Source organism: Amblyomma americanum, chromosome 1, assembly GCF_052857255.1.
Source record: "Amblyomma americanum isolate KBUSLIRL-KWMA chromosome 1, ASM5285725v1, whole genome shotgun sequence".
In the NCBI taxonomy this organism is placed as follows: Eukaryota; Metazoa; Arthropoda; class Arachnida; order Ixodida; family Ixodidae; genus Amblyomma; species Amblyomma americanum.
In genome coordinates, this window is record NC_135497.1 from 351,994,941 (window position 1) to 352,139,119 (window position 144,179).

The 144,179-nt window shown below is 47.3% G+C and overlaps 1 protein-coding gene and 1 long non-coding RNA gene across 3 annotated transcripts; both read left to right on the forward strand.

Moving 5' to 3' along the window:
- The first annotated feature begins 31,871 nt into the window (after positions 1-31,871).
- LOC144115566 (uncharacterized) lies at positions 31,872-106,537 on the forward strand. Of its 2 annotated transcripts, XM_077649995.1 has the most exons (12): positions 31,872-31,963; positions 32,074-32,210; positions 32,304-32,455; positions 32,523-32,669; positions 32,814-32,870; positions 40,044-40,102; positions 90,190-90,261; positions 90,832-90,941; positions 91,918-91,969; positions 92,439-92,481; positions 94,282-94,372; positions 103,694-103,765. In XM_077649995.1, the coding sequence occupies exons 4-12, from the start codon at positions 32,664-32,666 to the stop codon at positions 103,720-103,722; spliced, it is 519 nt and encodes a 172-aa protein (XP_077506121.1). In that variant the 5' UTR covers positions 31,872-31,963; positions 32,074-32,210; positions 32,304-32,455; positions 32,523-32,663; the 3' UTR covers positions 103,723-103,765. The 2 variants fall into 2 exon arrangements, with proteins under 2 accessions (XP_077506121.1, XP_077506120.1); XM_077649994.1 differs by lacking the exons at positions 31,872-31,963; positions 32,074-32,210; positions 32,304-32,455 and adding exons at positions 95,073-95,094; positions 106,101-106,537 and having other exon boundaries at positions 32,661-32,669.
- Positions 41,875-51,089, forward strand: LOC144115567 (uncharacterized). The gene is made up of 3 exons (XR_013311453.1): positions 41,875-42,285; positions 46,143-46,243; positions 50,968-51,089. It is a non-coding gene; the product is annotated as an uncharacterized LOC144115567 (long non-coding RNA).
- Positions 106,538-144,179: the final 37,642 nt, after the last annotated feature.

Sequence of the window (144,179 nt, forward strand, 5' to 3'; positions counted from 1 at the left end):
TAGTGTCTCTTCAATGGTGCCGACATTACCCGTGGATGTCCACAGGGTGATGTCGTCGGCATATAAAGAGTGCGGCGCTTTCCCTCGGCCGCGCGTGACCCCTCTGCGCACCGATGCCGCCAGAGGGAATGCGGCGCTGCAGCTAGCGGCGCGGTAAGCTCAGCCGCGTCGGCCTCGCACACGTCGTTGCAGTTTTAGTCAGTTAAGTTCGTTTCGTCGCCTGTATTGGAGTGTCTATAGCAGCGTTTTTTTTTATGCGAGAGCGAGATGCCTTCAACAGCAAAAGTGGCTGCGGAAAAAGTGGAAGTGGCTGTAGGCCATCACAGCTACGCTAAGCTACACAGCGATGCGCGGATTATATGTTACATTGCAGGCTATGTGTCTAAGAAGGGTGTTTTGACAACTCATTGTGAAGCCTGCAGAAGCTCCAGAAACTCCGGAACAGGAAGGGGGGAGGGCGGTTGCCGCCCAGCATTTCTCCAAAGGGGGCAGCGGCTCCCCCACCCTCCCTCAAGTCTCCAACTTCTTGCACTCAGATCAGATTTCTGACAAACACTTCAATTTCAGGACGTTATAAATGTAAATCACAGTGAGGCTGAGCTCGTTCGCTTCATACCCAGCCTTAAAACGTTTAATATCAGTAATCTAAACCAATCATGTCCCAGCAGAAATGGTTAATTGACTGAGCTCTGTTCATGAGCATGATTACTAGCACTGAAAAAGTATGAACAAACTTTTTTAATGCAGTCAATCACTCCTCATCTGTACATTTTTATATATATGTAAAGTTGCCCATTTCAATTCAGGTTTTATATGCATTACAAATATACTTTTGAACAGCGAAATATGATAATATTAAAAACGAAATAAAATAACTAAACATTTAAATAAAAGATGGAATAAACAGACAAACAACTAAAAAACTCGAAGACCTGCCCACCACTCGAAAAAAAAAACTTCCGGAGCCCCAGCAGATCAGCATGTCTCTGTGATAAAGGCAACATACCCAAAAGGCAACATACGCGATGCAGCGATGGCGTAGAGGTAGAACATCCGCCTCGCGTGCAAGAGGACCGGGGTTCAAATCCTGGTGCCGCACAATTCTCCACCGGGCTTCAAAAAAAAAAAAATCCGCGTGTCGATGGAATTGCATAACCAGGCCTGGAGTGCGGCCTGATCTCGGTGACCAGAACCGACAACGTACTCTCTCACCAGAGCAGGATTTGGCCACCCTGGTGTAGTACTTGGCCACAACCTTCTATGATCAAACCAATTAACCCTCGGCCCTCAGTCTCCAGCGGCTGCGATCACACGCTTGGGTGGCGCTGTGAGCGCGCGAAGCGAGTGGACATACAGCGCATCGTCTCCACCAACTTTTGGCTGGAGCCACGGTTCCTCTGCCGGAACCCCGTCAACACAGCCGCGTCTGTGTTCGCGAAGTCGACAGCTACCTGTGGACACCACTCACACACAGGTGGGGAACATTTACGCATTTTAGGGCAGATCCTCACTTGCGTTTCGTGGCGACGGCGCTAGGCCTAACGCCTACGCCGAGGAGGAGGAGGAGGAAAACCTTTATTTCTATTTACAGTGAGAGGTCGATGGGGCGAGCCGGAAGGGCCCGTCCCTTACAAACACTAGGAGGGAGCCCTAGTCCGGGATCCCTGTAGCTTCCGCAGCGGCTCGGGCTCTAGCTACCAATGCCTGTTGGGCATGGAGTTCGGAGCAGCCGCGCAGGGCAGCTTCCCAGGCCTCTCGAGTGGGGTGGAGGTGGGGTGGGTAGGCAGGATTGGAAGGGCATGCCCACACCATGTGGTAGGTGTCCGAAAACTCCTCCTCACAGTGTGGGCACACGCCCGAGAAAGAAGAATTGAAGTGCTTAAGTACTGCCGGGCACAGTACAGTATTGGTATAGAGGCGGAGAAGCCAGCGCTCCTCCACCCTGGTGAGGCCTTTACAGGGAGGGGGATAGAGACCATGAAAATTTTGATAAAGAGAGGTGATCTCTTTAAAGGTGATGGCCGGATTGAAATTGAATTCCGGATCAGGCTGCGGATGAGGCGACGCCCGGTGAGTAAGCGCGCGGGCGGCAGCGTCGGCTGCCTCGTTCCCCTCAAGACCCGCATGAGCCGGAGCCCACACGATGGTACGATGGGTCGGAAACCCTGTGTAATCGCATGCGTGGAGAATTTTGAAAGCACGGTCTGGAATGTACCCTTGCTCAATATTGCGGCAGGCGCCCCTGGAGTCCGTAATAATGACTCGGGACTCTGGATCTGCGGCGGCCAGTGCAATGGCGATCTCTTCCGCAAATGTAATGTTTGGGGCACGGAAAGATAAGGCCCTGAACTGTAGTGTTTTGGTGGATGACGGCCGCCGTGTACCAACCCCCATGGTGTGGGCCGGCCGCATCCACATAGAAGACACCTGGCTTGTGGCCATATTGTTGAGAAATAGCCTCCGCCCGCGCGAGACGGCGACCATCATGGGTGTCGGCAGTCATGTTCTTCGGAAGGGGTCGCACCTGGAGTGCAAAGCACCAGGCTTCAGGGATGCGGACCCGTTCTTCTGTATGTGTTGCGTAGGAAATGTGTAAGCGGGTTAGAAGGCGGCTCCCCGCAGGTGTTTTGCTTAGGCGCAAGTATTGATTGTTAAGATGAGCTTCTCGTAACTCCCCAAAGGTGTTGGTCATCTCCAGACCGAGGAGACGCTTGTTGGACGTCGTTATGGGGAGGTCGAGCGCTCTCTTATAAATCTTGCGGAGAACTACCTCTAAGGCATTCTCATCGCATTTGCGTAGGTGGAGGTAGGGAGCCGAATATAAAATCCGGCTGGTCACGAATGCATTGGCTAGCCGCAGGGCATCTTTGCATCGTAGTCCCCCCCTTTTATTGGACACCCGGCGGAGCATCCGACCCACCTGGTCCCCCACCTTACGTAACTTGTTTAGGGTAGTGTCTATCTTGCGCCTATGATGAATGAAAAGCCCCAGTACCCGGATCTCCGCGTGTTCAGGTATCGGTCCGCTAAGTAGGGAAAGGGCAATTTTGGTTGTGCACTTTGAGTTGGGGCGTATGTGCACAAATTCAGATTTGCTCGGGGAGCATTCAAGACCACAGCGACGAGCGTATTCGTCCACTATAGCTGCCGCTTGTTGCAGGTTGGTCTCGATGTCTCCAACCGATTGTTGTGTTGCCCAGAGGGTGATGTCCGCATACAGAGCGTGCTGCACACCGGCGACCTCCGCCAGCTGGGTAGGGAGCTTCATCATGGCCAGATTAAATAGTAATGGCGAGAGGACAGCTCCCTGTGGGGTCCCTCGTGTACCAAGTTGATATGGGCCATATTCTGTGTCTTGTAGCCGGATATAGGATTGGCGATCTGTAAGGAATTGTTTGATATAATTGAAAGTATTGCGCCCACAATGTGTTTGCGACAAGTGGGATAGGATGATATCGTGGGTCACATTGTCGAAAGCCCCCCGCAGGTCAAGTGCGACGACTACTTTATCATTGCTGGGGTGCTCGACGGGGTCGAGAATCTCCTTGTGAAGTTGCAACAGGACATCTTGTGCGGACCGGTGTGGGCGGAAACCGTACATGGTGTCTGCGAAAATGTTTTGTTGTTCCAGGAAAGCCGACAATCTGTCGCGGACCATAGTCTCCATCAGCTTCCCCACACACGAAGTGAGGGAGATGGGCCGGAGGTTGTCGGTGTTAATGGCTTTACCTGGCTTGGGAATGAAAGTTACTAGTGCCGTTTTCCAATCTATGGGGAGTGGTGTGCTTCCAATCCAGATAGTGTTGAAGTAATCGAGGAGAGTTTCGTAGGCGGGATCTGGGAGGTTGGCAATAAGCTTCACCGTCACCTTGTCCCGGCCTGGTGCTGTACCTCGCTTCATTTTAGCCAGGGCTGCTTTTAGGTCATGGAGCTGGAACGGTTGATCCAAATCCGCGTTCTCGGAACCGGCATACGAGTACGCCTGACCACGGGGATCCTGGTGTATACTCAAATATTGGTCGCGGAGCGCATCGGCCAGTTTGGCCGTGTCTCCAGTGAAGTTATGTATAGCCCTTTGAAGCTGTTTTTGTGTCTCAGTACGGGTTTGTGCCGGATCAATAAGAGCGCGGAAGAGGCGCCACGTACTCCGACTCGACATTTGCCGAGCTGCAGTGTTGCATCGGTGCACCCAATTGGAGTCGGCGAGTTGGGCCGCGTATTGTGCCACTTAGCGGTTATGAGGTTCGGGATAGATGCCGCAAGGTGGCTAATTTTGTTGAGTGCCGCCGTAAGTGTGGCATTGATTTGCGTTTCCAATGCGGATATTCTGTTGTTAACTTGAGTTTCGAGCGCGCTAACTCTCGCCTCGAGTGCCGTGAGGGCATGCGCAGCCTGTCCTGAAGGGGTTGCGTCGCTTTCCATTGCCTCTGCTGCGGGTGAGGCAGAGGTGTTGTTGGGGGAATTTTGGCGACGCTCGGCCGTGAGTGAGTCGCCCACCCGTGTCAAGATGGCTGCCCAAAAAGTACAACGCGGCTACGACCCGGACGCCATGGCCTGGTCCGAGGTTCCTTCAGCTCCAACGCCTGAGAGTCCGGATTCTGCGCCCATCGAGAACCCCAGGCTCTTCAAACTAGTGGAACGCCGCTCCCGCAAGCGGGACGCCGCCTCCAAGAAAGCGGACGCCACGTCGGCAGGCCGCTCAACACGGCACAGCGCTGCTGCGCGCGCTGCAGCGCTTCACGGAGGGGCCCAGTCTAAGACCGGACCCTCTTGGAAACCAAAGCCACTGCCGCGTCTTCATCCAGAAGACATCGTCATCATCCTGAAGCCCCGGGTGACCGTCGCTCTCAGGGATGTCTACCAACATGGCGAGCTGGGAGCAGCGTTCGCGGACTACCTGGGCGCCAAGGCCGCAGCATCCCTCAGCCTGCTCCCCACATGGGAGCAAAACCTGATCGTCGCAGGCACCAGAGAGCCGCACGTCGCGGACAAGCTTCTGCAGGATTTTCAACTAACATCACCGAAGGGCCAGCTCTCCATGTACGGCCAGTTGAAACTCACTGGAGACGTGTGCCGCGGCGTCATCACCGTGGCCAAGCACGAGACCAGTGAGTCCCTCCAAAACAAGATCCAGTGGCGTGCTGGAGAGCTTGCCGATATCCGCAAGCTTGGCAAATCCGACGTCGCGTCGCTCACCTTCGTGGGAAAAGTGGTGCCGCGATATGTGCATTACAACTCTGAGGTGACCCTTGTGCGTCCGTGCAAGAGAACCATTCCGGCCTGCGTGCGGTGCGGCACTGTGGGCCACCGAGCAGACATCTGCCCCTGCCCGGATGAAAAGTGCGGCCTGTGTGACCAAACGGCGCCGACCGTCGACGGAGTCAAGGCGCAGCATGAATGCAGTCTGTCCTGTGCAGTCTGTGGGCAAGCCCACGCTACCAACTCCCGCGACTGCACGGGAAAATTCCGGCAGCTCAAGGTGCATGGCCCCAAGGCTAAGCGCCCAGAGGTGCCAAAAAACCAGCGACCTGGCAAGCAGCCAAGTCATTCAAAACCAGGTGCCGGTGGCGGAACGCCGCGTGGTGCTCACGGCACCGACCACAAGACATCGTCACCTTCTTCACCGTCGGTGAAACCAGCGCCCGGGAAGAAGACGGCGCCTCCACCGCCCAGCGGCAGAGACACTGGCCACTTCCCGGCCCTCAAGACAATTGGCGCTGCCGACGCCCGGGCATCAGCGCCTCAACACCACAAACAGGTGAGCAGCTGGGCTGAGATCGCCTCCTCTTCCTCCCATCCCTCACCCTCCCCCGTAACCGTCTCCGCACTCGACGCGGAATACAAAAAAACAGATAGACGTGCTCCGGGCACAGAATGAGCTTTTGCTCAACAAAATTCAAAATTTAGAATCAAAATTGGCGTCCGCCGCACCGAGCCCGCAGAACTCGGACGCAATGGAGAGCGACGCGGAGATCTCGCCTGCCCTCGTGACAGCCATCTCTGCGATGGAGGAGCGCTTAACCTCTAAATTGCGATATATTATCGAGACCGCCATGGACCAGATCTTGACAAAGGTCAAATCTGCCGTCCCCGCGGTGGTCTCAAAACACATCTCGGACAACCCCCGCCTCCTCCGTCGGACGGGAACCATTAGGGACGTATCCCGCCCTTCAAAATTCACCCGTCTGATTATTGATTCGGACAATGAGGACAACTGCCCCGCTCCTTCCGTCATCACCCCCTTGATGGCGCAAGTAGCTGGCTCTGAGGCAGCCAATCCCTCCTCCTCCCCCCAAGAATTTTAAATCATGGCGAGACACCTTAATCAAAGGAATTCCGCCATCTCCAATTCGGCCATGTCAACTTCAATAACACAGTGGAACTGTAGAGGCTTTAAGGACCGCACTAAGCGGGCCAATTTCCGCCTCTACCTTGAAAATTTCGAGTCCTTACTAGCCGTGGTTGCCCTCCAAGAGCCAGGCCTGGGCGCCACAATTTCAAATTACACGACGTTCCAACAGGATCCCGCGTCTTGTCTTCTTGTCCACAAAGACTACACAGCAAATCTAGTGGATCTCGACCTCCCACTAAAGTACTCTTATGTAATGGTGACCCTCCTACCAGTCCGCCGCAGGGACCCACCGTTGCATATACTCAACGTGTACTGCTCTCCCAAACTAAAGCGAGTGACTTTTGCGGACCTCTTTAGCCGCGCGCTAAGAGTAGCGGGCCGCGATCCCCTGCTTATTGTGGGCGACTTTAACGCTCCCAGTCAGCAATGGGGGTATCGCAAGGAGGAGTCACGCGGGCGTAAGCTGGCGGAGCTTGCGTCCACGTTGGGCCTCACCCTCCACACGGACCCTGTCCACCCAACCCGGCTAGGAAATTCCGTGACACGGGATACGTGTCCGGACTTAACCTTCACTCGCAACATACAACACGCAGTCTGGCTCAACACCGAGGAGACCCTCGGTAGCGACCACTGCATCATTAACAGTACACTACGCACACGCCCCCTCAAGCGTCCCAGAACACAAGCCCATATCCCAGATTGGACGAAATTCAGGCAAAATTTTAACTCACTTGATAATACACCCATTTCCGCGCAAGGCTACACAGCATGGTCCCAACAGCTGCTGGCACACCTTTCCTCGCATGAAACACACATCCAGCTCTCAGAGGCGGTCACGGACGTGGATAACCACCTTCTACACCTCTGGGAAGCCCGTCGCAGCCTCGTCCGCCGTTGGCGACGCCAGAAACACAACAGAAAGCTTAAAGCTCGAATTGCCAAGCTTACCCAGAAAGCGGCAGAGTACGCGGCCCAACTCGCCGACTCCAACTGGGTAGATAGATGCAATACGACCGCGCGACAAATGTCCAGCCGAAACACTTGGCGTCTCTTTCGAGCCCTACTCGACCCAAACCAAACACGAACCGAAACACAAAAACATTTGCAGCGAGCCATGCACCATTTTCCTGGCAACACGACTCAACTGGCACAGAAACTTCGGGACCAGTATCTGTGTACAGCCCAAGACCCCCGTGGATCTGCGTACTCTTATGCAGGCAGAGAGAACACGGAGCTGGATCAACCTTTCCAGCTTCATGATCTGCGGGCGGCTCTCGCCAAAATGAAACGGGGCACTGCGCCAGGACGGGATAAGGTCACCGTCAAGCTTTTGACGAACCTGCCCGACTTGGCATACCAGTCCCTCCTGGAATACGTCAATGCGATTTGGCGCGGGGACACCCCCCTGCCAATCGAATGGAAAACGGCTTTGGTGACTTTTATTCCTAAAGCTGGCAAACCAATTGACACAGATAACCTCCGCCTCATCTCTCTCACCTCATGTGTGGGCAAACTAATGGAGACGATAGTGCAGGATCGGTTATCTACATATCTTGAACACAAACAAGTCTTTGCGAGCACCATGTTCGGATTCCGCCCACACAGATCCGCACAGGATGTCCTCCTGCAACTCAATCGGGAAGTCCTTGACCCCCTCGAATGCCCCCATAATGACCGGGTAGTACTCGCCCTGGATCTTAAAGGGGCATTTGACAATGTAACACATGAGATCATACTCACTAACCTAAGTCACACCGACTGTGGCCTCAACACATTCCAATACATAAGCCAATTTTTAATGGATCGTCAATCCTACATTCGAATTCAAGATAGAGACCATTGTCCTTACCTACTCGGCACGCGGGGAACCCCTCAAGGCGCGGTACTTTCCCCGCTGCTCTTTAATCTGGCCATGATGCACCTGCCGGCCCAGCTGAGTGGTGTCGCCGGCGTGCAGCACGCCCTGTACGCCGATGACATCACTCTGTGGGCCACACAGGGCAGCACAGGAGACATTGAAACCAGCCTGCAAACAGCGGCGACGATAGTAGACCGCTACGCCCGCCGCTGCGGTCTTCAATGTTCCCCTCAAAAATCGGAATTTGTGCACCTCCGCCCCTCACAGAAGTGCACAACTAAAATATCTCTCTCTCTTGAGAGCGGTCCCATACGCGAAAGTGATGAGATACGGGTACTCGGACTCTACATCCACAAACACAGGCGGCCAGCCACTACATTGGCCAAACTCCGTAAGGTGGGGGACCAGGTGGGCCGCATGGTCCGCCGGGTTTCCAACAAACGCGGAGGGTTACGAAGTAAGGATGCCTTGCGGCTGGCAAACGCCTTCGTAACTAGTCGAATTCTCTATTCGACTCCTTATCTCCACCTACGGAAACAAGAGGAGGACGCCCTTGAGGTCATCCTTCGCAAAATTGTTAAACGTGCCCTTGACCTCCCCATCACTACTTCAAACAGCCGGCTTATGGCTCTTGGGGTGGTGAACACTTTCCGGGAGCTCCGGGAGGCGCACCTTACAAACCAGTACACGCGCCTGTCGCTAACGGAGTCGGGTCGCCGCCTTCTTGCTCGACTCCATATCCAACACACCCCTCCAATGGAAGACAGGTTTCGCATCCCGGAACTGTGGAGACGTGCCCTCCACGTGCGGCCTCTTCCAGCAAACATGTCACACGAAGACCATAATGGTCGGCGCCTGGCACGAGCGGAAGCGCTAGCCCGATATTATGGCAACAAAACAGGTGTCTACTACGTGGACGCCTCCGGCCCTCACCACGGGGGATGGTACACGGCCGCGGTAGTTCACAACAGCAACACAGTTAACGGCCTAACTTTCAGAGCCCGCAGTGTAACACAAGCAGAAGAGGTCGCGATTGCTCTCGCGGCCTCACATTCCAATTCAAAATACATAATCACCGACTCGCGAGGGGCCTGTCGGAACGTCGAACAAGGCTGCACTCCCTTCCTAGCCTATCGAATATACCAAAATTGCATACGGGATACGGACCCCGCACACCGTTACCTCATATGGGCCCCTGCTCATCAGGGGTTGGCAGGAAACGAGGCAGCAGACGCAGCCGCCCGCGCGCTCTCTCACCGGGCTGTTTTCTCCTCCCCATCCGATCAGGAACCCGATTTTAATCCGGTCTATACATTCAAAGATATTACAACATATTATCAAAATTGTCATCGCTTTTACCCTAGTCTATGTAAAGGCCTGAAGAAGGCGGATGAGCGGCTCCTTCTCCGCCTTCTCACCAATACATTGCTGTGCCCGGCAGCGCTAAAACATTTTGACCCCTCCTTTAGTGGCAGCTGCCCACACTGTAGTGCAGTGTCCTCTGACACCTATCACATGGTTTGGGCCTGCCCCTCCAACCCCGCTATTCCCCCCATCCCCAACCCAACCCGGGAGGACTGGGAGGCGACCCTGCTCGGCTGCCACGACTTACAGGCCCAACAAGCCTTAGTCGGGCGCGCCCGGGCGGCGGCAACCGCCACTGGGGTCCCATACTAGGGACCTCCACCTAGTGCTTGTACGGATCGGTCCCTTACGGGCTGATCCAAACATACCTCCTATTCATCCGTAATAAATGTTTTCACCACCACCACCAGCGGCTGCGGAGCAACTGACCACGGCGGCGGTCAGACCTGTGACGCAGCGGAGGGTGCTAAGAATCTCTGGCTCCGGACAGGCCGCCATTGGAATCTGAACCTGGCAACGTCTAACGCTAGAACTTTATCTAGTGAGGCTAGCTTAGCAGTGCTGTTCGAGGAACTAGCGGGAATTAAATGGGATGTGATAGGGCTTAGCGAAGTTAGGAGGACAGGTGAGGCGTATAGAGTACTAAAGGACGGACACATACTGTGCTATCGCGGATTAGAGGATAGACGAGAACTAGGCGTGGGATTCCTCATTAATAAGGACATAGCTGGGAACGCAGAGGAGCTCTATAGTATCAACGAGAGGGTAGCAGCTATAGTAATTAGGCTGAATAGGAGGTACAAGCTGAAAGTGGTGCAGGCCTACGCACCCACATCCAGCCATGATGACCAGACCGTTGAAAGTTTCTATGAGGACGTAGAATCGGGAATGAATAAAGTAAAATCGCAGTACACTATACTGATGGGCGACTTCAATGCGAAGGTGGGCAAGAAGCAGGCTGACGAACACGCGTAGGTGACTATGGGATAGGCTCTAGAAATAACAGGGGAGAGTTATTAGTCGAATTCGCGGATAGAAATAATTTACGGATCATGAATACCTTCTTCCGCAAACGAGAAAACATGAAGTGGACCTGGAAGAGCCCCAATGGTGAAACTAAAAATGAAATCGACTTCATACTATGCGCTAAACCTGGCATCATTCAGGATGTGGCCGTCCTCGGAAAGGTGCGTTGTAGCGACCACAGAATGGTAAGGCCTAGAATTAGCTTAGACTTGAAGAGGGAACGGAAGAAGCTAGTGAAGAAGAAGACCATTAACGAGTTAGCCGTAAGAGGGAAAGCACAGGAGTTTAGGATAGCGCTGCAAAACAGATATTCGGCTTTAACTGAGGAAGACGATCTTGATGTTCATTCAATGCACGATAATCTGACATCAATAATTACGGAGTGCGCAGTAGAAGTAGGCGGTAGGACAATTCGAAAGGATACCGGGAAGCTATCTCAGGTGACGAAAGATCTGATTAAGACGCGCCAAAGCATGAGGGCGTCTAACCCTACCGATAGAATAGAACTAACGGAGCTATCAAAGTTAATAAATAAGCGCAAGGTAGCCGACATAAGGAAGTTTAATATGGAGAGAATCGAGCATGCTCTAAAGAACGGAGGTAGCCTAAAAGCAGTGAAGTGGAAACTAGGCATAGGTAAAACCCAGATGAATGCATTAAGAGACAAGCAGGGCAATGTCATTAGGAATATGGATAAGATAGTTAACGTAGCCGATGAGTTCTACACAGACCTGTACAGTAGCCAATGTAATCAGAGCGTTAATGTGAAAGACAGCAGTGCACAGAAATGCGTCATCCCGCCAGTAACGAAAGATGAAGTAAAGAAAGCCTTAGAAGCAATGAAAAGGGGAAAAGCAGCTGGGGAGGATCAGGTAACAGCAGATCTGTTGAAGTATGGAGGGGACATCATGCTATAAAAACTAGCCACCCTGTATACGCAATGCCTTCTGACCTCGACTGTACCAGAAGCTTGGAAGAATGCAAACATTATCTTAATTCATAAGAAGGGAGACGCCAAGGACTTGAAAAATTACAGGCCGATCAGCTTACTATCCGTTGCCTACAAAGTGTTTACTAAGGTAATCGCTAATAGAGTCAGGGCAACGTTAGACTTTAATCAACCAAATGATCAGGCAGGCTTTCATAAAGGATATTCCACAATAGATCATATTCACACTATCAGGTGATAGAGAAATTCGCAGAATATAACCAACATCTATATATTGCTTTCATTGATTACGAGAAAGCATTCGACTCAGTGGAAACCTCAGCAATTATACAGGCATTGCGTAATCAGGGGGTAGAAGAGCCTTATGTCAAAATACTGGAAGATATATAGCAACTGCACAGCTACTATAGTCCTGCATAAAGTCAGCAATAAAATTCCAATAAGGAAGGGCATCAGGCAAGGAGACACGATCTCGCCAATGCTGTTCACCGCATGTTTACAGGAGGTATTTCGAGGCCTGAATTGGGAACAGTTGGGAATAAGAATAAATGGAGAATACCTAAATAATCTGCGATTTGCTGATGACGTTGCCTTGCTGAGTCACTCAGGAGGTGAACTGCAAATCATGATCAATGAGTTAGACAGGCAGAGCAGATCGATGGGTCTAAAAATTAACATGCAGAAAACCAAGGTAATGTTCAACAGCCTAGCAAGGGAACAACAGCTCACAATTGGCAGCGAGAGCCTAGAAGTTGTGACGGAATACGTCTACTTAGGGCAGGTAGTGACAGCTGATCCGGATCATGAGAGGGAGATAACTAGAAGGACAAGAATGGGGTGGAGCACATATGGCAAATTCTCGCAGATCATGAGTGGCAGTTTACCAATTTCCCTCAAGAGGAAAGTGTACAACAGCTTAATCTTACCGGTACTCACCTACGGGGCAGAAACGTGGAGGCTAACGAAAAGAGTTCAGCTTAAGTTAAGGACAACGCAGCGAGCTATGGAAAGAAAAATGATAGGTGTAACGTTAAGAGACCGGAAGCGGGCCGAGTGGGTGAGGGAACAAACACGGGTTAATGACATCCTAGTCGAAATCAAGAGAAAGAAATGGGCTTGGGCAGGGCATGTAATGCGAAGCAAGATAACCAAGAAGGGTTTTGAGGCGGGCTAGTTGGTGGATTTCGTTCATGGAGCCAATTCTGGTTTTCTGCTTATTGAAATGGGGCCTTCAGTTGTAAAAGTCTGCTGGTCCCAGAAGGGAGCCAATTCTGGTTTGCTGCTTGTTGAAATGGGGCCTTCAGTTGTAAATCAACAATTTCATGGCCAGATGTGTTGCTTCACTGTCTAGAATCGTCGGAGATTGCTTACAGTTTACATGAGCGTCAAGATGGCATACATGCTACAGGCTCGCAAGCGGCGACAAAAACTGGTTTGTGTGTTGGGGCGGCGCTCGGCTACTGATCCGGAGTTCCCGGGTTCGAACCCGACCGCGGCGGCTGCGCTTTTATGGAGGCAAAACGCTAAGGCGCCCGTGTGCTGTGCGATGTCAGTGCACGTTAAAGATCCCCAGGTGGTAGAAATTATTGCGCAGCCCTCCACTTCGGCACCTCTTTCTTCTTTCACTCCCTCCTTTATCCCTTCCCTTAAGGCGCGGTTCAGGTGTACAACGATATATGAGACAGATACTGCGCCATTTCCTTTCCCCAAAAAACAATTATTATTATTATTATTGGGGAGCTTTCAGCCAATGCGACTGCAGTTGCGAGGTTCTACGGCACGCATTACAACGTGCTCTTCTCGCCGTAGTGGCTGCGTTTCGATAGCGGCGCAACGCACAGAGTCAGTGCACGTTAAAGAAACCCAGGTGGTTTAAATCATTCCGAAACCTTCCACTACGACGTCGCTCACATCTTGGCATCGTCTCGAAATGAGCACGCACAATACGCGCTTCAGTCCAGCTGCGCAATGCAAACTGCGCTTGTGAAGCAGCATATTTCACGGGAATAATGATGCGACTTTACGAAACATTATTTTATGGTAAAGATTCATTCTTTGACACTCGCGGTAAGCGAAACGGGCTCATTTTCCTCTCAGTGGTAAAAATTTAGCCTACGCGATGCGCTCATTTCGGCTGCGCGCCTTACCGCGCCTCTGCTGTCAGCGCCGCCACACGGCATCGGCGCGCTGCGGGGCCATGCTTCCCCGGCCTGTTTTCACACCTGCCCACTCTAGCCACATTAGCAGGGCTAGGGTCCCTAGAAATACCTGCTAGTCCGGCGTACGCCGGCTGCGGCGGGGTCTGCTGCTGAATGACCGCCGCGGTGGCGCTGCGAGCAATCGGTGTGCCTTGACAGCCACGGCGTCTGCGGTAGACGCGCGCGTTTCGCCCCGCGAAACGAATTCTCTGCGTGTTTTCAGATGACTTGCGCATGCGATTGCACTGTTATTCGGCTTAGCGACGCAAACGATTTTTTTTTTTGCGAACAAATTTTGTGCGCGTACTCCAGAGTCGAAGGCGAAACGAACCCACTTATTTTCACTCCCTACTCCCCTTTCTGAATACTGCTTCCGTGCCGTATTATATACCGTCTTCTGAGGAATTTAAATAAAAATATCCTTGCATCAAGAACGTTACCCACGATTCTAAACCACATGACTGTGTGTGCGCGCAACAGAGCGCTATTGACAGCGGCATTTTCACTCATACTATTGATACGATCTCAACTTCTACGGACTCTGAAGCTAAAAAAGACTGAACACTGGAAACTTCTAGATGCACGCACAATAAAAAAACATGTAAGATGAGAACCTGAGTCCTGTAAATCATGTGCTTTAGGCAAACTGCAGGAACGCATTCCTTAGTGCTTAGGCAACCGAGTTACATAAGTAATGAACACAAGCATGCATTCTAAGCAGTTCTTAGAATCCCGTGCTTGGTAAAATAGCATTATTAGCCCATGCTGTGTAGGTCACACGACCTGTCAGGGAAAAGATACCCAAGGATCAGTAACGTATAGCACAAAATAAAAATCATTGTTAAACACATTTATTTCCATCACTTAGCACTCAGGCTGTCCACATTTTTGTTTGCACCACCTCCTGGCATCTTCTCATCTTTAACAGCTTCGGCTGCTCTTTTTTGACAGCCCTCTCAACATTGATTGACTTCATGTAGAAGCGCAGGCGAAGCAGAATATAGAATTTGATTATGGCGTTAACAATTTCACGTCCATGTTTCACACACCCCAGAGGCGGAAAATGTACATGTGTTAAAAAATCAGCGAAGTCAACTATATGCTCTTCTCGTGCAACTTGTTCAGACTATAAAATAAGTGGTGAAGCTGTCTTCAAGGACGGTGATAAAATTATGTTATTCAAGGGGCCAGACGGATACAGTAAGCCACCATGCATTATCAAGTTTTGCAGTGAAAGCTGCAACCCGATCACTTTCTGTATAGCCACTGCTTTTTAAGCCGTCAAGGCTGACGCACAGTCTATGCACTGATTTTTTTCAGTGCTTTTCTAGCCCGAAATATAATAATTAAATTAACATCTTGTGGCTTTTTCCTGTCATACAGGCTCTGTCGTCAGAGGTAATACTTGTACGTGGCGCACAAGAAACCAATGCAGTTTTTACATCATGAGCGCTCCTTTATCAATTAGTCTGTCGAGTCTAGGCAGCATATTCTCGCTGCACGGCTGTTTATTCGCCACCGAAACTAAGGAAGTGACCACTTCTGGAGCACAGTTTCCCGATGGTGGTAGTTTCACAAGATTGTAGAATGTGAGTACATTAACAGTAACCAAATACTGAGCGGCATTCCGATGGTCAAAGGTCCTAATGATTGACGAACAACGCTAAATACGCTTTCAAGTCTGTCTTGGCTCAAGTTTGCAGTCATCACATACTTAAAACGATGTGTGCTGAGATCTGCAGCTGCGACTAAGTGTGCTCTGAATTGAAACACGAAGTCCCTCTGCTATGCTGCTGCTCAAAAACCCGCCGATTGTGGCCTTTGCATGAATTTCCGACTTTGTGAGGTTTTCAAGGAACTTCTTTAAATTAAAAAGTTTGTTGACTGCGAGTATAACGCTGCTATTGGCACACGCGCAGTCAATGTCCTGATAAGCTTGTTTATTCTTTTGCAAAAGATTCTGTGCCTTGCACGAAATCATAAGAGCGTCCTAACGGGGTGCAATAAATAAAAAGACCTGTAAATATAATGATCACCAAATAGCTGCAATGCTGGAGCAACTCTCGTTTTCTCAAAAGAATTGGGATTCAGGTGCATGCTGGTGATCTTCGGCATAGCTTTAAGCGAAACACTCTGGCTGGCTGTCCATTTTCCAAACTTCTCGGATCGGTTTGAGCGGGCACCCGACCCTTAGGTGCGTTAAACCATTTGCCTGCAAATGCATTTCGCACGTTTTTAACTAGATGGTGGAAATCTGAAGGAAAGTCAGATGGCGAATTGAGCTGGCAAGATGTGGCGCTTGTCACGGTGTCTAGACATTACGCGATCACACATACATAAGAACACACACACCAACACACACGCGAGTCAACGCTCATGAATTTCGCAAAAAAAAAAACAAGTATTATGGGCTGGCGACCAAGAAGCAACGCGCACCATTACCGCAGCCACGGCACGACCGCTCCTGCAGGCACGACGTTCCGAATGTATGCAGCGCCCCCTGCGCATTCATCCGAGGCGCGGCCAACCGGTTCCGTAGAGAGCTCCGCGCGAACGGCAGACTAGCAAGTATTTCTAGGGACCCTAGCAGGGCCCAGCGGCACCGGCCGCCCGATTTGGGGGGAAAACCGGTCCAAATTCGTCCTCCTCCGTCGGCCCCGGCGGCGACGGAGGAAGCGAAAAACCGGCTGTGAGAATGTGGCCATGCACCATCCGTCGGATAATAACAAACCGAGTTCCATATCGCGAGCCGATCTAAAGACGATGCTTCAATGGGCCAACAGTCACCTGAAATGCGAGTTGATCGCCCGTCGCTTCGACCGCCACACCACAAAATCTGAATGACCCAAAGTAGCTTTCTTAGCAGCCGCGATGCAAGCCTCATCATTGGCCCTGAGCAGCCTGGAAAGTGAGCGAGCGAGCGAGTGAGTGGTTTGGTTTATGGGGGTTTAACGTCCCAAAGCGACTCGGGCTATATGAGGGACGCCGTAGTGAAGGGCTCCGGAAATTTCGACCACTTGGGGTTCTTTTACGTGCACTGACATCGCAAAGCGCAGAATTTCGCCTCCATCAAAATGCTCTAGAATTTCGCCTCCATCAAAATTAGACCGCTGCGGCCGGGATTGAACCCGCGTCTTTCGGGCCGGCAGCCGAGCGCCATAACCACTCAGCCACCGCGGCGGCCGAGTGAGTGAGTGAGTGGGTGAGTTACAGTTTCCGTATGCTTCACGTGACCTGAAACTTCCTTATGGCGGTGGCTAACAACCACCTTTCGCTTGCTCAAGCCTAAACATAAACTGCATGATAGCAAAATTCAGTTGTAAATTATTTACCGCAAGTCGGCGAACTTCCCATGGTGACGCATATATCCTGATGCCTTGTACGTTATTTCGATGAACGAACACGCTACAAAAGTTTGGTTTGCACACATTTAACCCGTAGACAGCGCACGAAAAGTGGTGATGGCAAATGGATGGCAAGGATCTGCTTAATTATTAGGCTGGCTGCGACGTAAAGTAGAGCGAAGGAATGAAAGAGAGGGGCCATCACCCTGAGAAGCAACTCTGAGGGATGGGGCCAACGCAAGTCTCCGTAGCCCGACTGTTGACAAAGTTCGCAGGTGGGCTTAGCGCCACTTTTTGTGTTATAAGCACATCTAACCGCCCTAGGCGGAGCGGATAACACAGTCCGGGCCAGGCTTTCTTTCAGCGTTGTAGGCGTTACAGAAAAAAGTATCTAAATACGTTACTCGTTACGGTAACTAAAAAAGGAACGCGTTACCACTTACGTTAGCGACAAAAAAAGGTAACGCGTTACAGTTACCATTACCGAAAAAAAGTACCGCATGTCACTTTGCCGTACGTCACTCCATGGCCTTAGATATTAATTTTGTGTCTTCGCTTCAAGAACTCATGAGAACAATCTTGTAAGCACATATTTCGCATAAAACTTCTAGCCCAAACAACGATTTTAGCCGAAATCCTGATTTAACGAGAAGACTTTGCACAAATGAGCAGGAGCTTAGCAATGTTATACTCGCCTAGAGTTGCCTGTAGAGTAACATGTGATGGCTTCTAACTCTGTGACACACGGTGAAGCCATTTACTGAATGCGACATTAAGCACAAAACGGCATTTCTTCATCACTTCTAACTGCACAAAAAAAAAAGATATCACGGGACTCTTAACAAATTTACAGTAATTCTGAAAAATGTGATGTTCCAAAAATCTCCGCATGCTTCCACACTTTAGCGAGTTGTGTGTGTGAGTGGTATGGGAAGGGGAGGTAGGTGAAGGCAAGTGTGTTAATGCGTGTTCATGCACATGTTTCGTGCTTTATGGATATTCTCTTTTTTTTGTCTGGGCGCGTCATCACGGGCAGGTGTTTTCTGGCATGCAACAAGGATTGTGGAGAGCACCTGTACATTTTGTTTAATTGCAACATCACTTTAGGCGCTCTGCGCTTTTTTTTTCTGAAAAAAAAGGGCGGAGGGGGGGGGGGGGCATTTGGAATAAAAAAGTAACTAGTAACCTGACACCTCACGTTACCGAATAGTGTTAACGTAAGTACGTTACCCGTTACAGTTCCGAAGTGGTAACGAGTACGGTACTAAGTTACCGAAAAAAGTGACATGTTACCGGTAGCGCCGTTACTTGTAACGCGTTACGTAACCGCCAACACTGCTTTCTTTCAAGCTGTACGGCAAAGATAAAAAGAAATGCTGGTGGTTTAGATCCGGTTAACCTTGGTCGAAGGCAAAAGCTTAATTTCCCTGGCTATGTTTGTGATCGAGCAACTGGCGGTTTCCACAGGTAGCCATACTGACACACACACAGTAGTAAGCATTTTTTTTATTTGTTAAACATTCTTCGAAACCACATTAAAGGCGCTCAAACAATACAGTACATAATATAGCTTCGGTGATATGTACAACTGTATTATTGCTTGTTGTATGCGGAGATATGGAACCAAATGCGGTTCCGAACGACGCGCAAACCCTGCAGATAATTTCAGAACGCGAATTTGAAAAAGAAATTGTTTTTTTTTTCGGGGGGGGGGGGGGGAGGAAATGGCGGAATGTGAGACAGGCGTCATTCCTTTCCTTAAAACCAACTTTCATTTCACTTTCCCTCCCTTACGGAGCTGTTCGGGTGTCCACCGAGATATGTGAGACAGGCGTCATTTCCTTTGATGTCTATCTAATTCAAGGTCAAACTTGCTGCCCCACTGACGGCTCGAAAAGCTGGCGTAGTGAAGCTTTTCGCTTAAAAAAACAAAACAAAAATCCCTCCGCCGCCTGGGCCGCAACAAAGACGGAGGTGGGCCACACGTCTGACCCCCGTCGTTCTGCTGCACCCAGAGCACCCACCGAGCCCGCGAGGCATGCACGGGCGGGGAGAAACGGAGCGCATCAACCACGCCGCCAGGGGCGGATGTCCCGGCCGCCGCGCTGTGGAGCGACAGAGGCGCTGCAGACGGAAAACGCGTCGGAGCGGCCACTCGTGTGTCTCCCAGCTGGCCCTCCGGGCTGGTTAACGGGCCGCCCCAGAACGATTATCGGCAGGCACTGACGCGTTCCAGAGGCGAGCCTGCTCTCGCGGTAGGGACAAGTCAGTGCACTCGGCGAAGGACGGGCTGCTGAAGCTCCCTGCGATGCTCAGATGATCTATACTCGCGAAGCTGTGCCTCCAGTCTCCCCCGTGTCCCACACCGCCAGACAGGTTACGGCAGGTCGCAGTAGCCAGAGGCTCGCTATACTAGACTGCAGCCGTGGCAGCGCACTGCATGGTGCGCGCCATTCAGGCCGAGATGCGGAGCAGGGGTCGCACAAGCGCCAATCTTGCGTGAGGAGTCAGCCGCCGCTTCCCTTGAACGACAGCTACGAGTAGTAAAGTACCGCCAATTCGGAAAGCCGGGTAATTCTGACACCACGCCCGCCCACGCCAAATGTGTGTACAGTTCTATGGTGTGAAACTCTCGTTAAGTCGGAGAACTTCGGCCGCGCTTCGTTTCATTCGGACAGGCGGCGAGGCTCGCATGTGTACAGGGCGCCGGAGATGGGGTGATGAATACAGGGAGTGAGTGAAATGTGGCCACTATCGCACAAGTGGCACTGGTCTCCGACCAAAATCTACAGGCGCCGTACTCAGTGACATGATCAGTAGCCGATAAGGTAAGGTGGGATGCTTTACTGCTTTGTGCTGCGCCCCGCCATTTTCTCGTTTTCGTTGCGCGCGGATCGCGCCGCTAGCGTTCTTCGTGTTATCGCGGAGGCTGTAGCCGTTTACCGTTGCGCACTGTGTGTGCGTGTACGCAGGAACGCTGGATTTTTTTTTTTTTTTGCAGGGGAGGGGGAGGATGTTGACGCTCCCAACGGTGTTGATCAAGGACATACGTTTTGGTTCATCTGACAGCGTGCGCGCACTGCACAATTAGGCGGAACTGCGAAAAGCAGTTCTTGCCACACAAATTTGTCGCACGAAGCAATCATTTATGACAGATTTTTTCAAGAATTATACGTATGCTGATGTCGGATACCTTTTTTATTCTTCGTCTGTCCCCCCGAAAATCCGACATTCGGTTAATTCGGACGTTTTCTCCGGCGCCGTGAAATCTCAATTAACGTGGTTTTACTATATTTTCAAACAACAAGAAGAATGAGCATAACCTCCGGCTCACAAAACTTTCCTTACGTAAGCGCGGTTCGACAATGGCCTCGTTGACCGTTGTGTCGTCGGCTATACCATCACTGGTAAGAGGTCCTGCGCCGACCAGTCTGGCAGCGCCTGCCTGTAAAATAAGTTTTTTGACGAAACTGCCACAAACTCTGAAAAACTGCTGGTTTTGACGAGCGTTATCGGCACGTTTCACGACGCTGCGCACAACGTGCCAGTAGATTGGAGCACCCAAGCTCGGGCAAGGTTTCCGCTCAAGTGTGCGAGAGGAAAGAGCGGCTCCTCGCGAGACGAGTGCCCTCTGTCCGGTTTGAGCCCGCGGTCTGCAGATGGCAGGTCGATGCGAGAGAAGAGGCCGTGAGTAAAAGAGGTGACTGTCTCGAGCCGAAGAAAGAGGCCAACGACGAGCAGGAGGAACGAGTACGAGGCACAGAGTCAGGCTGCATCTGGATCCCGTCGCTTCACGCAGATCCTCTTCACATCTTGCCGCCGTGTGATGCTGCCTGCGAAGGAACAGCAAACGCGGAGCCCAAGATGTGAGCCGGCGTGAAGAGGAAATAACGCGAATGTTTCACTACCCGCAGTCCAGTACACCAAGCCACGGCTGGGCATCAACTCGCTCACTCCGCGGTGCGCAAGAAATGCCCCCGAGCGCGCCCTCCCATCACCAAAGGCGCCATGTGTAAGTGTTTGGCACGGAAACAGACTCAATAAAGAAGAGGGAGATAGGCCTAACACTCCCCGCACTCCCTGTTACCGGAACAGAAGAGCGCTATCCAGCCTCACTGAAACCGAAGGGCGCTGTAGCGGCAGGGGCGGATTTATGAGCTAGGCTTGCCGGGGCGGTGGGTTCCTATATTAGTTCATTGCATTTCGTGAACTTTCTTTGTCCAAAAAATGGGGGCCACATATGTTTTCCCATCAAAAGTTTGCCGGCGCCTGCTTTCAATTCGCACCCGAGTCCCAGATGGAGTTTGCATCAGCAACCAAAGAGACAGAGCTCCTGGCACGCGATAACGACTTGTTAGTGGCCGGCGACTTGGCTCTCGCATCGTTGGGAGCCGCGATTATGGCCAGCTCCATGGCCAGCTCAGTGCATAGGGCAGTCCCGAGCATTATTTACGTGTGAGCAGATTTCTAAACTCGGTCACCGATTGGCTGAAGCTCCCAATGCAGCTCCCAAAACGATGCAGCATTTTAACGAGGCACAGGCCGGCAGGCCCATCGCGTGTCCCCGCATTTCCCTTGAACTTGAAATGAATGAAATTGGTTTTTGAGGAAAGGAAACAGTAACTGTCCCACATGTCTTGGTGGACACCCGAACCGCGCAGTAAAGGGCGGGATAAAGGAAGGCGTGAAAGAAGAGAGAGGTGCCGTAGTGGAAGTCTCCGGAATAATTTCGACCACCTGGGAATTTTTTTTTGAAGTGCACTGACATCGCACAGCACACGGGCGCCTTTTGCGTTTCGCCTCCGTTTCGCCGCGGTCGGGTTCGCACCCGAGAACTCCCGGTTCGGTAGACAAGCGCCTTAACCACTGAGCCACCGCGGCAGAGCTAACACCTGCTTTTTCCACATTGAAAAGGTGCTTCGCCGCGGAAAACAGGGACGAGACATTGGAAGAAAACGCATCACATTGCGTTCACTTTTTCAATACGGATCACACCAAATGGCCCGCAACAGAACCTTGCTGATCGTTTTTTTCTCATTATTATTTGTATTTCCTTCAAACAACTACAGCGTGGCGCAGCTTGGCTCTATTCACCTATAATTATTATGAGCGGAACAGCGCGTCAACGCAGCGCAAAAGTGTAGAGGCACACTCTTCCCCCTGACGGCCACCTCCGCAAGTGGCGCCGCTGTGAGGCCAGGCACCGCGTACGCCACGTGCAAAGGTGAGCGCCGTATACCAGAAACCTTCTGACGTTCGGCTACAAGAGTAGCAGTCTACTCATGGACATTCTCCGTACAGCACCCAAGATGATGACGAAAGGATGGCGAGAATCAGCGCGGTGCCCCACTCGGTGCCCCGAACGAGGTCCTCGATTTCACTGAACAACGACTGTAACGTGAATTAATTGCCAAAGGTGGCATTAACAAAAAAAAAAGAAACCGGTTTGAGGGTTGCTGGCGGAAAAGCAGGCAAAACATAACACTGTAGGAGTCAAATTCGCTATAGACTAAAAGGATGCGGAAATTTATACAGAAAGTAGAGTGACGTTCAAGAGAATAATTAATTGTTGGCATCAAACAATGCCGCAAAATAAATAAAGAAGAAATGGTTGGACGTCGTGGCCCCCGCCACGTCTCCGTTTCACTGTGAAGGATTTAAGCATTCTGCAAGAGTGGCTGACTTGGCCAGTCGGCGATTCGTAGCAAAAAAAAAAAAAAAACGGAAAACAGCCCAACTTTTGAAACAAGGGACAGAAAATGGCGACCACCACCGCGCTGACTCATTTGATCACAAAAGAGAATTCAGTAGTCATCGTGACAGTGTTCATCTTTATTTTTTTCGTCCTGGTCTCCAAAGTTTCGCAATGAACGCCCGTCCATCCATGCGGGAAATGTTCGAAGTCCTCAGCTTTCTTTCACAGCCAGAAACGTCGAGACAAAATTAAAGGCTTATTTACAAAGGACAGGTCGGCCTAGGTTGCAATCTTTTGGCTTGATACGGCGCGTTTGACGGCCGACCTCCAGGGCACTTCAGGCATCCGCCAGGCACAGTGAAATAAATGCGAAACCCCACCACAGCGTGCCATGGCAGGTGCTCAGTCAGAGGCATACCAGTGTCGACCCTTTACCATGCGCCGCGCGTGCACGGAAGGGCTAAACCAAATGCGCACAGCCAGAAAAAAGGCCGTTGCGAATAGCTTGTCTGCGATCGAGGTTCACTGTCACCTTGACTCTTCGTGCCGAATGTTTTCCGCCCTCAGTGTCGCAAAGAGCGCGTGGCACTGGTCTCAGAGACAGCAGAAGACCGACCGTACACGACAGGGACGTCCTGGATGCTCATCTGACGGCATGTCCGACTACAAGCGCGAACGTTTGTAGTCGCCCCCTTCGCGAAATGCTTCATTTAGAAATATTAAAAAAATTAAAGCAACTCACTGGTACTTTGCACGATCCATTCTTTCGCAGTTCTCTGGCAGAAGGGGCTGCATGCACATGTGAGTGCATATATAAGCAGTACTAAACCGAGGCTTCCAAAGCCCACGCACACACACACAGAAATGAAGACTTCCGACAAGCTATTTCAACTGCGAATGGGTTTGTAAAGGTAGTCGACCATACACTCAACTGTAACAAAAATATGTCCGATATGTTCAAACCTAAAACCTAAAACAGGAAAAATAGGTCTCTGCCCACAACGAATACGTACGCCTTCAGCACACACCGCACGCGCTTTCCGCCCAAAAGGTTATACGACGCGTACAGAAGCTAAACAGTGCAAGCACTAACATTCGGGAATCCGCTTGTCCAGCCTGGCTTTGCAACGTAATAAAACCACGGACGCCGAATAAATAGTTTATGCCCCCCCTCCCTAGAATTAACGCGTGAAGTTTGCACAGCTAGTGCTTTTAAAGGGACACTGAGGAGAAATTGAAGTTGGCTTGTATCGATAGAATACCAGCTCCTGATCACAAAAACGCCACTCTTACTGATAGCAAAGCTCTTGTAAGGTAGAAAATAGCAAGAACCAAAATACAGGTATCGCCGCCACAGGCAAAACTCGCAAGTACAAGCGTGGTGACGTCTAGGACAAGAGACGCCACCTTGGAGGAATTTCCCTTCCTACATCTGCGCGAATCTCTGAGGCTGACAAAGGAAGATTGCGCGGTTCAATATTGAAGTAAGTTTTCTTTTAAAACCGATAGTGCACTTTTATCACACAAAGAAGGCAGACAAAAGGCAACCTGAATGTTGGAAGCAAAGACAACCGATGCTTGGCGGCACCACAGGCGGCCAGGAGAGTTTCGATTTTTTAAGGCGCTTCGCGTCTATGAGCTCTGCGTGCCCCGTGGTTTTGTTTTTGACGCGCCACGATTTACAAGCGCCGAACAGCAGAGGAACTCCAAGTGCCGCTTAAAGTGCTAGTTAACCTTTGAAGGAGCCTGTTAAAGCTTGTCAGATGATCGCCACGGTCGATGAAAAACTATGATGGCACGATGGTCGGTGATCGTACAAGGCAGCACTTGTGTATTCGCACGCTTGCCCGGCGAAACATTCCCGGCTGTGCCAGTCAACTTCAAACTACTTAACGGAAATCGTTTATTAGGAACGGGAGACAAGGTACAAGGCAGTTCAGAAAAATTGCTGATGGCCTAGCTCTTTTAGGCTAGGATATACGTAGCAAAAGCGCGGAGATTTCTGCATCGGAAGAGTGCATTCACTAGATGCGCTTTTATTGGTAATTGCTACTTGAGCCGTAGTGGCGGAGTGGTAGCGTCTCCGCCTCAAACGCCACAGGCCTGGTTTGAATTCCGAATCTCGGCAGATGATTTTTTTTTATTCAGTGAGTGGGCGGGGGGTTTCAGTGGCTCCCATAGATGCCGCCACCGAATACGTTGATTAGCGGTTAAGCGCAGGCTCTGTTAAGGCGCGGTTATGCTCCGGCGTAACACGCGCGCGCGCGCTGCACGGCGACGTCACATCGGCCAAAGCGAGACCCTCTATACTGCGCTTGACCGCCGACGCGTTCGGCGGCTTGGGCGCACTCTGACCGCACTGGCGGGGAGACTTGGAGCATGTCTCGTATTTCGCGCCGAGTGCGCCAGCCGCCGCCGGCCCGGCCAGACTGATTCGGCTCCGCGGCGAGGTGCGCGTTGTGACGTAATTCAATAACTTCGGCAGTTGGGCGGAGCTGTTCTTTTCGAGCTTTCGGCTAATTTGATCCATTCACAGTACACATCTGAAGGTACATGCAAGTGGGCGAGAGAGCACAATCCAGTGGACCCGTTGGATCTAGCGGAAGCCGTTGAAGCGTCGTGCGTCGGCTTTAGTTTCAAGGCGCCCAATTTAAACGCGACCGCCCTTCAGCACCTATCCGTTTTTTGTGGCAATAAAATGAATAAATAACTTGGCCCTTGCAACCGTGGGAGACCTCGGCGCCGCCTGCTGCCCCGTGCAACCGCGCCGTTCAAGGAATCCCAATCCGTTGGCCCCAAAGCCCCGATCATCCTCCGATGGGCGCAACGCGCCGACCTTGTCCATGCGCCTCGCCACTCCCCGCACTGGGATTATATTTAGTGTACAACGGCTGCTCACGGCGGAAGGGGGAAACGACCCGCGGGCGCCTAACCTAGCCGTGCTCCCTCAAAAGCATCGCACGCTCTGTGGGGCTGAGGTAGCTGAAATGCAGGCCGGAGATTTTGCGAGAACTACGTCGTCGGGTTCGGGAACGGGATCCATCGCAACGCTTGCAAGACGCCGGTGCAAACGTAAACAGAGCGACGGTAGAGACCCCCGATAGATGCCTTCAACGTGCGGCGGCGGTTTCATTTCGGCAGCTGCTAGACCGCACCGCTAGCTACCAGAAATCACGGAGTCTCCGTTTACGTCACGTTTCACGTCACTCCGTCCTGTGACATCATAAGAGTTCTCCGCGTCGTCATAAGAGTTCTCGAGTTTGAATCGGAGCGGCGGGAAAAACTTTTTCAACTTCGAATCCAAATTTCTTTGAAATAAATGCATCTTTCGCGGCCGGACAAGCGGCAACAAAGCAATTAAATGCCGAACTATCAGATTTTGCTAACGAAAAAAATTTGATAGGGTTCTCCTCAGTGTCCCTTTAAGAGATTATCACACCTCGTTAGATTATTCCTGCACATTAGAGCATTTCACGAAAGTTTTCGGTTATATGCGTAAAAAAAAACAGCGCAACAAAGCCTTTCTGTGCAACAAGACGTAAGTCTACCGCAAAGGCAAAGCGCAACAGTGCCTCCTCACCCCCTGATGGAGCGACCATCGTAACCGACCACGCAGCGTTTAGTGTCACCTGATGTTGGGTTGCACAAAACCCACGAGCAAATCTTAGTTATGCGCAAGTTGTAGCCTAAATTAAGCCACCATAACAGTAATTTTCTTTTCAATGCGACAGTTCTCGTATCGCAGCCTTCACCTCATGACACGGCGGCGAGCGCAGCCTGTTTACGGCGTCTGCTACGCGGGCGACGAGCGTAGGCGTATCAGTCGACAGTTTCGAACCGGACACCAAAGCAAACTTAGCACACCCCGCAAACCGACTCGGAGGCAGGCGTGAGCAGGGCTCGCTATGCTGTCCAGGAAGTCCATCTCGATTTCCGTTGAATCCCATCCGAGAGAAATGAAGACAAAACAGCCTTCCTTTTTTTTCTCCCCCCCCCCCCCCCCCCCCCCCCCCCCCCCCTGCTGGCGACTCGTGCGTCTGGACGCAGCTTACACTGAGCCAGGATATTGAAAACAGCACCTTACCCGCCGCGGTGGCTCAGTGGTTAGGGCGCTCGACTACTGATCCGGAGTTCCCGGGTTCGAACCCGACCGCGGCGGCTGCGTTTTTATGGAGGAAAAACGCTAAGGCGCCCGTGTGCTGTGCGATGTCAGCGCACGTTAAAGATCCCCAGGTGGTCGAAATTATTCCGGAGCCCTCCACAACGGCACCTCTTTCTTCCTTTCTTCTTTCACTCCCTCCTTTATCCCTTCCCTTACGGCGCGGTTCAGGTGTCCAACGATATATGAGACAGATACTGCGCCATTTCCTTTCCCCAAAAAACCAATTATCATTATTAAACAGCACCCAACAGTATGACAGTAATTTTTCGCGCTTCTATCTTATTCATAACATATGCTTTTATCAAGTACGTTTCTTATTTTCTCGCAACTTTTTCGTAGCTTCCAAACTTCCAGACCAGTTTCATCAAGGGAAATCAAAGGAGCCGTCTTTGCCGAGTTGGCAAAAGGGAAAGGGAACACGAAAGGGAAACGAGAGGGGGGGGGGGAAACGAACTATAGCAAGGCCATCAAGCCGAGCGACCGCCTTCTCCTCCCTCCCTCTTTTTTTTTCTCCTGTCATTGTTTTCTCGGCCCATTTGGAAGGCTGGACGTCCGCGCAGAGCATATCGCAGCGCACATCATCACCCTGGTCACGATGCTGGCAGCCCGCGCAGAGTTGCAGAGAGCGGGCGAAAATTTTAAAAGAATAAGAAAAATGATGCGTGGACAGGACAGCAGCCTAAAGAAAGGCAACAGCTGGAGAATCGCTCACCGTGAAAGTCGGCGTCTTCGTAGCCCGACGCACTGCCGCGGCCCGTGGAACCGTAGCGGCGCTCAGCCGAAGCGTCATTGGCGAGCAAATTTTTCTCGGTCTTGGACACCGTAAACCGAGAAGTCATTCCGCTAATCGGTAGTCCGCAAGCGCTATATGTGAGAACTTCTCAAGAGTTTGCAGTGTCTCCTTCCGTCGATGCTCGCATGCATGCAGTACGGATGTCTCTCCGCTCAAGCGCTCGGTCACACTTGGGAGCCAAGCACGCGCGCACGCACACGCACTCCGCTCATATAAAACGCGCCGCGCACTCGACGGGCCGGCCGTCGCTCGAGTTCACCCCTGGCGCGAACAAAATTCAGATCTAGCCGTGAAAGAGACTTTCAAGTTCAGCAAAAATCGTTAATAGCTGCTCTACTGCCCAAGAACAAACTTTCCTCGGCCGCTCCGAACTCCACTCGGAGTTTTATTTGACTGATGCCGCTTGACTGGCGCACCACGCTCCCGATCTGTGCCCGCCAGCTCACAAGCAACGCGTGCAACAGACCTCGAGCCGCTCTCTACCTGCTCTCTGTCGTGGTGCGAAAGTGAGGAAAGTGAGGCGGAGAGAGCACGGCCAATGTTGAGGCTAACCGTGTAACATGGTTAATGAGTCGACTACTAAGATACGGGGTAATGGAAGTTAACAGGGCAGTGTACGAGGTCAGGCCCCACCCTTTTGCACAGGATGGCATTCACTACGGTGGTGCCACTTTCAAAAGGGTGGGTAGTAGGATACGTCGCCAGGCAACAGCTTTTTTGAGGGGACCAGAGCGCTGAGGGAACCAGTGTAGAGAAGGAAGAACCAAGATCAAAAGGACGATGGAACCATAGGAGAAGAAATAGACACAAGCGCCAGGGCCAAGTTAATTCAGATACTGGTTTCATTAACATGCAAGGTGGTAGGAAGACTGAAATGGGAGGAAAGAGAAGAACAGTTAAGGCAGGAGAAATTAACAGTGTATGCTTTAGTGGAAACGCATCTTAGAGACATGAAGCAACCACCCTGTAACCCAGACTACGCATGGGAATATTGCACTAGAACAGAGGGCAGCAGAAAGGGGGGTGGAATCGGGGCATTCATTCATAAAAGTACGAATTTCCATAGGGTTAAACTAGGATGCAAGGAACATTTATGGCTAAAAGGAAAAGTGGCAGGGGTGCAAACACTCCTTGCCTTTGTATACCTGTGGACAGGAGCTAATGCCAAAGAGGAAAACAAGAAAAGGTTAGAATGTATTGCAAGCGACATTGATGAGCTAGGAGGACAGGGCGAGATATTTATATTAGGCGACATGAACGCACATATAGAAGACATGGATGGGTACACAGATTCGACAGGAAGCATGCTGCAGGAAATGTGTGACAGGCATGATTTAGTTGTATGCAACAGTACCGAGAAGTGTGAAGGGCTCACGGCATGGGAGGCAGGGAGTCTGCACTCGACGATAGATTATGCACTAATGTTACAGAGGATGTATAATAGATTAGGCGTAATGAACATAGAAAAACATGGTTCCAGAAGTCTAGGTAGTGACCACAAGCATATCAAGTTGAGTTTCAGAAGAGAAACCAATGTAGGACTGAAGCGAGATGAACAATCACAGGGGAATTTTTACTCGGAAGAGCAATTGGAAGCAGCAGCCAAACAAATTGAGAAAGTGGTTTTTGAGGATAGTGAAACAGAATGAACTTATACCAAATTAATTCGATTATTAGAGCTAGAGCTAGCTAAGGTGCGAGTAAAGCTAAAAGGGAAAAGACGCGAACCCAAGAGTTGGTGGGATGAGGAGGCCAAGAGGGTGATTGAGAAACATCAGGAAGCGTCCAGGGAACACAGATATTCCAAGAGGAGGGGTGAACCAGAAGTTGAAGTAGACAGAAAATGGGATACCTTCATAAAGTTTAGAAGGGAAGCATCCTATTTTATTAATGAGAAAATTAGAAGAAAGGGTGCCCAATGGATGTCAAAAGTAAATAAACCGGATAGAAAAGCCACTCAAAAATTCTGGAAATATCTAAATGCAATGAGTAATAAGACTAGGCTAGAGAAAAGATTTATTGTTACAGATCAGGGTATTCGACTAGAAGGGGATGAAGCGATAAAACACATAGGAACAACGATGACAGAAAAATTTAAAGAAAGAAATGTTGCACATAATTTATCGAAGGAGGATAGACCGGTTACTCCAATAGCTTCACTTGAGCAAAGAGAGTGGGAAAGGTCAGAGAAGAAGGTTCCTAGTGGCACATCAACAGGACCAGATGGTATTCCGATTATGTTATTAAAGAAGCTAGGACCAAAATCCAAGCAAACATTAATACATGTATGAATAAAATGATAGTGGATGGGAAAGCCCCCGATGAATGTGATTAAGTAGAACGAACATGATATATAAGGAAAAGGGGGACAAAGCTGATGTAAGTAACTACCGTCCCATAACAGTGACATCTGTGGTGTACAGGGTGGTGATGCAGATTATAAAGGACAGATTGCAGGCTTGGGTGGAGAACGAGGGGGTGCTAGGGGAACTAGAAAATGGGTTCCGGAAACAAAGGAGGTTGGAGGACAATATGTTTTCATTGACGCAGAGTATAGAGATTGCCAAAAAGGAATACAGGGCCATATGGCTAGCCTTTCTGGATATTAAGGGAGCCTACGACAACATTATTCAGGAGTATCTGTGGGACATACTTGGCACATTGGAAGTGGAAGATGGAGTAATTAATCTTTTAAAAGATATATGTAAAGGTAACAGAGTGCTTATAAAATAGGAAAAAAAATGTATCAGAACCTGTAGAGGTACAGCGGGAGGCTTAGCCAAGGATGTCCTCCGTCTCCTTTGTTGTTCATGTTGCACCTGCAAGGGCTAGAGTCCAAGCTAGAGAGGAGCGGACTAGGCTTCAACATTTCTTTTTTCAAGCAAGGAGAATTGATTAAACAGTCATTACCGGGACTAATATATGCTGATGATATAGTGCTAATGGCTGACAACAAGGAAGATTTACAGAAGTTGATAGACATATGTGGTACAGAGAGAGATAGATTAGGTTTCAAGTTTAGTAAGGAAAAATCTGCAGTCATGATATTTAATGATGAGGGCGGTGAGCATAGAACACAGGAGTTCACGCTAGAAGTAGTGGATGAGTACAAGTATCTTGGGGTGTGGATAAATAAAGGTGCTGAGTATCTGACAGAGCATGAAAAATATGCAATGAATAAAGCTAGTAGGAATGCAGCTGTCATGAAAAATAGGGCACTGTGGAATTACAACAGGGTTGAAGTGGTAAGAGGGATCTGGAAAGCGGTGATGGTTCCTAGTCTGACTTTCGGTAATGCGGTCATGTGCATGAGACCAGATGTTCAAGCAAGGTTAGAAATTAAAGAACGTGGCGTAGGGAGGCTAGGTTTGGGAGCACATGGCAATACACCAAATCAGGGGGTACAGGGTGATATGGGATGGGCCTCGTTCGAGAGCAGAGAAGCTAGCAGTAAGATAGAATTTGAGGAGCGATTGAGAAAAATAGGGGAAAAGCAGTGGGCTAGAAAAGTTTTCAGATACCTGTATATAAGGAATGTTGACACGAAATGGAGAAAGCGAACTAGAAAATTGGCAAGCAAATATCTGGACAGCAGTAGGGTGGAAAACCAGCAATTATCGGTTAAGAAAAAGGTTAAAGAAAAAGAGAGAGCTCTGTGGAAAACAGGGATAGTGACGAGATCAGTACTGGGAACATACAGTATTTTTAAGCAGGAAATTGCCAAAGAAAATATCTATCATAACTGTAGGGGAAGTTCTTTGTTGTTTGAGGCCAGGACGGGGATTTTGCGGACTAAGACATATAGAGTCAGGTACCACGAGATAGACACGATGTGCGTTGCGTGCGGAGAGGAGGAGGAAACGGCTGAACACTTGATACGTTTCTGTAAAGGGCTTCACCCTACAGTGGAAGACAGCGGGGCTGATTTATCCAAGGCATTGGGTTTATGGACAGTGAAGGGAAAGTAGATTTTAAGCGGGCAGAAGTAACCAAGCGAAGATTATCTGATTGGTGGCTAAAATCAAGAGAATAGTAAAATTTCTTAAGTCATGGCTAGGTGGCTTGAGCCACCGCCCGATTTAAAGGGTTCAGCCGTATCCATCCATCCACCCATCCATCCACGTTGGCGCGCGGATCCGGTGAAAAGGCGATGCGGCATGTTCCGGAGCTCTGCCCGGCAAATACGATTTCACAGAAGCATTGAGTCATGTATTCTCTGCGGTAACTATGAGGCCTTTAACGTATTTTTTTTACTAATTTTCATGTATAAACAGGTTCTTGTTTAATGCAAAGACGTGAAACGAGCCACTTAGACGGTAACGTCTTTGCAGACGGCAGTTTTTCCCCTGTCATTCCGACGGTGTTTATGAAGATCGCCTACATCGCTTCCTAAAACGTGTCATTCATTCTCCGCGTTTGAAACACTGAAGCGGCAGCACTGCTCAAGAGACGCAAGAAAGCTGTTCCCGTTCGTATGCTTGACTTGCAGTGAAGTATGGTGGTTATTAATAGTTATAATAACACTTATTGTAGCTAGGGTTGTCTGTTTTTATTCGTCCAGGACGTCGTTGCATCTGCGCCGAGGTGTTGACGAGAAACTTGCAATGAACAAGCTGGTTTATTGCAACAACTGCTTTGCTCAACCAACCGGAACATCATTGTTCTTTGTTACAAATTGCGCACATGTCTTTTGCCGGGGTTGCAAAGAGGAATGTGAGTACATTCCCTTTATTAACGGGTGAAATGAATTTGAATTCATCTCTGTTGTACTTCTGCTCAGGCACTCGAAGCAAGTGCAAGATTTGCAACGCAACATGTTCAACTGCCCCCTTGAGTCAGAATGTATGTATCCCGACTTCTCGTGCGTTCAGCACAAAAATAAGGGCTGCTCACGTTGTAACTGGTTCTTTTTCAGAGGGCAATGATGGTAGTAGCTTTTGCAGTCACATATTTGCAGTCACGTAGGGAAAAATGCATGCAGTACCATGACCTTATTGTATCCGGGTGCTTCTTTATTGTCTGCTTCGATAAGAACCCAGCATTACTGTACTTTTTTTTTTTTGCTTGCTAGATCACCGGATTCCAGGTGTCGCAGCTCTCCGGGCTATCTGCATACCTGAGGCAACAGGTACGAGCAGAGCTTTCCAACCTATTGTACAGTGAAAGCTACACTAGGCTAGTCAGCGGCGCACTTCGGGAAAGCATCCCTTGTCACTAGCCGCGGGCGTTCATTGGGTTCATTGGCGTTGACAGCGTTGCAGAGGCCGTTCATTTTCACAAAAGGAAAGGTTCACAACTGGCTCCATGGGTCAGTGGACACCTCAATCTCACTTTCATGTATGTGGCGTTGGTTTCTGACTGCAAAAATTTGCTTTGATTGCGTTGCGCACACTGGATAGGCAGCGCGCCCACCCTGCCACCCTGGCAGGTGGCAGTTAACGGTTGATCGTGAGCGGTTGGTCACCACTTCAACGCTGTGGCCTATTGCTGCAGTGCCACATGCCAGTCAGCCACAACGTTGCTAGCACTAATACATGCAGCCCACATCTCTCTCTCACCATACCGAGCGTTAACACACCTAACATAGGTCGCCGGATCGAATCCCTGCCGCAAGCTAGACTAACTAGTAAGTTTATGCTGCATTAAAGCCGAAATCTTATGCCGCCATTCGAACACTCTGCATGCGACAAGCGGTTGAGCCACACTGTTCATATGAAGATTCCTAAAGACGTGGAATTGGGAGTATATATGTCGCCGGTTGGAATCCCTGCCATGAGCTAGGCTCCAACTTGTAAGTTTATGCTGCACAAGACGCTGAATTGTATGACACCATCCGGGACATTCTGCGGCAAATGGTTTGGCCACAAATTTTGCACGAATCTCTGGACTAAGTGGCCCGACTTTGACGCCTGCCAGACAGGGACATTTATACCGGCTTAACATAGTTTAGTTTAGAGTTATGGTGCTCGGGCGTCACGCTGCCGCCTGTTATTTTATTCTATTAATGTAACCACCTCGGCTACCATGGGATACAATGTCATTGCTGTGGAGGCCGCCATCTTGGATTCTATCCGTGGAATCAGCATAACTCTGAGGCTCGAAACGTGACCAGTAGAGCTGACACTCTAAGAACGAACTGCAGAAAGATGAAAAAGCTTGAGGGCCAAGGCCCCACGTATACTACATAGACAAACGGTCTCAAACACACCTGCGGCAAAGCTTAGTCGTGTGACCCGTAATGATTTCAGTCTCTGTCCTGAAAAAGCGTTGATACTTTTCACATTTTCACTCTCTCACGGCTTGGAAGAACAAATAATTCCTCGACGTACTGTCATCCCTGGCTACACCAATAATTAGCTTTTCCTGAGAAGGGCTTACAAATTTAGAATATGATGACCTTCGACACCATGTTTCTGCCACATTCGGAATTTTAACATGACAGCGTTAAGGCTCCCAGTCTTCAGCAAATACGTCGTCGCCGTTGTGAGCAAAAAATCACTGGAGGATTACAACCTAGGTGGGCCACTTGGCACATGAGACCTTGTGGCGTCGCATAACCTGCCCACGTGGTTGTGAGAAAACTGACCACCTTGGGATGTGGTAGTTCAATGATAGGTCGCATGAGGTTGGATCAGGAAGAGCAGCCTGGGTCGCACAAGCACCTGCCATCGCAAGGTAGTGGCGCATCGCTTAACCAATGCATCACTGCACCAGAAGTGATATGAGGACTCCCAGGGATCTAGAATGAAAAGTTGAGAATGACCATTTCCGCATATGTGGGCATTAACCCATTATCTCTAACCAAACAACATCCGTCCAAGAACAGTGGATCCGAACACTGGAACCGAAGTGAAAACCTAAGTGCTAACGCACCTAATTTGGATTTGGCCTAATTGCGCAAATGGACCGTGTTTTTTTTTCACTTTACTGGAGACCAAACCCAACTAAAATCTTTGCTCTGACAATATTAATATAAAAGTAGTGCTCATTTCTGTACATGTCATCACTTGAGGCCGTCACGGCTTGGTGGTCAAGCGTGTTGCTAAGTTAAAGAGGATTTCTTCGCATGATTGTTTAGATTTTTAAAATTTTTTCAAAGAGGAAAACTGCACCTCGTATTTTCTCAGGGTGAAAGCGTCTTCGTGTAGACTCGTGTGACTAGAATTGATTGAACATGCAAAATGGGCAGGAGATGTAGAGGTATTAAAAGCAGTAATGAAGGAAGATGAAGATTAGCGGTAGAAATAGTAGAATAGAAAAAGGTCGAAAACTGGTCGTGTTTGCATTCACCGCCAGTGTAGTGCAATCCCTGGCTACAGTCACCGCATTGTAATGGCCTATCCGCCTTGCAGGTATGTGCTATTATGTGTTGAGGACAAAACAGCACTATCTGCCAGCACCGAAATAGTGGAAGACGATCATGTTCCTTACTGCGCCCATGGAAAAGGACAAATTTTTCTGGGTTGCCCCTGGTCGAAGATACTTATTGGTACAACCGAATCTATACCACTGGCTATTTACGACCAAGAAGTGTTCTGCTATGTTTTGTTGAGTTGTATGATGAATAAGCGGCCAAGAAGTGGCAGCGGTGAAAGCTTGAAGGCTGTATCGGGAAACAACGATCAAGCGAAAGAAAAGAAATAGTACATGTCTATGTTTGTGGAATGGAGAAAAACAAACTGCTTCAAGGCTTTTCATGCACATCAATTGTGGCCTTCGGCTCAAGTTATGCTCAAGGTAACCAAGACGTGATTTTTGTCACATGAAAAATATATGTGCACCTAAGGCCTCTACAAGGGTAAAAGATCGTGTCCTGAGTTGGACTGTTTCAACCACTATGCTGTGGCCTCCTCGTGGGAAAGCACGATTCATTATTCGGTAACCATGCATATGCACGATATGATTTTACTTTTTGGTTCCCTAGCCAAAGTAAAGGACCTGAATAAGGGAATAAAAAAATTCTAGGACTGTATATGAAAATCAGGGCTAAAAGGGTTAGAGGTTAACATCAGACAATTATGCATAAAGTAAGTGCAAAATTTGGCCAAGATCTGGCGCTGTTCACGACAGATGGTGCTCAGCTGCATTTGTGGACAAAATTGTGTAATGCTGTAGATATACTGCGCTACAACACGCGCGTCGTCCGAATATGTGCACCCACGTTCACTCTCTCGAGTGGAGGAGCAACGCTGGCGTATATTTTCATAGATCATCATCATCAGCCTGACTACGCCCACTCCAGGGCAAAGGTCTCTCCCATGTCTCTCCAGTTAACCCTGTCCTTTGCCAGATGCGGCCACCATATCCCCGCAAACTTCTTAATCTCATCCACCCCCCTAACTTTCTGCCACCCCTGCTACGCTTGCCTTCTCTTGGAATCCACTCCGTTACCCTTAAGGACCAGCGGTTATCTTGCCTTCGCATTACATGCCCTGCCCAAGCCCATTTCTTCCTCTTGATTTCGACTAGGATGTCATTAACCTGCGTTTGTTCCCTCACCCACCACCCGCTTCTGGTCTCTTAATGTTACGCCTATCATTTTTCTTTCCATAGCTTTTCTGTAGATATTCTGTAGCATTTAGCATGGTATCTTTTTACATGAAAGAGACATAGAATATCTTTTATACGTCGGTAATTCTTCTGCTGCAAGGGTTACGCAGCGGAAGTATCTATCTTACTTTGTAATGTCACCTGTTTTTATTTATGTGAAAAAAAAGTAAAATATTTGTGCTCCTGCCGACATTTCTTAGAGTTCAAGGGGCCAGCATCAGTCTCCCGTCCTGCGGCTACAGTATACATGCTAATGGCACAGATATGGAGCTTTTAGTGGAATCATGTTGTGTTATATAGCTTTATATAGCTTATAGCAGCACACCTATCCAGAACCATCACGAAAAGCTGAACGAACTCTAAAGGAGGATGCAGGGACTTGGACCTCAGGTGCTGCGCCTAGTTCGGCTTTTGAACTAGATGCGCTCGAATGTCACTTTGAAGTTTTGAGCTTTACACATTCCAACATATGGCTGACGGTCCTTGTGCTAGCAGCAGTAGTGGTAGCAGCAGTCAAGGTAATATCGCCTTCATTATTATTGTGCCTCGAGTTTCTGCTAGACTTATTACTTTTTAATCGCGGCTGGTAGTAGTAGTAGTAGCTTGAAAAAAACCAGTCACAAAAGACAAGGGACAAGAGAAGCACTGTTCACGCCACAACGACTGGACTGTCAACTGAGATTTATTAGACAAAACATAGTCCCAGCAAGGCCAGCAGTGCATGCGCAACAGTCACATCACAACTCCCGTCGCATAGGGCACACAAGATGCACATCTACCGTGACCGGCCTAAAGAAGCGAATTCCTTCTCGAGTAAGCACACCGAGGTTGTGCTAATGCAATCTTGGCCTGACAAACTGATATGGTATGCTTCCTAGATTTCTCGCTCTTGCTTTCCCTTGCCTCTACCAAGAATCATTACATTGCTGAACTGTGGATAACACCCAGATTCATTGCAATGGCGAGGCAAGTTGGCACCGTCATCAGACCCCAGGGAGGAGTGGTGCTCACGCAGCCGGTCATTAATACATCGACCTGTTTGGCCTATGTATACTCTTTCGCATGTGAGGGGAACTTGTACACGGCCTGAGCGACACACGCCGTGAAGCGGTTCTCATGCTGCGTTGTGCAAACGTGGTTCCTTTCCCTGCCTCGAGAAATGCGCGAGCACAGACCCGAAAGCTTGCAAGGGGCAGAAAACACCACACTCACTCCCTGCTTGGCCACAACTTTTTTGATGCTGTGGCTCACTTTATGCACGTATGGCATGACCTCAAGTTTCTTGCGTTCAGTTGCTCCACCATCAGCCCGCTTTGTCCGTTCTTTCTTGAGCTTCTGAAGCAGCGATTCAGCCACTGCTTTCAAAAGATGCTTAGGGAACCCCGTGGCTTCCAAACGTTGGAACTGATTATCAAGGCCCCTTTTGATAGCGTGGTGACAGCTTTTTTCCAGTGCATTGCGGAAACAATTCATCGCAATCCCTCTCTTTACAATGTTAGAGTGTGCAGAACCGAAAGGTAAAAACATCCAGCATAAATGACCATCGTCAAAGAAGGTTATTTGCAATTCTAGGAGCCTGATAAAATGATTGTTATGGAGTTCATGAGTGAAATTAAGGGCGCGTGAAGGTTTAAAAGCACTCAAAACATCGTCTACTGCGGCAGGCAGTGTGTCATTAGGTAAAGCTGTAAAAGTACTAAAAGATCGTCCACGTACCGAAAAACTTTGCACACACGCTTTTCCTGAAGTAGTTCCTGAAGTGTTCTGTCAAATTTTGCTAAATATATCTGAGAAAGCACTGGAGCAACGCTAGAGCCAATACATATTCCACTTTTCTGAAGGAACAAGGAGCCTTTGAATTCAACAACGGTTGATGACAGGTAAAAAGATAACACCAAAAAGGCATCAACCGACATGTCACATGCCACATTGAATTCCGACATACCACATAGAATTCAAAGGCTCCTTGTTCCTTCAGAAAAGTGGAATATGTATTGGCTCTAGCGTTGCTCCAGTGCTTTCTCAGATATAGTTAGCAAAATTTGACAGAACACTTCAGGAACTACTTCAGGAAAAGCGTGTGTGCAAAGTTTTTCGGTACGTGGACGATTTTTTAGTACTTTTACAGCTTTACCTAATGACACGCTGCCTGCAGCAGTAGACGATGTTTTGAGTGCTTTTAAAGCTTCTTCACGCGCCCTTAATTTCACTCATGAACTCCCTAACAATCATTCTATCTGGTTCCTAGAACTGCAAATAACCTTCTTTGACAATAGTCATTTATGCTGGATGTTTTTGCCTAGAAGCAAGAATGCTCTGTTACCGTTCGGTTCTGTGCACTCTAAGATTGTAAAGAGAGGGATTGTGATGAATGGTTTCTGCAATGCACTGGAAAAAAGCTGTCACCACGCTATCAAAAGGAGCCTTGATAATCAGTTCCAACGTTTGGGAGCCACGGGGTTCCCTAAGCATCTTTTGAAAGCAGTGGCTGAATCGCTGCTTCAGAAGCTCTTGAAAGAACGGACAAAGCAGGCTGATGGTGGAGCAACTGAATGCAAGAAACTTGAGGTCATGCCGTACGTGCATAAAGTGAGCCACAGCATCAAAAAATTTGCGGCCAAGCAGGGAGTGAGTGTGGTGTTTTCTGCCCCTTTCAAGCTTTCGGGTCTGTGCTCGCGCATTTCTCGAGGCAGGGAAAGGAACCACGTTTGCACAACGCAGCATGAGAACCCAAGAACCGCTTCACGGCGTGTGTCGCTTAGGTCGTGTACAGGTTCCCCCTCACATGCGAAAGAGTATACATAGGCCAAACAGGTCGTTGTAGTAATGACCGGCTGCATAAGCACCACTCCTCCCTGGGGTCTGATGACGGTGCCAACTTGCCTCGCCATTGTAATGAGTGTGGGTGTTATCCACTGTTCAGCAATGTAATGATTCTTGGTAGAGGCAAGGGAAAGCAAGAGCGAAAAATCTAGGAAGCATACCATATCAGTTTGTCAGGCCAAGATTGCATTAGCACAACCTCGGTGCGCTTACTCAAAAAGGAATTCGCTTTTTTAGGCCAGTCACGGTAGATGTGTATCTTGTGTGCCCTATGCGCTGTGAGTTGTGATGTGGCTGTTGCGCATGCTCTGGTGGCCTTGCTGGGACTATGTTTTGTCTAATAAATCTCAGTTGACAGTCCAGTCGTTGTGGCATGAACACTCCTTTTCTTGTCCCTTGTATTTTGTGACTGGTTTTTTTCAAGTTACTATGAACCAACTGGCCCGCATTTCAACCCTTCTGAGTAGTAGTAGTAGTATTGGTTTAATAAATTAATAAAGAAATAAGAAATGGAAGGAAAAGATGTTGCTGGCCGCAGCATTTGATGTCTTAAGAGGAAACAAAAGGGACGGGGAGAAGACAGATAGGGGAAAACGCAGATAGCACTGATGGCGAGAAACGACAGGGGTTGATTTTTGTCGAGTTTTGCGATGTAGCTGCCCAGCTTGTCTGGTTCAGTGCACTTTAAAGGATCCAGGGTGGTCGAAATAAATGAGGTGTCCTTCACTGTGACGTCTCTAATATGCCATGTGCATTATCAGTAGTTTAACCCCTTACACTATATCATATTAGTACCATGCCATGCCGTACCGCACTGTACCATACCAAACCAGTTCTTTTGCCATTTCTTTTTCTTGCTGACCATATGCCTTACGCAAGATCCGCTTCCTTGTTACCCTAATAGCATCGCACGGCTCCATCCTTGCAGGTGAACTCGCTCAAGGCATCCCTCAAAGCGGCCACTGATAACTGGATCAAGCACAAGCAGTGAGTAAACCATATGCATGTGGCGGTTACGAGATCTGTCAGGTCAGCGAGGAAATGATTACGATTAACGTGTCCATTTCAATGCAGCCATGAGTAGCATTTCTTTTCAAAAGCCATATGCCTGCGCTCGGGTGGATGTTAACTGTAATCATTTCCTCCTTCGCGAACTGCTCCACCTCAGAAGGCTCCCCCCATACACTGCTCGATAAGGTGATGACTGTGGGCACTGCAGCGCCTTTGCCTTCATGAATTTTATGCGTGTGCGTGTGAGGGGTAATCTGCATGCACGTGTACGCAATGACAAGTGACTGGTTGTGTATGTTTTACATTTGTTTTGTTTTAATTTTTTATACCCGGCCAGACACCATGTGAAGGTGCCCACCCGCTTAAAGGGCATGGGCACTAATCCATCACCATCAGCAGCAGCAATAGTTGCAGGTGTAGCACTGGCATTGATGTTCTTTGGAATTGGAATTTTATTTTTTGGATCATCAAGAATCCTGGAGCCCAGAGCTCGAGGCAGATAAGTCTGAGTGATGAGGCTCTGGGCACCAAGTAAAAACATACAGTACAGGAATGCGTTTACAGCAGCACTGTGGGACATTGTTTACAAAAAGATACATGCATCAATACAAAAACAGGAACCAATGCATCTGATGAAATGAAAATAACTCGTCTGAATAACGCAATGAATAAAGCACCAGGGATATGAAACAGCAAATCTAGCAAATGAGGATCATTGAAACAAATATCAAGTATACAAATAGTTGAGAGAAGGTTAAGTCTAATAACCCTTTTAAATGAACGAACAGCTTTGAAATGCTGAGATAAAGTGTTGATGAAAGGGAGTTTATGAACCGAAACAACATAAGAGATTATCTGCATACCATAACTAGTTCTAATGCGAGGAGTGACATATCGTGTGTGTCTGAGGTAGCATGCATCATGTTTTATGAATTTTGTATTGAAAGAATTCAGTTGTTTGTCATGTTGTACCAGACTAACAAAAAATACTGGAGTCGAGATTATATTAGGGAACAGTAAAATAATGTTTTAACCCTTTCGGCCCCAATTTTTTTTACCCCTTGAGGGATATTTTTTCTTGTATTTTACTTCATTGCCACCCAAGAAACATATATACATGAAAGATTTCTTCAGGACCGAATTTGTATAAAAGGTGGCGTTGTATCCTCTATATAGGACACCTGGGCTTACTGGTTGTAAAATAGAGCAATATGACAGAGATTGGTGTTAGTGTTTATTTTAAAGCTTCCGTGATGTTTAGAAACTAACGCAGTGCTTTCTTTAACTTAAAACAATTAGTAGGCTGTGATTATTGCCTGTGAGAGGCCTTGAAACAATTCTTCGCTTTTGTTATGCTCAGCTAGACATTGCACTCCTCACATTCCGTTTTTGGTTTCTATTTGCATTCGTCCATCTTGTATATATAGTATTGGACGCATATATCGTGGCATGCTGCCACAAATGTATTAATATTAACCACAGAGAAAACTTTCCGCATCTGTTAAGGCCTTGAATATCTTTGAAATAACACACAAAATTCTAATCGGGAACACACCTGTAGCTATAGAGAAAAAAATGCCAAAAGATGCGCATACCAATGCAGCCACTGCTTTGAGTTTCCACCATCTTTTTTGTTTACTCTTGGCGGCGTTGCGACAAGGACACAACCATTTTCAGGCAGGTAGGCTGGAAATGCTGCTAGGCCAAAAAACGTGACGTCACACATGTGACGTCAGTGGGCTCGTGACATATGATGACGTCATGTCTGGTTGTGGACAAGCACATTTTCTTTAGATTTTTCCGAGAGTTCCCCACATTTTTCCGAGCGTGCGCGCCCCGCTCTCGCTGCCTGCTTCTGTCTGGAATAGCATCAGTATCCCAACGAGGGTCAACATCAACCTGATCACGGTGACCATGACTCTCACCACAATGATGCTGGTCATTATAGAGATTTCAGCATGTGCTACAAGGTCTTCACTAAGCGGAAGAACATGCTGAAGCGTATTAGTAATACCCAGAAGTTGGAGACAGAAGGAGCATCCCTTAAGTACGACCAGTGCAGCAGCAGGCTGCAACACTGGAAAATTTGGTTCGTGACTGCTGCGTAGTACACCAGTTCCCTGCCGAAAGCCTGCAGCTTACCCTTGAGAACGACAAAGGTAATTATTTATATATCATGCATGAACTTGCGCGCGGTCAGCTACTGTGACGTCTCTGAATGTATCTTTTTTTGGGGGGGGGTGGGGGAGTTTTTTCTGCGAGCTTCTCGTATCTCATATTTATCCGTGCTCGGTGCTGTGCTCCTTTTGTGGCCTGTGTAGAGCGTGCTCAAAGGGCGAGCTCGACCGTTGTGCATTTGTGTCAGTTGCCACTTCTTGGTGTAGCATACAGCTTTTAAAGATATGAGGTTAAACACGGTCCGAGTTCCATGGGGATGTGCATGCACGACAAGCCACAGGCGACTCAAATATGACACAAGTGCACCGACAGACAGGAGTGGTCGACTTTGCATGTCATTGCATGCATGTAGACAGTTCTGGAGAATGCTTGACAAAGCCCCTATGGACCTCCTTCATGTTTGTAAACAAACGAGGTGGCGCTACAGTCGCTAGCGAGCTCGTGGTAGGCAAAAGGTCGGGGAGTGGCGTCGCGGATAGGTGTTGAGCGCGGGTTTTCAAGGCTTGTAGGCGCGTTTCCAGTTTCTGCGAAACATAGCAATGGTCGATGCTTCCAACTTAGTAATTTGTCGAAGTACACGAGCTCGCATTGTCCACGTGCGGCCTATAAAGAGAAATAGTTTGTCACTGTATTGTATATATGGTTAGTAGTAAACAAGTAGAAAGCGTTCCTGCCGTTTATTTATCCGCTAGGCATTGAACAAAAAAAGTTTTGACACTCTGCACTAGCCGGAATGATTTTACTTCGGGACAATAGTGAGGGGAAGTGCTGGCCTTGTTTCGTCGGAGCAGACATGCGCTCATCGTCTGCTGACATACGTACGTGTCGCGCTGTGCGAAAAGTGGGGACAGCGTCGTGTCCCTGATCTCTTGTCTAGCTTAGCGCTGTGTTTAGCCGCATGACCACGCACCAGCCAGGCCGACTTGTCCTCTTGTTAAGCTCTTCGATTTAGTAAAATTTTTGATTTCTAGAATTATTTTCTTTCCTAGCCCTGAAGTCTAGTTTCGTGACAAAAAATTATAGCAAAATATTGAGTACAAATTTATAAATTACGCTTTTTAGAAGTGTGGTCGTCAAAAATTGTGAGGTAATTTCTTTGATTTCAGTGCCGCATTTCTTTGACCAAAGCGAAAGCGAAGATGCCATAAACGAGGGAATAAACTTTAAGGTTCGTTTTGTGACCTCTCACATTTTCTGCGACTGGATCACTCACCTTCGTAATTCGCATGAAAATCAAATGATTCCATTTGTCGCAAACTGTTCCTGAGACATTGTGGAGCGTAATAAATCTCGATTTTTTTCCCTACACGTGCAGTACTGTGTTAGTTATTTCTTCTAAGAAACGTTTTCATGTAACTATGCATGCATAAGTACTAATCATATAGAAAAAGAACTAATCGCGTCATAGTACAGAACAGGGCTTTATGTACATGCTGGCATAAATAAACTGCACACTATCTACTCAATTATTTAGACCTTGGAGGAACTTGACGGTGTTAATTATATTTACCCAGAACTGCACCAGGTATAGCTATAAATAAAAGGAATTACTGAAACTAGCGTAGGAATTCCATATTTGCACCAAGTTTAGTTACATATCGCATGCATGAATAACGAAAACACTTTTCATTGCCGCGTCCCCTCTCAATCTCGCCACGTGTCTGTTAGTAGCACGCCTGCGGCTGCTTCTTTCCATACAAGCTTCGCGATCATGTACTACCTCATGAAACATGACACATGCATGATGCAGTGAAAAAGCATATGGCGTTTAGCACACTTAAGGTACGCACGCTATTCAAAGCACACCAACCGCGCAAGATTGACACAACTTACCAGACTTCTTTCTGCTCGAATGAAATAATTACGTCGTCATATCAAGAAACAGTTTCAAGTAAATATTAAATGTAATAAAACGCGCCATTAAAACATGGTGTGCTATTAACAAAAAACGCATTCCTTGGGGGGCGAGTGAACCTGTCGGCGCCTCGTGCACTCCGGCTCAAGGTGATAAGTACGTGTGCAGCTGCATATGTCTTTTTTTTCCTTGAGCAATTATCAGCCTACTATCCTGAAGTTCTGGTGAATGAACGCAGTAACTTGCATGCTGTAAGTGCATTGAGTGGCAGTGCCTATCGACTCCCAGACTTCGCACTTTACTACAGTGGCCCAATGCCTGTTAGCCAGTTTCCGAATGCGCCATTTATGCGCGAGAAACCTATCGAGGCTAATTTAATATTTTTTATGCTACTACGCGGATCAAGCAGTGACGCAGCTGGTCAATTCATGCTGCTTCTGCAGTGCACAGGCTTGAAGCAGCCGCCGGTAGCTGCGGTAAGCACGGGCAAGCGGAACCTGTTTTGCCTACCATGCGAAAGTCGCTGCTAACGTCAGCGCCACCGCATCTTCGTGACGTCGCGGGGTGAAGGAGGTCCATAGGTTTTGTTAGTGCTGACATTTCGCACGGGATATTAAAAAAAAAAAGGTTTCTGTAGGACGACTGCGACATCAGTGTTCAATATGTTGTATGCGTACTTTGACAATAAGTGACACCATATAGCGGTATTTGGTTGGACTGCCGTGCTAGAGAACAAAACTGCTCGTTTCTCTAACCTGCGCACAAATATTGTGCTGAATCGTTCGCCACAGTCTGTTGTGTGCATATTTATGATCCATTTGCTAGCTGGCCCAGCAAGCGATAGAAAACGAGGATCGCACAAGGGAAAGTCGCAGCCTAGCGTAATACCTTGCGAACTCTTTTAGTGTGAACTGTAAATAAATCTATACAGATGTTTAACTGCAAAGCCGGTGATGTGCCTTCTTAGATAGAAGTTCTGCCTCCTCTCATCTTTCATCCTGTTTTCGTTTTGCATGGATTTCCTTTCGGCAAAATTAAGGGCCCTAATTGTTTGAGTCGATTTCGATAAGCTTTTATATATGACAGCTGCACGCGAAAAAGCTTACTTGGCGATCAAGAGGCACATGTTCGTCGTTACATTGCTGCGGACAACCCCTTTTAAAATTGGGAGCCAGAGTTGCTTGTCGGGCGAAATCAAGTTGCGTTTTTGAAAATCGACACACGGAAATGTTTGCTTATGGCTTGTCACTCTTGCAAAAGTGAATGTACTTAAGCTCTGGAAGAATTGCCATTATTTTCGGCACAAATTCCGCACTCTGTAGATATATTCCGCGTATACAATCTGTGCATCAAAAATGCATATGCAAGCGCTGATCATATATGATCTGGACTGTAAGAGAAAAAAAAAAGTCTTGTTTCTAAGAAAGGCTCATGCTTTCAGTATCCTCGGGTGCACATGTCCGCAATCCAAATAACATATTGCATTCCAGTATTCTATCACCTAATTGCACTCTTCTGCGTGAAAGTGGGTGTTATTTAGGGAGCAACTAGGGGCAGCTAGCAAACCCGCATTCAAATGTTTATTCAGGTGGCGGCAACAGAAGCACAGCTCGAGTATCACAAACCTTCGTGATTGAAATGCATTGGGAATTTGAAGATATACTGAGCAATTTTGAGAAAAAAAATGCGCTGTATATTCTGCAAGGTGCGAAGTTTCAACTTTTAAACACTTACAAGTGGGGACAGCGTAGTGCAAATTAGAGTACACATAATCCACAATGTTTTGTTTTTTTCTATCAGCCATGCTTGATGAGCACAGGAGCATTTTTTATTTGTCATTGACATTGAGTGTTTTCAATTTGAACACCGTTGTACATAATATTTTGTACAGTATATTTTTCCACATTTTACAGAATTCCATGAAGGAAGAGATCCAGGTGTGCAAGTTAATAATATCTGTATGTTATAAAATCTTACCGACAGAAGTACAAGGACGTTCTACAGCTGCAACATGCCTGGAGTGGCTTGACCAAGTCGAGGCAACAAGACTCTTGCGATGTAAAGTCAAGGAAGCTGCAAGTTTGGTAAGACATGCTTCTCTTTTATGATCATTACAAGAGAAGAGAGTACTTTCAAGGTCTTGTACCAGAGGACACATTATGGGCACGATACCAACATCGCACACCTGAATATAGGTTTCCTTATCTGGCTCCACTTTCTGCACTTGTTCACAAAAGTGCCAGTGCAGTGCCAGTTCTTGCAGCGCGGGTGTAACCTGACTCTAGTACTCCCGGTGCAGTGGCCAAATTGAGTGCAAAAGTGCAGAAATGTTCGTTTGCTCCGGCCATGTGTTGGTGTTTATCGCGCGGTTTTAACTATGCACGGGATTGTGCTAGTTGTGTTCAGCAGCGTGCACTTGTTAGAAGAGGCACATCTCATGGAGTGGCCATTAAATTTGTTAATTCCAAAAGTGATGAAAATTTGACTCTGTCTTTTCTCTTGCATTGTGCATAGTGGGCCAGGTTGACCATCACTGTGTCAACGGGTACTTGAGAGAGAGGCAACGAACTTGGAATTCAAGAAGTTATTCAGACTTGCTCGAGATGACCTTTGAGTTTATACATGTGGCTCAGGCTGTTGCCGTTCTTTCAAAATCTGCAGTTGTCAGCCAATTACAGCAGAAAAGAGTTGCTTGATAACTTGGACTTATTTGAACTCAACAACTCGTGTTCACTGTCAGTAGACGGTGCAGCGGAGTGACTATCAGAGACTGACTGGCTGGCAAAGGTGTCGGCTGACGGTGACCTCAAAGACAGTCGCTACTGCAAGCGGAGGTGCGGATGATGTTGCAGCGAGTCATCACTAACGTTATCATCCACATATTAAAGATCTCACCATCTGCCTCTTATACAAATGCTACATCGTGCTGCATGTAATAATATTTGCACACAAAACAGATATAGCATAAAGAAACTTGCAAGGTTGGACAGAAAGGTGAGAACCCATATGTAGTGCACCTGCCAGGCAGTCGCTTACATGCACATACACGGGCATGCACACACACTGTCATTTGAGCTCTTTGGTGAAGGCATGGCGCAGATGCTGTATCTGGCATGGGCACACAGCTGTCTCAACGCCACTTGGCCGTGTAGCTGTCTGGTATTGAGCACACTGCACTGCTTGCATGAGAAGAGCACTCTCTGGGAAGCTATCGCGGAAGAATTCATACAGCACGAAGTCACATCAAGTGCAGAAGTGCAGGTGGCGCTAGCTGCACTGTTAAATCGAGTGCAAAAGTGGTGCACCTCCTGAACCAGTGCAGAAAGTGCAGCCAAATCAAGGAGACCTTATGGCTGACCGTGAAAGGGCAAGCATTCCTGATGACCTTTCGAAAGGAGTTCTCATGAAGACAGTACTGAAAAAAATTGGATGGGCACTTAAGCTCTATCTTAAGAATATGACGTGAGTGTTAATGCACTAATTAATAGTCATTATCAGTTTACATTCTTCTGTCCCTGTGAGTCCCACTCCATGGGCAATGGTGCAGTGGTTGAAGGGACCCTGAAATGATTTCGATGGGCATATTTTAGTACAACAGATCTGTAGAAGCGATCTTTTTGGGTATTCGAGTCAAATTTGAAAGCTGTTCGTGTACCGTATAATTTAGAAATAATTTTTAAAAATTCCTGCTCGCAGTAGCTCGCAACTGATTAGGATGACACACCTCAGAGCATGTCCCCTACCCCGATGACGACAGTGGGCAGAAGAGCCAGCCTTCAATCTCGCCCCGTATGCTCTCTAACATCATCGAGGTAAGGGACGCGTGGTGAGGTATGTCGCCCTAATCGATTGTGAGCTTCTGCGAGCAGCGACCTTTAAAAATTATTTCTAGATTATAGAGTCCACTTTGTTCTTGCCTTATAGAGTCCCTGAGAAGGGTGTTTGAGGTTGTCTATAAAATGCTCACATTATGTAGAGACCAATGAGCATTCATGCCGCGTACAGGACCTGCCGTGAGCCAATAATTTACAATACAATTTTTAAAACTCCTGCTTCTGCACCTAGCGGTGACCTGCGGTGCTAGGTTTTCGCCCGAATCCGTGCTCGTTGTGTCATGTAGCGCTCATTACTTCAGCAGCGGACTGCTAGTATTGGTTCGTGCATTGGCAGCCAGCAGAGGGGGCGAGTGCGAGGAGCTGGTGGAGGAGTGCAAACATTTCAGTGTGCAAAAAGTGACTAGAGGAGAGTGAAAGGCATGAAGACGTGGAAATTCATATTTTGACTACAGATAACTCAGCTTGCACAAAACGCGCCTGAAAAATTCTTGCTGGAGGATATTTGTAAAGCAGCGTCCTTAAGCTTGCTATGCACATCGCATCTTTGTTGAGACCTGCTTTCACTGCCGCTTTAATGACAGCGTCCCAGGAAGAGCAGCTGAAGGTATTGGGGTCATGAACAGTATGTGTTGATTCTGCACTTGGAACAATAGGGCAAGAATTTGAATTGGTTACTCTTTTGATGGTGGATGAGTATGGAGCAGTATTGCCTATGGCCTGCTTCATCTGCAGAACAATGCATGTGCAAACCTTGGCAGCATTTTTTTAATCCATGAAGTCCTCCACAGGAACCCTGTCACTAGAACTTCCCCTGTGGTGGCTCGGTGGTTATGGTGCTCGGCTGCTGACCCGAAAGACGCGGGTTCGATCCCGGCCGCGGAGGTCGAATTTTGATGGAGGCGAAATTCTAGAGGCCCGTGTACTGTGCGATGTCAGTGCAAGTGAAAGAACCCCAGGTGGTCGAAATTTCCAGAGCCCTTCAAAAAACCACCATAAACCAGAACTTCCACGTCACATGATGCATCTGAATACTTCAAAAGGTGCGAGTTCAGTGGAGGCGAAATAATGGAGATCCGTGTACTTACTCTTCGATGTCAGTGCACATTAAAGAATTCCAGGTAGTCAAAATTATCTGAAGCCCTCTGTTACGGAGTCCCTCATAGCCTGAGTTGCTTTGGGGTGTTAAACCTCATAAAACCAAGCATCTGAATTCTTGAAGGCCTGGCTGACAGTCATGAGCCCACCTCAAGTGAAGAATTATTTAGGTGATAAAAGAAAAAGGAAAGAAGAATGTGCTGCTGGAGGGCAGTGACAAGAATGAGATGGCTAAGCTTCTCGAGTCGTCTCTAGCCAACATGGACCCTAGGCTTCAGGAGTTTATTCAGTACTTCGGAGGAAACTATGCTCGCTACCAGGAGATGTGGGCCTACAGTTTCTGAACAAGGCTTGGCATCAACACGAACATGCATCTTGAAAGAATTCACAGGACTTTAAGGCATTGTTTCCTGGAAAATAATAGGAATCATCATGTTGCAAGCTCATCTCTGCACTGATGGACATGACACAAAACTCTTTGATGGAGAGGGTAGGCCACATTGTAAAAAAAAGAGAACAAGCAAGATGAGCCAGATCGAGAACCACCAGAGATCTGCAGTGGCAATTACTGCATCTGCCAAGAGGAATGAAGAAGGTGCATGGGCTGTGCAATCCTAGTCCACAAAAGTCCTCGCACACACAGTCTCAAAATTGACAAGGTGTGCCCACTCACCTCTGAAATGCACCAAATGTGTTTGATGGTCTTCATACACGTGTATTCACTGTGTGGGCATTACTAGCCCACCTGAAAGAAGAGATCAGAAGATCCTGAAAACTACTCAAGCAGTGTCATCAAACTCGGCAAATTTCCTCATTTTGGAAAGTGTTAATATAGCAGAAGCCTCCACGAGCGTGGCAAACTCAATTTGTCTTGGCCATGGTGGAAGTGGTCAAAGAATAATATCAGAGGAAAAAAATTCTCAGGAAGTGCACAATGAGGTCAGCAAGCTTTTGGACTCTGTATTCAAGATCTGTGAAGACAATGTGAAGCAATAAATGCCCCACACATCAGGGGACCCAGCAAACAATAAAATTGAAAGATTTCATTCTACTAAGAAACCATGTCTGTCGAGCTCAGGTTCAGGTTTTTCGAGCAAGCCAAGCTTCAGAAGAAGAGCACGAAAAAGGCAAATTCTCAACAGCAGTATCGAGGCTACTCTTATGAATACATCCCCAGGACACTACTTTTGAAAGGTGTGATCGCCCTTTTGGCACCCTGTTCTAGTCATTGCATCTCCTTGACTAGTTTACCTGTGTACTTATCAACATAACCAATGAAGTATGTAGCTATGGGGTACCAGTTGGGCGGTGTGTGCGTTAGAGAGTGAGAGACACTTCCATGCTCGCCACATGTGCTGCAGGTAAGTATATTTTTCTTTCAGCAGAGTGTCTTGCACACTGCAACTGCAGCACAGGGGTTTTGCTGCATCTGGCTGAGCCAGACCACTTCTTATCTCAGCAGACCCTGGCTGCTATGGAGTGCGTATCCCAGGTTACGGATAGGGAGGCTCTAACTAAGCACCTGAGTTCAAAAGGCACTATAGGTTTGATTAAATGGAGGCATCTCTCCAGTCACGGCGTGTCTTACTATGCCAAGGGTGCTTGGGAAGAGTGGAGCTTGCATGTGCAGACCAATGGGGTTTCCACTGCATTGTCACATTCCTCACCTGTACATGTTTTCTTCTCACTCAGGTCCATGGTTGCATGTTGCTAGCAATCAACAAATTTGCTGTGAGGGTGCAGCTTAATGCACACATGTTCTGGTCAACTTTGCTGGGTGACACATAACACTATTATGTGGTATGAAGTAAGAGGCAATTGTGTGCAGAGCTAAAAGAGATGACTGCTCTAATTTGTGCCATTGTGATGCATTTCAGAGGACAAACAACCAAAGAGACGTGAGGACAAAAATGCTGGCTTTTCATGATTCCATTGAAGATGTTATTAGCGTCAGTTATGGAAATACTTGGAAGATGACAATATATACTGTGCCTTCTTTCTTTTTTCTTTCTTTTTTTACTGATACTATCAGCCCTGTTGAAGGGCCATTAAAGGAGTGGAAACCACAAACAAGAAAAAAAGCAATTTTAACAAATCAAATAGGGGTAACGTGCAATGTATGCAAATAACTGGTCACACTTGGATAAAGGTTTGGAGGGGAGTCAGTTCGACCATATTTGTTGAAGATAAACCGTGAAGCCAACTCTGGACCCTTTCCAGTTTGTTACGGTTTTTCTCTGTGTAAGGATCCCAGACAATTTTCGCGTACTCAGTTATAGGTCTAACCAGAGTCCTATAAGCCAAATTTTTAATTTCAGGTGATGCACTCTTTAAATTGTGCTTTAGGCTCCAAAGGGCTTGTTAGCCTTATTACTACATGGTGATACGGGAATAAAAGAAGAGGCGGAGAGCGAGCGCGAGCGGCGAGCGCGCGGCTCTAGCACGAGGGAGATAGAACGAGAAAGCTTGGCCGCCGCCGGTCGTGCTTCGCCGGCTCTCCTCCGTACTGCTGCTATATTTCTCTGGGCGGGCCCGTGGCCACCCCGTGGCATCCCACACCGTAACATTTTGGTGGCAGCGGTGGGATCATGCCGCTCACCCGCTCCCAGAATCAAGCACCCGACGTGCCAGACGACAGGAGTCCACCACCAGCCGATAGCGCCGACGACGCGGCGGCCGGCGCCGCTAGACCTAGGCGCTCGGAGAGGCTCGGCTCTTCGCAGCAGCCGGACGCCGGTGTTGAGCGCCTCCTGGATACAGTCACCCAACGGATGGACGCATGGGAGGCCCGTCTGACTGCCCAGGCTGGGGAGATGGAAGCTCTCCGGCGCGAACTCCGTCGCCTGGTGCCAGCCGAGCCGAGCACAGGTCAGGTGCCTTTGGGCGTCCCCGCCGCCGCTGTTTACGGCTCTGCCGTCGCTGGGCCTGCGGTCGTGGCCGCCAATGGCGTGCTCGGCGCGGGTGCGTCCTCGCCGCAGTGTTCGTTGGACGTTGTGGAATTGCCCACATTTGACGGCACCATCTCGTGGGATGCTTACCGCATCCAGCTGGACGGTATTGCGGCGGCGAGAGGCTGGGACGAGCAAATGAAGGCATGGATGCTCGTTGCAAAACTGAGGGGCCGCGCCACCGAGCTGCTGCAGAACGTGCCGCCCGACCAGCTGGGCTCTTACAATGTTCTGGCGGGCCTCCTCGCCGACCACTATTGTGCCTCAGGTCAACCCCGTGTGCAGTACCACCGCCTGCGAGCCCGCCGTCAAGAGCCCGGGGAGACGTACCAGGACCTCGCCGCCGCCATTGAGCGCCTGGCTCTGCAGTCGCTGCCGGGAGCGCCTCAGAACGCCGTGGCCCTGGTCGGCACCGAGGCGTTTGTCGACGCCATCCGACTCCCCGAGGTGCAGCGCTTGGTCCGCTCTGGCCGTCCTGATTCCGTCCGCGCCGCCATGGCGCTCGCCATCGAGGCGGAATTGACTTTGCTGGCCACGCGGGAGTCGCCACCGTCTGCCGAGCGCAGCGTCCGGGTGCAGGCTCCTCGGTCCGCAGCCCCAACTGCGGCCTCTATCCGACGCCTGCGTAACGACGGCCGCATGACCTGCTTCCGCTGCGGCCTGCGGGGACACTACGCGAGGGACTGTGCCGGCCCTCCAACGTCGGGAAACAATTTGGCGGAACTCCGGGGGCACCGTTCCACCGAATCCACGTCCACGTCCACGTCCACGGCCACGTCCGTCCCCACACTCCTTCGTTCTCTGCGTCCCCTCCTTTCGTCGGCTCCGATTACCACTGATGCTCCTTACGTGCTCGTCGACGTCGCCCTGCTTGACCTTGACCGGCACGTAAAGGCCTTGGTTGACACTGGAGCGGCTGTCAATGTACTGCACAAATCGTTTGTTGCTAACGCGCCCCACCTGCTTCTGCCAGCCGCCAAAACCCGGCTCTTAGCTTTTAACGGCACCCCTGTGGAGCAAGTCGGACGTGTCGTCGTCAACCTGACAGCACTCGGAAATACCATCTCCACCGAGTTTGTTGTCGCAGACAGCCCTATTTGGCCAGTGGTCCTCGGGTGCGGGTGGTGCCAGCAAGCCGGAGTCGTCCTTAATTTTACTAGAACCAAACCACGGGCGAGCCGAACTCTGTGGGCCGGGCTGGCTTAGCCGGGTTTCCAGCCTCGGTGTCGCCCTGTGGCAGTCCCTGGTGCCGCCGGTAAGATCCGAACCCACAACCTCCGAATATCGCCTCCGGTGCTCTTACCAATTGAGCTACGGCGACCCTGGTGTCGGCGACCAAGCGTGCCTCAGCATCTCTGCGTGACCTCGCGACGAAGTGGCCGTGTCGAGTCAAGCCGTTCGACGTCACTACCGTGACTGTGGCGTCCGCCGTGACCCTGCCACCGGGTGCGGCAACGTGGGTGTATGCCAAGCTTGACAGTCCGGTCACAGCAGACGTGCTGTTCGAACCCATCCGGTGTTCAGCTCCAGCCCGTCAGATGACCTCCCCTCGAAGCCTTCTGCCTGTGCTCAAAGGAGAGGCCCACGTATTTATACTCAACATCAGCAGCGTACCTCTCGCGCTGAATCCCGGCACGCAATTGGGTACAGCCTCAGTTTTGGACCCCGGGTCACCAGTGGCGTCTCTGCAACCTGAAGCCCCGCCTCGCCACCCTCCAGCGCCGGCGATCCTATCATGGGAAGAATTTAACTTTGGACCCAGCCTGACCTGCGCGGAGCTCGCCTCTCTGAAGACCTTGCTGCTCGAGCATCGCAGTTGCCTTGCTCTCAGCGCCGGTGAACTCGGGTGCACTTCCTGGGCTCAACACCGGATCAACACCGAAAACCGCGGGCCCGTTCATCACCAACCTCGCCGTGTAGCGCCAGCCGAACGGAGAGTCATCCAGCAGCACGTGTGCGACATGCTTGACCAGGGAATCATTGCCCCTTCTTGTAGCCCTTGGTCCTCCCCTGTCGTCCTTGTGCGCAAGAAGGATGGAACATTCCGCTTCTGCGTTGACTATCGGAAGCTAAATGCTATTACTAATTGCGACGTGTACCCGCTGCCTCGCCTCGACGATGCGCTTGACCGCCTGAAGGGGGCCCGTTATTTTTCCACGCTAGATCTGCTCTCGGGCTACTGGCAGGTGCCTGTTCACCCCGATGATGCGGAAAAGACGGCTTTCGTGACTCCCGACGGCCTTTACCAGTTCAACCGTATGCCCTTCGGTCTCTCGAACGCTCCAGCCACCTTCCAGCGTCTCATGGACCGAGTCTTAGGCCATTTGAAGTGGACTATGGCGTTGGTATACCTGGATGACGTAATTGTCTACGCGGCTACATTTGAAGAACACCAGAGACGCCTCAAACTCGTCCTCGAAGCCCTTACCTCTGCTGGGCTTCGCTTAAAACCAAAAAAATGTTTCTTCAGGTTCGCGGAGGTGACGTACTTGGGTCACGTTGTGAGCCGGCATGGCATCCGTCCCGACCCTGAAAAGCTAAAAGCGCTTACAGCTTACGAAGCTCCCACCACCGTCAAGGAGCTCAAAAGTTTCCTTGGATTTGCTTCGTATTTCCGTCGTTTCATTCCGGACTTTGCCAAGCGCAGCGCTCCATTGACCGCCCTGCTGAAGAAGAATGCACCATGGAGTTGGACGCAGGCCCAACAGCTCGCGTTTCTTGACGTCAAGCACGCCCTCCTCGAGCCTCCTACATTGGCCCATTACGACGAATCGGCCCCCATCGTCCTCCACACGGATGCCAGCCAAGATGGGCTCGGCGCTGTCCTCCTGCAAGAAGACGAGTCTGGTGACCACAAAGTCCTAGCTTATGCCAGCCGCCAGCTTTCCGACGTTGAGCGCCGCCGCCACTCTTCAGAACTCGAGTGCCTCGCCGTTGTCTGGGCCGTCGAGAAGTTCCGTCCCTACCTGTACGGCCGTCACTTCACCATAGTCACGGACAATAGCGCTCTCACTTGGCTGCAGTCCGCCAAACATTTGAATGCCAAGATTGCACGCTGGTCCCTGCAACTTCAAGAGTACAATTTCACAATAGTGCATCGGCGCGGCTCTGCCCATCAAGATGCCGATTTCCTTTCTCGCCACCCTTGTTCCGTGACGGCTTTGACGGACCTGAGGACTGCACAAACGCAAGATCCCGCCATTGCTGCCATAATCCACTCCCTTGGCACCGCCGCCGGCGCAGGCCTCCGCCAACTACGCCGGGTCTATCGAATGAAGGACGACCTCTTGTGTCATGTGAAGCGGCTCCGTGGTCGACCACCCGTCTGGTTGCCAGTTGTGCCGGCAACACTGCGGTCGCAAATCTTGCGCGGCTTACACGACGCTCCCACGGCTGGTCACCTTGGTCGCGGCAAGACCTACGCACGAGTGTCGGAGCGGTTTTGGTGGCCTAATATGTCCAGAGATGTCAAGGAACACGTGGCGTCCTGCCAGACATGCCAGTACAGAAAACCGTCCACAGGTGTAACCAAGCCACCCCCGCAGGCTTTTTCGCCACCAAGTTCACCTTTCGAGCTGGTTGGACTGGATCATTTGGGCCCGTTTCCGAAGACGCGTGCCGGCAACCGGTATATTCTGGTTGCGATCGACTACTTCTCCAAGTGGGTCGAAGCACTGCCCGTTCCAGACACGTCGTCCGCTCATGCCGTCGCGTTTGTGGAACAGCATCTCGTTCTTCGGCACGGTGTTCCCCGGCGCCTCATCACGGACCGTGGGAGCTGCTTTATGTCCCATGAATTCGAGCGAGCCCTCCGCTCCTTCGGCATTGCGCATTCCACTACATCCGTCAATCATCCGCAGTGCAATGGCCTCGTGGAGCGTGTTAACCGTACCCTCATTGATATACTCGCATCCTACGTCGCTCCGTCCCACACAAACTGGGATCGTTTTGTTTCTGCTGCAGCTTTTGCAGTCAACACTGCAGCGCAAGAAACAACGCATGTGACGCCGTTCTCAGTCGTCTATGGCAGAACGCCCTCCATCCCTCTCGACGCGCAGTTGGGCCTTCCCCATCCTACTGCGTCACCAGCTGAATCTGCTCAACGACTTCATTCCGCCCGCCTCGACGCCCAGCGCAACCTCCTCACGGCTCACGCGCGTGTGCAAGCGGCCAACGCGGCAGCACCACCACATCCCCCCTTCCGGCCCGGTGACTTGGTCCTCGTTCGCGGCACCATCCGTGCGACTGGCCGTGCCGCAAAGCTCTTGCCCCGATACCGCGGCCCTTACCGTGTCGTTGCCCGACTCGGCCCCGTGACATACCGCCTCGAAGACCTGCCAGAGCATCGACCATGCGGTGTGCACCACATTTTCCCAGAACATGTTTCAAACATGAAGCGATATGTCTACGGCGCCTGCGGTGACTCCGACTTAGCTACCGGGTCCTCATCAGTGCCGTCGTCGCCTGCTGGCTCCATGCCTTCCCCACGCAATGCAGTCCCATAAACGGATCGCCGCTCAATATGCATAAAACTCCCTGAAGTTAGCCTAACCGGTGTGGGACCTTCTTCGGCGACTGCAGACACCTTCGCCCAGCTCACACACTTCGAATTCAACGAAGAGTGTGACAGTTTCCTATCTGCGAGCCCACATTGCGTCGCCCCAGGAAACCCTGCATCAAAGCACGGCCTGACTTCTCCGCCCCCCCCCCCCCCCCCCCCCCCCCGGTGGAAAGGTGATACGGGAATAAAAGAAGAGGCGGAGAGCGAGCGCGAGCGGCGAGCGCGCGGCTCTAGCACGAGGGAGATAGAACGAGAAAGCTTGGCCGCCGCCGGTCGTGCTTCGCCGGCTCTCCTCCGTACTGCTGCTATATTTCTCTGGGCGGGCCCGTGGCCACCCCGTGGCATCCCACACCGTAACAATATCTCAAGTCACTTCTAGATATTAAACCATGATATTCGTTCTCCCCTACTCTCCCAAGCTCATTCTCATACGTACGATACGAAAATTCCAGGATCTTCTTTTTCCTGGTAATGGACATGCATACAGATTTTATGGGATTGGTCACCATTTGCCAGTCATCGCAGCATTTTATAATGTTTTCTAGGCTGTTCTGCAATCTTATTTGGTCACTGAGAGATTCAATCTGATTGTAAACAATGCAGCCGTCGGCAAATAATCTTAATGGAACAGAAGCGAGGTTAGGCACGTCATTAATAAAAAGAAATAGTACAGGCCCAAGGACACTTCCCTGGGGTACTCCCGATAACACCAGTCGTAAGCTGGACCTGTACATGTCGGTTTCTACATATTGCTGCGGTTTTGTAGGTGCGAGGTGAACCATTTAGTGAGGTTGGGATTCTTGAACACTGTATTGATTTTTAGCAAAAGTTTGGAAAGTGAAAGCTTATCAAAGGCTTTAAAAAAATGTAGATAAATAAGGTCCATCTGTCCTCGCAAATTTATCGTTTCTGAAGCGTCATGCGCCAATTCAACTAACTCTGTGATCGTAGACAGACTTTTACGAAAACCATGTGGTACTGGTGATAAGTTATACATTTCAAGGTAGTCGGAGAGGTGTTTGGATATAATGTGTTCTAGCATTTTAGAGCAAGTACTAGTAAGGGAAATTGGCCGGTAATTGCTACCGTCTGAACTGCTGCCTGTTTTATGAACCGGAACTATCTTGTCTAGTTTCCATGCGTTTGGGAAGGAACTGTTCACAATTGAATGAAATATTTTCGTAAGGAACTTTGACACCCATTCAGCATACCTGACTAAGAATTCATTCATTAGGAACACCATCTGCTCCGGGGCTTTTTTGTGTGTTAATATTAAGCAAAAGGTTCAGGACACCTTCCCCGGCTATTCTAATCTCTGAAATAGGAGTACGAGCAGAGTAGTCGGTGAGGATTGGAACTTTGCCATCATCTTTAGTAAAGACGGATGAGAAGAAGATGTTAAATTGTTCAGCTCTCTCTTCAGTATTAATTTCACTGTTAGAAAAGTGCTGCTTAGTCGGCGGATTCACATACCACGAAAACTTAGCCGGTGCTTCGGAAAGGAAATTCTTTAACGTTACTGTGCAAAATTGGACTTTTGAATCCCTAATGAGGCGCTTCAAATCTTGTGTCATATTTCGAACACTGATTTTATCCACTATATTGCTATTTTGGAAACATGCTTTTTGTTTTCTTTTATTTTTGTGTTTTGCATGAATAATTTCTCTATTCTTGTACTTCTTATTCTCCTTAGGAATAAATTGCTCTATACAGTGGGCTACAACATTGGAAAAGAAATTCCACAATTCATCAGTGTTTGCCTGTGATTCATAAAAGTACACGAATTCATCAAAAGAAGTTTAAGGTAGTCTGGGACACTCGCATCATCTGCGGACTGAAAATTCAAAACTAGTCTTTTTGGGTTGCCCGGAGAGATGCATGGAGACATACTGAAAGTAGCTATCGGCATTCGATGATCTGAAATTCCATCTTCAACATAAGTCTTTCAGAAGGCTTATCGAACCGCGCGATACTAAAATTAGATCAAGGATAGATGAAGTTGTTTCACACAACCTTGTGCGTTCAGTTACTACCTGCACTAAATTATGAGAGAATTCCAAGTCTAAAAGCTGTTCACAGCTTGCCATATCCGTCTCCCTGGGATAACATGATGTCCAATTAATTGTTGGTAAATTGAAGTCGTCTAAGACAATTATATTGTCTGCCTGTCGAACATTGTTTTCCATGAATTCCCTTAGACTGGCGATTACTGCACGTGCAGAATTTGGGGCCCTCTACACCCCTTCAATGTAAACTGTCTGATCCGTCAGCTTTATTTTAATCCATACTGCTTCTAAATTGTGCAACCGCTCAAGGGCAGTGCACGAAATGCTTTGCATAACTAGTATGGCTGCACCACCTCCTCTTCCTGCTCGATCCCTTCTGAATGCTTTATAATCGGTTGGCACACACTCGGCGTCTGTTATATTCTCATGCAACCATGTCTCTGTTATGATAATAACGTCAGATTCATGTTCCATGACCACGACTTTCAGACCATCTGTTTTGTTTATTATACTCCGAGCATTTATATTTATTATCTTAAAACCATCCACTTTTTTGTGCTCCCGTCAGTTGCTGTTTTCAGTGGCGCTGGTAATTTGGTACCTCTAATTTTTTCCTTCGTCCCAACCATACAACATATTATTCATTTTTAGTTTGTCAAAAACAAGTTTGGCCTTACGGCCTTCTTTCCTTTCATCTGCACACGAGTTCCAAAGTTTCTTCCTAATCTCCACTACCCACTCAGAGTAATCCTCACTAATGCTGATTTCAGAGCCTTTAAGCTTAGTACAATTGCTCAAAATTTTTCGTTTGTCCCTAAAGTCTGCTACCCTGAAAATAATGGGGCAGTTTCTTCTAGGTGCTTTCTTACCAAACCTGTGAATTCTTTCAATGGAGCTTACTTCTACCTTGAGGATGTCACTACAAATATCTTCAGTCACTTTCTTCATCAATATGACCTCAGTTTCATGGGCGTCTTCTTTCACGCTTCTGATTATTAAATTATTCCTTCATGAGTGATTGTCTAGTTCATCGACCTGTCTAGCAATGCTCGACATGTCATCATTCCACCTATCGGTAAGCGCTTCAATATTTGCAAGCCTGTTCTGGGTATTGTCTGGGTTTTCTAGCTTGTGTTTAATTGCAAGAACTCAATTTTGCACTTCAAGGATTCTCATTTCAGAAGAAGCCTGGTTTGTCTGGACCTCGGTGAGTTTTGACAGGATCTATTTTTGGTTCTGGATCAATTCTGGAAACATTTCTTCTGTCACTGGACTGGGATTCTCCTCCACATTGCCCGACAACTTTAGCAACAAGTCCACTAATGATAAATATTCGCAAAAACAACTTAACGCAGTGTGTGGACACTGCAACACTACAAGACAGTTTTGAATGACTAACCTGCACAAACGTGACGTTGGGTGACATAGGGCCGTGTTGCCGCGTCCACTGAAGCTGTCTCTCAGTGAGCTCCAATTTATAGGCAGCAGGTGGTCCTGGATGGGGGCGGGTCCCGTAGTCATCGTGCTTGAAGAAGATGCGCAGAAGGTAATGTCCACGTGCGGTGTCAGTGGCATTGCGCTGCAGCTTTCCCTGAACAATCCATCGCAGTCGCTCTTCCGGTCAAAATGTAGCATTGGGTTAACGCCGCAGGAACGCTGCTGGCATCCATCCTCCAAGAGTGCTGTAATCCTGCTGAAGGCGAAGCCGATACACGTGTTCAAGACCAATACAAACAGGGGAATGTTGGGTGACATAGTCACGGTTGTGTTAGGTTCTAGTATATTGCAATTTGCCTGTTCTAGCACTGGAATAAAGCTATTATATTTAGTTTGTTCATGTAGTTGTGTTGTCTTCCAGTCTCTTTTAGGTATGTGCTTCCAGAGATTTTTTAATTTATGAGTAGCACAGTCTGCCATGCAGTGAACAAATAAACAAAGCTGCAGCAGTGGCTCAACGGTTATGGCGCTAGGCTGCTGACCCGAAAGACGAGGGTTCGATCCCGGCCACGGGGGTCACATTTCGATAGAGGTTAGAGGCCCGTGTAATGTGCAATGTCAGTGTGCGTTTAAAAGAACTCTGGCACCCTCCACTATGGCATCCCTCGTAGCCTGAGTCACTTTGGAACGTTAATCGTAGATCGTTTAACCATGCTCCTCAGCATCCACATAAATGGAAGTACATATGCTCAAATGGGACAATTAACTGATGGGTTCTGAATTGAGATAAGGCTATGGAGTGCACAAAATAGACGTCTAGTTGTCTCTTTGTCCGAATTTGATTTTCATGCTCATGTGATGTCAACTGAGGGCCACCTAATGAGATCTGGTATACTGGTTCAGGTGACAGTTCGCGCTAGTAATTGTTGAGATAAACCAAAATACTGACAAGTGGCAATGATTAAATGGCAGTGCTCTAGAGGTTGAACAACGATGATGAAATATGGATACATGCTTACTGCGTAACACTATGTTGCTGTAGTATTGGTGGTAAACAGCTGTTCTTAGAATGTGCAGAAAGAAGCAGAGAGCATTTCATTGAGTGGATGGTAAAATGGGTCAGTCTGCATTCAAAGCAACAGTCAATCATTTAGAACAGCAGTTTTTGCTTGCAGGTTTCCTTCTTTGAAGTGATGCAATAAATATTAGCATACATAAGTCACCACATGGTGTTCCCCTACGACCACTAAATAATTTATAACGGATTTCTTCTTCATGCTGTTTTGGTTCCGGCTTAAATGAAATTATGGCTGTGACATGGAACGCGTGTCTAGCTCACGTCAAGCATGAAAAAAAAACTAACTTCTCGCACGTCATTTCTTGTCTATCCAGCTTATGAAACAGGCTGGCTTAAGCATTGTGATGGATTGATACATGACTCTGAGTGAAACTACATATCTGTGATTATTGCACGTTTTTTTCATGCCCGGCATGACCTAAATGCACCTTGCACATCGTGGCCATCGTTCGGTTGTTGAAAACAGAACCAAATATATGTCGAGAAGAAATTAAATTGCAAATTATGTAGGGGCAGAAGGGGTGATCCATGTATACTATTGTCCAATGAGCTATTCGAAATAAAGCACACAAGCCAAGAATTTGATGTCTCTATTCCTTCAAACATAAAGGCAATATTCCTGTAGAACACAAAAGGACACTATTGTAGTGAAACAGAAGCATGAATCAAAATATTTTCCCGCTCAAAATGTTCACTGGAGCATATGCTGTTTCAGTAGCCGCCAGCACTGCTTATGCTTGATAATGTCTGCTTTGCCTGTTGCACGTTTTCAGTGGTCAAGATGATATCAATATACTATACAACTTGCTTTAAGTCTCGCTATGTTGCATCACATGTGAGAAGGTTGGCGCAGTAGCTCTGCTGAATACATGGTATTTCACTGCGTGATTAGTTTGTTTGGTACTGAGCACTCCGTTGTGATCCACTCTTCAAGAGCTATGCAATGGAAGCACTTTACCCTTTCTGGTGACCTATGCTTTAGTGTCATTTAGAGACATTAAGGAACAAGAAATTGTTACATCAAGGTCTGACATTAAATATTGACAGTCCATGTAAGAATTCTTATACGTTATGGTAAATCAAAGAATCGCCAGTGAATAATCTAATTCCCGACTTCACAGCTGGGTAAGTTGTTAATATATTAAAAGAATGTAAGGGGCCTAATTGACTGAACACATCCCTGGAAGACAGATGTTAATGTTCTGTGGAAGAATTAAAATAGTTATTTGAAATGAACTTCATTGAAATGACCGAAAACTTTGTATCATTGCAAAAATGTCAGGATGATTGTTTAGTTGCAGTAAAGTTCAGAATCAGCCTGGGGTGAGGAACACGATCAAATCTCATAGGAAATCTAAAAACACTGTATCAAATTTGAAACCCAAATATAAGCATAAATAATATGAATATTTATTCAATACCTCAATAATTAAATCTAGTGAGTTGCATTTCATACCGATATCCCTTACAAAAACTGATGCTTAGAAACTATGTTTGGCAGGGTAGTTAATTATTTGCATATGTAGGCTATATAATAGAAGTTAAAATGCTTACTTATGAGATTTTTTTCTTTTTTGTTCACACAACTTTATCTGCTCTTTTTTTTGATAGCATTGTTTATTGCCTCTGGGCATAAGGGGGGTTAGGAAGAAAAGAGAAAAGAAAGGAAAGAGAAGAGGGGGTGGGTGTTAAATAAAGCAGGAAAGATGTGCCGATCTAATGAAGGCGAGGAGGGAGCGGTGATGTGGCCCCTGCGTCCAATCAATGTATGAGGACGGGTTGTCTGGGATGAGACCCAGACAACCTGCTTTTGTTCTTTTTATTTTTTAGGTGTGTCAATTGTAGGCACTCACCCATCCGATTGTCCACTTCGTTTGTTTTAAAACTATGCTTTCAGCGTTGTTTTGCCATTTTTTCTTTCTTTCTCGTGTTTTTCTGGGTTTATTTGCTCTTCTGTTTTCTCTGGTGGCATTCCACATGAGCTGTAGTTGCATGTTTCACTTGCTTCATCTACCATAGGGTGTTTTACATTTACCTTCAGTTCTTTCATTGTTGGTTGTCTGAAAAAGGCATGATCTGGCCTAGCCTTATCCTAAATGTGATTTCTTCGTGCATTTGTGCCAACACGTGTACTGTTTTTTTCAACCTTGGTGGGCGCTACCTTGAGGATATATATGTAATGGCTTCAGCCTTCTCAAATAAAGTTGTTAGTTAAGCGCTCTTTCCTATCCGTCTCTTCCTTCCTTCCTTGAATGTGCTCACGCTGCTGAAATTATGATCCAACACCAACTAGCCCGACGTCAGCTCGTGTTATTTAGAATACAGCTGCCATTTTAACAGACGTGTGTGTCACTGCTCTCTTTTTCAACAGTGTAATGCTTCTGACAAACAGAGTCATATAACTGCTCAGAGCTTTATGTACCCAATGCAAAAACATAGCCAGAAGTTCAAAAACATTGATGTAGGTGCAACTAACTTCCAGTACTTCCCAAGAATTTTAGCAGTTGTCTTTGTTAAATCTAAGCAGAAATTGTTCGACCCTTTCTAAGGAGCAGGGCAAAAACTGTTAATAATTGTGTGTTTCTTGTTAACAAGTCAATAATACGCATCATATGTTTGCCTTGGACCTGTCTAGACTATAAGTGGAAATGTTATGAACTCTGCTGATACAGCTTCTGAGATACACCCAATGCACCCAGAACTCAGAATGGAGATATAAATCTAGCATTTTGTTCAGATAAGGGTACCAGTAGTAGCACACCAAGTAAACTGACTTGCCTATTAGTTTTCATGAGACATGTGAAATATGTTTTACATCAATAATAATGCCCGTGTTGTGTCATATGCTGGTGAAAGAATTCTCACAAGTGCTTTAGAATTAGCTATAGAACAAAGTGCAAAACCTGTGCTTATATAATCAAAGCATCAGGCACAAGTAAATTTGAGAAAATTTATTGCAAGTTAATTTTTCTTTGTATTCTCCAAACAAATCGCTTCTACATTAACCCTACTTTTCTAAAGTAACCAAAAGATAAAACCACTCAGTCGGTAAAAATGGCCAGGAGTCATTTCTTAAGATGTCTAACTTTGAATGCAAAAATACACTACTTTTGTTCAAACTTCACAGTAAATGCATGTAATTAGCACAAGTGCATGACCAATCAATTGAGGCTCACGCTTCGCTGTGCATTAGTACCAAATCTTATTTTGGGACAGTTTGCTGCAAAACAATTACGTAAGCGGTCAGCATTCATTTACTTGGGAACTAAGCACAGGCATTAAGAAAGTGTTTACTCCAACCTCCAGAAAATTTAATTTTTTTTTATGGTTGATATAATATGCTTACATGCTGTTAGCACACCGAAAATTGTTAGTGCATCATGATAATACTGTCATGAAAGAACAGCTCTTGTGGCTCAAGGCTGAGAGCAATTTGATTTATGAATCAACTTCTTAATATTCTAAGGGTTCTAGTAAGCAAATGAAACTGGCAATTTTGATAATGTGTCTAATCCTTGTATGCAGCTATAATACCTTTAGGAGGTGGTACATGTAAATAAAAAAGTAAATTATTTGATAATGACCTGCATGTTGTTGCACCTGTGTTGTATGTTTCTTTCTTGCTGTGCATTTTCTTAATGCTGTGTATTTTTTGATGGACATGTTTTTGGCTTATTATATTCTTTGTTTAGGCTCACAATTTCTGCATTAGCTACATTTCACCCGCTTTCGTGTCGCGATTTCAATGCAAACATGACTTTGTGTTTGGACATATCTTTTGTGTGCGTGCCTTAAGTGTTGGAAGAACTTCAGTTTGCGCTAGATGGTATATACTACTTCAGACAGGAAACAATAGCACCAACAAAGAGGAACACAAAGAAAAAAAGACACAGGACAAGCACTGAACTTCATCTAACTTTATTTGCTGAGAAAGTTGTACTCATCTTTGTTGGCACTATTGTTTCATGTCTCTTGTAGTGTTGCTCTCCTAGTACATGCCAATAATGTTGAGAGCTGAGTCAGGCTGTTGTACTTTCTTTGAGTCTTGCCTCCTCCTTACCTTAGCCTTTACTTAGCTGGTATCATATTTTTTACGGAGACATTTAAAAACCAGGCACCAGTGTCGATTTAAATGTTATTTTATGGCAATAATAATTACAGAATATAATATGCAAGCTTTGCAGCAAAAAGAATCATTCACATTTTTTTTTTTCTGTGAAGCAGCCTAAAGACTCACACTGACATTAAGGTTCATTTTTCATATTCGCAAAGTTCTGTGCGGCTTGAAAAGTTTCAGAGAAGAAAAAAGAAAAGGATGTGTTCACGGTTGGTGCTTGCCTCTCCGTTTTCATTCTTGATTTTTAATAGGGACATCGCCATTTATACCACCAGCACCCTTTGGTTCGTCCTTGATAACTTATTCATTAATAGGAAAATTAACAGCTGTGACAACCTGTTAGCCATCAATGAGTCTGTTACACATACATTTAATAACATTTACACTGCAAGATGGTGATAACAGAGCGAGTTTGTAACTCTGGCCACTGCATATAATCAAGTATTATCATTAATAAAATTGTTTTCGTTTTTGTGTAAAGTATTTAAATATATGATGATCATGGCATCAATAAACGTACACAGCTTATCTGCCACATGAATGGAGATGCTGTATGAGCTGGTTGTATTCAGTCATAGGATGACAGTAGGCACATAAAGTAACAGAATTAAGTTACAAGGATGAAAGTTTACACCCCGGATGAAGAGTGCTTTGGTTTCTTCTGAATTTTAAAAATGCAGTCTTAATGGTCATGTGCGAGAATCGTCACAACATCCGTTACGAAAGCTGAACAATTCAATAAGTATTCAATGGCACCATCCATGCACCATCCAAACACTATCTGCAAAAGTGCAATTAGCAGCAGTCGAAAGTTGGCCCTCAACACCTCCAAAGCTTTCTCTCTACTGCTGATACTCTACAACATTGAAAACCATGCACTGAGATGCTCATAAAAAAGCTGTGCCCATTGACTGTGCTCTGATTGTTTTGCATTTTTCTCTTGTGCTCAAGCACCAAAACCTGATAGCTTAGGCATGGAACTGGCTGCATATGGTGCTCTTATCATCATCTGCAGTTTTGTGGTGCTTCAGAAGTCTGTCTTGCAGCTGTTACCTTTATGCTATTAAATTAAATTTAAATTAAAGCAAGTGAAATGTGAGAAATAACAAAGGCAAATCCAGATATGAACCATGTGAAGAAATAGGTTTCAGAACAAGACTGCACGTCCTCTGCTGTGCAAGGCCAGATATATTTGACTCAAATATTCACTTATCATGCTCAGAAAATGCTCTCGCTCGGTGCATGCCTCCCTTTTTAAATGAGGTTAAAGCATTAGCGCCAATTTTAGTGTGGTGATCCCCCAATATGTGCACATTACACAGATTTGGCTCTTTGAATGATCCATAAACAGATTTACTTAGAGAATGTGCCTCTAAACTACTGGCCTAGCGCTAACCACGGCTCCAGTGAACACCGTCTCTGTTCGGTGAACCGTCTCGTACTTGAAGGGACATTCGCTGCCCCCTTCCAGCCGACAAGGAAGGGGGATTCCTAGTGCTGCCCTCTTAACTGTGCGTCAAAGAGGGTAGGGAAGCTTTTCTGTCTTCGTTTCCCGCGGCCAAGAACATTTCCTTGAAAAAAATTAAAGTTAAGGCCAAGAAAGTGTGCAAAAAACTTAACCTTGAATTGTTAACGAAAAGAGCCGATTACAGTAAAGGACTTAGTTTACAAGTGTTTTTTAGCGCAAAGACCCACAAACCAGAGTGTCCGTTTTGTGTGATCGTATCTCGGAGCGGCACTTGGCAGAAAACTCTTGCCGTTTTTCTAAAGATTTTAAATTCACTCACGGACTATCTGTACCAGGTAAAAAAGTTTACAGGATGTAATCCAGTTTTTAGAAACTAACAAGGGATTGATGGCCTGCTCCTTTGACGTTAAGGACTTATATTCACTACCCCATGATGAGCTTTTCGCATGCTTAGAAGAATGTATTGACCAGCTAGGATTAATTGAATTCCGAAACAAGAACGGCATATCCGTTAGGGGCTTTTTAGAACTGCTTCAAGTGTATTTAACTTCTATATTCATTTCCTGGGAGGGTGAGTTTTACCTTCAAAAACGAGGAGTTTACATCGGGTCATGCATAGCTCCCGTGCTTAGTGACTTGTTGTTAGCACAAAAGGGTAGAAGGCTTCATGAAAAATTGAAATGGTCAAAGGTTTTACAGTGTTTTCGCTATGTTGATGACTTTCTTGTTCTTATAGACACTAGTGTGGAAATATTTGACGCAGTCTTTATGCAGATAAAAGCTACCTTTGTTCAGTGCCTTCATCCCCTCATACTAACTACTAAAGTGCCAGAAAACAATGTCATCCGATTTTTAGATATCAAACTCAGATTAATGCACCATCACACGTGTTAGTCTTATGAGCCACGAAGCTGTAAGCCATTGCTCCCTTTTACGTCATCTCATTCTAAGCTCGTTAAATGTGCTGCGGTGAAATCTTGCTTTCACAATGCGCTTAACAAATCTTGCCCGCGCTCCATATAAGATAGCTTCTTTGACATAACTGATCGGCTCGTAAAGGCTGGGTATCCCAAGGAGCTGCTAGTGTCAGTGTCAGAATCTATTCTCAGTAGTTTGAGAAAAAATAGAAAAGGGGAACGGGCAAATTTATTGACGCGAAAGGAAAAAGAAAAAACTACTGTTGTGCCTTACATTCATCATTTCTCCCACTGACTGAAAAAGATAGCAAATAGATCACGTGTCAAAGTAATTTTTTTGGCTCCAGATAAGCTTGGGGAGATGTGCAAAATGGTTAATACCGATTTCGTTCCTAGAGAGTGCGACATCAAACATGAAAATTAATTCGTCTCCTGTGAAGAAGGTGTTGTTTACGCCATTCCCTTGTCATGTGGCAAGCTTGATGTGGGTCAGATGGGGAGATGCCTCAACGAACGCTTGAAGGAGCACAATAACAATGTGCATAATACTGTAAAAGGGCATCTCGGCATCCACTGTAGAGTCTGGGACAGCAAAACTTGCCATCCTGACTTCACTCGCACACAAGTTTTAAGGAAGCACAATAACCAACTAACGCATGAAGTAATTGAAGCAGCGCACATTGCCTGGTTAAAAGACGCCTGCGTCAGCAGCCCCTCTTTATCGATTTGTTCCAAAGGACTGGCATTTTTAGCGGGGCGAAAATGATGATCATGGTTATCTCCTTTGCTCAATGTGGCATGGATGAATGACTGTGAATCTATGAATGGTTGTTTTGTTTATTTTTGTTGGAACTGATTATATTCCTCATTCCAAGCAATAAACATCAGTTGCAAGTCAGTGCTCGTCTCTGTGTCATGTCTGCCTCGTTGTCCCTGTCAAACTACACACTGTTCTGTTTAAAATAGTGCTAACCACATTACTTTTAATGAAGCCACATTTGCTTAGAGTGACATCTGGCTCATCACAATTGACATCCTTTCAAAGAGGTAATGTCTATCACTGCCTGAGAAAAATACTTAGGCCATGGCATTAGTATGGTACCATTATGTACCATTACATACTGTATCATTAGTAATGTACAGTACTGTACTGTAAGCCCGGAAGAAGCTCTCGCTTCTCTCCGGAAGATCCTACGCTGACGCAGCACGCCGGGGGGCCGCGCGGCATCTCGTCTCAGTGGGCACGCAATTCAGCATCGCTGATGCGCGTCCACTAAGGCCCCTCAACAAGCAGCCTCCGGCTGCACCAAACTTCCATGTCCCAGAGGTCAACTTTTCACAGACCTCTGGGAAAACACAGACTAATGAGAGGGAGTCTCTCCCTCTTGAAAAATCCACGTCTGCTTCCGCGTCTCCACCGGAAGCGTTGTACATGACACTCGGACCCTCAGCGTCGGAGGCGCTGAGGGAGACCCCCAAGAGAGGTGAAGTCTCCTAGACCGCCTCTAACAGAAAAGACATCTGCCAGTCAGGACGCCTGATAAAGGCGGCGACGTCTAAATACTCCCACTAATCGTCACTTCCTCACCAAGAAATATGGCTGTAGAGAGCATTATCCAATGTAACTGCGGAGGTCTACCTAAGAACCTGAATAACATATATGAAATACTCATGGAATATCAAGCAAGCATACTTTGCCTACAAGAAACGCACTTAAACACAACACACAAACTTTCTAAAGAAGTACACAGTATACCGGAAGGACAGGCAAGGCAGTGTGCACTCATCAGGAGGTGTTCCTGTTGTGGTGCAGAATTCAATTGCCTCGCAATTTCTTCCACTGGCTACTGATTTAGAGGGAGTGGCAATACGAGCCCTAACTTTTGGTTGAGTTATAACCGTATGATTCCTCTATATCCCACCAGATCATCGGCTGTCGACTGACCAACTCGAAAAACTTTTTGTTCAGCTTCCCGAGCCGTTGCTGTTGGTTGATGATATTAACGCTCACCACCCATTATGGAGAGGTACCAGAACAGATTCTCGAGGAACGCTAAACGAAAAATTCCTGTTGTCATCTGGCTCATGTATATTCAATAGAAAAGACCCAACATACTTTAATTCAACACACAACTCATACACAGCGATAGACCTTGCTATTGGCTGCCCATTACTCTTGGCAGCTACTGAGTGGGCTGTTATTGAAAACTGTATAGAAGTGACCACTTTCCCATTTTTAAAAATATACTGAAAATATCAACCTGGGGGTAAATAACCCTAGGAAGTTTAAAAAAGAGATTGCTGATTGGAAAATGTTCAGGGAACTATCAGCATTGCCCTGTTCATCAATTACGCAATTAGGTATAGATGAATCTCAATCCCTGATCACACTGCATATAATAGACGCTGCACAGAAATCCATCCCACACACGTCAGGTAAAACAGAAAACAAACGAAGGCCATGGTGGAATGCCCACCGCAAGAAAGCTTGTCAGGACCAAAATAATGCATGGTCAAAATTCCGCCGTTATCCTACGATTGACAACTTGACAAACTTTAAGCGAGCTAAAGCGAATGGCAGGTGTACTTGCCGTATATCCAAACGGGAAAGTTGGCAATAGTTTATTTCCTCTGTAAATTCTTACATAGATAAGCATAAAGTGTACGGTAGACTAAAAGCACTTAAAGGGCATAGTACACATCTGATTCCTCTGGTTAGTATTGCTGGTGATACATTGGAGCACCAAGCAGATGCACTAGGCAAACACTTCGAATACACTTTTAGCTCGGTGCATTATACAGATTCTTTTTTGAGATACAAGCTAGCTGAGGAGGGCAAGCCTACTCACAATAATAAAAGGCCATCAGTTGGAGGATACAATAGACCATTTAGTTTACAAGAGTTGAAGGTTGCCTTAGGCTCATGTGGCAACTCAACAGCAGCAGGCCCTGACAGGTTCACATATGGAATGCTCAGGCACTTGCATGAAGAAACCCTTGGAACTGCCCTGTGCCTGTTTAATAAGATATGGGCTGCTGGCCATCTTCCAGAAGCCTGGAAAGAAGTGATTATAATCCTGGTCTTAAAGCAAGGCAAAGAAGCCACACTTGCGGCCAGTTATCGGCCAATCGCCCTAACAAGCTGTTTATGTAAGCGATTTGAAAATATGATCAATCGTCGCCTTGTGCATTTCCTTGAATTCAACAGTCTTCTTGACCAGCACCAAACTGGATATAGGACTAACCAGTCAACAACTGACCAGCTCGTTGCCTTCGAATCTTACGTAAGGGGCGCTTTTGTGCATAAACAGCACTGTTTATCGGTTTTCTTTGATCTAGAAAAAGCATACGATTCCACATGGCGCTATGGTATAGTCCGTGACCGTTTAGTCTTTGGGATCTCAGGGAATATGCTGTCCACCATTCAAAGTTATCTGTCTGAACGAACATTCTAGGTTTGTGTAGGGAACTCGTCCTCGCAATTTATACAAGATAATGGTGTCCCTCAAGGCGGCATTATTGTCCAAAAAGAGCACAAATTTCTTGGCGTCATAGTCGACGAAAAGCTTGCATTCATAAAACACAATAAGCACCTAAGGCTTAAATGCATGAAATTTATGAACCTTTTAAAGATCCTCTTCCACCAGTCTTGGGGTACAGATCGATACTGCCTGCTGAGTCTTCTAAATAGTGTAGTTCTATCACGTATAGACTGCGGCTTATTAGTGTACGAGTCAGCATGAAAAAGCACCTTAAAATGCTAGACGCTGTGTACCACCTGGGTCTGCAATTGGCTACTGGTGCTTTCTGTACCAGCCCAATTGCCAGTTTGTACGTTGGGGCGGACCGACAGTCACTTGAACGACGACAGAAGTACATAAGTACCAACCGTCTGAAACCCCACCATTACCCATTAGAGTGGGGTTTCAGACGGTTGGTTTGAAAAGAGCAGTGTATTGGTTGGGTTTTGCAACAGCGCGTTGCATGGATAATCAGCATGAGATAATACCTTCATAGCGTACATTATACTTATGTACTTCCGTCGTCATTCAGGTGACCATTGGTCCGCCTCAACATACGAACTGGCAATTGGGCTGGTACGGAAAGCACCAGTAGCCAACTGCAGACGCAGGTGGTACACAGCTTCTAGCATTTTTAAAGTGCTTTTTCGGGCTGACTCGTACACTACTGAGCCGTAGTGTACCCCACCTTTACCCATTAGAGTACCCGCCATGGTAGCTTAATGGTTAGGGCGCTCGTCTACTGATCAGCAGTTTCCAAGTTTGAACCCGACTGCAGCAGCTGCGTTTTTATGGAGGCAAAAAGGCTAATGCACCCGTGTGCTGTGCGATGTCAGTGCACATTAAATATCGCCAAGTGGTCGAAATTATTCCGGAGCCTTCCACTATGGCACCTCTTTCTTCCTTTCTTCTTTCACTTCCTCCTTTATTCCTTCCCTTACGGTGCGGTTCAAAGATATATGCGACAGATACTGCATGATTTCCTTTCCCCAAAAGTCAATTATTATTATTATTATTTCCCATTAGGGTCACCACACTTGTCGAAGACATGAAAATATCAGTATACAACATTCTGGTAACTTCTAAAGACATAATTGCTCCCTGGGAAGTGTATCCAGTTTACTGTGACACATCTTTTCATGAGGTTGGTGAGAATGGGTCACCAATTGCCATAAAACAGTATTTAAAGTCCCCACAAGCAAAATATCAGTGCATAGAGTTTTACACTGATGCCTCAAAGACATCCTCAGTTTCATGTGCAGTTCACAGTTGTAAATTTTCTGAAACAAAAACAATGAATAGACACACAAGCATATTTACTGCAGAATGCCATGGTATTCTGTTGGCTGTTAGATTCATCCTGAAAAAGAAAGTCCCAAGCTCTGTTATTTACTCAGATTCCTTAAGTGTGATTATGGCCCTGTCTTCTGGGAAACCCTGTAATGAATTCCCTCTTGAAATGCCTTATGTCTACACGCACATTGAACCTTAACGTTACAGTATGCTGGGTACCAGGTCACTCTGGAATAGATGGAAATGAAGAAGCTGATAGGCTCGCAGCCTCAGGTGCCGAACTGAGTAGGATGGATATAAAACAACTTACATGCCAGGACCTCAGGCCATATATTAGGACTGCACGTCACAAAGAGTGGCAGCAGGATTGGGATGAACAAACAGACAACAAACTGCACACAATAAAACCATGGATTGGGAGGTATGCCACAGAAAAACAAAATAGATTCAAAGAAGTTGCTCTCTGCAGACTGTGGATAGGACATACATACATCACACACATCTTTTACAGGGTACTCCGGCACCACAATACGCGAGATGTGGTGCCCACATCTCAGTTGTCCACACATTAGTCATGTGCCCCAGACTAGGTACACGAAGACGATAGCACTTCCCTGAACTTTACACATTTCAAATACCAATGCACCCTTCATTATCTTTAGGTGATCACCGCATGTTTTCATTGGATAGGGTTTTTAAATTTTTAACTGATGTAGGGTTGTTACGAGAGATTTCATATTCAAGGTAACCAAAAACCTCGTGTTTGGCACTGTTTGGCCTTAGTTGCCCTTGCGCCATAAAAATCTAGCATCATCATCAGATGAACGCGCACCATTGATTTGATTAAATTGAGGACGGTTCTGAAGGTATGTACTAATACGTTGTAATGGCGCACCTCTGATTCCGTAAATTTCCTTTTTTTCAGTAGTATATTGTTCCCAACAGAATCGAAAGTCTTCCTGGAAAGAAAAAAAAAGAATGCCTATGGTATTGTTTCTGTTACTCTTATAAGCTCTCTGCGATCATGTCTCCGATCGACAAAAGCGCGTCTTCCATTGATTTATGCTTTTGAAAACAATACTGCTTTTCAGTAATTATGTTACGTAGCTGGAGAAGAAATTGGACAGCCTCGTAAAAGGACCTGGCTTGCACAATTATAGCTTGCGTAAACTCGAGTAAAACCGGGCCGGGTCGTTGCGATATGGTCCAGTAATTTGCAGTACCTTTCAAACGCAGACCGACCTGAGCAGGAAGCTAAATCGTTGGTTCCGATATCTAGCAGGATGGTTGAGGCTGTTGAAGGCACGATGTTTGGGAGCAGAAACGCGTCCGCAATGAGGGCACCGCATTTCGTAACGAATGCGCAAGTATCCGATCAAAAGTGATGAAAGTGCTGGTAGAGGTGTTTGGTTCGGGAATCTCCTAGCACGACACTCGATACGTCAGCATGTCGGAACTTCAGGAGTATGTTTTTCGCCGTGGCCTAATTAATCGGGGGTGAAGATCGGATGGATTCGATAGAACATAAACATAATTGAGTTGGCATACACTGAAAAAAAAAACTTTCTTTATTCTAACGTTTCGGTCAGGGTCTGGCCTCTGTCAGTGATATACTACTGGCAGAAGACACATAAGTATACATGCGCGTTGAGGGAGTATTCTGGTTGGCGGGTCGCAGCGGCAAACACCTCAGTATTAATCGGCAGTGAAAGATAAGTGTAAGTCAGTCAAAAATGATTGAAACACCGTGAGGGACCACTGCAATATGTCCTTGCGAAAAACACGCAGGTCTTCTTCACCGCGAGGCACTCTTCAAAAGAGAAAACCACGCATCTGATCAGTCACAAATCAACCTGGTCCTAACCCATCTCAGCATCGCCCCCGTGTTGTCCATCGCCGTGGCAAAAATCACTGTGGCATTCTCACTTCATCTAAAACAAACCCAAGTGTGCCAATCGGCTGCCACCCATTTAATAAAGCAGGTTGCAACTTTGTGCGCAGATGACGACATCAGTAATGGCTTCCAGCACTGCATCGAAATTCAATGTAAAAATTCGCGGTAACTACTCATGTGATACCAGCAACGTAATCTGCATGCTTAAATCTTCAAATTGCAAAAATCAATATATCGGCCAAACAGAAACGCCGTTCAGATATCGTTGTAATAATCATAAAGCTCATTGCAAGACACTGCCAAACCTCCCTATCTCTAAAATGTGAACAATACTAAGCACCGTTTTGAAAAAAAAATTCAAGCAACTTTACTAATCAGGCTTCAAGATCCGTAATGAACGCGAAGTTTGTGAATCATTCCTGATACGGAAGTTTAATGCTGTTTCTTGCGGTCTGAATGAAAATGTTTGGAAGCTGACTTGTCTCTCGTCATAAAAGTATTACGTTATGGTATCATGCATGCCGTGTTTCATCTACACTGATCTTCAATTGTGTCCTCTTTTCCACTGTTCGCTCTTATTTTTTCGATCTTCAGTATAATGCCTCTCCCCGAAACAGCATCACATCTCAGTGCCATACCCCATAGCCTTCCACGCGACGCGTTGTTTAATCTACACTGGTATTCACCTGTGTCCTCGTCTATCTGATTTTTTCTGTTGCTCGCCTGTTCTGGTGCTTTTGAGCACACGACCAATTTTTCGTAATAACATGACTGCGGTGATCCCTCACGATGATTAATCATTTTCGACTGCTCTATAACTTTTCTTTCACTGCAGATTCATACTGTGTGTGTGCGTGCGTGCGTGTGTGTGGCACGCTGTTTTAGAATGGAGCGAGAAATGGCCCAAATTTGTTGAGCCACTGCGGAGAGGGTAACAGAGTTTTCACAATTATAAAAACTGCTACTGCTACAGCTATCGATATGCTACAAATCTCTGATTTCAATCAGGTTCCTATCACAAAAGCTATTACACTTTAGTTATTCACTTTACTTTTAACATGATTCGCCTGTTTTAAGACATCTCCCAACACTGGTATCATTACGCCAACAAATGGCATTTCTTTGCTCATTAATGGCGTGGATGAAAGCTGCAGACAAAGGCTGTCCGTAAGTGTCCGTACGAACTGTCAGTCATAAGTTCTATGGTAATTATAATAAAATGTAAAAGTTGATTAAGCAATAGTTGATAATCAATATATATGCAATGATAGTAGTGATGCCTATTAAATAGATCGTAAAAAATCATGTTAGACAGTGGTAATGGTAGCTACTGATAGTTCTAGATATAGTGATGGTAGTGATAGTGAGAGTTAGTGCTAGAAATAGTGATTGTAATGATGATAGTGATGATGGTAGTGATACCAGAAAAAAATTGGCGGTGGTTTAGCTTTGGTTAAACCTGGAGTGACGCGATAGCTACAGCTAACCGAGTGGAACTTGTTCACGTGAACCACGTGATCAGCCACGGCGCCGCGCCGCCGGCAGCTGCGCACTCCACACCACGTGACAGCGTGGTGGCGCAGCCACAGGGTGGCAGTGCCGCCACGCTGAAGGCTCGAAATGCTACCGTAATGTAGCTATCCCTACAAAAAACCGTGGGTTCGAGTCCCGTGAAGGTCGTGGGATCGAGTCACATGAAGGTCGTGGGTTCGAGCATGAAAAAGGGATTGAGAAAGAGGAAAGGGAAATGCTTTCGCATTTCAGCTCTTAAAGGGACTCTAATAAAGTTGCGGTATGGCTGGGATGTTATCACATGCCACTTCACGAATATTGCCCAGCAAGAATTTTTTAATCTGCTTGGTATAGAAGCAAAGTTATCGGTAGTCAAAATTTGAATTTCTGCCTCTTCGCGCCTTTCCCTCTCCTCTCGTCACCTTTTGCACGCTGCAAGGTCGCCGCTCCTCAGCCGGCCTCACTTCCGGGGGCAGAGCTTCCTGGCACGCCGGGATCTACGTGGCTTATTGGCCGCGGCCATGGCAGCTAGCTGCCTGCCGTCTGAAAGTATCTAACCAATAGCCACCTCTCAACTTGTATACGCATGTGCGAGCGACTGAGGAGGCTGCGAGCATGAAAAAGTCGACGGGAAAGGGCTCGCCAACGTTTGCGCGTGATCGTGGGGTTTTCTGGTGCGTGTAGAAGTGCGTTGTTTGGCTCAGGTCTTCATGACAAGACTATGCAGTGATTGAGCGAGTTGATGTGCTATCCTCGGAAGGTGTTTGAGAGCCCCTTTAGCAGACCTAAGTGCAATCCTGCTATTTTGTAGCGACAGCTGCATTGGCCACGAACTCGCATTTCGCCGTGCTCGCAGTCCCACCGTGGTCGCACCGCACCACGTGACCAACCGCGTGACGAACCTCCTGACAACATCTAGCCGAACAAATACACTAACCTGGACTTGCAGTGAAGATTAACCATAGCCGAGCTAAGCCACTGCTAATTTTTGCTAGCACTACTGCGACTTCCAGTGGGACTTAGGCTGCGGGTATTTTATTTAAGAGAAAATACCGTAAAATACAGGTGTGCATTATAATTAGGGTTCTTCGTCTTTGGGTTATATTTTTTCCCTAATTTTGAGAATAAAAAGTCGGGCGATATTTTCTGAGCTAAAACTCGGGTACAAATCGGATTATTGGCCAAGTAGTTCCATAATTCGGATTTTTTGGAGTTATTGTTTGCACGAAAAAAACACATTTTATTATTTCCGCTCGTTTTCTGGTTGGGCATAAAATGCTCATTCGTTTTGCTAATAATTTCATCAGCATTATGGAAATTGAAGGTTCACTAAAATATTCTCTACTAAATCGAAAATATTCATCCAGCATCACAGCAATCCTTTTTAACGCTGAAGAGCTTGGAAGCTGGACGTTGTTGAGGTGGGTAACGCTTCATGCACTGATGCCAATAAGATATCTGGTCAGCGTCAGTGTTTCCGTCCCTCGCTTCAGAAACGTACTTTCCGAGTTTTTCCTCAAATCCAACCGCGTCATGAATAACAGGCGTTTTTAGAAGTCTAAAAGCATAACTGGAAACACCCCTCTGGAATAAGCGCAATGCATCTGCTAATTGTTCTGTGGAAAACTGCATTATATATAATAGACATATTGCGAGCAGAAAAAGGTTTTAACCCCAATCTTAAGAAATTGTTTTGCGAATGTAAGAATTTGCTAAATCTTTGGTTTTACCCGAAAACTAAGTTCCCTAATTATAATATGCGCGGGGAAAACCACAACCATGAACGAAATTCGGAAAGTAACGTTTTTGGTTGCACGGCACTTTTCTTTTAAATGTTAACACAAGCGAACTGTATTACAATGACTAATTAACGAATAGCCGTCAGCGTATTCATGCTCAGCTATCAGAGTTTCTATAGTCTCCATGCGGGGCGTTTTGCAGTCTTCCTGCTTGTTCTCGTACGATATAAGAACAATGAGCAGGAACCCCTTTCAAGTACAAGAAAATTGAGGAAAAAGCCAGGTTTGGTTCTGTACGACATTTTCTAAGTTAATTTTTTCAAAGCCTGTGTAAGCTTCTTAAGAGTGCACACATAAGTTTTCAATATAGCTGGCATATTGAAACCACAGCCACGCAGTGTTTCTCCGTAACACCGTCTGCGAAAATATACCTTCGTCAAGCATTGACTACCGAGTGATTTCGCTGGTCGTCTGTTTTTTGAAGATACAGTCCCATGTTCCGACAGTAAGAGCGCCGTCATTCCTACCTGTGGCAGTATACCGTTACTCTGCAGTGTAGTTCGCATTCTGCACCCCCCCCCCCCCCCCCAATCTGTCCGGGCTTCGCTTTTTTCTCATTGTGTATATAGTAATCCCCCTGCATTAACGTAATGGAGCGCCTTGAAACTCTTACTGCCGCGCGCACAACCTGCACCCGAAGTGGGAAAAACGTTTGCAGCCGTGCATTGTCCTCTGTTCACGAAATAGCGCACGCCTTCAGAGCCGTTGTGTGCGCATGCAAAAGAAGCCACCGCATGACTGGCAATGTTCGCAGCCATACCGGCGAATATTAAGTTCCCAAGCGGCATCCAGAGAGCATGCGCTTGTGAATGCGAAAAGTATAAGCGACCACTGTAGATACGAGATGATGTAGCGGAGCGTGTTTTTTCTTTCTTCATCGGCCTCCATCCGCGCATGTTTTCGCGGCATTACATTCCCCCGGAACACATCCGGGCTGGCGGTTTGCATTCGCAGGTCAGGCGGCGTAATGCCACATGCCTTAATGACGAGGTCCAAATCCCTTTCACGAACTGTTGTGTGCTGTTGACAAAAAGAGAGAGGTCGCTGCGGCTGTGTGGTTCGGCGATGCTATCAGCACGCGGTTGCCGTGGTGACACGAGCGGCCCGCATCGGAGATCTTCCGACGCGCTTTCATCTATAGGCCGCCCTGGCGGCTGGACGAGCCTCAAAAGGCAGCCGCCGTAGTTATTTGCCCGCTGTCAGAGCGACGCAGACCACTACCACCGAGAGCGAACGTGCTACAACAACGCGCCGGCGCTCGGAAGGAAGCCGGCATTTAACTCAGTGGGGCTCTAACTCCACGGACCCTGCGCCCAGGCGCGGGGTACCAGCGAACAGAGATCTCACTCGCGTGACCGAAGGACCAGAGGAACGTCTGCAGGGGACAGCACGTTTACGAAATGAGTGCTTGGGCGGGTCCCTATCCCCCCCCCCCCCCCCCCATGCCAAGATAACGCGCCTGGTGACGTAAATCTGAGTGTCCGAAACACGACCGTATATGGGCGAAATCAGTGGCTGCTTTCTTGAATGCCCCCCTGGGTTCCGTGCTCTAGCCGCTGCAGTGCGTCCCCCGCTGCCCTCCTCATTACGCTCACACCGCCTAAACATGTTCACTGTCTATGATGAAATTGCATGCATCGACTGACTCTCACGTCCCTGTCTGTTGCCGCACTCTCGGTCACTAGGTGCGTATTGCAAACAGGCCGCCATTACAACTATGTGCCGGCCAGGCTCAGCGGGCTGGATTGTAGGCGGCGCTTGCTTCAAGGAGCTATTCTTGGCACGCAACATGCTGCCCTTGTTTCCCAGTTTTTACCCTGTTCCGTCGCTGTGTCAGCCTCCTTTCTTTGCACTTGTACGATAAAAAGTAAAAAAAAATGATACTGTCTCTTGGCCCAGCGTCATGCAATAATTCTGCGACAATTTTATTCCAATTTGATTTCTCCCTCACCCTTGGTGATTGGCTCCAGTGATGCCACGCCAGCGCTATCACCGGGATCTGTCAGTCTTTCCGGTGGGCGATAAGGATGGAATTATGGGATCAATGGAGGAGAATAGTTATCTTGATCGTCTGCCGTGACCTACATCCATGCACTGCCTGGACAGCTAGATATTTACTTCCACTTTCGTCGCATGTGCGCGCGCTTTCTCCTCTTTCAAACCGAGAAGGCTCGCAACGGCGCTTGGGGGAAGGCCTAGTGATCAATTTGCGCATTTCTTCGTCTTAGCCATTTAGTTGGCTGTTGAAAGCCATGTAACGATGCCAACTTGCACTTCTCGTAAAGTATATGTAAGCCTATTATTCTCGTTATTTGACCCTTCGCGACAAATTCACGCGCGCGTGGCTAACCGGCCTTTTGTCGGCTTTGTTCTCTCTCATGTGCGTGCTTCGCCTTTCGAGCTTTCAGCGCCTCGTCACCACCGCGCACCTTTCTCCAGAGAGTCCAGCGGTTTCCAACAGCGCAAATAAACCGTCGTCCAGGACTTCCAATCCACTCCAATGTATTCACGCACCCGCCGCGGTGGTTCAGTGGTTATGGTACTCGGCTGCTGGCCCAAATGACGCGGGTTCGATCCTGGCCGCGGCGGTCGAATTCCGATGAAGGCGAAATTCTAGAGGCCCGCGTACTGTGTGATGTCAGTGCACGTTGAAGAACCACAGGTGGTCGAAATTTCCGGAGCCCTTCTCTACGGCATCCCTCACAGCCCGAGTCGCTTTGGGACGTTAAACCCCGTAAACAAAGCAGCCAATTTAATTACATGTATGGACAATGAATAAAAGCCTCAAAACAGGGCTTGACAGCGTCTACTGACCGTCTACTTGACAAACAGCAATACAGCAGTGCAAATAAACTTTGTACACAAACAAAATATAAAATCAAGAAAATATATGCAAGGAATAAGGGCGAGTAACACCTAAGGGCGCATGCAAAGTAGGACCAGAGAAAGGAATTGTGTTTTTATACTAAAAGTCACGTCCAGACAAACAGCGTAAAGTATGTGCAACATACTTAGGCCTAGGTACACAGGCCAAAAGCTGCGGGAAAGGAATGTATATGTCTTATCACTTATTAAGTTTGGAGGTTGGAAGCGCTACACCTGATCCTCATTGTTCGTACAATTGCGTGGAACTTCCCACATCTCATGAAATCGAGTGCGCGAAATGTTTCTGCTTAGTTTTAGACAGGATACTCCTCAAGCGATTTGTTTTCCCTTTTAATCTGCGTTTCATAACGCTTTCTGATAGAACCTAATAAGGTTCTGGAAGCAGCACTAATTGTAATACCTTGTAAATTGGCTGAGATTGAATTAGATATATAGCACTCATGATTGCTCGAAAAACATTTTTATTATATGTAATTGTTTAATGTCTGACAAAGCAGCCGCCTCCAACTTACTAGTGACACAAAGAACGAATTAGAAAAAATGAAGTTGTACACTTTTACTGAGGCGACGTCTAAATTTATAAAGTACTCCGGATACTCGGGATATCTTTTCCTTCTATATTTAGATCCCAGGACATGTCATTTAAAAAGCGGCATAATTTAAATAGACAAATTGTCAAATTGGGCCTGATATTGCAAATCAGCAACAATTTAGTTTTTGTAGTTTATTACTTCCCAATGCGAAACCGTGAAAAATGCGTTTTTTCCTTAGAGAGCGGAAGGCGCGCGAAGAGAACTGACACAGCCCTGTAGAAAGCCCGGTCGAAACTGCCGCACTCATTCGACTGTTCATTTATTTATTTATTTGGTCTCGGGTGTTGTCGGAGGGGCGAGAGACTCTCTACTGCGTGGAATCTTACACTTCCCGACGTCGACATTGATTAGGATCGACTCGTCATCCACAGGCAGTCTATCTCACCATCGGGAGCAGGTGTAAGCATGAAATGCATTGTAGGAAAAGCGTAACGCGTTTTAGGGCGTCTCACAGATGGTGGTAGCTGCACTCGAGTGTTCAGGAGCCATTAGCCGATTTTCTTACCTCAACAGCCCGCTCGGCTTCCTTCGCCCCTTGTGCGTAGCACTAGAACGCACTATGCACAGAGCGTTGGGACCTTCGCCCCGGCCGAGCAGCGCCCTTACCTCACGGCGCGGCAGAGGTATAGCGAGAAGTGAGACAGTTACATACTGCGACTTTCCTTTTCTCGAAGCCAATTTTTCGCGGCGCAGAACGAACGCTTGAAGGATGAAGACGATATCCAACGTGCAGAGCGAGAGGCTACCATTCAATTATGCAGGCCGTGTGGTCTAAGGCAGCGGGGGACGGTAGTTCGAACACCACATGGGGCTGAAGATTTTGTTCTGCTATAGATGCCATTCGGACGGAAATATTCGTGGGTTTCCAGATAAGTCCGTCTTCATGTTCGACCTCAGGTTCGCCGCATTTCCCGGACGATGTTTGCCTGAATTTTCCAAGGAGAAGGGCTAAAAGCGTTCCGTGCTTAACAGATATAATCGGCGTATGTTCAGAGTGCAGTTCTCGACGCACCCGGCACGACTCGCTCGTCAGACTAAAGGCGCCTCATTATGCACCGCGCAGCGTCGGCCTCTTGCCGCGGACGGGCGATTTCAGCTAGGGCGCGCGGCAGCGACCGCGCCGGAGCATTGTTCCCGGACATTGTGCGTCTCCGCATTTAGCGGAAACCGCAGCGGAGCGACGCGACACGCGTCTCGGCTGTGCCCGTGCGCCGCAGTCGCGGTGGGTGATTGCTCACATGCATGTGGCTGCCCTGTGCGCCTGCGGCTGGTGCGGGAGATGCTTCGGGCCCACACTGTTGCTCCATACATAGCTTGGTCAACAACTCCTTCGTGAATTGAACGGCTGGAAATAGCGATAACGAGCACGGGCTGCTGACAGGGGGTAGTTGCGTAGTCCGCCCGAGACTTAAACTTTCGTTCGAACCGTCCGACCTAACCTGCACATGTACCGAGCACGTGGCAGTTGCCAAACCTCCAGCATTAAGCGCGGTGCCGTGATCTTGGTTTTAAATCGCGGATAAATCAGCTGGATGTAGGTAGTGATCGCAGCAAGGTCTCCTGCATGTACTCGTTGCTCCGCCCTCGCCCTTGGTAGCTGACGGCATTTCTCGATGACACTCCGTGACACGAGCTCCACCCAAACGCCAAGGCGCCCGCGTGCTGTGCGATGTCACTGCACATTAAAGACACCCAGGTGGTAGAAATTATTCCGGAGCCCTCATCTACAGCAACTCTTTCTTGCTTTCTCCTCTTAGTTCTGTTGGGAAATTCACTCAATATGCGCAGCCATCGTGGGTTGTGGTGGCTAACTCTCGATCAGTCCCCGTGCTTCCGACTCGAAGTCTCTGGAAATGGCAAGGGAGTTTCAAAGTACAGCGGGATTTAAGGGGCACCTTCCAATCGAGAAATTTCCATTTGAAAACTATACTGACCCCCCATTTTTTTAGGCGAAGGAAGGTTTTAGGACGAAGGCAGAAATGCAGTGTGCGAACTCTTACAATAATTGATGTTGAATTTCTAATATCGTTATAATATACCGTATACACTCGGGTGACGGCAACACCTAGATATGCTGCGAAATTTTTACAGTGTGCGGCGCCAAAAGGAAAACGTCATTTTTCCACGCAATTTTTCTGACTGCAATGGAAATCAGATTATGCGTATCCCGTTTGTGCGACGGCCCGCATTTTAAGACGAATTAGCGCGGGTCTAGTTGAGCCTTTATGAAAATGGCGCATTGAAAGTATCGACGTTATGACAATCGGCAGCAACCGCAATAAAACAGGCTCGTAGCACATGCTGAACGTAAAAGTGCAAAAAGACAAGGACACAGAATAAGACAGACAATACGAGCGCTTACTTCCAACTGATTTTATTTCATGCAAGAAGCGGAATATTATAGTCCAGATATTGCCTGCGCATGCTTAAGAGGCATTACCACAGAGTGGTGAAAGACAACAGTTATCGAGCGGCACGCTTGAACGATGTACGATATGCCATCTCTTTTTTTTTAGAATTGACGGAGCACTTACGCAGTCATCGCCAGCTAGCGCTGTCTCCAAAGCCTCAACAATTTCTCGCGTAATTTGACGTTTGTTCTTATAAAGGACTTTGCACTTGTTAAAGAGAGGACGACATCCTTTTTTTTCGTTTGCTTTTGCACTTGAGACAATGAATGCTCACGTGCCCCCCTTTATTGTTGTTCACAACGTAGTCATGCTCACCCAATCGCTCATTTAGGCATCTTCCCGTTTGGCCTACATAATATAACCACAGGTTAACTGCACTTTGTACACAACACCTTCTGTGCATCTCGCGAACGGCTTTTGATGCCTGATTTCACACGGAAGGGAGGTGGTAGCAGACCCTAATAAATCGAGAAACGTGATGAGTAAGAGCTAACGCTCTTAAAATTTGCTCGCCGATGACGCTTCGGCCGAACGCAGCTACGGTTCCACGGGCCGCGGCAGTGCGTCGGACTACAAAGATCCCGACTTTCACGGTGATCGTTTCTCTAGCTGTTGCTTTTCTTTAGGCTGTTGTCCTGTCCACGCATCATTTTTCTAATTCTTTTAAAATTTTCTCTCGCCCTCTGCAACTCTGCGCCGGCTGCCAGCATCGCGACCAGGGATGATGTGCGCTGCGTTATGCTCTGCGCTGACGTCCAGCCTTCCAAATGGTCAAAAAAAAAGAATTATGGGAGATAAAGAAAAGAGACAGAGAAGGCGGTCGCTCGGCTTGATGGCCTTGCTATGGTTCGTTTTTTTTTTCCCGTCTCGTTTTCCTTCTTTGGTGTTTTATTTCCCTTTTGCCAACTCGGCAAAGACGGCTCCTTTGATTTCCCTTGATGAAACTGGTCTAAGTTTTGAAGCGACGACAAAGTTGGAAGGCCCCAAGAAATCGAGAAGAGTGATGAGTAAGAGCTAACGCTCTTAAAATTGGAGGAAGCTTACGCTTCGCCTTAAGAGTGGAACGCTGCAGCATGTTGCAGTGCTGCCAAGGAGTCCACGGAACGCCATCGCCTGTTCGGCGAGACGCTTTGCCCGTTGGACAAATCGCTCGGAGCCTGGCCTCTCAAAACAGCCCATCCGCCGCCCGAAGAGATCACGATCACGAACGGGCTGCAGTGACTGCTCCCTCAGTTGCCCGTTGTGCGTCTCCGTTATGATTGTGAGTTTAGAGGAAAGGAAAGGCGCAGTAACTGTCTGGCGTATAGCTGGGCACCTCATCCACGCCCTAAGAGAAGGAAGGTTGTAGTTCGCTTTCTCCATTTCGTGTCAACATTCCTTATATACAGGTATCTGAAAACTTTTCTAGCCCACTGCTTTTCCCCTATTTTTCTCAATCGCTCCTCAAATTCTATCTTACTGCTAGCTTCTCTGCTCTCGAACGAGGCCCATCCCATATCACCCTGTACCCCCTGATTTGGTGTATTGCCATGTGCTCCCAAAGCTAACCTCCCTACTCCCCGTTGCCTAATTTCCAGCCTTGCTTGAACATCTGGCCTCATACACAGGACCGCATTACCGAAGGTCAGGCTAGGGACCATCACCCCTTTCCAGATCCCTCTTACCACCTCATACCTATTGTAATTCCACAGTGCCCTATTTTTCATGACAGCTGCATTCCTACCAGCTTTAGTCATTACATATTTTTCATGCTCTGTCAGATACTCAACACTGTTATTTATCCACACCCCAAGATACTTGTACTCATTCACTACTTTTAGCACGAACTCCTGTATTCTATGCTCGCCGCCCTCTTCATTAAATATCATGACTGCAGATTTTTCCTTACTATACTTGAAGCCTAATCTATCTCCCTCTGTACTGCATATGTCTAACAACTTCTGCAGGTCTTCCTTGTTGTCAGCCATTATCACTATATCGCCCGCGTATATTAGTCCCGGTAATGTCTGTTTAATCAATTCCCCTTGCTTGAAAAAAAGATAGGTTGAAGCCTAGTCCGCTGCCCTCTAGCTTGGTCTCCAACCCTTGCAGGTACAACATGAACAACAAAGGGGACAGAGGACATCCTTGTCTAAGCCCCCGCTGTATCTCTACAGGCCCTGATACATTTTTTTCCCATTTTATGAGCACTCTGTTACCTCTATGTATATCTTTTAAAAGATTAATTACTCCATTTTCCACATCCAATGTGCCCCGTATGTCCCACAAATGCTCCTGAGTAACGTTGTCATAGGCTCCCCTAATATCCAGAAATGCTAGCCATAAGGGCCTATGTTCCTTTTCCGCAATTTCTATACACTGTGTCAATGAAAATAGATTGTCCTCCAACCTCCTTTGTTTCCGGAACCCATTCTGTAGTTTCCCTAACACCCCCTCGTTCTCCACCCAAGCCTGCAGTCTATCCTTTATAATTTGCATCACCACCCTGTAAACCACAGATGTCACTGTTATGGGGCGATAGTTACTTACGTCTGCTTTGTCCCCCTTTCCCTTATATATCATGTTAATTCTACTTAATCGCCATTCATCGGGGACTTTCTCATCCACTCATCCACGGAACACGGTCACACCACCACCTATCATACTTCAGCGCAAGCTGTTTGCATTTACTTTCATCTTTACGACATAGATGTCGCTGCTTTGCCACTGCTCATGGATGTCAGTTGAAATGCTTTATAGAGTAGAATGCATTGTTACGGGGTCCTGTTTCAACATTCGCTCGCGCGTAATTACTCGTACGCATCAGTACACAGACATTTCACGAAGTCAAAGACCGCAATGCATTCACTAAGTCCACTTTTTTTTTCAGGATCGATCGAACCAACGAGCCTTCGTAGCGCTGCACTCTCAAATATCAAGAGCGGACATGTGTTTCACTCACGTGAGAAAATCAAAACTGTTTCAAGGAACACAACTTTTCCATCAAATCGATAACTTCATCTCCTAAACATAGCTCATTGTACACTTCACGCAGCTTAAATACGTTATCTTTGAAGTAGAATCTCGGACAGACCGCGCATCTTCATCGCAGTGTCGTACAACCATCTTGCTTCGCCAAATACTGTGGAGGCCAAGAAGGAAAAATACATTGTATTTATAAAGATCTGGCTCAACGTCCAGGAATCTTATACCATACGGCGTAAATGGTAAGTCATTCTTTATTGTTCGCTGGAGCACGTCCCAAAAGAGCAGCGCATCCCAGCAATCAATAAAGACGTGTTCTATTGACTCTGGTTCGTGACACAACAAGCAGTCAGCACCCCATAGTAAAAACATTCCCTTCTCCTCCATCCATGTTTTAACTGGTAACGTACCAGTGTGCAACTTGAAGAAAAACGTCTTCACACACGCTGTCACCACCATTTTCCGTACTCTTTTTAAAACGTTTCCTCCTTGGCCTCCACTATATATACAGAGATCGATACATCGGCTCGGGGAAGACAGGGTGAAGTAAATGTTTTAGCAATTTCTTACGCGTGACATTTGAAAGGTATTCCAAACTGAAGCGAGCATTTCGAAACCGGAAAGCAAAGATCACTTCTTTCAAAAATCTGCTTGCACTGTATCGCATCCAGTCTACAGTGGAAATAACACAGTTTGGCAAAGCCGAAATCCTCACTTGAATAAAAGTCCGCAGGAAAGGGTCGCGTTGATCTCGAAGAAATATAAATCTTGACATCACTTGCCTCAGGTACAAGTGCCACAAGGAAAGGCCCCGTTTTCTCAAACGCAGAAATAAATTATCACGTTTAGTCCTCTCCCACGAGGACTGCAAAAAAAAAAAGAAAAACTACGAAGAGACGATGAAACTTTTGAATGCTAAGTCGAAAGAACGAAAGGACCTGCAACAAGTAGCACACTTTTGAAACAAGGTATACATAACATATGTTTGCACACTAGAATATATGCAGTTCCTTTTCCGACCATTTCTGTGTACTCCGTGGACAGCTCTTGAATTTTGTCCTTCCAAAAGTCATCGTTATCTCGATACTTGTCAAGAGGAACAATTAGGTATTTTGAAGGGACATGTGACCATTTTACACTTGCATGAACCAAATTTGCTGATGCCCAATTCCCATGTCAAAGGCCCGCGCATTTTTCCAGATTAACAACGCTATTGGTTGTATCACAAAGCCTGCGAACAACTGACATCGCATGTTCTATGCTGCTGTGGTCGCTACAAAAAATTGCCACATCATCGGCATAAGCCAATACTTTAATTTCATTCTTCCAGTTCAAAACCACGAATAGGGCTTTTATTTATTAGATTCCGGCATGGCTCTATAGGTACAGAGCGAAACGTAACGGTGAATATGGGCAGCCTTGCCGCACGGATGCTCTCACGGCAATTCTGTCTGAGAGCTCTCGGTTAACAACCAGATTCGTGGTACAGTTACTATAAGCCATTTTAACCCCTTTAAAATAACTTCCCCAACAGAGACATGTTCGCGGATTTTAAACACAGTGTCATGTCATATACGGTCAAATGCCTTCTCTAAATTAATTTGCAACATTGCGACTCGACTAAAGTCAGCGTCACAGCATTCCACTATACTCCGAGTGACATGAACATTTGTGAAGATGGTCCGCCCTTGAATTTCACACGTCTGGTGGGAGGCTACCAAGATGTCCATAACTGATTATAAACGTGTGGCTAATACATCAAAATTTTATAATCAACATTATTGAGCGTTATCGGCCGATAACCAGTTACTTGCTTAAGCTTAGCAAGATTGTCAGTTTTTGGTATAAGTACTGTATGTGTAGAGGAAAACGACGATGGTAAAATACCTATTCTAAATTACTCTTCATAAACGCGTTGTAAAATGAGAGTAGTTTCGCGTTTGAACACCTTATAAAATTCCGCTGTTATTCCTTCAGGACCTGGCGATTTCCACAAGTGGGGCTGATCAATAGCGTATTCCAATTCCGCTGTTGATAAGTCGGTAGACAGGCTATCACTGTCTTCACCGGTCAGTCGGGGTAGTAAACTTAAAAATTCAGCCTGAAAGGCCGGTACATCCTCTGATTTGGAAGCGAACAAATCGCGATAATATTGACTGAAAGCCTCCCTTATCACCTTCGGATCGTCCGTCAGAGTACCTGTGTTTTCGATTTCTGCGATATCTTTCCTTCCAGCGTATATTTTTTCTGTCGTTAAATTCTGCCTACAGGGCATATCATCTGCCAGCAAGCGATCTGTTCGTGCAGGGACTGCAGCTCCCTGAAACCTTGTCACACCGATAACGTCAAGCTTTGCTTTAACTTAGCTGATAATTGCAGTATATAGTCTCTTAGCGGCTTATAGAGTCCCTTAACGCCTTAGCGGAGCACGCCGTCGTGAATGGCCACAAAATTGACTGTGACAAGGCAAGGATCATCGCTACCGAAGAAGTAGCAGCATCACGACTTCATTTGGAATCCCTAATCATACAAACTACCCCACACACGTTAAACCGGAACGACAGTAATCTAAACCCGAAATACGCACGCTCCTTGCGCCGATTATTCAACCAATTTAAATGAACCATATTTAAATGACCCTTGTTTGGTAATGAATTCATTGTGAACAAGGCTTCCGTGTGGAAGCAGAAACGTGAAGAACGAACCTTTTTCACTCGTCGGCGTCTCTGATTTTTCAACAACAAAGAAAAAATCACAGTATATAGTCCCGGAGCTCTATTTTCCTCAATATTTAATTCTTTCAGTATCTGTTTTAGATTCTTTTGTTCAGCTTTTTCAGCGTGTTTTATTTGTACGGACCTTTCGATAGCCCTCATTTTGACACCAACTTTAAATTCCCCCCACTTTTCTGCGCAACTTTTCTCATAACTCAACCAAACTTTCTCTAACACGTTCTTTGTTTCTAAAAAAACGTATCATCCTTTAATAATTTTGCATTGAGCTTCCACAAGTCCCAACTAAATTTCGCTTGAGATGTCACGTTCTTTCCTGTGGTGAATATGGTACAACAGTGATCGCTAAATGTAACCGGTTCGACGACGTACTTATCGCAGACGTTGGTGACGTGTTGTAAACTGTCGAAACGGTCAATAAAGATAAAAAAAAAGCCTTCGTAGCGTTTTCTGCGCGTGCTCCCCTTCCAATCTGAAGGACCTTAGTTCGATTCTCCGTATCTCCACAGAGTTTTTAATTTGGATATTGTCGGTTTTCGTGTTACAGCGCTAACATCGGCTCTTCTGCGACTCGAGCTCCTTGGCCCTATCGCGTTAAAATACCTGATGACTGTGATGTGTCAAGTCGTCGAGTTTAAATAAGAAACTCGTCACATATTTTTCTGTGCGATTAGGACGGCTTCCACAAGTATGCTTCAGTCTTGCGCTCACATGTGAATCTCGCAGCTGCGGAGAGTGATGGCTCGCTCAACCAGCCTATGTCGCATAGCTGCGGGAGCTTGTTGCGTATGAAGGAACGGAAAATGTACGAAAACGAAAAGACCTGGGGCTTCGAGCAAAAAAACGCGTGCGCTATTCATTTTGTTACACGCGTAAAGTTGGCATACAAAACAAGTTGCATTTTGTAGTCTGCGGTGGCCGACAAATGAAAGCTCCCCCCCCCCCCCCTCTCTCTCTCCCAGGGAAAACGAGAGACTGCGCAAGGAGGTGGCGGCGCTCAGGAGCGAGGTCAAGGAGCTGAAAGACCAACAGAGGCAATCTTCTACTTCTCCATTCTTTTCCGCGCGAACGTGATGCAAAGTCAAGCGCGCGCAACTCCTCCCTCCTTGCGCCTTGCCTTGTGTGCAGCATGTCATGGCTGCAATAATAGGATGCATGCAGATGAAGCATCGGTTGGCGCAACTCATCCAATCGACCTCGAGGTCCTCGACTTGCGGTTACGCGATAAGCGTTCGGGGCATTGCGTTGGGACTACTGAGGCAGCATTTTTTTTCGTATTAGATGCTCAAAAAAGTGGCGCGCAATTTGTAATATAATACCTCGTCTTAAAACTAAGAGGGATTCGCGCAAAGAGTGTTCACTTGCCAGATAGCAGAAACAAGGAACGTATTTCACGGTTTCTTCGAGGAATTGATCGCACCACAGCACGCTGGAAGAAACTATGCACGAATATGCAGAGTTATGCATATACGCAGGAAATATATGCATATATGCAGGAAATATCTTGGATGCATGTGTCCAACGTAAACCAGTTCTGCACCCGGCAGTCCCGCATTGACCTTGCAGACAATGCTGAGCGCAGACACAACATTCGCACTGTGCAGCCCTGGCATCGAAATCGGCCAGTCGCCGACCTACCTGACCCGGCCCGACTACCTGATCCCGCCTGCCTTCGAGCAACCCACCGCGGCGCCACCGGTGGCACGCATGGAAGGTGAGAAAGGCATTCCACAAAGCGAGAGATTTTACGAAGGAAAAGCATGCTGAAGCCACATTTTCTACCCCCCTCCCCTAAATGCCCCCCTCGGAGTGGCCCTTTGAGAGTTAGCTTGCAGGTATATATGGATGGGTGAATTTGTCAACAGACACCCTGCGTTCAGGTTGACTTCAGGAGGGTCCTCCAGTCCAGGGCCGCCTCCGTGCGTGGCGTGACAGCGCTGGAGTCCCCAGCAGAGAATAAAACCGCGCCCTAACATGACTCACTGAACGAAGAAGCGCAGCTCGCTTCCCGATACCAAGTCCACGTTCCGAGGCATCGATCGGGGTCTGTCCCATGCTTGAAATTAACTGACGCGCGACATATACTACCGCAAGTGATCGGCCGTGGTCTTGCAATAGAAATCTGTACTCTAGAAAATTCAACGTGCCGACCACCAACGTTCCATCGAGTTTTGTGCCCGAGTTACTTGGGTATTGCCACCCCAGTTCACTGGGTGTTTTAAATAGGACGTGACATTGAAAATCGTCATGCCCTTTGTGTTCATGCGTGTGTGCAGTCCTCAGCCCGCAGCGTCATAGTTTGTAGCATTCGAAAATGGCGTGCGGTATTTTTACGGGCCACGCAGGACTGAGCCCTCCGCTTTAGTTTCGTGAGCGATACACTGATTCGGATGCCCTCAAGCTGGCGGCAAACGGCTTGAGAGCTGCGATCTCCAGCAGCTGGGGGTCCACTTCAGAGCAGCAGGGCGCGTGATCCGTTGAGACCTTCTGGGCGCGTTAGGCACGAATGCGTCGCTGCTGCGGTACTGTAGCCTCGCGCGATTCTGGAGCAGGACTCGTCCGCCGTCTGGCCATTTCAATTCACATATCGTTGAGACCTAACAGACGGCGGTCTCGAAGCCGGCGAACTGTGCGGTGCGCTCGTCTTTTTGCTGACCTTGCCCATGTTGTTATGTTGTCACATTTCGCAGATTTCGGACAACGCACTCCGAGCATGCAGAATTTCTCCGGCGGCGCCATCGGGTAAATTCACTGCTACCTCCCTACTGTGCTCACCTTGTCTAGAGAACTTCACTGCCTCACTGCAAATTTCTTCTGAACCGTGGCCACGATTCGATGACGCGGTACCTTCGAATAACTCAGTCATTCCAGTTGTTGTAAAACTTGCTTTGTAACCATTGTGCCGAAAAGCGGCTGCGAAGACTGTCCGTCCGCTGCCAGGCAGTCTTTTTGGCCTTATTAACTGCGACAGGCCGCAGGCTTCGCCTCTGCGAAGCAATAATTCCGTTCTCCAAAACTCTACCTACCGCAGACTGCTGCTGCAAATTGAAGCAGGAGAGAACTCAGGCATCTGCACTGGGTTCTACGAGCTATTTACATTGGGCTTGTACTGCTTTGTGAAGCTGTCTGTCTCTGTCCGTACCTCCCTCCCTCCTTCACTCACTCATGGCCTGGAGCGGGTTGGTGACTCCCGAACTCTCTTCTCATGCAGTTACACGCCGAGCAGACGTGCCACCGCCATGATGGCCAGCACGGTGAGTTCATAGTGACTCCGATAAGGTACTGCACGGTGTGGAACGTTCAACTCAATCCACATGTGTTGGCATTTTTCGTGAGCCTTCGTATGCCTTCGTTGCTGTGTCGTGTGTTTAATAAAACTACAGCCTCCTGACGTGCACCTTGTGGCTATCTGCACATGTTGTCCCAACTAAGGAGCAGCCAGCTCTTATTATCAGAACCAGCAAAATTCTCGACCCTCCATCCGCGCCGAAGAGCGTCCCTCCTCAATTCATGAGGACTCTCTGGCCTACCTGAAAAGTACACCCAGTGGTTAGGAGATGGACGCGGGAGCTTTTGTTTATGGCATATTACGACCAGTAGCACGTTGATAGTAAACATATCCAGACTAAGCTAGTCCTTCAACGGCTAAACATTTTGCGCCAATACCGACTCGACGTTGTGCATAAACTCTCGAACAGCTGGGCACCTCGACGTTCATTTGTTCTGCTTCGCGCCCCGTGGCATGCCTTTCGCCAGTACTACTAGAAAGTAACGCGAACCTCGTGTTGCTGCCGCAAGCTCTCATCAAAAAGTTTCTGGCCTTTCGAAATGCACTGTCGCACTTCTAGGCGAACTGGTTGCCACCAAAACCAGGGCAGCTCAGAAAGTCTCCTATACTAGCCCCATATCCAAAAGTGCTGATAAATTTGCTCCATAGCCTCGGAGGTTGAGCGTACTGGTCAGTGCGGTATCGGCTGTAGCCCAGTGCATACAACGTACTCGGGAGCAGGTTTTGTTGCAAATACGATGCGAATGTCTTGCGAGTTCCGCAGACGGCGCACTTCTCTCTAAAGCAAAGCATCAGTGAGGATGTTCGCATGGACGAGCTCCAAGGGGACCTCTGAGCCACAGTTTGAGTGCGTATATTTGAGCCGGTATCGAGCAGCTCCACCACTCATTAATGCGACGTTGTCACTGCACACCACCCCATTCCAAGGAACTCGGCTACCGATCAAGCCAACCAAAACGACTCATATGACTTGCACAGTGGGGATCTCCCTGTAGCAGATGGCTGCTGAAGTGGAAGCCAGCCGCAGGTTGCACAGATATCCAGTCCGGTCCGATACTTTGTGCATAGACCTCGTATTCTCAGCCGCACAATCTTTACTGCATGCATAAGACTGCGCATCGGCAGTTTTTCCGAAGCTCTCTTGGTAGTTACTCGCGCGCTCTACAATTTTTAAAAGCCAGTGGAAATGGTTAAGCGTACCACTTCCGTCAAGCAGTCAAAGAAAGGGTGTTTAAGCCTTTTCTCTTCAACCATTCATCTAAGAAATCGGTCTGCGTAATTTATTCCCTCATGAAAAATACCAATGTCGCTTCTTGACTGGTGGTCGTGGGGCTACTTCCAATACGTAACGCGCTTGCCACACAAAATAAACAGTATATTACTGCTGTAGGATTTTTATCCGCACGCTTTAAAATCGTGTTACGTCGTGTATTCGCATGTTTCAGTGCTGTAAGGTTCATACCACCTTGCATATAACCCTGGCTGGTTTCGAAGCGAACGCACAAAATGTTGTTCCTCAACTTGAAGCCCTCCGTGTTCCATGGCCACCCGTTTTGTTTATGGCACCCAGCTGTACCCGTGGCGCCATCTATCTGCGTGGAATTTGCAGGCTCTCGTTCACTGCCAGGCTGCGTAGCATTTTTCACGAGATATTCTACCATTCTTCGCGTGGGTCTTACCGAGCGCGCGTTGGTCAATATGCCTGAAGTGCGCCGCGGACGAACATGTGCTCACGCGATTGACAGTCTTGACGCGAATACCGCAGGACCTATCCCAGCAGAGGGGTCACCGCACCTACGCCCATGATGACCAGCCCGCCAGCCGCTTGGACGTGGCTCAAGCCACGCTGGCCTTCGGTAAGCAATCTCGCCCACCACCAGCTTCCTTGCAACCACAGGGCGTCCTGTAGCCGCTGAAAAAGCTAACGGGTAATTGAAGACAGCATGGTTAACGCCAGGCCGCTGTAAATTTTGCGCTGCTTCCTAGAGGAATAACAAAAAAATGTCATCAAATTCGCCAGTTGGAGGACGAAGATATTGCTCAGTACACGGCGCGCACGAACCTTCAGAGTTACTATATATACCGGGCCAGATGCAGAGGCGACCGCTCTCGTGCGTCATTCCTCATATGCGTGTAGCATGAAAGTGATGCATGGTTGGCTGCGGTACGTACACCTCGCAGGAAATTTTATGTGGAAACACCAACCACGCTGGTTGCGAGCTGAACGTGAAAAGGCGAGACATCTTTGCAGCCGGTGTTCCCGTTTGATTCCCGCTTGATAGTACTCGCACACGTATACGGTGCTCCCACGAGCAAAGTAGAAGACAGCGAATCTTTGTTGCGTGATTTGTTGATTACCTAGTTCATTTCGAAGTGAAGATCCAGCAGCGAACCTCCCCTGTAACTTGGTCACTGGGACTGAAATGCAATTCAAAACAGAAAGCTAGGGAGGTCTCTTGGCGTGCCTTCAGCGCAACGATTTCGGCAGCACGTCAATGATGCTGAACTGCAATTCAGCATTACTTGGCTTTACATTTTTTCCCCCTCTCTTCTCAGGGAGTTCACCGAGAGAGCGCAGGTGAGGAGGCTTACGACTTTCCAAGATATGGGCGAAGCTATTATTAACGTGTGCAAGATGAAAATGCTGCTGCGCTTTCCAATAGCATAATAGAAAAATTTTCTAATCAATCACGCGCGGCTAGTGCCACGTGTGCCACCTTCAAGAGAATACTCCCAGCACTTTAATGGCCATGACATTTCTGTGGGGCCGCTTCTTTTGGAGGATTCGCAACTTCCAATCGAAACTGCCACTATGCCCCCCGCCCCCTTCAGCATATATTTTATTTTTCATGAGAAAAAAAGGCAAGTTAAGCAATGCGCAAGAACAACGCAAGAAATATGCTTAAAGGGGCCATGACATGGTCGTTCTTCATATTGCAGTTTTCTGCTTCAGTAACTAATGCAAAAGCTTATGATTCAAATTCTGAAATTTGGCTGCCCTGGACGCGCTGTATTTTCCAAAAAATACGATCCAAATTGAGACCGGGAGACTCCTCCCACCGGCAGCGACCGCCATATTGAAAGCTGTCGTGACGTCACTAGCACATGCACGGAGCAACGTCGTCTGCTCTCGTTGCTGCAATATGCGCAGCGAGGTCTCATTCCACCCTGTACTTTCGCCGGCGATCGAAGTAGCAGTCGTCCCCCATATATGAATGACTGGTACCGAAAAAGCGATAATAGTAACGCAGTTTTTCTTCGGTATAGGTTGGGTCCGGTCACACTATAGCTGATGCGACGGCGATCGATGGTCGGTGGGCTGATGGGTACGCAAATGCCGTCGCTGACGCACTGGTCTGTCACGCTAGATTGACGACAACGCCAGCACGATCAACGATCGCGTATCGTAGTAATGTTAAAGAGGCAGCATAGTGGGAACCAGAAGAGAGCGGTAGGGGATTAGTTGGTATGACATTCTATAAACTTAAGAATTGACCTCATGCTAACCACGGCGACGTACGCGGTGTGCATGCACCAGCGAAGATGGGCTTTCATTCGGTGCCTGCGCATAAATCCGATCGGCGAGGCAAGCGACACGGGCAGAAAACGCCGCATGACGGTGCCGCTCGCCTCCGTCGCCTGGGCTTGTGCGGCCTAGTGTTCCTGTATATGCTCCCCCTTGTGTTCCTGTATATGCGCGTCTGTTTTCCCTCGCCGCTCCGAACGCCATTCGCCGAGAGGCGGTCACATGATTTTCGTGACGTCAGGTGTTCGAATTTCCGCGGGGAAGCTGACTTCACAGGTGCAGTGCCGAGCGACCCTTCGTCAGCTCGATGCCTCACGAGAGCCCACGCTGTCGGCTACATTTCACACATTTCCCGTGCACGCCTGTGGCGTCAGGTTTGGGGTTCTGCTGTGGCAGTGAGCCGCGCAGTTGTCAGCTATGACTGCATGCAGTGCGCCAAACTGCAGCAACCGCACTGGAAACAGCAAAGCGTTTTACAAAGTGCCATTGGGAAGTTCGGCGGCTGAAGTGCGTCGGCGATTGAAGTGGCTTATGAGAATGGGCAGCGTTAAGCGCTACGAAATATAACTTATTAACAGATGAAAAAATGCTTTTTAATAAAATTTGGGTAAGCTAATATCAACGAGAAAAGTACTTATTCGCGGTCCTTTGAAGATTCGTCATTTCACTGCATTTAGCTACGGGGCACATTTTGTAGAATGTTTTAGGCAAGCAATTGAGTTTGAAATTTTTTATTTAGGTCAGACTCGCCTGTTCAATGCATTGGTGTTGCTTTAGTCTGCTTGCCTGCGACAGGTTGCAGAATCATATTAATGTGGTTCTAGGGAGATGTGTTTTCATATTTTCCTTGCATAACTCGCACAGAACACGCGGCGGTGCTAGTTGTGAAAAAGTAATTCACCGCAATACTCCCTATTTTTAAGACGCGCGCAGAGGAAGACAGGACGGGACAGACGCTGCCCCATCCGGAACGGGACTGCTTGTTCATTTGAAATTACTTGTTCCAGGAAAAAAAACTGCAGGCCGTTTCTAGTATTTTTCGTCAATTTATTGTCATGACTACAATTTGCTGTTAACCGATGGCGATTTTTTTTTCATCCTGTATGCACACCCTCGGCAAGCCACAGATTAGTTTTTCGCGCTATGTTTAAAAAATTGAGATCGAGTGCAATTTTTACGCAAATAAAAAACAAGCCCAAGCGCTGTACACAGCGAGACGATGTACGCAGCCCCTGTGCGCACGAGCGGTGGCTTTCCCGCAAAGATTGGATCATGATGGCGGACCTTCGCGCAACTCTTCTCCCTGTGGGAGCATATACAGGAACACTAGTGTGGCCGAGCGAAAGCTCCACGCCCGGCCGGTGAGCCGACGGCTGGAAAAACTGCGCTTGTGTACCTTATCCGTATCGAAAAAAGTGAAACAAGCGGCTACATATCATATCTTCACACGTTGTTACTAGTCAGTGAGGAACCTTTCCCATATTCTTGAATTTTGGTTGACGGTGGACTGCCGGCCCCTTTCGTGATGAGGCCTAGCGAGTACGCAGGATTCGAATGTGCGACTTCGGCGATTGTGAAGAGTGAATTCGCAAGCTTTAGCGCCTGCAAATAGCTGTCGAGCGTAGTTTTGGCTACAGTGCCCTCAAAGCGACGACTGCCTACATCTCAGGACGCGAGTACAGTAAGGGGGAAGTGCCGATATATGTGACCCGGTCTGCATAGCATGTGCAGAAGGCAGCCGGCAGCAGCCGTCAGCGTCGACTGTGGACAACATATCTGGTTGTTTTCATTAATTCAAGTAATGCCCGAACGTGTTGTTAGCCAAACCGACCTAAAATTAAACTCTGGTGACATAAAAGAAAGCAGATACAATTAGCAGAAAGCGCCGGTATTTTAAGCGAAGCGTTTCCCAAGCAGGCGATATAGCATCATCGGCCCTTATTGGAGTGTTATCATGGTGTGTAAATGAGTAAAAGTGCAATTTGTGAGCAAGAGTATGTAATATTTAATAAAAGGATAACCCACCAGGCGTTTTATGCCACCCAAACGAGCAGTACTGTTTGCGCACAGCCATGTAAACAACCTCAGCGCGGGGCTGCAGTTGTAATCGTGGCACTCCTGGGGCACAATGCGCACACACAGCAAAATGCTGTACTATAGTATCAAAGCACTTATTTAGACGGCGGCGACTATTCATCACTCGGACAGTGAAAGCATTCGAGTCACGTAGGGTTTTGCAAGCGGCAATTGGTTCCTAGCTACAAAAAGGTTCTATGAGTCGAAGGAAATGTATGTTCGACCTACAAACGCGTACATGCAGAGCGGAAGTCGTTGCACTCGGCACTTTTCTCTGCTCCTTTCGTGCCTCAAGGTTACGGTAGTGCACCTCTTGATAATTTGAGTTTAATTATCGAGCAATGAATAGCGGACAAGAACTTGGCAGCTATAGCTACAAAACGCCGTGGCTTTCACGGCGCACATCGGCTAAGGCATGCACGGCACGTGCCGCATTTCACATACGGGACTGCTCAAAAGAGACCACACTCATAACATACGAACAGCATGCTTCCAAGCGTAAATAATAAAGCAGGGGTCCATCGATTTCTGTTTCCTCAACAATCGGAAAGTGGGCGCCATGAGCAAGTCCGCTTTCCCAAGGATCACTCAGCTCGCGTACCAAGTTGAAGGCTTGCCAAAAGAGAACACGGAAAATGCATTTTATTTTGCTAGGCTAAAAGAAAAAACCTTTCGAGCGACCGCTGTCTACGGTGTGCATGCAAGCACCTCAACAGCTCGCAGCAGACGACGCGTGGCGTGTATGTGCTTGTGACGTCAGCGAACAGAGGTTGCCAGACCAGCAAGCATTTCGCAAAAGGAACGAAAAAAAAATTCGTTTTAAGGATATTTACCGCACAGAATCAACTGAAAATTGGGGGAATTGTAAGTTACCTTGTTGGGAATTAAAGGCGATAAGCAGGGTATGCGTGAAAATAGGCTGTCATGGCCCCATTTAAGTAACTAAAGTGGTTCCTATCCTTGCTACTAAAGTGAATCATCTTTAGTGTAGGTGGACTTTTGACAGTATACGAAGCATAAGGGTGTGCGAACAGCGAATCAAATATCCTCCTATTTGATTCGCTGAATGAATCAAATTGTGTGCTTTCAGCCTTATTCGAAACGAGTTGAATAAGTTCTCAAGTTTTCGAATAGCTTTTAAACTATTGGCAGTAACGCTCGGCGTGGTTTTATTCAATGACTGTTTCAAAAACAGGGCCTATACTCTGACCCCGCACAGCATGCTGCCGTGATCGCACTGCGCAGGAAGTGGGGTTCAGCGCCACGACGCGGTCGTTTCCTATGGCGGCGTTCAAAACGCCCACGCATGGACCGCCACGGTGGCCAAGTCGTTTGAGCATCCGCCTCGCATGCGGGAGGTGTGGGGCTCGATCCCCAGTGCCGCCGGAAACCCACCGATGATACAATGGGTACAAGCCTTCCCCCGCCTGGTGCTTGGGTTATTTGGGGTGAAATGCTTGGGAAATGGGTCTTTGACCCCACCTTGAGCAATAGAAAAACCTTGTGCTATGGCGCTCTTTGGCCACAGGTGCCCTTGTGCCCTAAAAATTCATCATCATCATCATCTTCATACATTGCCGCTGTGGTGGCTGAGTGGTTATGGCGCTCGGCTGCTGGCCTGAAAGATGCGGGTTCGATTCTGGCCGCGGCGGTCGAATTTCGATAAAGGCGGAATTCTAGAGGCCTGTGTGCTGTGCGATATCAGTGCACGTTAAAGAACCCCAGGTGGTCGAAATTTCCGGAGCCCTTCACTATGGCATCTCTCATAGCCTGAGTCGCTTTGGGACGTTAAACCCATATAAACCAAACCAAACCATTGCTTCCTAGATTGGGCGATGAGGTAGGGCTCAGGCAGGTTTCAGCAAATCCCGCCTTGATGCGGGATCTCAAAAGCCTTGCCTCACAACTCTTGCCCTCGCCCGTCTACTGAGATATGGCACTGGTTTATTCGCTGTCGTCACCAGTAGCAAAAAGTGTGTGTGTGTGTGTGTGTGTGTGTGTGTGTGTGTGTGTGTGTGTGTGTGTGTGTGTGTGTGTGTGTGTGTGTGTGTGTGTGTGTGTGTGTGTGTGTGTGTGTGTGTGTGTGTGTGTGTGTGTGTGTGTGTGTGTGTGTGTGTGTGTGTGTGTGTGTGTGTGTGTGTGTGTGTGTGTGTGTGTGTGTGTGTGTGTGTGTGTGTGTGTGTGTGTGTGTGTGTGTGTGTGTGTGTGTGTGTGTGTGTGTGTGTGTGTGTGTGTGTGTGTGTGTGTGTGTGTGTGTGTGTGTGTGTGTGTGTGTGTGTGTGTGTGTGTGTGTGTGTGTGTGTGTGTGTGTGTGTGTGTGTGTGTGTGTGTGTGTGTGTGTGTGTGTGTGTGTGTGTGTGTGTGTGTGTGTGTGTGTGTGTGTGTGTGTGTGTGTGTGTGTGTGTGTGTGTGTGTGTGTGTGTGTGTGTGTGTGTGTGTGTGTGTGTGTGTGTGTGTGTGTGTGTGTGTGTGTGTGTGTGTGTGTGTGTGTGTGTGTGTGTGTGTGTGTGTGTGTGTGTGTGTGTGTGTGTGTGTGTGTGTGTGTGTGTGTGTGTGTGTGTGTGTGTGTGTGTGTGTGTGTGTGTGTGTGTGTGTGTGTGTGACCTGTATCAGCGAATGCTTTCGAAAATTTAAAAAAATAGGCTTTTCGGGGTAAAAATATGGCTTTTGCGGCATACTATTTTCAGTGTTGGTGGACATGAGAAAACCGGATAATCGCCTTTAATAGTAAACTGGTTAACTAATTTTTAGAGATTAAATTTTAACTAATAGAGTTAAGTGACTAGTTGCAATCACAGATTTGTAAAGCCAGTTGTTAGTAATAGCCACATCAGTTTTTAGAATTTCGAAAACGCGGTTACCCTTGGCGCTGTGGCTGGACAAAGTTTGGGTGCATCGTGCGAAAATACATGCCCTTACAAAGGCATGCAGGCAAAGCAACCCCTTCAGTTCACGTAACTAGCCGAGAAAGCTGGCTCCCTGGGTAAATGGACACCTCAATCGCGCTTTGAGGTATGTGGCAGTGGTGTCTGCCTGTAAAACGTGCTTTCGCAAAACATTTCATTCTTAGCAATGCTAAACCATGAGCCATTGTTTTTTAATTTCAATGCAATTGCCATCTGCCCACCGTGGAACTGGGAATCAGCTCATTGGCGAAGAGGTAGATAGCCTCCCGAAAACATTATGTGTAAAAATGAGCCTTACGGGAGCTCGACTAGAGCAACCTGGGTCTTATAAGCCCCATCGGTGGCCATCTTTGAAACAGCAACCTGCAGGGGCATTGGCGCATTGTTCAACCACACCACCGTGTCAGTTGTGGTATGAGGACTCTCCGCGTTCTATGAATCTATGCAAGAGAACAAGTACTTGAGCGGTAGGGATCGCTAATGTTTTCACATTATACTCTTAAGGGAAGGTTAAACGTCGTCTAAGTTTCCCAAAGCCCATTTGTAACGTTTCACAAACGCCTGAAAAAAAAGGCATTGATAGCAATTTATTAACCTGCGACAAAAATAGTAAAGTCGCATAGTTGTAAGGTTTCAGTGGTACAGAATTTTCCGATTGGTCGGCAGAGGTCACGTGACTTTGTGACGTCATCATAACCTGCCCATCATGGCAGGTAGCCCCCCTGATTTTTGAAGTTGGCCCACCCCCCAAAATTCCAAAGGACCGCAGAAATTTGCAAGTAGGTCTACCCAAGAAAATGAATTATTGTGGATTAGTGGGAATTGTTTGGCGGATTTGTTAGATTGGTATAACCCCATCTGATAATCCAATAGAAGGTACTCAAACACTAAAGAAGCTGGTGAGTTATGCATACCATATAAGGGCAGTGGAGGCTGTTCCAACAGAAGTTTCGGCGTGAAAATCGCAAAAACATTAGACACTCATTATAGACACCATACAGCAGGCAACCTAAATGCTATCACATTTTCTTTTTTAAGAATGTGGTTAAGAAGTCCCCCAAATTTTAATCACAGGTCCACTTACTATGAACTTCGGATATAAATGATAGAAAACCGCGCTACCCTCAGGTCCGTTTGAACTGAACTCGACTGACTAGCCACTTATAACGGTCGCACGGATTCTATTCCTAATGTATCTGAGGTTCGGAGGCGACATTAGTTGTCAGCAGCAGTTATGACTGCATTGTCAGTGGGAAAATGCTGTCCTCTCAGAAAAGCGAGGTCGGGTGATTAAGGTGGGGTCGGTAACAGTGCATTGCTTCAAGCAAATGGGGTCCTGCGTCGAAGAGCGTGTTGTCCAGCTAAAAAATTACCGCAAGTTCTAGCTTTTTCAGAGTGTTTCCTCGAAATATTGGCAGGTTTCGGTGCTTCCAGAAAGTTCCAATAGTACTGGGCATTGATTTGTGGAGCTTTTGGAGGTAATCAACCATCAGAATTTCCTCAAAGTCCGATAAGGCGGAGGCTATGACATTTCCCTGCAGAACATTTCCATTTCTGTAGAACATTTTTATTGTTCTAACTGCTGCTTCATTTCTGGATCAGAGTGGTGCACCCAATTTTTGTGGCCAGCTGACCCAAGGAGGCCTCCCGACTGGCGCGGATACGCTTCATTTATATGAGCAGACCATCAACCTTTGTTGCATTTGCGCCTGACCACGTTGGCCACAATACATTTGCCACCTTGGCCTCGCTTCCAGTTGTCCGCCGCCTTGCGATTTCCACCGTTCTCCTACCTGGTGTTGAAGCTGTTCCTTGGGACACTGAGTGCCTTGGGTTTCTCTCCATTCCCAAAAGATGCATGTATAGTACCCCACATCAGGAATATATTGGGGACGCCGTGGTTGAGGAATGCGGGTTCACCGGGGTTCTTTAATGCATGCCGACATCGCACAGCCGGCTTTTTTTTTTTGGACTTTGCCTCCATCCGAATGGGCCCCCTCGGCTGGGATTCTGTCCGTCAACTTGGGCTCAGCAGCCAAAAGTATATGAATTGTAAATTTTGGTGTTTAATTAACGTCTCGAAGCAACATGTAGGCTATGGGGGATGCCGTAGTGAAGTGCAACGGATTAATTTCAACCACCTGGGACTCTTTAATGTGCGTTGACATCGCATAGCTCACAGGCGCCTTTTGCGTTTCACCTCCGTCAAAACGCGGCCGCCCTGCTTCTGATTGAACGTTGGTCTTCCAGCTTGGCAGGAGAGTGTCCCAACCACTAAGCCGCCGCGGCGGGTCTATTTCTAGGCTTACAGACCATCTGTAATGGGCAGCGTGTTGTACAATACACTCACGTGCATTAACGTTTCTGGTGTGGAATGAACTTATAAAGTACAGCAACACGTCTCATACTTTTCAATCTCTGATTAACGCACATGTGTAGAGCATTTAGCCCTTGACTGACTCTGAAGTGCAAGTCTTCTTCCCACCACCCACTGCGTGAACTACTGGCTGCTTTTCATACATAATGCTTTGAGCGGTGTTGATGTAGCCTTGTGACTCCTGTACTTAGTGATGTTAGTCCAATATGGTCAGGGTGGGGGTTAAAAAAGCAAAGCATCTAAATGACTGCACTCAATCGTATCCACAACTGCTCTTGATGAATATACTCAGGTCACTACCACGCTCCGATTCGTCTCTGAGCAGCATCCGCTTCCGGACACCAAGGACTGATTCTCATTCAAGGTGAGTGCATATGATTTATGGATCCAAAAGTAATAAAAAAATAGTGTCTTTCTTGGCCATGTTTCAGGCCATGTTTCAGGTATAATTGACCCCAGAGGTGGTATGCACTGTAATCTCTGCTTGTAGCAGTATGGTGATTATGTTAAAAGAAACCTGCTTTGTTCGCAGATTCAAAGACATATTTTAATCCAGCGGTAAGGGTGAGTCCTTTGTTCTTTAGGAAAAGCATCAAATACTTAATGTGGCGCACATTTACACAACTGCATGCCCAATCAAAAATCCAAGCAAAGAGCACTTAAATGTTAAAGTTGCAGTGACCTTCCAACAACCATGCTTTTAAAGCTTGCTTTTAATTCTTGTGAAGAGGGTTCTAGTTTTCACATTAGGTACCTGCTGTATGTATGAATGGTATTGATTTCTCTTTCATCACAGTGTGCCAGCATTATTTAATTGCATGATTCTCTTGGGCAAGCATCGTCGTTCTCAAGAACTTTGAGAAATAAGTTGTAGAAGTGACCATTCAGTTAAATCTAATCGCCATTTGCTTAAACGTTGTTCTGGCCATTACCACAGCTAGACTCTCTGACAAGAAAGTGCAGGCAAGAAACAGGTGTGCAGAGAATGTTTTTTGGGCACATCTCCCATTTCTAGATTCAGGCATCCAGCAATGTCTGGAAGTACAGTGTGTATGGAACTGGCGATAAGATTCTGATAGCAGCTTTTGTACAGGTTTTGCAGTAAAAGAAATTTGAAATTTTAGCAGAAGTTTTTAGGTTTTCAATCAGAGAAAATGGCATTTTATAGCAGAAAAAAATGGTTCGCACCAAAATTTCAGTTCTTGCAGGACATAAAAAAGGGGATTGATAAACTTCAGGTTTATTTGGCAAGTTCAGTGTTCACTGTGACCATAGTAAAGCAAAAAAATGAAAAACCCTATTCCCAACTGCTCTCGTTAAAATGCTATTTCCTAATAAAAAAGGATAGCCAGAAATAAACAAATGGAAAAACGATTTTGCTGAAGACTGTGTAATTTTTATTAATTGTGAACAATAACAAAATGTGAAAAAATCAACACAACACGCTGGCGAAGTTTGGCGCAGAAGTTCCTCCACTGCAAGTAACATGATAGTGGCACCTTGAATATTCCAATATTTGTCATGAGTTTTCTGTCAGTGGAAGCAGACAGCTCCATTGGCTCCAAGGCAATGTCAACACAATGTACCACTCAAAACTTCGCTTGATATTCTCTACGTGGTCACATTGTCGGGGATATGACATCAGCAATCATATCGCATTAGGTTTCTACTATACTGAATCTCATGTAAACCAGAGCATATGGACTAGAAAGGTGTATTTTCCTAATGTAACAGACAGGCCATGTTGTAATCAGTAGCCATGCAGGATGAAGTGCCAGTGCCTTTTGTGAGATACTATATGCAAACAGCAATTCACTGCCGTAATGCGATATTATTAGCATACCGTAAATTATGGTGTACAACCTGCATGCTAGACGTTTAAAAGTTATTTGGGGCTTTGTGGACACTATGCGATTCTATATACAAGGTGCGATCATAAGAAAAAATATTTTTGCAGCGAAAATTGAGTCCTGCAGACTATACCCAGGGTGTGTGTGGACTGTATACCAGAGATTACTAAATTCATTCAACACACCGATCTCGATTCAAAATAGTGAAAGCATCGATTGAAGACTGTTGCATGAGTTTGTGTACATGGTGGTGCAGCTGCGCTAGCTAACAAATCTGCGCCAATATTTTTGTTGCAATCAATATTTAAGTTTCACCATGGTGGAGCAATTGGAGGGAGAGTAATTGGAAGGCTAACTTTGCCGGTAGCTAACAACTCAGCTACGGTGAATCATACGCCCCATTAAATTCGGGGAGCCAGAACTAGTGAGGCTGGGCATTACTGAAAGAGCTTCAGAACAGCGAGCCTGTTTTAAACAGTTGGGTCCACAGGGCTTCCTAGGCATCACCAAAATTGCTGCGCTTCACTGATACCTACAAAGATGAGAAGTGTGTACAAAGCAGGGTGCATAATACCACGACACAAAGTCAGCTAATTGAATTTTCAGTTTATTGATAGCTACTGAAAACACCGTATGGGATAGGCCAGAAAAACAAGCAGTTGTGTGAGTACCTCCAAAAATGTCTCAGCACTTCATTTGTGTCTCTTGCCATTTCTTATGTCTCGTCCCTTTTCCTATTGCCATGCGCCAACCAGCCCAACTTAGCGCTTCGCTGAACTTCCAGAATTCAATGAGAAACTGCTACTGATGGCAGTTAGGAGCTCACGATGCTGGTCTGATTTTTTTCAGGTTCCCAGTGAGCAGGTGCTTCTCAGAAGACCACACGCGCTCTGGGAAAGCTTCACCTTCCAGGAGTTAGAACACAACGAGAACTGCAACATATTATTATAGCTACCTGTTAAAAGTTCTTGTTGAAGTTAAGTTTAAAGTCTTGTTCCAGTTACAAGTTAGTTAATTTAAAGTTCTTTTTTAAGTAGCGTGGTTCTTTAACAAGATGGCAAAGTATGCCTGAACAGCTGTGTGCATGTAACAGCTTCTGAGAATAGAACACAGCAATAACTGCAACACATTTAACGTAGCTAGCTGTTAAAGTTCTAATGAAATGTTAACGTTTTTTTCCAGTTAAAAGTTAGTTTTAGGCTGTTGTTGAAATAGCGTTGTTCTTTAACAAGATGGCAAAGTGTGCCTCCTTTGTTGTGTACCTAATAAAACAAAACTTCACTTTATCTCAAGAAAATTGCCCTGCAGACTCCGAAACCCAGCTTATGCCAGCAGCACCAACACAAAGAACTGAACATCGCATAATCAATCCCTCGCGAAGTGAATTTTACAAGAAACTTGTGCGGGGAATGCAAAATGAGAGGAACACAATTTTCACATCTCACCTTACTGAATAAAGAACACAGAATGGCTTCAGAAAGCTTTAAAGGAAGCGTGAAATTTTTTACCCATTCGTTAAGCGGAAACTACCTACTTAACCGTGCAAATTTGTTAAAAAGGCCAAAACAAACCTCTCTGTACAATTGCATAATGAGGTAAATCAAGAACATGAACTGAAATTAGGCGTTTCCAGAGATTTACTGTTAGCTATCAACTAGAACAAGCAAGTTGCCTGGCAGAGCATTGCGAGTCACTTTGTTTGCCATCTCGTTTTCATAATGAAGTGAAATTACACGTTTCCAGAGATTTACTATTAGATGTCAACTAGAACTTGCAAGTTGCCTGGCAGAGCTTTGCGAGTCGCTTTGTTTGCCATCTCGTTTTCATAATGGCAGTGTGCTGGGGATATCTAAAGTCAAAGGAGATTGCCTGATGGTTACTTTTCCTAAACAGACTTGAGAGATTTTTGTAGGACTGGTTTCAAGCCTGTGAATGTCACCCATCGCCCATCTATTCGTCACAACATTTATTATAAAGATATTTTCTTTGATGCCGTGCAGCTCTGCCACTGTGGAGACTGTTGTCCATTGAAGGTGATAGGAGAGAATTTGCCCTGCAGAAGTGGCACACAGAAACCAAAGGAGGAGCTGTGGTTTCAACATATTTAGAGTGAATAAAGTTTATTCTCGCTCTCCTTTGAACATGAACCATGGGTGAAGATTTTGCTCTCTTGCGAGAATTTTGAATTATTTAGGTCAGAGCTGCTTGCAGTAGCACAGCCTGTGGCACACGGTTCTTTGCAATAATGCGGGACATAAATCACATGATCGCTTTTGCAAGTGCGTGTAATAAATCATTTGCACTAGCAAATGCAGGTATAAATGCGTGCAGGCATAAACTGATCTTCCAAGCGCAACAGCTGTTGCAGTAATATGAGGCTAACATGGTTTTCCTACTGATGTTGGCTTCAGCTGTTGTAACAGCACATTGCCAGGCATCTTTTTCCTGTGTACCGTAGAATACAGTATCTGAGCAATAATATCACCCCCCCCCCCACCCCCCCGCAAAGATGAAAATTTTCTTTAGCTGCATAATATGTTTCAGATGGAAAATGTCTTTGCGCAAGCGTGAAACAAAAGCTGCTGAAAATGTACAGTGGGAGTCATAAAGGCATGAAAAAACCATGGTAAATCTCAATTTCGGATGAAGTAAGTGCTAGGATGTGCAACAAAAAATGCAGCACTACCTAAGGATCGCAAGCGGCATTGCCTGTTGATATTTTGGCACCACCGTAATTCTGATTCAGAGTTGTCAGATTGGAACCAGATGCAATCACTACCTGTGAGTAAACACAATTGATGGCTAGCCATGACACTGCCTGCACTTCCTCGTACAGTCTTCAAGTTCTCGGGAAGTTCCGCTTTAAAAAGTCCATCCCTAATCAACAGGGGCTTTTGCATGTAAATGGTCACTTTTAGAGTACTTGCAATTGAGTTGAACAAAATGGCAATATGACCTTTCAGACATTTGTTCCATTGACAATGGGTCAAGCTATGAGGTGGGGGTCAATACGCGCACTGCCATATTTACCCGATTTTGACACGCACTTCTTCGTGCTCGAAAATTGAGCCGTGAAACAAATGCGCGTTAGAATCGGATGCAAAACCGAAACCAAGCTATGAACCGTCCCATCACAATGTGCTGATTGCACTTTTCTCCGCTAGTAGTTATAATTCTGGAGACAATAGAGACCTTTAATATAGCGCATGAGCGCTTACGTACGTTATACGCAAGCATTTAGCAGGAGGTTACAGCAGAAGTCGCATGAGCACACTTTTAGTTTATCATATGCCTACAAGAATGCAACGATAGCACAGGCAGCAGTGGCGCCATTTGGTGTTGAGTTCTGGAAATAATTTGTGACAAATTTTTCACACTTAGCCAAGGTTATCCAAGTCGTATAGCGTAGACAGCCAGTTCCATGGCCTGTACAGTCGAGCCACGGCCTAATTTTTTTTAGGTCACTGAACCGAGAAAGGTTTTTAATAACATCATACTGATTTTTTTCGAACCTTTCTGCCTACCACCGTAACGACTACACTTGGCAAGGCTATGACCACTATGATTACCTGGGCGTAAAAGTCCAAATCAAGGCAATCCACAGGCGGCGGTCGCAGAATCGAAAACAGGTTAAGTTTATCCCTCATTCGTTCTACTGTCAGTGATAGGAGGAAAAGCGAATATCACGCGTACCATTTAAAGTCAATGAATATGCCTAAAAACCGAATAGCATTGACGAATTCTCTCCAAAGCGGGGGATGTGGGCGATGCGAATTTTAGAAGCTATTTTTCTTAGCGCAAGCAGCAGTACGCACGCTAAATTTGAAAAACAGCGTACGTAATGCGAACGTAAAAGCTCAATTTGAAATATCGTTTGGCGCATGCACAGTACGAAGAACACTATTTTATAGACCTCCTGCATGTTTGAAAACAAACGACGTGGCGCTGGACTCGCTAGCGGGCTCGTGGTATGCAAAAGATCGGGGAGTGGCGTTGCGTATAGGTGTTGAGCGCGGGTTTTCAAGGGTGGTAGGCGCGTTTCCAGTTTCTGCGAATCACAGCAATGGTTGATGCTTCCAACTTAGTAAGTTGTCGAAGTACACGAGCTCGCGTTGGCCACGTGCGGCGTATTCAGAGAAATAGTTTGCCACTTTGTATTGTGTATATGGTTAGTAGTAAACTAGTAGAAAGAGTTCCTTCCGTTGGTTTATACGCTAGGCATTGAGTAAAACAAGTTTTGACACTCTTCACTAGCCGGAATGATTTTACTTCGGGACAGTAGTGAGGCGAAGCGCTGGTGTTGCTTCGTCGGAGCAGACGTGCGCTCATCGTCTGTTGGCATACGTGTCGCGCTGTGCGAAAAGTGGGGACAGCGTCGTGTCTCTGATCTCCTCTGTCTCGCTTAAGCGCTGTTTTTAGCCGCATGACCCCGCACCAGCCATGCCGACTTGTCCTCTTGTTTAGCTGGTCGATTTGGTGAAAATTTTTTATTTCTAGAATTATTGTCTTTCCTAGCCCTGGAGTCTTGTTTCGTGATGAAAAATTATACCAAAATATTGAGTACAAATTTATAAATTACGCTATTTAGATGTGTGGTCATCAAAAATTGTGAGGTAATTTCTTTGATTTCAGTGCCGCATTTCTTTGACCAAAGCGAAAGCGAAGAGGCCATAAACGAGGGAATGAACTTTAAGGTTCGTTTTCTGACCTCTCACATTTTCTGCGACTGGATCACTCACCTTCGTAATTCCGTAACGCATGAGAATAAAATGATTCCATTTGTCACAAACTTTTCCTGAGACGTTGAGGAACGTAATAAATATCTCGATTTTTTTTCCTACACGGGCAGTACTATGTTAGTTTTTTTTTGTAAGAAACGTTTTCATGTAACTATGCATGCATATATGTTCTGATCATCTAGAAAAATAACTAATCGCGTCATCATACAGTACAGGGCTTTGTGTACATGCTGGCATACAAAAAACTGCGCACTATCTACTCAAATATTTAAGACCTTGGGGTGACTTGACGAGGGTGTTAATTATAATTACCCAGAACTGCACCAGGTATAGCTAAAAATAAAAGGCATTACTGAAACTAGCGTAGGAATTTCATATCTGCACCAAGTTTAGTTACATATCGCATGCATAAATAACGAAAACACTTTTCATTACCGCGTCCCCTCTCAATCTCGCCACGTGTCTGTTAGTAGCACGCCTGCGGCTGCTTCTTTCCAAACAAGCATCGCGATCATGTACTACCTCATGAAACCTGACACATGCATGGTGCATTGAAAAAGCATATCGCGTTTAGCACACTTGAGGTGCGCTATTCTAAGCACGCCAACGCGACCGCGCAAGATTGACACAACTTACCAGACTTCTTTCTACTCGAATCAAATATTTACGTCATCGTATCAAGAAACAGTTTCAAGTAAATTTAAGTGTCATAAAACACGCCATTAAAACACGCTGTGCTATTAACAAAAGAACGCATTCCTTGGGGGCGAGTGAACCTGCCGGCGCCCCGTGCACTCAGGCTCAAGGTGATAAATACGTCTGCAGCTACATATGCTTTTTTTCCTTGCGCAATTATCAGCCTACTATCCTGATGTTTAGGGGAATGAACGCAGTAACTTGCATGCTATTAAGTCCATTGAGTGGCAGTGCCGATCGACTCCCAGATTTCGCGCTTTACTACCGTGGCCCAATGCCTATTAGCCAGTTTCCTAACGCGGCATTTATGTGCGAGAAACCTATCGAGGCTAATTTAATTTTTTTTATGCTACTACGCGGATCCAGCAGTGACGCAGCTGGTCAATACATGCTGCTTCTGCAGTGCACAGGCTTGAAGCAGCCGCCGGTAGCTGCGGTAAGCACGGGCCAGCGGAACCTGTTTTGCCTACCATGCGAAAGTCGCTGCTGACATCAGCGCCAGCGCATCTTCGTGACGTCGCGGGGTGAAGGAGGTCTATGGGCACCGTGCAGGAACCCAGGTGGCAGCACTCTCGGCAAACAGACAGCGCCGCCGGTGGCCGGCGGAGCAAATCCGTTGGGAGAGTCGCGGCCGTCGGAAGGTTTTCGGGATTGTTGCAGCAAGGTGGCGGCAATTTCGGCTAGTTGGAGTGACACAGCGATGGATAAACAGTGCGGGAACATGAATACACCAGACAGAGAGACAAGGACGAGTCCTGGCTTTATGCTGGGCGTTTATTTCCAAGTAGGAAAGCACGAGAAACAGAGCAGACGACACAAGGATAAGGGTGCCCAAGAATAAGGAGAAAAACACAACAAAACCAAGGAGAGGGGATAAGAAAATGCGATGCAAAAAGAAGTAGAAAAATACAGAATAAGATTTGTGGCCGCCCCCACGTGTGGTACAGCGCGACACAAAGCCAGCCACAAGCACGTCGACCGAACGGGACGGCCGGGGGAAGATTGTTGTGAGAGGTGGGGACGTACTTAGTCGAAAGCTAAAAGAAAAAGAACGCTGCCAAGAAGGTGCCCCTGGAGGAGGAAGGAAAAGGTGCGGAAGAAGAAGAAAAGGAATGAACGGACGGGGAGCTGAAACGGAGAAGTGGAAACAAAATACGAGAAGCTGACGAAAGGTCTGAAAATTCGCGTACGTCGGCCGGCTCTCCCTGTCTGTGCGAATAATTGAGGTAACTCACGTAGTAGAGAGGCAGAATTATTTTCAAAGGTTTCAATTGTCTCTCCGGTGGGGCACATTCCTCTTCTCCTGATGACAGAACAGTCCTTAAAGGACGGCATGTAGCGGCGGTCTCCACAGCGAACATCAACAAGACGCCATTTGATCATTCCCTCCACATCGCACTGGTATGCGCACAGGAGGTAGCTGATTCAGCATATTAGGCAGACTCTTACAAATGTTCCGATTGGAACATACGAATTCGAATTTTTTTTTCACTTGCCGTCAAGATACACCTGACTTAAAAATTTTTGTTTTCCCGTCTGTATGGTTAGAGAGGAAATCATCGCAACTATAAAATTTTTTATCCTTTTACTTAAGGACTGAATTATTATTGGAAAATGGACACATTTTAGCCTGTGTCGAAGCCGAGTGTTTGTGGGGCACTTCCCCGGAAAAAAAAAGTTACAATCATCAAAAGAGAACAAAAGTACTGACAAAGACTTGCTTTACAATTAGAGGAGAGCACTGCAACAAGACAGGAAGAGGAGAGTGAAGGAAAGGTAGAAAAAAATGAGAAGGGAGGGGGAGGTTGTCAAACCACTTGAGAAGGGAAACGGCGGTGGAGCTGGAAGAAAAGGGTGTAGGTGCGGAGAAAAAAAAAGAACAAGGAGTGTAAGGACGCTCAAAAAAAAAAAACTAAAGCAAATGAACCTATTTTATTCAAGAAAGAGAAATAAAAGATAACGTATTGAAATACAATTCTAAGCAAGAGAGACATCAGAAAACAACGCATTGAAATACGGGAAGCTGATCAAAACCTTACATCGGCCAACTTGCCAGATTTGAAGAAGAAGCGGCATTTCTCGGTAGACGGAACAATGACGTAGTCTTGTGCAGTAATTTCAAAGGATTTTATTTGCTCAGATATGACAGCGAAGATTGGTGCCTGACAGCGGCGCCGGCTACTTCTTTTCACATATTGGAAGAAATCACTTGTATTCGCGACCTAAATGTCAAACAAACACAATATACACACTAGGAATCTGGTGATGCGGTTTCCGTATTTCACGGTCACTGCAGCGAACGCCAATGTGCCAGTTCATTACTTTTTCTACATGGTGCTGGTGCTTACGCATGCTATAGCGGACACAGTGACCCGTTTGGAGAATATAGACCAAACCACGGAGCGTTATGGAATAACTATCTACGTCGGCGCACGCCACAAGACGCGTTCTGCGGTTCCTAGTGCAGGCCCTTTCCTTCTGTCGGGTAGGCTAAATGGCAACAAAAAATACGAGTGCAACATTGTGGAATAGCTTGATTCTTTTAAGATGGCGAGAAAAATTACGAATGCAGGGGTTTGTAGAGTGCCTTATTTTTCTCTTTTAGGAACAACGTCATGCGGCGAATACTGACATGATTGCCGGCTCACTGCCCGTCGGGACGAGAGCCATCCACTGTTCCTGTCGCTTTTCTTCGTAGAACTTGTTTGCGGACGTGAAAAACATTGTCCCTGGCGAGTTCAAGTATGTGCTATTGCAGACTCCTGCGCTGCAATTCATCTGCGACCACAGAATATCACCAAAACAACAAACGAAGAATACGACGCGCTCCCGGGCAGTTTTGCCGCATCTGAGCGGCGCGGGCCGGCGCGCGTCTCCCACCCGGTCTGCCCATTTCGCCGCGAGGGGCGCGCGCATCGCGCCGGAGTTACTCCTGCACGGTGCCTATAGTGTTCGCTATGCCTTTGCGTATGTCTGCGTACGCCCTACTAACAGTCTCCGAACCACGAATGACCAACCTGCAGTGCCCGGGCGGAGCTGTGATTGGTCCATCAAGCGCCTAAAAACTGCTGCTGTAAGCCGCTTCGGCCACTACAAGCATGAAACCACATTCTGAACGACCAAAGGCCCCTGTTTGGCTGATAAAATTTCTTCGCCAAAGCGATCTCGACGTAGGGCAGTCAGCGAGCCCTCACGAGAAGTGGGGGGGGGGGGGGGGAGACGCAGCCTGACGCCAGCTGCGGCGCCTACTACCTTTGTCGGCGCCGCCCCAGCTTCCAGAAATTTCGTGCTTGGTTTTTCGATCGACAGACCGTGCACACGCGTCGGCGGCTTGGTTAATGTGCTTCCGCCTTCGGCGATCGTCTCTCCCCTGCTCCCCCAATCCCCCTGAATGGACTCCTTATTGAAATTGTAATGTTGAAAGGAAGCTGTGCCGGCCGTTGCTCGTGGCATTTTGCCGCGCCGCGTAAATCAGCGTGTGCCGAATCGTTCTTCTCCCGTTTGCGACCGCGTTTCAATTCAAACAGTGATGTGTGATGTTGAGTAAATGGTGCAGCGTAAGAGCAAATAGTGTGTAGTATGGTGTGCTACGTCGCGTGCGATTCATGACCAATCCCGCGAAAGTTAAGGACTCTGGAGAAGTGGAGGGGAGACGGCGAATAAGGCACTGAATTGCGCTACACAACCCACTGAATTCCAAGCAACTGCAATGGACCCCCGTCAGGCGGCGAATTTATAACGTCATTTCGGACGAATGACATTAGCCAGAGCTGACTTCCTCGCTTGCGCCGTTGGCACGTGACTAAAGCTGTAATGTCATTTGCTAATGTTTCCAGTGAGGATTCCCCGAGGAGAGGCGGCGGCGGGTCGCTGTGCGCGCTGCACGCAGAAGACTAAACCCATGTCCGCCTCCGTTCGGCCCTGCGTGTCCAATCGGCGGTCGCCTATGGTTGAAATACCGCAGCAGCTGCGCTCAAACATCGCATTACCGAGAAGTGTAATCGCCGGCCAGTTTTTTCATGCTCACGCCCTCCTCCGTGGCATTCTCCTGCGGATTTAATTCTGTGCAGAGATGGCTATTGGTTAGATTCTTTCAGGCGTCACACAGCTACCATGGCCGCGGTCAGTCAGCAGCCTCGCTCCGGCGGGCCAGGTACATACGTCGTAAGGGCCGTTATACGATCGTTTCGGAGCGCCTTCCGCCTCGTCCGGTTCGGGAGCGGTCCGCCAGTTTTCGGCCGCCAGGCAGACGTGAGGCGGAAAGGTGTTGTACGATCACTTTGGCGCTTGCGAGCGAGGCGGATGGTCCCAGCATGCCGATTGGCGCGCCGGGCATATCCGTCTGTCCAATAGCCTTCTCCGGCTGGTGGCAACCTAGCCGGCGCGAGCGCACCGCCAGCATCGCTCCACGCGCCGAAACGGGCTCCCGCATCCCAAGGGGCAGATCGGTATGCGCCCGACTACCTTCTCCCTTGCCTCCTTTCCCGCCCCCCTCTCCAAACCCCGATATCCCTGCACACTGCGCTCCCCCCCCCCCCCCTTCCCTACCTACTTCCCGTACGAGCGCCCCCCCCCCCCCAAATAATAACCTCTTTTCGTGGTCACGTGGTACTTTTTTCCGTTCCTCGGCGACCTGCACCTAGGCCTAGTAGGCTGCGCTTCGGCATCGCCATGGTGTGCGTGTTGAAGTTCCTGCTTTTGTCGGCGGCTCTCGTCAGCGACCCTTGTGTAGAGATTTTGCGCACTACGAGACGAAAAATGCAATGCTCTGGTTTCAGGCATGCACGTTAGGCAGAAACAGAACTTTGTTCCAGTGCAAAGTGGAGAATCTGTGAATGCTAATGGCCACAACCATTTCAGCCGATCCAAGCAAAAAAGAAATGGCTTCAATTTATATCTGGTGTCAGCCTCAACTGATCCAGAGTTGCGTCAATACTGCAGGGCTCGCAGGAATGAGTGCAGACTGGTATTGCAAAGCCAACCGCCACGCAACAGTGCATAGCACATTTCAAGGCATTAAAAAAGCCTTGTAACTGTTGTTTGATAACATGCGCAGGAATAGTGCTGTCATGACCATGAAACAGATGGGATCGGATAAGTGTTGCAGGCAACTTATATAAGTGAGGAATGTTCAATTATGAATTTACTGATGAGCAAATAAATTTCTGCTCGTGGAAAATGCGAGGAGGGCTAAGAAAATCCCGGAACATACTACATTGCCGACACAAGTTCTTGCAGGCCAACCAGGGTTATCATCACCCTGCAGGCAAATAATCGTGTTCATAGGCAGTCACAAACAAATGAAGGCAGCATATGAACATGCAAATGTGCATGGATTACATCTCTTGAAGGCTTCGATAATGCCTCATCAAATAAACTAATGCAGCTGATAGCATTAGGCGCTGCTGCTCAACAACTGCTCGGCACTGACAAAATCATGTTGGCAAACAGGCCTCCAACAAAAGCATAGAGACAGCTTAATTCACTTTGGTACCTTTGTTTGACGTGTGGCACACACACACACACACATACAAAATGACGGTGCCCCCGAACTGACATTTGCACTGCGCACCGATTTTTTTCACACAGGCTACATAATGCCGCTGGCACACTGTCTCAACCTGCGCACCCATGATCATAAAACGTACCACTGTATCGTGCACCAAGACGCACAAGACTGGCGACGCTGCTGTTGGTCGCAGCAGAAAACACTGCGACGGCCGTGCAGCCAAGATCGTGTCAAGTCGCACACGCAGCAGTTTGCTATGTAGCAGAAACAACGTCGTGGGCTCGCCTCGGTCACGATCACTGCAGCCATCGCAACGGAAGCGACCAGCTGCACAGCTCCAAGTTCATTTCAACATTCGGAAAACGGCGGGCGTCGCGAGTTTTTCGCAGATGAACATATCGCTGATTTGACGGGAAAGCACTCGCACCGACCATAATCACTTTCACTACGCGGACACTTGTCGCTATGCTGTGAAACTTGCGCACGCACAGGAAAATAACTCGCAGCAGAAATTCAAAACGCTTGCCACAACCACAAACAGCTCGAAATAAACACTTCGTGACACCGCCATTGCACAGGTCTTGCGTCGGTTTGCAGAGCCGCAGCAGGAATTACAAACGCATGCAAAAACCAAAAACAGCTCGAAATAAACACTTCGTGACACCGCCACTGCACAGGTTTGCATCGGTTTGAAGAGGCGCTCTGTCAACTCCGTCAACGTAGATGATTACACAATTCAACTAGTGGAACTATCGCTCGCCACTGCTGAACGCGGCGAAGTTTGCAGTCGCTCTGAACACTGGTAATATCAAGATGTGTACAATATAATATGCTTCGCGACATCGCTGCCACTGCCCAGGCCGCGCTCCCCAGTTCAGTCGACGGATGGCCATCTTGCCCCGGCAGGCCGGGGCAGAGCAGAACCGAGGCGGAGGGAGGAGGGGCTCGGACGTCACTGACGTCACGGGAAAAGCAGCCAATAGCTGCAATCCGGTCCCCGGCCGGATGCGCTCGTCCGCCAGAAAGTTGAAGTTCACCAACTTTCCATCCGTTCGCCGAACGAGGCGGATCCGCCAGCTCCGCTCCCGAACCGGACGAGGCGGAAGGCGCTCCGAAACGATCGTACAACGGCCCTAAGTAAGCTCCGGCCCCTGGCGAATTCCCGCGCGTCTCAGCGATGGGGCAGGCGGGAGATCGCCGACCTTTGAGCGTGCAAAAAATGACAAGAGGAGAAGGAAAGGCACGAAGACGCCGAAGTTCAAATTTTGACCACACATAACTCAGCTTCTGCAAAACAAGGTAGAACGTTGGGCCAGTTGGTACTTCATTTTTTTCCATCGTCAAACAGCGCACAAAAAAAAAAACACCAGAAACGCTCTTGTCCATGTCGTTCCTTCCAAGTGTCCTGGTGTTTTTTGTGCACTGTTTGACGTTGGAAAAAAATGTTCGAGAAAACGCATTAAAAAGTTGGAGGACGCTTAAGCTTCGCCTTAAAGAGCGGGCCGCGACAGCGTGTTGCAGCGCTGCCAGGGAGTCCACGGAAGGCCATCTTCCGTTCGGCGCGACGCTTTGCCCGCTGGAAACACCATTGAATGGATTGTTCTTTTTTTAATCGTTTCAATAAATTTTTGATCAATTACACACTATAAATTTTCTTAATAATATTGTAATAAAATGGATTGAGGCGTACCTAACGCGCAGACAGCAGTTTGTTTTTCTTAATAACGTTGCCAGCTCAAATAAAAATGTACGATCAGGTGTTCCACAAGGCTCTGCGATAGGTCCTTTGCTTTTCTCTTTGTATGTTAGCGATATGAGCACCGGCTTTTCACCAGAGGTAACGATTAAACATTACGCAGATGATACTATTATTTATTGTACCGTAAAATCTTGTGATGATCAGAAGAGACTGAATGACCATCTGGACATAATCAGTACCTGGTGCAAACGGTGGCAAATGGATGAACACAGAGAAGACCGTTTGTATGCATATGACGCGTAAAAAACAGCCCTTTGTATTTTCTTATAAAATTCATGATGTCATTCTAAAAGATGTCGCTGAGTACAGGTACTTGGGCTTGTGTCTCAGATATGATCTAAATTGGTCATCGCATGTAGATCAGGTTTGTGATAAGGCGATCAGAAAGCTTTGGATGCTACGGAAGAAACTAACTGATGCCACGCCAGATGTCAAGTTGTTAGCATATAAAATGACAGTCCTGCCACTATTTACTTACGCAAGCCCCATTTGGGAGCCATACACTGAGCAGAATATTTTGAAATGTGAACGTGTGCAGAACAAAGCTATTAGGTTCATTTATAATGCCTATTCTAGAATACAGTCAGTTTCAGAACTAAGAATTAAGGCTGGATTAACCACTGTTAAGAAGAAAATGGAAAACAATAGGATTGTTTTCTTTTATCATATTTTACGTGGCTATTACAAAGTAAACCTCGAGAGGTACATTGTAGCAGACAGTTCCATCCAGTCAAGGACAAAACACAGTAAACATATCAAACCACTGACTTACAGGACAGACTCTTTTCATTATTCTTTTCTCATGAGGACAATATACGATTGGAACAAACTACCCAATGGAGTTATAAATTCTGAGACTAAGGGCTTTGAAGCTGCACTACGGGAATATTCTATGAGGGCATAAAAACATGTCTTGTATACTAGCCTTGTTACCTGACACCCTCTAAGTGATCTATGTACATTGCTCTCTGTTTTCTTTTATTTAACTTCTGTCAGTCGGACCTACTCTTAATTACAATCGTTGTACTTTGCTATTACGGCCACGCGCCTCTCTTCTTCACATTGCACCACAGCGGCTGACGTTTTTGTGCGCTATTCAAATATTTTTTTTCCTGCCGTCAGTGACGTGCAAAAATTCCTAATGTTCAAGGAGTCGTTTTGTTTTTGATTGTATTGTGCATGCAAAAGTTCTAACAAGATGTGTACTTTGTAAAACTGCAACTCCTGCCTAGGCCTGTGCCGGCAGTATGAATAAATAAATAAATAAATAAATAAATAAATAAATAAATGAAAATACCATCATTAATCATTGGCTTCTTAATTCAGAGCAATTTGACACCAAGCTTTGAACCCCTTTTTCCATTTTTCATTTCTTTGATTAATCAATTACAATGATTCCATAAAACTCGTCATCGCCAATCACACACCAATCAATCGTCAATCACTAGAACCACAAATTACCATGATACGATTTCTTTTACGCAGCCCTCGATTATTTCGGACACATGTAAGGTGCCGACTACTAGTACGCCGACGGCTTTTCGACCGAACGAGCTGCATACGCTGTCGCGTAAAAATTCTTGCTTGAGGATATTCGTGAAGCTGCGTCTTTTAACATCCCAGGAATATCGCACCTTTATTGAGAGCCTCTTTAATTAGGGAATCCACATAAATCGGAATGCTAGCAGCCAACGCCCAAGCAAGGCTATGGTGCCGGACGCTCGCACCGGGTAATTTTGACGGGCTCCCGATGGGGGCCATGTGGAGGTGTGACTGGCACGGCTGAAAATAATGCGCATAGCCGCAATCCTTGAGCATGAAATGCAGGAGGCATTCCTGTGCACCTCCGACGTGTGCGCAAAGACATTTGCAACAACGATCAGAGAGTCTGATTGGTGAATAATAATCCGGCCGCATAGCCCAGTGATCAGCCGGTTGAACCCGGCTAGGTGGGGATTTGGATGCTATAATTGGCGCGTAGCTTGCCTTTCTTTTTAGAAGGCCCCCTGTCATACCGGCACCAACGCACATCCCCCCGCTTCCGTCTGTGTGGTGAATCTATTCTTCCAGTGCGCACTTTCTGTCCGGTGTTACTGCAGCGAGGCCTCCTGAGATGGGACGCTGTGCTTGCCAGAGCCACTATCGCTTCGCCAGGAGTGAATGCTCTATGGATGCTGAGCGCCGACCACCTGACGGACCTAAGCAAGTACATCAACGAAGAACTGTGGGAGAAGGGCCAGCTGCCGTCGGCTTGGAAACACGCGAACATCATCACTATCCCTAAGGCAGGAAAGCACTATAGAGAGTCTCCGTCCAATCTCCCTCACTACTTTGCAGGGAAAGGTCTGTGAACGAGTAATTCATCTGAGGCGTCAAAATGACATAGACGAAAACAACCTATGTCCTTCCTGCATGCTGCGCTTCCGCAAGAGACTCTGCATCCAGGATGTCTTCCTCCCTATCAAAGAAGTCATAAATACCATCCCCAAACACGGCGAAAACATCCTACTCGCAATAGACTTGAAAGCAGCATTCGACAATTTAGGCCACCACACAATATTACAAGAATTAATCAATATCAACTGCGGGGAGAAAATCTTCAACTATGTGAAGGCATTCCCTTCAGATCGCACATCCACCATAGGAATTGGAGAGATCCGATCACCAATGGTACCCATGCACAAGAAAGGCACGCCGCAGGGCTGTAAAGCCACTCAAATGCTGTTCAACACAGGAATGCTCAACTTAACCAAAAAGCTCTTAACCCGCGAAGATATCGGCTTCACCTTCTACGCGGACAATATCGCCATATGGGCTACACAGGGATCCTTGGCGTAGAAGGAAGAAGCTCTGCAAGCAGTTATAGGTATACGGTCGAAGAATTTGCCGAAGAGGCAGGTCTTCATTGCTCCCCGAAGAAATCCGAACTTATCAGGCTACAAAGGAAAAATAAGTCCCTAGGAGAGATTCAAATCTACCTACGAAGCAAGAAAATTCAGGAAAAAGAAAAGATCAGAGTTTTGTGGCTGTGGTTACAAAGCAATCTGAGAGAAGATCATGCAGTCAAAACTCTCAAGGCCACGGGCAACCAAATATCAAGATTGATTAGAAGGGTAACCTGGCATTGAAAAGGAATGAGGGAGGAAAACACCCTCCGCCTAGTCCAAGCCCTATAGTCGTAAGCAGGATTACCTACGATTGCAATCAAGAGATAAGAATCGTTGATAGGAGGGCCATTATTGATGCCATAAGGGGAGACTATAACACTGACCTGAACATCCTGCCAACGACATCAACGGAACGTCTTTTGGCACTCGGGGTACACAACACCTTCGAGGAGCTCAGGGAGGCGGTTCTGGAGGGTAAAAAAAACCCCTAACCACAACACAAGCAGGTAGAGATATTCGGACCAAACTGGGGCTATGGCAGGCACTACGAACTAGTGAGAGCAAGTCCAAAATTTCGACACCTGCAAGAGAAAATATCTATGTAAACCCGATACCCAGACACATGCACTGTTATAAATCGGGTAGCATGGCCGGTTGGGTCGATGCAGAGTAGCGTTGTTCGGCCGGAGAAAGGGTGAGGAAAGATGGAAACTGACATTTGGGGAATGAAGACACAAACAGGTTTACTGCACTTAGGGAAACTTATTCAAATATATTACGAAAGAAAGAACCAACAGTCAAGAATTAAAAGTTCCTAGTGTCGAGCGACGGGATGAGCCTGTCGCCAAGGCCCAGAGCCACTGGATGAGCCATCTCGCTAAGGCCCAGAGCGATCGTTCGTACTCAGGACGCTAGTTAAATACACTGAGGCTTCGCCTCTTTCACCACACAAGACACAGGTCGGAAGAGTTGCCGACCGCACGTAGCCCGCAGAGCCCCGTGGGATTGGGAGAGGAGGATTCGGAGGTCCGCTGCTACTTCATCCGAAGCTGTCAATCACGGCCCGCTTCCCCCTCCAACTGTACACCTTCGGCCGCGTCTTGCGAGGAACTGCAGACGAAGGAAAGGTAATCTCCCCCTCTTCGTGTGCGTGGGAAAGATGGCAGCGGCTGCTTCCCTGGGAGGCACATTTTTTTCGCAGGGGTCCTCGTGGGTCAACGGTCTGTCGAAATTTCCGCTTCCACGTGGTCATCCTGGTCGTTGAATTTTCGCTTTAATCGCTGCCGGGCGATGAATCTTCGTTTTAATCGCCAGTGTGGATCCCGTTCATAACGGCACTACGAGCGGCAGAGTCAAAGCACTGGCAAAAAAAAAAAACTATCAAATCAGCTTGGCCACACCGCCGCTGTCACCGGCCTCCCCCGCGCCAAATTTCCAGCTGTCGAGTGTGCAACTCCTCACGACGTCGACGCTCCTCTGCTTCGATTTCTGCACACTGTGACCGATGACGTGCTTTCTTTCTCTCTCATTTTCCCCATTCACTGTATCGTTCGTCAAGGTAACGGCCATCGATAATTTCAAGGGGCCACACCGCTGAAAACACCCGTAGTGTGTTTTTTTCTTCATCTCCTTCATAGCTGCACGAAACGAGAGGAAAGGGGGGAAAGAGCGAAAGTCTAACATGCAACGGACCGTATATCGTTATGCCGGTGTAAGGTCACATGTCCCCGAAAGTCGTGCATGCCAATAGCTTTCAGGGCGCTTGGAAAAAAAAATTAGGGGCACAATTAAGCTCCGCCTTATGGGTATGACGCGACAGCGTTAATGGCTCCCTCCAGCTGCCTGGGACCCTCTTTGCATATCGCTTCGCAGGCTGAAGCCACTATACATTTTACAAAGCAGTTTTGGCACTTTTTCCTGCTTTTTTTTTCTTTCTACAATTCCACAGCACTTGAGGGTAGGTAGAATAAATAAATATCTAAGGAGCACCATTCACATCAAACTGCTTGTGCAAATTGTGCACATTCTTTTTCTTTCTGCCAGGAGAGTCCCCGGTTCGTGGTATCACTGGTGGTGCACGGTCGGACCGGCTCGGACCCGTCCATCTTGGACATTGTTGAGGCCAACCCATTCAAGCACCTCGTCTACCTCTCACTCAAGCTGTCTCGTGCACCAGACGCGGTCATCCGCAAGCAATTGACGACAACCATGCACCTGCTCAAGGTATGGGCTTGGAAGCCATGCATCTTTTGGATTTGTCTGCAAAGCTATAGTTGCGTGCATGGGCTCCTGCATCGCGCCCATTCCTAGTTAACGTATTCTTACTCATTTGTCTCTAGTTTGCCTCTTGCCTCCTGAGCAAACTCTTCTTTATTGGGGAAATATGTACCTTAAAAGAAAGAACACGCGATGGCAGAGATTGTAGTGACAATAATTTGCATGCCTCGCTGTTATTGGAATGAGAATGGCCATGACACTGTTGACTGCACTGTATTTAAACACAACTTGGAACATTCTTGATAGTACATTTACATTGTCCAAGGCAGTTCCAGACATTGCAGGAGTGGTCACGCTTGACAACTGTTCTGAAACGATCTAAGCACGTCTAGTGAGCCTGCGCAAAATAGTGGACCCCACGTGATGAACAGAAAATGACTGTGTTGCATGCGAATGGCAGTAAACAAATTACCACTTGAATGAAAGTGAAACAGAACTCATCGCATTATTACGCGGCTTGCGCCCTTCGAAACCAGTGTACTGTGGTGGAATTTTTCTTTTTGGACATCTGGGGCTAAACCACTGCACCAAGCACATTCCATTAAGAACCACTCCAATGCCCTCAATGTCATCATCAATGTCCGGAGCTTGAATCGAATTATGGAAAAAAATATTGAATTTTTGTGCAAAAGCACTACTTAACAGGGTCAAACCCAATGAAGAATCTTGTGTGAAGCCTCAGAATAATATGGGTAATTGGGTTAGATTGGAGGAGCGTTGCACAAGCTGCAAACAATGGGAGGAAGCTCAGGTAAGTTCAGAGGAGCGTCACGCCAGCTGTAGCCAATGGGATGAGGGCGTAGCGCCAGCTGCCGCCGAGTGGAGAGATGGTGTGACGATGAAGAGCGAGAAGCGTGGTTTCGCGCACGGGCAGATGCCCGAAGGAAGAGGCGAAGAATGAACTCATGTTTTCACACGTCTACTCAGTTTAACTAAGTTAAAACCCTACCAATTTTTTAACTCCACATTTTCTGGGAATAAATATATCTTTTCCGCTGAACAAACTGCAACAAAGCCTGCATCTCTCTTAAAGTTTTTCTTTTGAGCTGTAGACGCTGGCTGGTATTTTACCCTTGCGATCCTCCCCCATTCAATGACGAAAACAGAAGGCTCGAGGCGGCACTGAGGAGCTCTGAGGCGAACTTCCACGCACGCCTGCACCAGTACCAAGAGGTGACGACGGAACGGTCACGGGAGCTGGAGCATATCCGCTCCCTCCATGCCTCCCAGCTGGCTTCGCTGCGGGAGCTGCACGAGCGGGAGCTCACAGCCGAGAGGGAGCAGCACGAGCGGGAGCTCACGATCGAGAGGGAACAGCACAAATGGGAGCTCACGGCCGAGAGGGAGCACCACAAGCACGAACTGGCAGCCGAGAAGGAGAGTGCACGCAAGGTTAGCAAACCAACAAAAGGGGGGCTAGTCATTAAAATTAGCAGCGTAAAAACAGGCAGGCGCAGAAGCAAGGCATAAAAAAAGACAAAGGTAGGTGCTGACTAGCAGCTGAAGTTTATTCTACAGTCGAGCCCGCTTATAATGAACATGAGCGTCACGCGGCATCCGTTCGTTATATTCCGAAGTTTGTAGTAAGTGGCACAGCTTTAAAGAGAGTTGCTTGTCAAAAAACAAATTTTTTTCTTTGCAAGAAAGTCCGTGATGGACGTCTGTTTTTGCAGCGCAGATGCGATGAGTGAGGTTTCTAGTTTATTTAAAGGAGAAGCGTGCTCTTCGCCGAGGCACTTGGCATAGACAAGTTGTCTGAGGCCCTCTATGTAGGCCATTGCTACGGGCGCGCTTATGGACGCTGGCTCCGAAGTTTCATCCTCATCCGATTCCTCCGCGTCACTCTCGTTCGCACTTCAGAAACAATGTCCTCGCTTGTGCACGGTTCCGCGGTGCCGGCGTTGTCAGCGACAGAAATAAAATCATTCCAACCGACGTCATGACTCCCCATGTTGGAGTCGACAATGCGCTGCCACAAATCGCCGCCGGGCTGGTCATCTTCTGAAGCATCAGGCTCGGCATCAGACACTCGACGAAGCCGGCCTTGCAGAAACATTTCCGCTCGCCAGTGGCCGTCACCTCCGTCCAGGCCGCTTGCGTCATCTCTACCGCTGAATACAATGGAAATGGGCACGGTGTTCCCGTCCGGCATCCCGAATAACAACCAGGGCCCGAGATTTGAAAGAAGCCAACAAAACGTCCGCACCACAACAAGAGGGACCAAAAAAAGATATCTTTTTTTTTCCCTGCGGGTATTTTTCCTGTAGACGCAGCATCTTCTAAAATCACGATCCGTTTGAAGGCTTTTGCGCCATTCCGCTTACACGGCCAAATAATTTTCTATGCTTGAGACGCTGTTCAATCCATTTCTGGTCTTGACGAAGATGCTCAATAATGCCTTCTATGCTCCTCTTCTAAAAGCTCCCATTCTCTCCTTGCTTCTAGACATTCCTTTCTATCGCTTAATCTTTTATGAAGGGCTGAACCAGCGCTGGTGGAAAGTCAAAATGGTAGCAATGCGAGGGCACTGTTCGATGGCATAGCTGCACAGATTTTTGTTGGCTTGTTTGTTTATTTTTACATACAGCCTCGAATGAAGCTATGGGGGAAGGAAATAAAAAATGTGGAAACAAATCAAAACAATTCGCGGAATCTGAGATACAGTTGAATCTTAATGTAATGAAGGGGCCCGGTGATTACTTCACGAAAGCCGTAGCTTCGTTATAGCCCGCATTGACTGAGCTTGCAAGGAAAATCTTCATTACTTCGTTATATCCATTACTTCGTTATAAACCGTTTCGTTATAACGAGGTCCGACTATAATACGGAAGCACTAATAAACGCACAACAAAAAGATGGCAGGTACAAATAGCAGAATCGAAAAAAACCCTTCATAGGCAGAGCATGAGTAGGGCCAGAGCGGGATTTCCAAACTTCTTTAGAGCACAAAAAAAAACTATCTGAACAAGTGATTGCAAGGACTTAAGGTTGATGTTCAGTGCGTGATAGGCTCCTAATTGTGATGGTCTATAGAGGTTTCCAAATGACTCGGATCGCGTAAGGTTTATTAATGTGTGCAAAAAGTTTGGACGTTCAATGCAAACTCGTAAGTAAAGTGAGTCAGCCTCAGATCAGACAGATGAGAGACCAATGAATTAATGTTTATTAAGAGAGGATTTGCAAACATAAACGGCACTAGCGGATAGCACGCAATGCAATTACGTCTGAAACGTTCTGAAAGAAGTGTATTGCTCATTTTTGCTCTAGAGTCAATCTGCCAATGTCTAGTATGCCAGCCTTCAGCGCCGTATTGAACTGCTCGGCAAATTCCACGATGAACCGGACACGACGGTGTACTCTTTGGTGAGGCTGACTTGCAGAAGAAACAACAAAGCACGACAGCGATGTTGGAGACGCGAGATATATCCTCGTCCACTGTTACATGTTTCTGCAAAAATAATGGGCTGCATGGTTTTCCTGCTTAGCGTTTTTTTGTTTGTTTTTCATGGTTGGCTGTTTACAAAACACCGTAAGAAATTATGAGGCACCCATTCAGACGAAGAAAAGCAGACGTTTGTCAGAAGCAAAATTACGCTTTATGCTCAAATTTATCCTGTGAACAGATACATGCGTAATTGCAAGTTTTAATATTTCTGAAAATTCGTGCCTTAAAACATTTCAGATTATGCAACAAAACTAAATTCATAATTGTGTAAACTATGATCGGATGGGGGGCTTAAAGTGGATGACGCCGAAACTTCAGAGGACTTAATGAATTTCTTCTTAGGTTACGAGAATTTTGCGATATTCTGGCGCATGAAATAATGCCACATATGAGTGAGTTTATTCAGAACGAAAGGTCCTAGGCCACTGGCTGGCAGGCACGTAAAATGTAACTGAAAGTGTGAGCTTCTTCCATTTCAAATGACCTGGCATGTGGATTTCAAAATAATTTTGTACTTTGCTTTCGTTGCAAGGCTATGGTTTATTAAAAATATATTCACAATTTCAGAGCAATTATTTCTGAGTTTTCGTAGAAAGTGTTGCGGTCAAAATTAACCAATTGCTACTGTACTCAGATACAACTCAAGAACGTAGCTGCCAATTGCACTGGAAGGAGGCACTCCGAGTATTGGTGTGGACCTATTTTCATGCCGTAGTGATCAACCACCTTGAAGTCTACGTCATTACAAGATATATACATCGCAAGGGTAGTTTGTGAGCAATATAAATGTAATACCCCTGTCACACGGACACTGTAAAGGTACTTTGAACTAATGCTCCATTACTCTAAGGACGAACGCGCGCCGCCACACGGACGCGCCAAAGGACACCTAGCTCAAAGGAGCTTCGAAACAAAGCAGCTCGAGTTCGTCCTTCGAGGCTTCAAGGGAGTACTCTCTCTCCCAGCGAGTTAACAGCATAAATAAATTGAGAAAAGAAACGTTCAATTTTCATTTTATAAATTCACTTCATAAGATTAGTGGTGTTTTAAAATATAAGATCATTTGTTTTGTGGCAATATCACCACGCTATGCTCTCGTTCCAAATATACGAGCGTCACGGTAAATATGCCGCCATGTCGGCCATGTTGTTTGTTGTTTGTAGCGAGTAGCGACGGAGGGCAGCTCGTCACATCTGCGGTGCTGTTGCCACTAGACTCAGGTCGCCACTGCTCGCCCACGATTATCGCACATCGAGACTGCACTGCTCTTTTTTTTTAATACAGTTTCGTGCTTGTTTTTTGTGTGTGTGTGTGCGTTGACAAAATGAGTGGCGGTGAACCTGCGGCGTCTGGCAGTGCCAAACCGATAAAACCGCGCGCCACGTGGACCGAACGGGAGACTTGGGCTCTCATCGCGATATGGGAAGAGCATTTAGATAGCCTCAGGGCAGAGAAGAGAAACGCCAAAGTATATGAGGCCATCGCGCAAGGCCTCGCCCGAAGCGGGATTAATAAATCACGCAAACAAGTGCAATCGAAGATTGACAACCTCACCCAAGCATACAGGTAAGTCCTTTGTTGGTCTAGACTTTGGTGTTCCGGGCTGGTTGCTAGTGCGTTTACAGGAATCAATGCGGAGGTGCTGCACGGTTTCGTGAAAGTTTGCGGAGTGAGTTCACAAAGGATTGAGGCGCATTGTAGTCGCCGAGAAGGCGGGATGAAAGGTTTTATTGGAAGCGGCATCACAGTCAGTTATAAATGAATGTGCAACTGCATTTAATGTCCTGACCTCCAACCCGATAGCTATATTACGCTGCTCTTCCGAGATTGCCTTTTCACCGTAAACAATTACATTTTGTACCTAGATCTTTTTGCATGCAGCGAGCTCTTACCACTCACCATTTCCTGCTTATTCTGGCGCTTATGTGCAAATAACAAATGAGTTAAACTGTTTCAGGAACTGTGCCAAACAAAGGACAACGGGCTCAGCGCCAGTTGCATGGATTTATTTCTCAGAAATTCACAGGTTTCTGGGCAGCCTGCCAGCCAATGACCATTCATTGGTTGAAGAGAGTATGACAGTACAACAGGTGGGCAGCAGTTTTTTTCGGCACTGCATTAATGCTTGCAATTAATAACCCAAGTGAACGAAAATGCAGTCCATGCCACTACACTCACTTTTACATCAAACCTTGTGCACATTATTGGTTGTATAGCAGCACAGAAATGACACGATATATTAATAGGCACAGAGCACTTCCATGGTCTCCTACATACATTTCCAGACTCATACATTCACTGCTTTCTCCAAAAATGAAATTCTTCATTAATGCAAGGAATTCCGCATGTGGATGTGAACTTGTTCACTGCTGAAAATGTTATACGATTACTGTTCCATACAAAAGGCTGTTTGTATGCTACGGTACAGTGCAATAATTTTTAATTGCAATTCAGTGCAACTCCTGAGACGAAAGTCATTTTTTGAAGAAGTCTGCACAAAAGTGGTTACGTCGAGAACGCTTTGCTGCTTTCATTGCTACCAATACATGGAATATGACAAGCACATGTTAATTCTCTCACATTCGTTTTTTCAGCTCATCGCCAGCATGGAAGCCCGCACAAGCCCCTCTAGGAGCACAACTGAGGATTGGGATGCCCCAGTTTCACCGCATACACCTGCCTCTTGCGCAGCTGTATGCGAGGACAATGCTGAAAATCAGGAGCCAGCAAGCAACCAGAGGCAGCGCTCACGCAAGAGGAAAGCTTATAGCTCAAGCTTCCAGCAGCAGCTGCTTGAAGAGCAACGCCAGCTACTAATTGCGCTGGCAGCTGCCTCAGAGAAGGAGGCTCAGTTAATGGAACGTCACGTGAATGCACAAGAAAAGCTTGTAGATTTAATGGGAAATTTTTTTAATAAAGCTTAAAAGGAGTAGGCGCACCTATTGTTTGCACGCTTTATTTTTGTTCTTTCAAATGATGCTTTAAGCATTACATAGATCACCCCGTGGTATTTGCCTACAACTGCTAAATCATTTATAATTCAATTTCTTCTTGACACTGTTTCGGTTTCATCAACCGAACAATGGCTGCGATGTGCAGTTTGTGTTTAGGCCACGTGATGCACGAAAAAAACTGCAATATAACTGCTGCTACGTAGTTTGTCATTATTCCCGTTCTTGAAGAATGCTGGTCAAATGTTCCAATGAATTGTAACTATGTATCAGCGATTATATCGCACTTTTTTTTTCTGCCCCGTCACTTACCATACACACATCACAGCCATCGCTCGGTTGATGAAATCGAAACAGCATCAAGTTCAAATTGAATTTAAAGTTATTTAGCAGCTGAAGGCAATAAGCCACACCATGACAGATGTATTGAAATGTATAACCCATCATATGAAAGAGAACATGCAAATAAAGTTAGGTGCATATAGTCTTTGTTTCCATTAACAGTATTCAAGTCGTGTAGTACATATTTTAGGACTCGAATGACACTGTAGACAAAGTACAAATTGGACCTCAATGTGCAGTACACATGGATTTGCAGCCTGAATCGGCAGCAATTCACAAAGCACCGCAATGTGCCACGACAAAGAAAAAATTACAAAATCATGGCCCACAGCACCAGCAACATGCTTTAGAACAAACTTGTGTTGCCCAGCCTCTGCTCTTCACAGCCTATGTTAAGCAGACACTGAGTACAAATGAGTTAAAAAAAGCTTTGGGACAAATGAACATGAAACAGTAATACTAAACGTGCGTGTTGTTTAGCCCAACTCTCCATCAGTAGGTCTATTATTAGGCACTAGGCAGAGAAATTAATTGAAAATCCCTTATTATGAGATGAAGGCATAAGGCCACTGTGGGGGCAAATGGGCATAGGATAAAAATCTGTTGAAGACTACATTATTCAAACAACACAAAGAATGACACATTCTTTCCGCAGACATGTGTGCCAAAACAAATATTTCTAGTGTTGTTCAAACTGCCGGTAGTACTCGACAAGTGCTTCCCTAACATCTGCACCATTTGCAGTTACAACATCAGAGGAATGTGCAGGCTGCACATGCACAGCGTCATCAATTTCTACCTCGTGCAACCACTGTTGTGCCACAGAGTCATTAAAATGCTCACAAATATTGTGGAGCACGCAACACGCCCTTATTATTTGTGCCACATTCTTGACGTTGGCATCCATTCTTTTTGAAATGAGCCTGAACCTTGCTTTAAGCCTCCCAAATGTGTTTTCCACAACCCTTCTGCACTTGGACAGGTGGTAGTTGTAGCTCCTGTGCCCATCGCAAGTATTCAGGCTTCTGAATGGCTTCACTAAGTTTGGTGTCAGTGGAAATGCTTGATCACACAGGATCAAGGGTGGCACAATCACTCTGTTGATGGTGGCAGTTGGCGCACTGAATATCGGTGACTCAACCATCGTGGCCAACGTGGAGTTCTGGTATACATATGAGTCATGGCACCGCCCCGGTGAACCAGCGCTCACGAACCGGAAATGTTACTTGTGGTCAACAAGGGCCAGTAGAATGACACTGTACCTGCAAAGCACAATATTTCATGACCATACAACAAACTGCATTCAGAAAGAGTCATCAAATATGTAGTCTCATGAGGACAGCAATGAAGGAGGAATATTATAAAAAGAAGAAACACGATGCGCACACATGGAGTGCTTCAAATTGCTTGCTAATGTCACAAGATGCATTCCTGCCTTTGTTTCATATGCTTCCACATCAGCAGTTCATACGTTTGTTCTATCCTATATTGACCATCAAACAATTACCTCAACACATACGCTTAGAAAACTCACATTTACAATGGCTATATATTGTTTTACAGATGAAGAGCACAATATATGTAACCATGAAAAGATGGACATTTCATTTACAACTGCTATGAGTTTATTTTTCACAAGTGGCAATGAGCATAGTATGTGAGAAATAAAAACGCGGCGTCTCCAATGTATGACTGCTACAAGTTAATTGTGCTGGTGTCAAGCAGCACAGTACATGCAAATATAGTGGACGTCTCCTGCATGATCCTTTCAATAATATCAGAACTCGTTGACTACTTACCATCCTTTGTAATTATAATAGTCACTGGCATGCTCCTTCGACCCCGCAGGGGGGCGCCGGCAGCTTGCAGGCGTCGCGACGGTGAGTGGCGACACCGCGGGTTCCCGAGCATCCGCAGGGACATCCCCGCAAGGGGATGATGGTGAACAGTGCATTACCACGGACCCGAGCACCCGCGCCTCGCCGTGCGTGGCATCGCCGTGTCCGGGGAAAAGGGGATCCTGGTGGTTGAGCCGATGCCGAGCGTTTGGACCCTTAAGGCCCCTTGGCGGAGGCAACACACCACTTTGGCCCCAGCTTCCTGCAGACGGCACCTCCGGCCTGACCCGACCGGGGGGAATCGGCAGTCGCCTTTTCCTATCCTCCTCTCCATCTTTCACTTTCCTATCTCTGTCTCACAACTCTCCTATATCCTACTCCCTTTTTGGTTGTGTGACCAACTACCCTGAGTTGCGTCATATTTGGTTATAGTTGAGGTGTACAGCTGGCGTGGGCAGGACTTGCTATCAAGTTCCTGTCCCGTCCCCTTGTTGGACTCCGTGGTGGGTGGCTGGCACCATGACCGAAAAACAATTTTTTTATGGCTCCCCAACTTTCAAAACCTGATCGCTCTCTCAAAAGAGGGCGGAACGAGGCAGACAACTTCTTTCAAAAAGAAAAGTAACTTTCCCCAAATATCATGTGATCCACAGTGAACAACAAGATAAACAGGCAAGAATAATATCCCCCTTCCTTGTGTCAAAGTGCTTGACTGAAACCTTAGGCATTGGCTATAAGCTGTCAAAAATGGCCAGCGGCGACTTATTGCTCGAACTGTGTGACAATGTCCAACAATCTAAGCTCTCCAACCTAACGTCCATAGGGAAAGTCCCGGTCTCCATGACTCCTCATCGCTCACTTAACACTGTCCGAGGCGTAATATCGGAAAATGATTTTCTTCACATAACTGCAAAAAGAAATGCTCGAAGGGCTCATCGACCAAGACGTCATAGATGTCCACCGAATCAAAATCCGGAAGGACAACAAGGAAATAGACACAAAACACATGATCCTGACGTTCAACACCAGCACCCTGCCCGACACAATCGACGTGGGATATTTGAAAATCAATGTAAGACCATACATACCAAACCCTCGCAGATGTTTCAACTGCCAAAGGTTCGGGCACGGCTCACAGAGCTGCCGCGGTCGCAGAACGTGCGCAAAATGTGCCTCGAACGATCACCAGTCTGATGTATGTGACGCAGCCCTGTGCTGTGCAAACTGTGAAGGAGAACATGCTGCATACTCCAGGGCGTGTCTGTCCTGGAAGAAAGAAAAAGAGGTAATCACCATAAAGACAAAAGAAAACATTTCTTTTAAAGAAGCGAGAAGGCGTTTTGCGCTTCCAAACACATTCTCCTTCACAGCAAAACAAAACTTCGCTGATGTGGTGCGCAGGGGCGTAGCACCACACAGCACTCCGGCACCTGCCAAGGCCGCTCCCACCGAGCCGATGGCAGGGCCATCCATGCCCCAGGCAGGGTCCGCGAAAGCTGCCCTGTCATTGCCAAAGCAGGGACCGCCGGTCCATGGGTCGGCCTCCCGCAGGACCTGCCCCCGTCGGGAGAAACCTGAAACTAACACAACCGCGACTGCGCGGTCCTCCAGCACCTCTGTTGAGGTGATGGATACAACACCCACTCCGCATCCATTACAGCGGCGGAACAGCTCTCTTGAGCGAAAAAAAGACAGGCCCCTCATAACGGGCCCACCACATAAGTAAATCCCCTTTCATTTTCTCTCAAAAACACAAGCATGGCTTTTTTAATTCAATGGAATTGCAGAGGACTTATGCGGAATTATAGTGTCAGAACACATATTTTAGGGTCAATGTTACCCATAGTTTTATGTCTTCAGGAGACCAATCTTGGTCAACAACATGTGCATATCCTGAAACATTATCAAACTTTTAGACGCGATCGCGAGCAGGCAAATCGACTCTCGACGCAATTGTCGTCCAAAGCGGCGTCCCTGCTCGAGAAATCAAGCTCAATACAAAACTTGAGGCGGTTGCAGTCAGCATCGTCAGCTATAAAACACTAACAATCTGTTCCGTATACATTCCTCCACATTTTACATTAACAGTCCATGATCTAGAAGAATTGATAGATGAACTTCCAGAGCCATATATGATAGGTGGGGATTTTAACGCTCACTTCCTTTTTGGGGAAGCGAGCGCTGCGACTCTAGGGGGCAAACAACCGAAGATTTTATCCTCTCAAATAACATCTGTCTTTTAAATACAGGAAAAGCAACTTATTGTTGCTCAAGCTCGGCAAAAATGAGCTTTCTCGATTTAGCTTTCGCATCACCATCGCTTTTTAACGATTTTAAATGGGATGTTTTAAATGACCCTCTGGGAAGTGATCACCTACCTATTATCATCAGCCTTTCATCGTCTACTGCAGTCATCCCCACAAGACCACGGCGCTGGAAACTTCACCTCGCCGACTGGTCACTTTTTACAGCAAGTGCCACACTAGAAAAAGAATTTTGTGAAGATCTCAGCATAGACGAAATTAATGGAAAGTTTACTACATGCATAATATCGGCCGCTACACTAGCCATACCACAAACAACAGGACTCGTACACAAAAAACATAAAGTATGGTGGACACAAGGATGCACATTGGCAAAAAAACCACAAAATAAAGCTTGGGGCTCTCTGCGTCGGTATCCCACAGCGGAGAACTTGATTGCCTTTAAGAGGGCGAAGGCCAGAGCGCGATTCGTTCGGAGAAATGCCGAGAAATCCTCGTGGCAGAAATATGTGTCCTCAATAAACAGTTCAATAACCTCAAAAAAAAATGAGGGAAAAGGTTCGAAGATTCAGTAGTGACCATACCCCTTTCACACTTCCTCTATTGACTACACCCTGGACACAAATATCATTAGAACAGGCCAACATACTAGGTGAGCATTTTGCTGAAGTTTCCAGTTTGTCCAATTACACAAACACGTTCCAGAAGTACAAAGCAATAGCAGAAAATCAAAAACTTCCATTTGCAGCAGGTATGCACGAGGACTACAATCAACCCATCACACTCCAGGAATTGATTAGGGCATTATCTTCTGGTAAAAAGACAGCAACAGGCCCAGATAATGTGCATTACGCTATGCTTGGCCATCTCTCTGAGGCTGCCGTGCAGGCATTGTTGAAATTCTTTAACAAAATATGGACAACTGGAAATATACCTGAGGAGTGGAAGAAAGCAATAATAGTACCTTTTCTGAAACCCGGAAAGCAACCAACAAGTCCTAACAATTACAGACCGATAGCCCTCACCAGCTGCATCGCTAAATCTTTCGAAAGCATAATAAACATTAGACTGACCTTCACACTTTAATCTCGTCGACTCTTAGATTTACATCAATGTGGATTTAAGGAAGCATTCTCGACCACTGATCACCTTGTCCGCCTAGAAAACACCATCCGGGAGGCGTTCATCCACAAACAACACTGTATCGGGGTCTTCTTCGATTTGGAGAAGGCCTATGATACCGCGTGGAAGTTCGGCATCCTCCATGACCTAGCAGAGCGAGGGATCCGCGGCAGGATGCTGAACTGCTTGAACGACTTCCTGACTAACCGCACATTCAGAGTCCGTCTGGGAGCAACTCTATCAATGACATTCACCCAAGAGAATGGCGTACGCCAGGGATGCATTTTAAGTACGACACTCTTTATAGTAACGACGAGTTTCGTGCCGCGTCGGGGATGGCGCCAGGGCTCCGCATGAACCCATATCTCGGTCCGCTCACAGCATACCGAGGACTGCGCGTGCGCCACTCGAGCAGCAGAGAGGGCAGAGCCTCCTTCGCGCACCGCGACACTAGGAAGACGCTGTTGACACACTGGCTGCTCGAGTGGCGGCGCAACACGTAGACACCAGCGGGCAGGCGGCAAGTTTCGCAAAAGTTCGTTTAGGTTCGCCTTCGCGTTCTCTTTTCAGTTCGCCACCGTTCTGGCGTCAAGGTCACCCGCGGCGCGCCGAGAACTGGAGCTAAACGTATTTCACGCTTTAATTAAATGTCAGAACATGTACGGCCTTTGTCAAAAGTACAGAGCCCGCGGGGTCTGCTCGCACCTCCGTGTAGTGGGCCACTTGTGCACCATCCGCGAAAAGCCCAACTTTGGGAGGGGCGAGAGTTCAAGAGATCTGGGACGATGCAAAACGAGCCACACAACATGGCTTAGAATGAAACCCCTTGGGCACTTCACTTTTGACAAGTACGCGGGATGCACCTTCTCGAAAAAAAAAATTTGCTGTAGCACTGCCTCACGACCGAGGCGCCTGGTATTGCTACCAGCGGATGGAGCATGCATGTATCCTCACAATTTCAGACATTTGAGATGAGTGACTTTCGTGACTAAGCCAAAATAAATTTGTCTTCACACAACCGCATCCCGATCAATTTGGCTGCCGATACTACATCCCATAGCTCTTGGCTTATGGTGCTTTTTGTTTGCTTCTTCAGGCATGGCGCATACAAACGAGAAGGGACTGGCTATGGTGTGGCGAGGAATGCCAAAGAAAATTATTGAAGTCATATTGCAAGGTAAAGAGAAGAATTAGGCGTATTTTAACGACAGCGAAATAAAAGGAAAGATAACTGAAACAGAAAAGACCGCAAAATTGACTAGAAAGAATAAATCAAGAACGCAGAAAAGCGCGACAAAATTTGGAACAGTTTTGAGCACAGCTGACAAGGGAATCTGCCGGTAGCTCTAATAAAGTCGTGAAGACATTCACAAATCTGACTCAACGCATAACGTCTGCCGCTCGCACCGAAGGAGAGAAGAATTCGAGCTGACGAAGTAAGCCCTAACCATATTGCGAGGGGGATTTCCAGATACATCCTTTTCTAAAGTGCGAACCGCCAGCCAGAGTGTACTAAAGTGATTCAACTTCCCCGCACGAGTCGCAAAGGTTTTTCGGGCTGAACCCACATGTGCATAAATACAAATTTAAGCGGGGGATTCTGCACCGCAAGACATTCAGCGACACAGTGAAGATAGGCTCTTTTCCGTTGCCTTCTTCTTCTTCAGACTTACGGGTTTTACAGAAACTCGAGAGAGATCAGAGACAAATTATTTATAAGCAGGAAATGTGTACAATGTATCAATAACGACTTGCAATGGACAAACTTTCTGGCCGCGGCGCGGACCCTCTCCGCGGCCACTCGAGCGTGGGGTCTGCCCAGCTAGCTAGCCCCAGAAAAGTGGACCCCTGAAATAGGAAAATAACCCGCACCCTCTCCGGACATAAAAGTAAAAGAAATAAACCAGAGCTCCCCCTGAAATCAGTCTGGAGCTTTCCACTTCGTCAAAAGTGATGTCAGGGTTTCTCACTCTCCTTCGTACAGCTACCGGCGGATTGCGTAATATCGCGTATCGCACGCGCAAACACCCACAAACACCGGCGGGGTGAACGCGAACCTTTGAGATTACAAGCAGACCTGATGCCAGCTGCCAACACAAGAGCATCTGACACCTCTGCCGTGCTCAAGGGCCCATGCGGTCGTTCAGTTCCTATGATGCCCGTGCCGCTTACTGTAAACATGCCAGAACAAGCGCCGTACTTACGTCGCCGTAGAGCAAAAAATAAGGTCTGGGTTTCTGTCCAACTCGCGGAAAATCCCGCGACAGACAATAAGACACATAAAGAAAAAAAATTGAAGGGGACACTTAAGATTCCCCTTAAGGGTGCGACGCGATAGCGTAACAGGTTACTTCCCATATATGTAGAAGGTCGTTCTCTCCTTTACATTCATAGATCTCTGGGAGTCCTCATACTCCTCCTGGCTCAGTGGTGCAGCGACTGAGCGATGAGCCATTACCCCGCGATGGCAGGTGCTCCCAGCGGTGGGCCTTGTGCGGGTTGCTCTTCCCGAGAGACAAATCATTAATTTAACTGCCATCTGCAAGGTGGGCAGTTTGCTCACTCTCCGGTGGGCAGGTTGTGATGACGCCGCAAGGTCACGTGACCCTATAGGTGGCCCACCTACCTCCTAGGTTGCTCTCTGGGGACCACCTGCCAGAGCCATGCCAGTGATTTTTTCGCTCACAACGCCGACCCCGGACTTTCTGGGTAAGGGGGCCTTTAACGCTGTCGCGTTAGAACGACGCGTCTAACCTTGCAGACACGTCACACTACACATATCTTAATGATCGTGCGTTCCAAGGGTATATTAAATGCTGGAAATCGGCGATAGAAAGCAAGGGACATCGGGCGGAGACATGTTGGTAGCGCTGAAAACGGGACATTGCCGAAAAAGAGGTTGGGAATGCCGTGTGCAGCAGGTGCACTCAGAGCCAACTGAGCCAAGAAGTCAGACACCTCGTTTGATTAGACAACGCGCAATGCCTGGAACCCAGAAACAACGCACTTCTTTCACACTGCGGGGAGCAAACAATCCAAGGGAACGGCTCAAAAGAGCACCCCCTGAGGTTTCGAGAGGTACTAAAGCAGAGAGGCAATCTGCAAGTACTATGACATTCCAGGGAATTTTATGAAGAGCCAAATCAAAGTGCAAAAATTCCAGCGAAGGCTATCGGCGTATAATTAGCGATGCGAGTGGAATAACTCCGAGATAGTGTCTGGGAATAAATTCCGATTTCCTCCTGATCTAGGTGTTCATCGAGTAGATTATCTAGTCTATTAGAGGGTAAGGGCCTCGCACTGGATGAGAAATTACGGTCAGAAACGACATCCACATCAGCATTTGCGTAAAGAGCTGAGATTTATGTCAGGGTTTGATAATAGGCTCTGTGTATACACTACCTGAGGAAGCCCAAGTATTGGTTAATGCTTAGTGAAAAAAAGAGGGCCGGGTGTGAAACAAAATTGGGTGAAGCCACAGTGGGGACAGGCACAAATGACTGCAAGAAGGTTCGAACCGTATCACAAACATGGCAGTAATTAAACTACCGTATTACAATTACAGTAATTTAATTATTTTTATCTGTAATTGGTAATGTAATGAATTACTGTCCTTTTTTCGTAATTTCGTAATGTAATGAAAGACTTTGGGGAGTAATTTGGTAGCGAAAGTAATTCATTACTGCCGAAGTTACTTTTATTAAGATGCACCACCACTCATTGTGTCGGCAAAGATTTGATCTTTATTTTATCCGGTCGGGCACCTCGAAACCAAGAATAACGCGTGAAATACCTGGGCCAGCAAGCCAGAGAAATTCCACACTCGAGTGAGTGGCGATGTGCGCGCGCCCTTAGCCGCCACCTTGCAATTGGGAAAAGGGAAAGTTACATAGCTACTGGCGCTTCGTAACGAACGCGAACATACCGACATGCGATTTGACGATTCTTTAGTTGTACCAAGTCTGAAAACCTCCCTCACCATGCACAAGACATGGCTGCCATAAAATGCATCATTAGAACGGCTGTTCAGCAAGGCGAAGGGCACCGTATCACCAAAGCAGGGCAAAAATTTCGACGCCCAAATTGAAGCCCTGCTGCCCCTGTGATTCAGCAAATTGAGAGATCTGGAATGATTGTAGGAGCTGAGTCCAGTGCACTTCTTCTATGTGTGAAAATTTAAAATGAATGGCAATAACTTCTTGAAAGTAATTGTAATGTAATGGGGGGGGGGGCATTTCCTTTCTTGAGCAGTAATTGGTAATGTAACTGAATCACATGTTTGCCATTTTTGTGAAAGTAATTAGTAATGTAATTGAATTACTTTATTTATTATTATTATTTTTTATTAATTATTATTTTAACGCTGTATACGCCGTATAAGAAGCCGCAAACGGGATGTAATGGCTCCCAGGTAATAGGCGCAGCATTTGAATCCGATTTTGGGAGACCGAGGCAGAGACGCCGAGCGGGCCCTTCTAATAGTAATAAGCTTGTTGAGTTTATAATTTCGACAACCAGAGAATAGGGCACAACCGAATTCCAGTAGGGGTCTCACATAGGCCTTAAAGAGAAAGAGCAGCGCGTCTCGACGCATACCAAACTTTTTATTACTTATTGGTGTCAGCCGGCAGAAAGCATGCACACTCACCTTTTGCAGCATTGTTCCAGTAAAAGCAAGGGTCGCATGTGGCACCCAGAAATCTGTCAGATTCCACGTGTGGAATGGGCTCGGAGCGATACGTTAACAAGCTGTGTAACGGAGTGTCCATTTGAAATACGAGCAAGCTGCTTTTGTGCATACTTAAGGCTAACGGTTAATCTTGTCCACCTATAGACGGAATTCTAGAGCGTTTAGGTATACCTGCAATAACTTGTAGAGAGCGTGAATATCTCTTGCTGAAGCAAAAAAAAAAAGCTATGTCGTCTGCACACAAAAAAACCGTAATATCCTGGTATATATAGATATATCTCAAACTGAATAATAAAGAACAGAGCCGACCCTTGTGGCACGCCTCTGGTCTGAACGTAGGAGTTGGAAAGGAAAGTGCCGTCTATGCAGAAGAGCAGTCTAATTCGCTTTAAAAATTCTCGAATCCATGCATAGAGGTTTATGTTGTTGTTGCTTGCCTCTTCAGACATGGTGCTCAGGTTTATGTGATGCACCATATCTTCGTCCTTTCAGCCACAGCAGAAATCATGAAAGGGAGAAAAGTGAAGCCGATATCAATAAGGGGATCTTGTTTTAGCAATTTCAGATTTTCAGTGACTTTCATGAAAATAGGGTATCAAGAATATTATTTGTTCACCCTCATCTGTGGACAACAGGGCCAACAGGGTTAGCATGGCCCAAAGCCGCGGCATATTTCTTGACCGAAGACAGCCGCCCGTGCGTATTTCTACGGCCGCTTTTCAGGTTGTTTCTTCAGCAGGTAGTACGAGTTCGCCCACTTGGCAGGTGCTTCCAAGTCTTTGTCTGCTTGGGTGCCGTCTCCGACATGGCATTATATTACGCGACTGGCTCGGAACGATTCCCGGAACGAAGCGTTCCCGAGGGAGCCACAAATGCTCCTTTCTTGCCCAAGAGCTTGAAACACCGCACTTTCGTGCTCCAATTCTTCCCTGAATAGCAAGCAGCTTAGCTCAGGCGCGTGTGCTGGGCCCAGCAAGCAGGCACGCCGGAGCTAACATATATGCGGAAATAAAGTACACTTTTAAGATGCTCAAATTTACAGTGCTTGCACCATTACGAAAAGTTTAAGCGGTGCGTGGAATTTATATCCAAAAATAAGCCTCCGACTGAACAATTATTTTCAATACAAAAGCGGCTCTTGAATTGTTTTAGGCAGCAGAGCCTGCACCCACTTTGTAAACTCGTGATGCGTCTTTGTGACGCGAATCATGACGAAAGGTGGGAAAGTATGCGACCAATCACAGACATGGCCTGTCCGAACGTGGTGCCTGCCATGTCACGGGGATCACATTCCGCCATTTCGTCACTCAACCACCGCACAGCTCCTTTTCCGAGGCGGAAGTAGCGCCGAAAAAAGCACGTCAGGCGTGTTAAACGTGTCGTTGTGCTCCGTCATTCGTCGGCGTCGGTCCGCCAGTGCTACAAGGGCGTGGGACGTGTTTATGCGAGAGGCACTATGGGCGGGCTTCTGCCATGATCAGCGCGACGTCATTCCCAACGTACGACATGAACGGCAGCAGCTACCAGAGGCTCAAATGTAGGGAAGTATAGGGGTGTGGAGAGTGGTCAAAATTGGCCAACATTGCTTATGGAAGTGACTTTTTACTTTTGCCCTTGTACATCAAGGCAACGAACATCCCTATTTCTGTTACGCAATGCGACAAAAGAGTTTGAACGCGGAAGCGTGGTTCATATTATTCTGTCTGCCACCGTACATTGGTGTCGTCCTGTTCCGCAGTACATACTGTTGAAGCTGACGGTGAATGAACAGAAAGACTGAAGTTGCCAGATTATCACGCCATGAATTTGGTCCGCATGAGAGCTATCTGCTATCAGGAGGCGTGCCGGTTAACGAAAATATGGGGATGGTGTGTATGGGAATAGTGAACCACGCATGGTGGTGCAGCCGCCATTCTGGCTCTAGTGCGAGTACGTTATCTCTTGATTCAGGGTATATGGCCGAGTTACAACAAAATGCTGGAGCCAATCAGAAGACTAAACTCTTTACTGTTAATCAAGTATATGTAACTGCCCACGCGCTAGGAAGCGCGTCTCCAATCGGCGCTGTATATAAGGCAAACTGACGTCTTACGACTGATTAACTTGCTGATGACTCTCGTTTCCTTGGCCTTCTTCCACAACGCAACCAATCAAAACTGAGCTTCCTGAACTCCCGCGCAGAGTCACGAAGCTAGCCCTGGCCCTGCTACTTCGGATGGCCACGGCCCAGTCAGAGGCGTTAGGGATGAATTCATTGCAGAAACCCCCAAAAAACTGTAAAGTTTATTTTACATATTCACAGCAGTTCCAAAAGGCATACGACGATACGCCGTACGACTGGTTTCATGGGGTCCGTGGTCCCTAACTCCCAATCAGGGGAATGTGGCTACTTGATTAGTATTCATCCAGGTGGTCACTCGTGGTCTTGCGGAGCCGCCCGTAGCAGGAGGCATGACCTGTGCTCTCTCGCAGTTGTTCAGTGGAGAGGGCCAGCTCTTCCAGTAGCGGTGATGCCACAGTTAAGCAGCACTTCTGGCGGCGACGGACATTCTCCGCCAGGTAAAGCATGCCCCGCTGGAACCGGGCGCTGACCAGGGTCAATTTGAAGCACCATTCCTAGAAAGCTGACCGCCTCTGACGAGGTCGTCGTCTTCTGTCCGCAGCGACCCGTGGGAAAGAACCGGCTGGCGCCGTCCTGCGCTACTGTAGGCGCCCCGCCCGGATCCCTCCCTTCCTTCTCGCAGCAAAGGGGAGACGCCGTCGCTTTGCTTAACGTCATGATTGATGACGCGTCTGCTGGGTACGTAAGAGACTCTTTGCAGAAGAATGAAAATCTGGGCCAGTTCGTCACGCAAGAGACGCCCTGTGGAATTGCTCTCGTAGACAGTGAGGTCTCAGTACTCTGGCAGGCTTTAGTAGTAGTACGATCACAACATCGGACAATCTGCGCCACGCCGCTCCGGTTCAGTCTGAGCCATGGATCTCTACAGACGGGACTTCCGGGCCAGGCTGACTTGCCATTACAAAAACGGCTTGAAACAGTCAGAGATTTCTGAATGGGTGTCATGCGCTTCTGGAAACAGTGCATCATCACGTGGGACCGCTTTTCTGTGGTTCGGCGAATTTAAGCACGACCGCTCTTCCAAGATCAACGCCTGTGACTGAAAATGGAAAAAAAACATCGCTACTGTTGCAAGGCTCGTTACAGAAGACCCTCTTTTGACATTCAGTGTGCAGTGAGCGTAATCCACCGAGCGTTTCAGCAGTTCTTCACAAACGCTATCAAGTGAAAAACTTCTCATGTCGACAGAGCGAGAGAGAGAAAGACGGAAAGGCAGGGAGGTTAACTAGGCAACACCCGGTATGCTACCCTACACGTTTGAAGGGGAACGGAGGGAGAGATAGAAAAGGAAGAGAACAAAGGGATATGATCACTTTTCCACGTGTCCGTTGGCCGTTACTTGCAGGGTACACAGGGCACACACTGATTGTTCACAATCTTGCACTTAGTCCTGAGTCCTTCAAGAACTTTAAAAGTGCCTTCAAAGCTGTCCTCTGCGATGAAGGCTTACTCCAAGGACCCAGAATCTTGGCTTCAGTAAGGGGCCGAGGATCTAAACGGCGGAGTGTTGCAGCCAGGAGTGCACGCTCACGCTGAAACCGAAGGCAGTTACAAAGAAGGTGTTCTATAGTTTCCTCGCACCCACACGCAAGGGTTGAATGATATGGTAGTGATTTTAAAGTGACGACCGCCGGCATATAAGTTGGGATTGGAGATGATATTGCCGCGAATATTTGCAATGTTTGTTCGTTTTTCAAATCTGCCGCCACACCACCTTATCGCTTTCGTTGCGACGCAAGACGCGACTAGATTTATCTCGATTGATCGCAGCCAGGCAGAGCTGATTCTACGTTGTTCCGGAATGGTCAAGTAACTTTTCACGCTTTATCTCGAAAGTTCGCTATCAGCTTTAAATTGAGCACGGCCGACAGCGGCGGGCATTCTGTTCGACGACCGCCGAACACGCTTGTCGCTTCGCCGCCGCCGAGTGATTCAGTCCATTTTGGGTGCAAGTCAGCCCAATAAAAACTTTTCTTTTAGAAGACCCTCTCGTCCATCTTCATCGCTGCTTCGACTGCCGTCACCACTACGTGACATATGGTGGAGGTGCGGGGTAGCCTTCCATGTTCCGGACGCCCCCTTCAAGTCGTGAGGCCAGCCCTCAGCGCTTCGACCCGAGGACGAGCCAGCAGCTCAGCGAGCCAGTCGACGTCTCCAGGGAGAGGATCCTGAGTTCGGGAAACTGCCGGACCGCACCAGACAGCGAAAAGACGCTGCTATGAGCACCGCAATCTCGCCGAAGAAGTCGACACCGATCATACTACAGCAGCCGCGGGTGCCGCCAAC

Coding starts and splice junctions, on each gene's coding strand:
- LOC144115566 (XM_077649994.1), top strand. Junction 40,103..90,189: donor AACTGGATCAAGCACAAGCA/GTGAGTAAACCA, acceptor TCTCTCTCCCAG/GGAAAACGAGAGACTGCGCA. Junction 95,095..103,693: donor AGTTCACCGAGAGAGCGCAG/GTGAGGAGGCTT, acceptor GAATATACTCAG/GTCACTACCACGCTCCGATT.